The sequence below is a fragment of the Lissotriton vulgaris genome, chromosome 6 (assembly GCF_964263255.1).
Source record: "Lissotriton vulgaris chromosome 6, aLisVul1.2, whole genome shotgun sequence".
Taxonomy (NCBI): Eukaryota; Metazoa; Chordata; class Amphibia; order Caudata; family Salamandridae; genus Lissotriton; species Lissotriton vulgaris.
The window spans coordinates 1,858,352,822-1,858,497,000 of record NC_141694.1 but is presented as its reverse complement, the minus strand read 5'-3'; the positions used below and the strand labels follow the sequence as shown (position 1 = coordinate 1,858,497,000).

Genomic DNA, 144,179 nt, shown 5'->3' with positions numbered 1-144,179 from the left:
AACGGTGCACTAATTATTCAGCGCAAGTCCCAGAGCACAGAGTACAGACCGCACAACCTCACATATAGGCCCACACGTTTAACCACAACTATAACCACAACTACAAACTGCTAAAATCTCTGCGCAACGCGCAAAGTAAGGGAGGGGTTCCCTTTGGTCTTTCTCTGTGCTGGACCTCGGACATTGGTGCACCGCTCAAGGCCTAACACCCAGCACCACCAAGCCGACAAGCAGCAAGCGGAAATCAGTCAAGCAATAAGCGTATTAGCGGAGAATACAACACATAGACTGGACCAAGCCAACCCTGCCATAGGTACAAGAGTGACCATCGTGCCCAAAACAAACCGTCTACAGCTTTAGTTCTTTACCACCAACGTGACTCGCATCACCAGGTCTCAACACGACAAAGGATTGCATTCCTACTAGCATCCCAAATTGAGACTCCACCGTTCTCATCTTGGTCACGTCTTCGCCTTGGTCACGTAGCATCCTATCATGAGATCAGGGAAAATCAGAACAGAACCTATAGTGAAAATTATCAAGAACAAACAACCCCTACGTCAGAAAATGAGTGAAGAACTAACCCTATCATCTGACGAGGACCGAACAGCGGACAGGTTAGAGGTGAAAGAGGCGAAAGAGGTAAAAGATATTACGGCCGGCGTCTTTACTGATAAAACACCAATGAAGACCTCAGCCCTCAGGAACGCCAAGATCACAGACTTTCTAATCTCAACCACTCCGTTAGCTCAGTTAGCACAACAGCTACCAAACTTAACGACCGCATCCAACACCAAAAGAAGATCCCAATCGGCGACCTCAACAACAAAAGCCTTGCAGCCTCAAAATAACATTTTGAGAAATTATTCCCACAAAACAGCATATCATCTCTGGGACTATCCAGGAAAAAAACCGACCAAAAGGAAGAATCAATTTAAGGTGAAAGCCCAAATAAACACAAGGGAGGAAGATGACGACCTCTATCCTAATCGAGGGCTCAAAAGACACATTAACGGTGACCTCCGGCATAGAGACACGGCCTTCTCTCAGCCTAGGCTCATACTTCACCCCAAGGGACCAAGACGATCATGGGGTTGATTTGCGCTTCGCTTTGAGAAAGGAAAATAAGGGTCCATCAGACACACTGGACACCTCTGATACCACCACTAAGGACCAGCCCCCCCCCTGACATCATGAATTGGGACGAACAAACACTGCCAAAAGATGGTTCATCAGATACCCCTGACAAGGTCATCATCGATACCGTCATCATGGCCCAACCCGCACACGACAGGACGACCTCAAACGATCGCACACAGTCTAAAGACAGTTCGCCAGGTACTGAGGCTCAAGTAAATTATAACAACACAATTTCCCCTGGCGTTGGGGTAGAATCGCAGGAGATATACAACCTGGCCTACGCTCGTTCCGTAAAGGCCGGCCAGACGACCAACAGGACAACAACAAACCGTCTGTCAGGGCTATTCCCGCTCCACTATAACCTCTCTACAATAAGCACCATAACTCCCCTTAAGGACACGGGGAAGGGCGGAGACAAACAAGACCTATTAGACTTTCGTGAAATCCGATCCTTGGGTGCAGCAAGGACTAAATCAAGGGCCAAATCTCGGAGTAGCTCCAAAGATCACAACCACTTAGAAGATAATAGCCTACCAGCGTATGCACCATTGTGGCCGCCGTTCATCAACATGATGGAAACCATCTCGACAGCCCTACTACAACACTCTGAAAAGTTGGATGTGCAGATAGACATCTTGCAAATACTATCCAACCATGTTGCGGGCATAGACAAAAAGATCCTTGAGCTGAACTCCCTCATTGAACAGGCACAGAAAGACCTGCACACAATGTATCACGAATGTCAGTGCTACGAAACAATGAACCATCTAAAAGTTTTACCAGCAATTCTAACTGACATCCTGGTAAAGGTTCAAAATAAACCAAATAACGCTCATCACGCCTCCGAATCTTTTGGGACCGGAGCTTCCCCAGAAAGCACACTAATTTCAACTTCTAGCGCTCCATCAGATAACGAGGATACAAGGGTGGACAAAACAGAAGGCGGTCCATCGCCTCGCCCCATGGCCATCGAGGAAATAACCACCGAAGCATTAAGTGAGCATCAAAAAAGTACTACGAACCAACCGGGCATATGCACAGAATCTTCCGGGTCACCTAAACAAAAGGAATCCATCTTCACAGAAGCACGGCAGAGTTTGAAAATCTGAGGAGAGAAGAACCGGGAACAACATATAAAAGGGAAACAAACCAAATCAATACATTGACAAAGCGCGAACGTAAAAGACTGAGGAAATCAAGACATAATACACATCAAGGAAATAAAGATGCTAGAAGGTTCCCAACACCCAGCACTATCACAGGCAAGACATTGCAAAGTCCACACCCTACAGACTGGGCGGACCAGGAAGAGCAAGTAGTCCGGAGTTCGAAATGTTCGCAAGCGACTCAGCCCCCCGAAGCTTCATCAACAGTCGCTGATAAGAACCAAAGCTCCCAATCCGCTAACCATGAAGAGTCACCCAAGGCGGACCAGGAAGAACAAATGGACCGTGGGCTTTCACACATTTCAGTGACCGTGCCCCCGGACGTAATAACAAAAGTTGCCATCGAGAATCCAAGCATTCTAACAGTAAAACAACCTCAACCAAAAACGCAATCGGCGGTTGGCTCTCCCGCGCCTAAACTCCAAACAGAACAGAAAACTATCTCTCACTATTCCTCGAAAACGGTGTTGGGTCTCAAAGTGAACCAATCTGCAACCGAGCAATTCCAATCAAGACCTCATACCCCAGCCCTAACGGTCCCAATAGAACAGCAGGCAGTCTGCGTCATCGAGAGGGTAAAGCAGCCGCTTGGCTTAAATCAGAGCAGCCCAGAAAGACCACCCACACGAAATACCCAATTCCTCTCTTTATACCGGAATGGGAGGTCAGAATCTAGCCAATCGGTGGGCTCAATAAAACATGAACTTATACCGCATTACAGTTCAAGGGGGAACCATGACATCTTAAACCGGAGTGCAATTCTAAAACTTACCACCTCGTTCGAGACGCTAAAACATGTGGATACAACTCACATACACAGCATCGAATTTAAAGCAACTCCCAACGCAAACGGGAAAGAAATGACAGTGGTAACATGGCAGGACTCCAACATTGCCAATGAAGTGTGGCGATATAGAGAAGAGTTCGCCAACTGGGGAATTGAATTAAAATCAGTGCCGCCGGAACGATACCCTGGCCCACTAGCTGCTCTCGTGGAAAAAAGATATAAACCAGAAGGCGGAATTCTCCGGGGGGCCGTTGGCGGTATGGCCACCAAAAAGGAGGAATGGGCCAATCTACAAATCATCCACTACGGCCACACAGGGGGATTTAATGAATGTCGGAATATTTTACCTCCAACACAAAATTCATTGGTGGCAGGGAGGAAAGAGGCATGAAAACCGACCTTAAAAGCCTGCTCTTGGAACGTAAATGGCCTAGGGGGCAAAACAGACGAAGCTGAACTAATGTCATTTCTAAAAACTTTTGACATCTTATTATTACAAGAAACTTGGCTAATGGCTTCGCAGCAAATAGATGGCTTCAATGAAACCCAACTATTAGCAACCAAAAGTGGCCGATCGGGTAGGGCCGCGGGAGGTTTATCAATCTACCTGTCTACCAGCATCGCCTGGTCTTTTGTCAATATCGACACAGGCCAACAATGGATACAGTGCATCAAAATCGATCTGACGCAAGACCCCGACAAAGGCACACAGAGGGTTCAAGATCTCTCTCCAATGATAATCTTCAACATCTATATACATCCAGACTCCAAGAACAAAGTGGAAAAAATCCTGACCTTAAAAGCCCTCATCAAATCCATGCAATCAATCGCCCCGCAGGCTGGGATAGTCGTGTCAGGTGACTTGAATATGTTCTTGCTACAGAAAGACAATATTCTAACCAGGTCTCAAAACAAATGGAAAGGCGGATCAATTCCAAGCCTTGTCACTAATCATCGAAAAAAGGATAAAATCGGCAAACAGTGCGCCTTGATGTTCGCAGAGGTGGGAATGATCGCTTTGAACGGCCGCTTCCCACAAGACCAAACAGCAGCCTCAACCAGAATTGCAAAACAAGCTCACTCAGTCCTGGACTATACTATTGTGGAATTATCAGTCCTGCAATCCATCGTTAACTACAAAATCATCCACAGAATGGAGAGCGACCACAGTGTACAAGCATTTGAATTCACCCTCCAACATAAGAGGGCCGCAGCACACGAAGTCTTGACCGAACCCCCAAGCCTTTACAATCTTAAGAGACTCGTGTGGAATGGCAATAACACCAAAGAGATAATGATGCACATTCATAACACCCAAACTGATGCAACAGAGTTGACCCACCATCACCCGTGGACAACTGGGTACGCCTGATTACAACATTAATAGAAAGATTTGGTAACAAACCCCGCAATCATCAAATGATCTTGGGCAAAGCTCCTCAGGTGTCCCTGCGATGCATAGCATACACCAAAAGGTCTCTAAACCAAGAAATCAGAAAAATACAAGCGATAGCTAAGATAACGGGTGAAGACATAACCAATCAAATATACAAATTAAGGCAAAAATACAAAAAAGAAGTATGGCTAGAAAAATCAAAACACCAAACTGGCATCTGGCAATCACTATTAGCACACAGCAAATCCAACAATAATGCTAAATTTTGGGCAGAAATAAACAAAATCGTAAATGGAGCTGCTAAGGATTCGAACGCCAACATGCTTGAGGATGATTGGATACAGTATCTAGAACACACACAATGCAATAACACGCTAGCATGGAGTCCAACCCCCCAGACCCCAAACCAAAAAAACAACCAAGATGTGGATTCACATTTCAATGTAAACTTCATAACGCCGACACAGGTAGAAATAGTACTAAAAAACTTAAGATCAAAAGGCGCACCTGGACCAAACGGCTTACCGAACGCCTTGTTTAAACAAGATTGTCAGTTCTGGGCAGAACATCTCACCCCTCTATACAACACTGTTTTTCAGTCAGAAAGCATTCCTCAATCATGGAGAGGCAGCATCCTCCACCCAATCTTTAAGGCAGGCTCAAGATCTGATCCAGCTAATTATTGCCTCATAGCGCTCATAGATGTCGAGGCAAAATCTACGCCTCGAATCTGCTGACGGCCTTAGAAGACTGGGTACGTACGAAAAAAATCCTCCCGATGACGCAGACAGGTTTCAGGCCTGGAACCAACACTCTATGTAACCTGCTGGCGTTAAACCTCTTGGTCGACAAAGCAAGGGAGAAAACTACCAAGCTGTACACGTGTTTTGTCGACTTAAAAGCAGCGTTCGACACAGTCCCGAGGGAGGCCCTATGGCAAAAAATGGCCACCTGGGAAATACCACCAAAGCTGTTGCGGGCAATTGTCAACCTATATTCATCCACCTGGGTAAAAATAAAATTAGGGAACGGAGAAAGAATAACCAGAAAAATACCCACCCATGTTGGCCTCAAGCAAGGTTGTGTACTGGCACCAACGCTGTTTAACATCTTCACAGCGGACCTGGACACGAGCATCGCGGAGACAGAAAGCGACCCACCAAAGCTAGCCCAGCATTAAATCAGGAGCATACAGTACGCAGATGACATCGTACTGTGTAGTCAGACCCCGATGGGCCTCCAACGCTCCATCACAAAGCTACACAATTACATCTGCGCACAGGGCCTGCAAATCAATTTTAAGAAAACAAAGATCGTCTGTTTTGCCTCGCGATCAGGGAAGAAACGCTTCAAATGGCACATTGCGGGCAACACCATAGAGCAATCTGCCTCGTACAAATATCTGGGCATAGTGGTTGACTCCAGATGGACTCTGAATGACCACCAATTGTACAGAAAGGCTCAGGCAAACAAATTACGTTTTGCACTAAACCTACTGAAAACAAAATTGAATTGCCCCGCCAACTCGCACTTGTTGAAGGTAATAGCCGCCAAGTTTCTACCATCTCTAACTTACGGGTCGGAATTGTACAGGTGTAAGGATGCAAACTTCTTGAACACGCAACAGTCAGAGCTGTTCAAACATATTTTCCACATCCCGAGGAAAGTATCCCAATCTCAGATCCGCCTGGAATTCGGCCTAACAAATCAGCACCAAGTCAGACAAGCGGCTATTTTAAAAATATGTTGGAAACTAAGAGCAGCGCAAGAAGACACACTCATGGGTTTGTGTTGGACGGAGATGAAGCACCAGAGAAATTCAAAAAATTACTGGAACACAGTATGCGCAAACGCCCTGTCAGAACTCAATCTGGAAAAGGCATGGAATACAAACCAAACCTTCGCGGCTTTTAAAAAAGTGGCCAACGGAACCGGAAAGCAAAGATCATGGCTATTAGATAAAGCAGCAATAGCGAACAAAAATCACGGGTGGACGGTGTTGGCCACGTATGGGAAAATGGAGCCTCAACCTTATTTAGTCAACCATATATCCATGGCCGCCCAAAAGACTCTTCTAAATCTACGGCTGGGCACCTCCACCTTAAAAGAACATACACCAGCATGGAAGCAAACATGGTCGACCACTGACTGCAGACTATGTGGACAAAAGGAAGAATCATTGTTGCACATACTTTGCATCTGCCCCTCTCTGAAAAACCTGAGACGCTACTTTCTCCTTCACTCATTCCGTTTTTTTAAAATCAGATCATGCCGCTTGGCTGTCATGCTAGCACTGAACAGCCAACAATTGCAGACAGCTTGTAGAGCCGCAAGATTCTGTCAAAAGTCATTGCAGATAATACAAAATACTGAGAAACACAATACTAAAGTTCTGAAGCCGGATGCGTGAACGTATAATGAACTAATTCACTGAACCCCCTCTCTCCTCTCACAAACATTCCAATTCCATGGATTATTAGAAAGTTTCCTTTTAACCATTTGAGACTTTGTACTCTTTTTAATTCATCTGTTTTATGCTACAACATTGTAAAGGTTTTAATTAACTAAATACAATAGAATGTTTCTTCTTCTTCTTTTAGCTACACAGCAACATGTCCGTTTTGCTACCTAGGACCTTTCTTAGGGGTGACCTAATCATAATAAAAGGGGAGGTTAATTCTTGGCACCGATCTTAAATTCCAAGTCGAAGTGGCAGTAGACTGCACACAGGCTCCACTGTGGCAGGCCTGAGATAGGTATGAAAGGCTACTTGTGTGGATGGCACAATCAGTGCTGCAGTACCACTAGTAGCATTTAATGTACATGCCCTGGGTACATAGTGTTACACTTTACAAGGGATTTACAAGTAATTTAAATATACCAATTGTGGATAAACCAATGTTACCATGTCTAGGGAAGACACACGTGCACCTTAGCACAGGTCAGCAGTGGTAAAGGTCTCAGAGTCCCAAGTCAAATAAAATAAATCAGCAAAAAAAGGAGGTAAGCAGGCAAAAAGTCTGGAAGAAGACCACCCTAAGGCTGGTCTAACATACAGTATGCATGAGAGTGCCGCATCTGGTGGCATCTTAATGATGCACATCATGTATGAGAGTGCCGTTGCTGGTGGCATCACATTGATGCATAGCATGTATGAGAGTGTCACGTCTGGTGCGCTGCTGGGTGGCCATTCCACTTAAGCCGCTGTGGTATTTGCTTCCTCAGGATGACTGGAGGAGCATTTCACTGGCTGGTAGGTTCCCTGGGTGTGTATGGCAGAGCTGCGGAGGTTAAAAGGTGGTTAATTAGTAATGATAAATAGTGACTTACCACTAGCAATAAGATCGCATACACAATAAAAGGTTCTGTTAGGGTCTCAATAAAGGAATTCCTTTCTCAACCCTTGGTAGCTATCAATGAGCAGGCAGCCTTAACTTAAGAGACAAGTGTGTAAAGTGTTTAAAAACGCCAATACATTAAATAAGCGAGAACGCACAATGAAAATCCAACACCAATGTATATAAATAGAATTATTAGTATCTTAACAATGACACGAAAATGACAAAACTCCAATGTACAGAACCAGAGATATGAATTTTTAAAGAACACTGGTTGGATACTATAAGGGGGAGGCCTCAGCCATAATTTTACCTTAAAACTTGAAAACCTTTTTGGGGCTTTTTCTCTTGACGTCGAGCAAGTCACTTAATCAGGCCGCATTCACAGTGGGCTTGTCGGCTTGGTACAGCAGGACCCCTCGGTTAACTCCTGGAAGTCATGAGCTGCGGAGCTTTCAGAGGGCCAAACCTGAATTCCAGGCAGGGTTGAGGTTTGACATAGTAAGCTTCACTCTCGACATCAAGTTAGTCACCTTATGGTTTTCTCATCAAAAGTTGCTCTAAACGTCTTCAAACGTCTGGGACTTCTTCCTGAAGTTTCTCTTGATGGTGCAAAGTGTCCAAAACATCAATTGAAGGGTCTAGAAGCTCTGAGATGGGCATGAGATGCTCCTTGGAATGTTTGTTTGCAATTCCTACAGTGCACTTGGCCAAATCCTTAAATGTCCACTGGACATACCCCAAGATTGGTAGTTCTTGGTGGAGATGATGCAGGCGGGCTCTGTAAACTTGTAGCTTGTAGGGAGTCCACTCCTTAAGCCTTGTGAAACCTGGCAAAGGTTTTAGGGCAGTAGTACCAGATTGTGTAGCAGTCTTTCAGAGTGCAGTAATTTGGGTGCAGATCAGAATTCCAGCAGGGCAGCCTTCTCCTTGTTTCAGGCTGTAGATCTGGGTTGCCATGCAACTCTTCCATACTTATTCAGTGTTTTGGGGAATCAGTCAGGGAGTTAACCCTGACCAATGGGATGCAGAGTGCCGCCCAGGTGCATGCTCTCTTCCTCCAAAGTGTGGCATGTTCTTGTCCTAGAAAGCACAATGCTTCTGAAATCCAGGATAGAGAAAGTCTCTCCTGAAGGTTTAGATCTGGCTAATAGTTGCAAAAATCCCCTTCTAGCCTCTTCACTAACCTAATTACAGGGGCTACTGTGTGGCTGGGGGTGCAGGATATTAGGGTGAGCTTGTACTGTCTTAAAGTGTCATTCTCCCTTTCAAGACCAGTCTGACTACTCCACCCCCATACTGCCTTTTGCTTTTCCACTTGCAGTTCTCTACCTACAGTAAATCCTTTGTCTTTGTAGCAGGCCACTTCACACCTCAATAAGACTGCTTGGCTCAGCCTGGCAGAGGCTGGCCAATCAGGAGAGGGCAACTGGAAAGCTGGATGATGGCGTACAGAAAAGAAAGTTCTATAGCGTCTGTTCTGTAATAGTTACAACAAATCTAACAATGGCAATTACTATCTCTCTCCTGTCAATATTTATACTTCAATCACATGTTCCCATGTTAGCCTATAGAGCTAGTTTTCTACAATGGAGAAAATGGAATTGGCAGTTTTTCCCTCACCAGGGCATATAAAACACATTTTATAAAGTCCCTGCATACAGTTACAATGCACCCTACCCCTGGAGCACCCAAGGGAAACCATAGGGGTGTTGAGACTTTGGAAGTACCTTTAAATCCAAAGTCGAATTTGCATATACATTTAATTTATAGCCTGAAAAGCAGGGCTGCCTTTAAAATGACGGCAGGCACCACAGTAGTGCATCCTTAAGTGCATTAAGTTTACTGGGCCTCTAAAGGTACATGCCCTATTATACACTAGGGACTTACAGCTAGACTGTCAGTGCCAGTTGTAATTACAGCTAATTACCATATACCTTATATGGTCTGGTAAACAGCACCAAGGGCACAGTCAGAGTCAGTTACCACAAGTATCAAGAAAAAAATGAGGGTGACAACAGAGCACTATACGAAGGATGTCAAACCCCGGCTTGGTCTTTGGCTAAAGGGGGCATGGTGAAGCCTAATATAAGAGCCTTATCCAAGATGGTGGGATGTCCATGAAATGTTTAAGAAGATTTCCAAACCATGATAGCAGTGAGTTTTTCCTGGGAGGTCAGTTTTTGTTCATGTTATATATTAGGGACATTGTTTGCACTATTATTTGCCCCTTACTTTTAACTTTGTCCTAGCTTTTCTACATTTGAAGGCACTTGCTGCTTTTCACATTCCTAAATTGAAGAGGAGTTTTCTTCATTGCTGTTATTCTTCAATTCCATCTTAATCATCAATGAGGAGCTACAAGATTGCCAAGGAGTGATTTCCCCATGCTGGATTTTCCTCTTAACTGTGCCCCTATTAAATAGACATACACTGTTCTACACATAGTGGCACAGTGGCTACTGGGAGTAGCCACCTTACCATTTTCTCAGACAATGATGATAATCAAGCAGATCTTCACAGCATCCAGTCCTTGAGGATCTATCCTGTTGATATTATACTGTAAAGTAATTTTATGCTTTATTTATGTTTTAGATTTTGCAATTCTTTTCAGGATTCAAATGAAGGTACATTATTCCCTTCTTGATTAATAGATTTATTATCTTTCCATTTTTTTCAAAACAAACCCATTCATCTTTGGTTAATGGTAGTATGATACTTATTCCTCGTTGCCCATTTCAGTTTTAATAACAGATGTTACTTCTTGAATCACACTCGTCCTGATAAAGACTCAGTATTCCTTCCACTCGGTTCAAAATCTCAACAACAACCACGTTGTTTAATGAGTTAATAAACTGGAACTTGCAATAGAAAAGAGACAATGTAAAAAGGTGGAGAGGAAATGGAGGAGGAACTTTGGGGCGGAAGATAAAGTAAGATACAAATTATTACTCAAAGCCTCTAGAATATCTATCAAAATTATTGAAACTAATTTCTTTGCTGCTAGAGTTAATAATGCTAAAAATGGCCCCTATGATATTTTTCCAATAATTCCACTTCTTTTTACAACCAAAATCTTTTAATATGGATGCTAAGCCCTTAGTCAAACTAAATATTTTTTTAAGTTGAAGCTGAATTTAATACAAGCAACCAGGCCAACTCTGAATGAGTAGTCCCTTTAGATACATTTTATATACTAAATACAACACTGTCTAAATACAAAAAAAAGTTTCCAACAGACAGAGTAAGTGGGTGTTGACTAAATCAAATGGAGTTATGAATCCAGTGGTCAATGCCGTGTTTAAGAACTCGCTAGATTCAGCCACGGTCCCTACTCTCAGGAAGCAGGCATGACTCAAACCTCATCTTCAAAAGTAACCCACTAATGCTAACAATCTATCTACTTTTCATTCCATCTTTTTGCTGCTGGAATTTTTTAAGATGCTGGAAAAACTAGTTTACACACAGAGTATTTGGAGCAATCACAACTTCTGCACTCATCACAGTTGAGTTTCAAGCCCTATAAAGTAGAGATCAAAGTAGTGTTGTACGCCAACGACGCAAAGTTAAATGTAAACATTGATAAAACCACTCATGTTTCAGGAGCCTCCTTCAAGAGGTGTTAATCCAAGGCTAGTGATTGGATGCAGAAGAGCGATTGAAAGTGATACCAACAATGTTTGCCAACCCCTCCTCTCCTAGATTTGATATCATGAAAAATGGGAATAAAATATGTCAACAAATTCTCTATGGAGCAGTAAATCTTTACTCCCACGGGCATGTGTTTCTCTTTACTTTGCCCCCTAAAAACATTTTCGGATGTTTTCCTATTTATTAGACATGGCATCTTTGGCGTGGTTTCCCCCTATGTTTTTGCCTCTACCTCCTGTATTTTTTATGCTGTGCTGGATTTCGTTTTGCTGGTTTAGATGCTTTGGACACTCTGCCACTGCTGATCAGTGCCGGAGTGTAAGTGCTCCCTATGTAAATTGTTATCATTATTGGATATACATGATTGGCATATTTGTATCACCACGAAGTCCCTAGTAAAGTGCACTGGGTGTGCCAGGGCTCGTGATGACAAATGTTACTAGTGGGCCTGGGATGGTGCAGTGAGCTAAATAACGGTGATGGGTCAAGCCCTGATCTTTGGACTTGGTAAGAGTGGTCTGCTTACTTCAGACACTCTGTTCATCACCACCACCCTTTTCTGAATCGTTTTTGGCCACTATAGGTGTGGCAGGGTATACTCAGACATGAGTCCCTTGCTCACTGCACCATCAGGATTCAAGCAAGCCCCCAGGTTCTGAGCTGGGATGGTGCAGTGAGCAAAATAACGGTGATGGATCAAGCCCTGATCTTTGGACTGGGTAAGAGTGGTCTGCTTAATTCAGACACTCTGTTCATCACCACCCCCCTTTTCTGAATCACTAGTGGGCCTGCAGCACTGATGGTATAGAGTCAAAATATCAACTTTTTAATATCAACTAGACATAATATCGAGTAAAAAATATAGAATGGACATAATATCGACTAGACATGATATAGACTACCAAAATATCGACTAGAAAATGTTAATATCGAATAGAATGGACATAATATCGAATCAAAAATATAGAATGGACATAATATCGACTAGACATAATATAGACAACAAAAATATCGAATTTAAGGTAAGTTAATATTAATTTTAATTTTTTGTGTAATATAATTCTGTATCGGGTTGTGGGTTTATAAGGGAATAAGGTGGGAAGTAATTTATTTATAATTAATTAAATATGTTATTTTATTTATTGTTATTTATTTATAATTAATTGTTAATTAATTATTAATTGGTAGTTAATTAAAATATAATTGGTAATTAATTTTAATTGATTATTTGATAAATATGTTAATTTTAGTAATTTATTTTCTGTAGCGGGTTGTGGGTTTATAGGGGAATAGGGTGGGAAGTAATTTAATTATAATTATTAAATATGTTATTTTATTTATTGTTATTTATTTATAATTAATTTTTTGTTAATTATTAATTGGTAAATAATTAAAATATAATTGGTAAACAATTTTAATTGATTGATTGATAAATATTTTAATTTTAGTAATTATTTTCTGTAGCGGGTTGTGGGTTTATAGGGGAATATAAGTATTTGTCTTACTTCTTTTCACCCCTGAGGCGGAAGCCGGGGGCCCTTCAGCACTCTTGCTCTATTGGATTCTGCATTACGCTAACTGGTGGTTATTGAGTTCTAATAACCTGAATTTTAAAATCTGTAAATATTTTAACCGGATAGATTTTATGTATCCAGTTGGCCCTACCTTGGTGCAAGAACAACGTTGCCCAGGGCGGCCTCTTACCCCCTCCTCAGCTGTTAAGCGACGCTAGTTTCGGGCGCTGGGCGCTGTACTCACTTTGGGCGCCATCTTGGGTAGGGGTAGGATCGCGGTCTAGCTGATCGACGATCCCGCCCTCCCAGGGTACAAAAGGCGTCCTTCCTCGCTTCTCGAGGTATTTATCTTACTTCTTTTCACCCCTGAGGCGGAAGCCGGGGGCCCTTCAGCACTCTTGCTCTATTGGATTCTGCATTACGCTAACTGGTGGTTATTGAGTTCTAATAACCTGAATTTTAAAATCTGTAAATATTTTAACCGGATAGATTTTATGTATCCAGTTGGCCCTACCTTGGTGCAAGAACAACGTTGCCCAGGGCGGCCTCTTACCCCCTCCTCAGCTGTTAAGCGACGCTAGTTTCGGGCGCTGGGCGCTGTACTCACTTTGGGCGCCATCTTGGGTAGGGGTAGGATCGCGGTCTAGCTGATCGACGATCCCGCCCTCCCAGGGTACAAAAGGAGTCCTTCCTCGCTTCTCGAGGTATTTGTCTTACTTCTTTTCACCCCTGAGGCGGAAGCCGGGGGCCCTTCAGCACTCTTGCTCTATTGGATTCTGCATTACGCTAACTGGTGGTTATTGAGTTCTAATAACCTGAATTTTAAAATCTGTAAATATTTTAACCGGATAGATTTTATGTATCCAGTTGGCCCTACCTTGGTGCAAGAACAACGTTGCCCAGGGCGGCCTCTTACCCCCTCCTCAGCTGTTAAGCGACGCTAGTTTCGGGCGCTGGGCGCTGTACTCACTTTGGGCGCCATCTTGGGTAGGGGTAGGATCGCGGTCTAGCTGATCGACGATCCCGCCCTCCCAGGGTACAAAAGGAGTCCTTCCTCGCTTCTCGAGGTATTTGTCTTACTTCTTTTCACCCCTGAGGCGGAAGCCGGGGGCCCTTCAGCACTCTTGCTCTATTGGATTCTGCATTACGCTAACTGGTGGTTATTGAGTTCTAATAACCTGAATTTTAAAATCTGTAAATATTTTAACCGGATAGATTTTATGTATCCAGTTGGCCCTACCTTGGTGCAAGAACAACGTTGCCCAGGGCGGCCTCTTACCCCCTCCTCAGCTGTTAAGCGACGCTAGTTTCGGGCGCTGGGCGCTGTACTCACTTTGGGCGCCATCTTGGGTAGGGGTAGGATCGCGGTCTAGCTGATCGACGATCCCACCCTCCTCACGCCCCCTACAATGGATATAAACATCAGAATCCCCCGTCCACGCAGCGGGCGCGCCGGCGGCGCGCCGAAGGCGCGCCAAAGGCAAGCCCGTCTGCGCCCGTCTGCGCCCGTCCGCGACCGGATGGGACCAGGGGCCATACCCCCTGTGCGAAGCGGACCAGAACGTAGCAGATCGATATGGTATGACTCCACCACCTTAAAAAACGTAATGCCTTCAATTAATCATACATGTCGGCATTCCATCCATCCCGACTCTCCTTCTGGGATCTGCTCTCACTGTAAGTTCTCTCTGTCCAGCTATCAAGATAAGCCACACTCTGTCAAAACCCACAAAATGTTTCTTCTAAATTGTCGATCATTGACTAAACATGCTGTGCAAATGTCTCTCCTGCTAGAGGAGAATGAGCCAGATGTAATATTCCTGACAGAGACGTGGTTAAAAGACGCATCTGACCCTGATATTACTTCCATCTTGCAAATGGGATACACTCTGCAGAGATTAGATAGATTAGAAGGTAGAGGAGGTGGCTTAGGCATCCTTCTAAAAAATCACTACCTCTGTAGGACCTCATCGGCTGCTAAGAGTATGCTCTTCACACTTGAATTCTCACCTACAGACTCATTTTCTGGTGTTCTTATCTACCGCCCCCCTAATCAAGTAGGAGATTTTATTGATTCACTTCAATCTAAAATAGCTGATTTAGTGGTGAGTAGACCCCATTTCTCAGTCTTAGGAGATATAAATATCCACTTAGATGACCCCAACAACTCTACGGCCAGTGCTTTTTTGGATAGTATGGCAGCTCTCCAGATCATACAGAAAGGCTTTGAGCCTACACACGAAAAGGGTCATCTTCTTGATGGGGTACTCAGCAATGATAATAGACTGGAAGTAGGGACCCCACTGCCTCTTACCTGGACAGACCACTATTTAATACCCATACAGTGGACTCCAGCTATGGCACTACAGCCCCCCCCTCGCTCTACTTCATTTGGGAGAGACTGGTCTAAAGTTTCCCCAGTCCAATGGGCTAACTTGCTCTCCGCGGCCCCCCCCCAAAATGTGATAGACCCGGCACTGCAGTATGAGAACTACATCAATTGGTTGGGTACAGCCCTGGACTCTATTGCACCTATCAAAGCCCTCAAAGAAAAAACTAAATCCAAGGACTCACCCTGGTACACTCCCCAACTTAAAGAACTAAAAAAGGTGTGCAGAAGACTTGAAAGAAATTGGAGGATTTCTCGTAGTAAGATAGATAAAACCACTCATCTTGAAGCCATCAAAAAATATAAAACAGAAATTAGACGTACTAAAACTTTATACTTCGAGGAAAATTTTTTAACTGCCTCCAACTCTTCCAGAGAAATCTTTCGGATAGCAAAATTCCTGGTTGACACCCCCACGGCTCCTGCTGACCCGAGTAAAGCTCAGGCTCGCTGTGAGAGTCAAGCTGAGTACTTTCATAGCAAAATACAAAAAATTGCCTCTGCTTTTAAACCACCTAATCTATCCCAGGATACGGGATCCTCTACACCAGACCTCATGGCTCCAAAATTAGATGAATTCCCACTGTTGGATGAGAACTCACTTGGGGCTATCATGTTGAAAATTAAATCAGGATCTCCTACGGACCCTGCCCCTCCCTGCCAGCTAATAAAAATTGAGAATACTGTCAAACCTGTTATTCTCAATATTTTAAATACTTCCATTACTACAGGCTCAGTACCCACTGCGTGGAAATGTGCACAAGTTAAGGCTTTGCTGAAGAAATCCACTCTGGACCCGGAAAATATGGCCAACTATCGACCTATTTCCCTCCTTCCGTGGATCAGCAAACTCTTAGAAAAGCACATCAACACGTCTATTACTCAATTTTTAGAGAATCGTCATCTTCTCCACGATTCCCAAGCTGGTTTTCGTCCCAAATTGGGAACTGAGGCGGCCCTCTTGGCGGTAACTGAACTGGCCAGGAAACAAATGGATCAAGGCGGCACCACAGCAATCATGCTACTCGATCTTAGTGCCGCCTTCGACACTGTCAATACCAGCATTCTCCTTCACCGCCTCTATCAGATGGGAATCTCTGGGAAGGCCACGCACTGGCTCCAGTCCTTTCTGGAGAATCGCTCCTTTAGGGTTGTTGAGGGCACTACCCACTCGAAAGTCTGGCCCTTGGAACAAGGTGTACCCCAGGGCTCTTCTTTGAGCCCCACTCTTTTTAATATTTATATGCAGCCTTTAGCTGATATAGTACACTCATTCGGCCTTGATATAATAACCTATGCCGATGACACGCAATTAGTCGTGTCTATGAATCAGGCAGACTCTTCCTCTTCCAATCTAAGTAACTGTCTGGTAGCGGTGGCTCAGTGGATGGCTACCTCTTTTTCCCCTTCGCTTTTTATTTTTTGATGTACTTTAATAATGTTATCCTAGCTTATTATTCCTATCGCTATTGATGTATTGCATTTTACTTTTTGTAATGATAATTCTGTTTACCCTAATAAAAATTTTATTTGAACTTAAAATTGAATGGCGAGAAAACTGAGCTTATGGTGCTAGGTAACTCAGCCATTTTCAGTCCTCTGTCTAACTGGCCACCGTGTATGGGCCCCATGCCCCAACCAAAGTCCCATATAAAGAGCCTAGGCATTTGGTTGGACTCCAACCTCAGCTTCATGCAGCAAGCTACTACTCTCTCCGCCATATGCTTCGGGCTCATGCGTATGCTGAGAAAGGTGCTGCCCCTTCTCCCCTTTGAAGCTCGCAGAATAATGGTTCAAGCCATTATTCTGTCCCGTTTGGATTATGGGAACTCTCTGTACTTAGGAGCCCCCTCATTTACAATAAAAAAGCTACAGGTGACACAAAACGCTGCAGCCCGCCTCCTACTAGGCCTCAACAAACGAGAATCAGCTACCATGGCCCTAAGGAAACTGCACTGGCTTCCTGTTAAGGCCAGAGTGTTGTTTAAATCTCTATGTATTATGCACAAAGCCATGTGGAAGAATGCTCCCACTATGATCTGCTCCCTGGCAAAACCCTACCTTCCTCATAGATCCCTGAGATCTAGTACTGCTTTCCTGGCCACTGTCAACAAAATCAGACGTACTAGATGGGGCGGACGCTCCTTCTCTTGGAATGCCGCAAAGGAATGGAACTCTCTGCCCACTCTTCTTCGCAGTGAACCTAGCCTTTTAAAATTTCGGAAGGATCTGAAAACCTACCTGTTCATTTAACTGCTTCCCTGTTTATTAGTATGACGGTACTTAGCGCTACGAGGCCTCCGGGTTGTTTGCGCTCTACAAAACCCGATTAATAATAATAATAATAATAATAATAGGTTGAGAAGTAATTTAATTATAGTTAAATAAATATGTTATTTTATGTATTGTTATTTATTTAGAAATAATTATAATTAATTATTAATTGGTATTTAATTAAAATATAATTTGTAATTTATTGTAATTGATTAATTGATAAATATGTTACTTTTATTACATTATTTTCTGTAGTGGGTTGTATGTTTATAGGGGAATAGCTTGGGAAGTAATTTAATTGTAAGTAATTATATATTTTAAATATTTTTTTGTGTCTAATTTTTTTTTATTTTTATATTGTAAATTAATTTATTGGTAATTGGTAAATATTTAGTATTAGTAGGTAATTTTTATTATTAGTTGATTTTTATTTGTAATTTTAATTGATTAATAATTATATTTTATAAAATTGTAAAATATTTTAATTATTTTGTAATTGGTATTAATATTTATGTTATTTATATTTATATATGAAGTATTTACTTTCCCTACTATTGCACTCACTGGAGTGGGAATAGTAATTTTTACCCCTACGCTATCAAACGCTTTCCCTACTGTTGCACTCACTGGAGTGGGAATAGTAATGTTTACCCCTAGACTATCCAACGTTTTCCCTACTGTTGCACTCTCTGGAGTTGGAATAGTAATTTTTACCCCTACGCTATCCAACGCTTTCCCTACTGTTGCACTCTCTGGAGTAGGAATAGTAATTTTTACCCCTACGTATCCAACGCTTTCCCTACTGTTGCACTCACTGGAGTGGGAATAGTAATTTTTACCCCTACACTATCCAACGCTTTCCCTACTGTTGTACTCTCTGGAGTTGGAATAGTAATTTTTACCCCTACGCTATCCAACGCTTTCCCTACTGTTGCACTCACTGGAGTGGGAATAGTAATTTTTATCTCTACGCTATCCAACGCTTTCCCTACTGTTGCACTCTTTGGAGTAGGAATAGTAATTTTAATCACTACGCTACCCAATGCTTTCCCTACTGTTGCACTCACTGGAGTGGGAATAGTAATTTTTACTGCTACGCTATCCAACACTTTCCCTACTGTTGCACTCACTGGAGTGGGAATAGTAATTTTCCCCCTACGCTATCCAACGCTTTCCCTACTGATGCACTCTCTGGAGTGGGAATAGTAATTTTTACACCTACGCTATCCAATGCTTTCCCTACTGTTGCGCTCACTGGAGTGAGAGTAGTAGTTTTTAACCTTACGCTATCCAACGCTATTCCTACTGTTGCGCTCTCTGGAGTGGGAATAGTAATTTTTATCCCTACGCTATCCAACGCTTTCCCTACTGTTTCACTCTCTGGAGTGTAAATAGTAAATTTAACCCTCTCGCTATCCTACGGAAAAAATAGTGTATATGTTTTGTTAATAATATGTATATATATATATATATATATATATATATATATATATATATATATATATATATATATATATATAAATTACACGAGTTGCCCTCATAGGAATTGCCGCACACGGAGCGATCCGCACTCACACCAAAGGCTGCAGAGCTTCAGAACCAGCTGGCTGCCCTCACGTCTGCCATACGCGTTTCAAGCATTACGCTCGTGATCACTGGCTGGCTGAACACAGGAGGCAGAATTCGAAGAACAAATTTATTTAAATGTGAAGCCCCGCCCTAGTGGGCGCGGTAGCATGCTGGTAATTGTAGTCCAAATTATGCTGCATGGGCTTGAAAGTTCACTCCCCCAGTGGGTTCCGCTGCCTCCGTTCAGTAAAAATGTCATACCCATCAGGTGTGAGGCCCTGCCATGCTGTCATCCGCTCGCAAGTATCGCACTCTGGTGCAGGCGCCCTCCGTTCAACCGAGCGCTCCAGTCCTGAGCACCCGAGACCCGCCTTAGCAAGCGGTGGGGCTTTTCCGTGGCTGGACTAGCCACTAAACACAAATTACACGAGTTGCCCTCATAGGAATTGCCGCACACGGAGAGATCCGCACTCACACCAAAGGCTGCAGAGCTTCAGAACCAGGTGGCTGCCCTCACGTCGGCCATACGCGTTTCAAGTATTACGCTCTTGATCACTGGCTGGCTGAACACAGGAGGCGGAATTCGAAGAACAAATTTATTTAAATGTGATGCCCCGCCATAGTGGGCGCGGTAGCATGCTGGTAATTGTAGTCCAAATTATGCTGCATGGGCTTGAAAGTTCACTCCCCCAGTGGGTTCCGCTGCCTCCGTTCAGTAAAAATGTCATACCCATCAGGTGTGAGGCCCTGCCATGCTGTCATCCGCTTGCAAGTATCGCACTCTGGTGCAGGCGCCCTCCGTTCAACCGAGCGCTCCAGTCCTGAGCACTCGAGACCCGCCTTAGCAAGCGGTGGGGCTTTTCCGTGGCTGGTTTAGCCACTAAACACAAATTACACGAGTTGCCCTCATAGGAATTGCCGCACACGGAGAGATCCGCACTCACACCAAAGGCTGCAGAGCTTCAGAACCAGGTGGCTGCCCTCACGTCTGCCATACGCGTTTCAAGCATTACGCTCTTGATCACTGGCTGGCTGAACACAGGAGGCGGAATTCGAAGAACAAATTTATTTAAATGTGAAGCCCCGCCCTAGTGGGCGCGGTAGCATGCTGGTAATTGTAATCCAAATTATGCTGCATGGGCTTGAAAGTTCACTCCCCCAGTGGGTTCCGCTGCCTCCGTTCAGTAAAAATGTCATACCCATCAGGTGTGAGGCCCTGCCATGCTGTCATCCGCTTGCAAGTATCGCACTCTGGTGCAGGCGCCCTCCGTTCAACCGAGCGCTCCAGTCCTGAGCACTCGAGACCTGCCTTAGCAAGCGGTGGGGCTTTTCCGTGGCTGGACTAGCCACTAAACACAAATTACACGAGTTGCCCTCATAGGAATTGCCGCACACGGAGAGGTCCGCACTCACACCAAAGGCTGCAGAGCTTCAGAACCAGGTGGTTGCCCTCACGTCTGCCATACGCGTTTCAAGCATTACGCTCTTGATCACTGGCTGGCTGAACACAGGAGGCGGAATTCGAAGAACATATTTATTTAAATGTGAAGCCCCGCCCTAGTGGGCGCGGTAGCATGCTGGTAATTGTTGTCCAAATTATGCTGCATGGGCTTGAAAGTACACTCCCCCAGTGGGTTCCGCTGCCTCCGTTCAGTAAAAATGTCATACCCATCAGGTGTGAAGCCCTGCCATGCTGTCATCCGCTTGCAAGTATCGCACTCTGGTGCAGGCGCCCTCCGTTCAACCGAGCGCTCCAGTCCTGAGCACTCGAGACCCTCCTTAGCAAGCGGTGGGGCTTTTCCGTGGCTGGACTAGCCACTAAACACAAATTACATGAGTTGCCCTCATAGGAATTGCCGCACACGGAGAGATCCGCACTCACACCAAAGGCTGCAGAGCTTCAGAACCAGGTGGCTGCCCTCACGTCTGCCATACGCGTTTCAAGCATTACGCTCTTGATCACTGGCTGGCTGAACACAGGAGGCAGAATTCGAAGAACAAATTTATTTAAATGTGAAGCCCCGCCCTAGTGGGCGCGGTAGCATGCTGGTAATTGTAGTCCAAATTATGCTGCATGGGCTTGAAAGTTCACTCCCCCAGTGGGTTCCGCTGCCTCCGTTCAGTAAAAATGTCATACCCATCAGGTGTGAGGCCCTGCCATGCTGTCATCCGCTTGCAAGTATCGCACTCTGGTGCAGGCGCCCTCCGTTCAACCGAGCGCTCCAGTCCTGAGCACTCGAGACCCGCCTTAGCAAGCGGTGGGGCTTTTCCGTGGCTGGACTATCCACTAAAAACAAATTACACGAGTTGCCCTCATAGGAATTGCCGCACACGGAGAGATCCGCACTCACACCAAAGGTTGCGGAGCTCCAGAACAAGGTGGCTGCCCTCACGTCTGCCATACGCGTTTCAAGCATTATGCTCTTGATCACTGGCTGGCTGAACACAGGAGGCGGAATTCGAAGAACAAATTTATTTAAATGTGAAGCCCCGCCCTAGTGGGCGCGGTAGCATGCTGGTAATTGTAGTCCAAATTATGCTGCATGGGCTTGAAAGTTCACTCCCCCAGTGGGTTCCGCTGCCTCCGTTCAGTAAAAATGTCATACCCATCAGGTGTGAGGCCCTGCCATGCTGTCATCCGTTTGCAAGTATCGCACTCTGGTGCAGGCACCCTCCGTTCAACCGAGCGCTCCAGTCCTGAGCACTCGAGACCCGCCTTAGCAAGCGGTGGGGCTTTTCCGTGGCTGGACTAGCCACTAAACACAAATTACACGAGTTGCCCTCATAGGAATTGCCACACACGGAGAGATCCGCACTCACACCAAAGGCTGCAGAGCTTCAGAACCAGGTGGCTGCCCTCACGTCTGCCATACGTGTTTCAAGCATTACGCTGTTGATCACTGGCTGGCTGAACACAGGAGGCGGAAATCGAAGAACAAATTTATTTAAATGTGAAGCCCCGCCCTAGTGGGCGCGGTAGCATGCTGGTAATTGTAGTCCAAATTATGCTGCATGGGCTTGAAAGTTCACTCCCCCAGTGGGTTCCGCTGCCTCCGTTCAGTAAAAATGTCATACCCATCAGGTGTGAGGCCCTGCCATGCTGTCATCCGCTTGCAAGTATCGCACTCTGGTGCAGGCGCCCTCCGTTCAACCGAGCGCTCCAGTCCTGAGCACTCGAGACCCGCCTTAGCAAGCGGTGGGGCTTTTCCGTGGCTGGACTAGCCACTAAACAAAAAATTACACGAGTTGCCCTCATAGAAATTGCCGCACACGGAGCAATCCGCATTCACACCAAAGGCTGCAGAGCTTCAGAACCAGGTGGTTGCCCTCACGTCTGCCATACGCGTTTCAAGCATTATGCTCTTGATCACTGGCTGGCTGAACACAGGAGGCGGAATTCGAAGAACAAATTTATTTAAATTTGATGCCCCGCCCTAGTGGGCGCGGTAGCATGGTGGTAATTGTAGTCCAAATTATGCTGCATGGGCTTGAAAGTTCACTCCCCCAGTGGGTTCCGCTGCCTCCGTTCAGTAAAAATGTCATACCCATCAGGTGTGAGGCCCTGCCATGCTGTCATCCGCTTGCAAGTATCGCACTCTGGTGCAGGCGCCCTCCGTTCAACCGAGCGCTCCAGTCCTGAGCACTCGAGACCCGCCTTAGCAAGCGGTGGGGCTTTTCCGTGGCTGGACTAGCCACTAAACACAAATTACACGAGTTGCCCTCATAGGAATTGCCGCACACGGAGAGATCCGCACTCACACCAAAGGCTGCAGAGCTTCAGAACCAGGTGGTTGCCCTCACGTCTGCCATACGCGTTTCAAGCATTATGCTCTTGATCACTGGCTGGCTGAACACAGGAGGCGGAATTCGAAGAACAAATTTATTTAAATTTGATGCCCCGCCCTAGTGGGCGCGGTAGCATGGTGGTAATTGTAGTCCAAATTATGCTGCATGGGCTTGAAAGTTCACTCCCCCAGTGGGTTCCGCTGCCTCCGTTCAGTAAAAATGTCATACCCATCAGGTGTGAGGCCCTGCCATGCTGTCATCCGCTTGCAAGTATCGCACTCTGGTGCAGGCGCCCTCCGTTCAACCGAGCGCTCCAGTCCTGAGCACTCGAGACCCGCCTTAGCAAGCGGTGGGGCTTTTCCGTGGCTGGACTATCCACTAAAAACAAATTACACGAGTTGCCCTCATAGGAATTGCCGCACACGGAGAGATCCCCACTCACACCAAAGGCTGCAGAGCTTCAGAACCAGGTGGCTGCCCTCACGTCTGCCATACGCGTTTCAAGCATTACGCTCTTGATCACTGGCTGGCTGAACACAGGAGGCGGAATTCGAAGAACAAATTAATTTAAATGTGAAGCCCCGCCCTAGTGGGCGCGGTAGCATGCTGGTAATTGTAGTCCAAATTATGCTGCATGGGCTTGAAAGTTCACTCCCCCAGTGGGTTCCGCTGCCTCCGTTCAGTAAAAATGTCATACCCATCAGGTGTGAGGCCCTGCCATGCTGTCATCCGCTTGCAAGTATCGCACTCTGGTGCAGGCGCCCTCCGTTCAACCGAGCGCTCCAGTCCTGAGCACTCGAGACCCGCCTTAGCAAGCGGTGGGGCTTTTCCGTGGATGGACTAGCCACTAAACATAAATTACACGAGTTGCCCTCATAGGAATTGCCGCACACAGAGAGATCCGCACTCACACCAAAGGCTGCAGAGCTTCAGAACCAGGTGGTTGCCCTCACGTCTGCCATACGCGTTTCAAGCATTACGCTCTTGATCACTGGCTGGCTGAACACAGGAGGCGGAATTCGAAGAACAAATTTATTTAAATGTGAAGCCCCGCCCTAGTGGGCGCGGTAGCATGCTGGTAATTGTTGTCCAAATTATGCTGCATGGGTTTGAAAGTTCACTCCCCCAGTGGGTTCCGCTGCCTCCGTTCAGTAAAAATGTCATACCCATCAGGTGTGAGGCCCTGCCATGCTGTCATCCGTTTGCAAGTATCGCACTCTGGTGCAGGCACCCTCCGTTCAACCGAGCGCTCCAGTCCTGAGCACTCAAGACCCGCCTTAGCAAGCGGTGGGGCTTTTCCGTGGCTGGACCAGCCACTAAACACAAATTACACGAGTTGCCCTCATAGGAATTGCCGCACACAGAGAGATCCGCACTCACACCAAAGGCTGCAGAGCTTCAGAACCAGGTGGCTGCCCTCACGTCTGCCATACGCGTTTCAAGCATTACGCTCTTGATCACTGGCTGGCTGAACACAGGAGGCAGAATTCGAAGAACAAATTTATTTAAATGTGAAGCCCCGCCCTAGTGGGCGCGGTAGCATGCTGGTAATTGTAGTCCAAATTATGCTGCATGGGCTTGAAAGTTCACTCCCCCAGTGGGTTCCGCTGCCTCCGTTCAGTAAAAATGTCATACCCATCAGGTGTGAGGCCCTGCCATGCTGTCATCCGCTTGCAAGTATCGCACTCTGGTGCAGGCGCCCTCCGTTCAACCGAGCGCTCCAGTCCTGAGCACTCGAGACCCGCCTTAGCAAGCGGTGGGGCTTTTCCGTGGCTGGACTAGCCACTAAACACAAATTACACGAGTTGCCCTCATAGGAATTGCCGCACACGGAGAGATCCGCACTCACACCAAAGGCTGCAGAGCTTCAGAACCAAGTGGCTGCCCTCACGTCTGCCATACGCGTTTCAAGCATTACGCTCTTGATCACTGGCTGGCTGAACACAGGAGGCAGAATTCGAAGAACAAATTTATTTAAATGTGAAGCCCCGCCCTAGTGGGCGCGGTAGCATGCTGGTAATTGTAGTCCAAATTATGCTGCATGGGCTTGAAAGTTCACTCCCCAGTGGGTTCCGCTGCCTCCGTTCAGTAAAAATGTCATACCAATCAGGTGTGAGGCCCTGCCATGCTGTCATCCGCTTGCAAGTATCGCACTCTGGTGCAGGCGCCCTCCGTTCAACCGAGCGCTCCAGTCCTGAGCACTCGAGACCCGCCTTAGCAAGCGGTGGGGCTTTTCCGTGGCTGGACTAGCCACTAAACACAAATTACACGAGTTGCCCTCATAGGAATTGCCGCACACGGAGAGATCCGCACTCACACCAAAGGCTGCAGAGCTTCAGAACCAGGTGGTTGCTCTCACGTATGCCATACGCGTTTCAAGCATTACGCTCTTGATCACTGGCTGGCTGAACACAGGAGGCGGAATTCAAAGAACAAATTAATTTAAATGTGAAGCCCCGCCCTAGTGGGCGCGGTAGCATGCTGGTAATTGTAGTCCAAATTATGCTGCATGGGCTTGAAAGTTCACTCCCCCAGTGGGTTCCGCTGCCTCCGTTCAGTAAAAATGTCATACCCATCAGGTGTGAGGCCCTGCCATGCTGTCATCCGCTTGCAAGTATCGCACTCTGGTGCAGGCGCCCTCCGTTCAACCGAGCGCTCCAGTCCTGAGCACTCAAGACCCGCCTTAGCAAGCGGTGGGGCTTTTCCGTGGCTGGACCAGCCACTAAACACAAATTACACGAGTTGCCCTCATAGGAATTGCCGCACACAGAGAGATCCGCACTCACACCAAAGGCTGCAGAGCTTCAGAACCAGGTGGCTGCCCTCACGTCTGCCATACGCGTTTCAAGCATTACGCTCTTGATCACTGGCTGGCTGAACACAGGAGGCGGAATTCGAAGAACAAATTTATTTAAATGTGAAGCCCCGCCCTAGTGGGCGCGGTAGCATGCTGGTAAGTGTAGTCCAAATTATGCTGCATGGGCTTGAAAGTTCACTCCCCCAGTGGGTTCCGCTGCCTCCGTTCAGTAAAAATGTCATACCCATCAGGTGTGAGGCCCTGCCATGCTGTCATCCGCTTGCAAGTATCGCACTCTGGTGCTGGCGCCCTCCGTTCAACCGAGCGCTCCAGTCCTGAGCACTCGAGACCCGCCTTAGCAAGCGGTGGGGCTTTTCCGTGGCTGGACTAGCCACTAAACAAAAAATTACACGAGTTGCCCTCATAGGAATTGCCGCACACGGAGAGATCCGCACTCACACCAAAGGCTGCAGAGCTTCAGAACCAGGTAGTTGCCCTCACGTCTGCCATACGCGTTTCAAGCATTATGCTCTTGATCACTGGCTGGCTGAACACAGGAGGCGGAATTCGAAGAACAAATTTATTTAAATGTGAAGCCCCGCCCTAGTGGGCGCGGTAGCATGCTGGTAATTGTAGTCCAAATTATGCTGCATGGGCTTGAAAGTTCACTCCCCCAGTGGGTTCCGCTGCCTCCGTTCAGTAAAAATGTCATACCCATCAGGTGTGAGGCCCTGCCATGCTGTCATCCGCTTGCAAGTATCGCACTCTGGTGCAGGCGCCCTCCGTTCAACCGAGCGCTCCAGTCCTGAGCACTCGAGACCCGCCTTAGCAAGCGGTGGGGCTTTTCCGTGGCTGGACTAGCCACTAAACACAAATTACACGAGTTGCCCTCATAGGAATTGCCGCACACGGAGAGATCCGCACTCACACCAAAGGCTGCAGAGCTTCAGAACCAGGTGGCTGCCCTCACGTCTGCCATACGCGTTTCAAGCATTACGCTCTTGATCACTGGCTGGCTGAACACAGGAGGCGGAATTCGAAGAACAAATTTATTTAAATGTGAAGCCCCGCCCTAGTGGGTGCGGTAGCATGCTGGTAATTGTAGTCCAAATTATGCTGCATGGGCTTGAAAGTTCACTCCCCCAGTGGGTTCCGCTGCCTCCGTTCAGTAAAAATGTCATACCCATCAGGTGTGAGGCCCTGCCATGCTGTCATCCGCTTGCAAGTATCGCATTCTGGTGCAGGCGCCCTCCGTTCAACCGAGCGCTCCAGTCCTGAGCACTCGAATTCCGCCTCCTGTGTTCAGCCAGCCAGTGATCAATAGCGTAATGCTTGAAACGCGTATGGCAGACGTGAGGGCAGCCACCTGGTTCTGAAGCTCTGCAGCCTTTGGTGTGAGTGCGGATCTCTCCGTGTGCGGCAATTCCTATGAGGGCAACTCGTGTAATTTTTATATATATATATATATATATATATATATATATATATATGTTTTAAAATGATCTTCTTTTTTAGTTACATTAATTATTTATAAATTTTAAGTTTAAGTACTTACCTGTTTGTAGATAGGAATTTGATATTCTGGCATTCTATATTTTTACCTCAATATTTTGGCAAGTCGATATTTTGGCTGTCGATATTCTGTCAGTGATCCAGCACTGATTGTGCCACCCACATGAGAAGCCCTAAAATGGCGTCTCGAGCCTGCCACTGCAGTGCCTGTGTGCAGTCTAGGAACTGCCGTGTCCTCCTGGTCAGTGTCCACACTGACCAGGCCTAACCCTTCCCTTTTTGTGCACATTAGTCACCCCTATGGAAGGCCCAAGGTACCCCCCTGGGCAGGGTGCAGTGTATGTATAAGGTAGAGCATGTACTAGTGCAGGTGACATGCTCTGATAGTGAATGCCAGAATTTAATAACACATCTTTTAGGAAAGGTTGTTTTTAAATCCTGTGTTTGAGAACATCACTTTTAGATAGTTGCTGTTCTCTTGTCTGACCCTTCTGTGTGCCTTGGCCTGTTTGTGTATTGACTGTCTGGTTTGAGAGTGACAGGGTCTGGGAATTCTCCAGGAGGCTGGCTGAGTCAGCCCTAGGCTGAATGACTGCATTTGCAACCTGAGTGGTGGGATGAGTTAGCACCTGGGCCTGAATAGGGCTGTGCCTGCCTGCCACAATGCTGGCTCCACCTCCTGCTGGGCGGCTGATGACCCTGCCCCTCACTCTGAAAGGAAAAGAGAAGCATTAGCATATAGCCAGGTTCTGAGCTGGGATGGTGCAGTGAGATAAATAACGGTGATGGATCAAGCCCTGATCTTTGGACTGGGTAAGAGTGGTCTGCTTAATTCAGACACTCTGTTCATCACCACCCCCTTTTCTGAATCGATTTTGGCCACTATAGGTGTGGCAGGGTATACTCAGACATGAGTCCCTTTCTCACTGCACCATCAGGATTCAAGCAAGCCGGGCCGAAGACGGCTGAAATGCCAGAAACCGGTCCCCGGTAGCTTGTCTCCTTTCTGGTGAAGAATTGGCTTGGTAGTTTAGTCTGCCCTGTTCCCATGATGCACTGGGCCAGGGACAGACTGATTTGCATATAGCCAGGTTCTGAGCTGGGATGGTGCAGTGAGATAAATAACGGTGATGGATCAAGCCCTGATCTTTGGACTGGGTAAGAGTGGTCTGCTTAATTCAGACACTCTGTTCATCACCACCCCCTTTTCTGAATCGATTTTGGCCACTATAGGTGTGGCAGGGTATACGCAGACATGAGTCCCTTTCTCACTGCACCATCAGGATTCAAGCAAGCCGGGCCGAAGACGGCTTAAATGCCAGAAACCGGTCCCCGGTAGCTTGTCTCCTTTCTGGTGAAGAATTGGCTTGGTAGTTTAGTCTGCCCTGTTCCCATGATGCACTGGGCCAGGGACAGACTGATTTGCATATAGCCAGGTTCTGAGCTGGGATGGTGCAGTGAGATAAATAACGGTGATGGATCAAGCCCTGATCTTTGGACTGGGTAAGAGTGGTCTGCTTAATTCAGACACTCTGTTCATCACCACCCCCTTTTCTGAATCGATCTCTCCGTGTGCGGCAATTCCTATGAGGGCAACCCGTGTAATTTATATATATATATATATATATATATATATATATATATATATATATGTTTTAAAATGATCTTCTTTTTTAGTTACATTAATTATTTATATATTTTAAGTTCATTTAAGTATTTTAAGTATGTTTAAATTAATTATATTTATTATTATATTACTTCAAAATTACTTTTAAGATATTGAAAAAATTCGAGATTTTCACTGTCTTTATTATTTTCTATTGATATTTTGGAGTCGATATTATTGTACTTACCTGTTTGTAGATAGGAATTTGATATTCTGGCATTCTATATTTTTCCCTCGATATTTTGGCAAGTCGATATTTTGACTGTCGATATTCTGTCAGTGATCCAGCACTGATTGTGCCACCCACATGAGTAGCCCTAAAATGGCGTCTCGGGCCTGCCACTGCAGTGCCTGTGTGCAGTCTAGGAACTGCCGTGTCCTCCTGGTCAGTGTCCACACTGACCAGGCCTAACCCTTCCCTTTTTGTGCACATTAGTCACCCCTATGGAAGGCCCAAGGTACCCCCCTGGGCAGGGTGCAGTGTATGTATAAGGTAGAGCATGTACTAGTGCAGGTGACATGCTCTGATAGTGAATGGCAGCCATTTTCGTTTTTCACTATTGTAAGGCTATCTTGCTCCATAGATTAACATGGGGCATGCTGGCTACGGTGGCTTCCAGCATTTCTTCCCATAGGAACAAGATAGGACATAAGTATCTAGTATCCCTGAACTCAGAATTTAATAACACATCTTTTAGGAAAGGTTGTTTTTAAATCCTGTGTTTGAGAACATCACTTTTAGATAGTTGCTGTTCTCTTGTCTGACCCTTCTGTGTGCCTTGGCCTGTTTGTGTATTGACTGTCTGGTTTGAGAGTGACAGGGTCTGGGAATTCTCCAGGAGGCTGGCTGAGTCAGCCCTAGGCTGAATGACTGCATTTGCAACCTGAGTGGTGGGAGGAGTTAGCACCTGGGCCTGAATAGGGCTGTGTCTGCCTGCCACAATGCTGGCTCCATCTCCTGCTGGGCGGCTGATGACCCTGCCCCTCACTCTGAAAGGAAAAGAGAAGCCAGGAAAACAAAGTACTCAAGAAACACCCAGAACTGGTTCAGACCGGGCTCAGCGCCCACATGCACAAAGAGAACAAAGACTTTTAGGGGTATAAGTACGGGACCCCTGACAACAGAAGGTTAGATCATCCTGGAATCAAGAAGGAACCTCTGCCAAGGAGAAAGCTGAATCTGAAGAAGGAAGACTGTCCTGCTGTTGCTCTGCTGGACTGACCTGTTGCTTTGCTGCCAAGGAGAGGGGTAGGACTTTGCTGTTGTGCTGTGTCCCTGTCTTGAAGGAATCTCCAAGGGCCTGAGAAGAGCTGGCTCCCTGTTCTGAAGTCCCAGGAACAAAAGGACTTCACCCCAACTTCCCTGAACTCTGCTGAGAGAGTTCTGTCCTTCCTAGAGTGCTTGATCCAGTTGTGGGGCCTCTGGAAGTTGTACCTGTGCTAGGAAGCTTGAAACTAAGCTTGAGAGACTTTTGCAATTGAAAAGTGTTGCATCGCTTGCTTGCGGAGCGCATCCCCGACAGTGTGAGAAGTTTCCAGCCGCTACGAAGGTCGAGATCGTCGCAGCGCCTGTTGCCGTTGTCAGAGCCGTTGCATCCTTAGTTTGCGGGACGCACCCGATCGGTGCGGGAAGCCGAACACCGCTGCGAGTGTCGTCGCTGGGTGAGATCGCCGCACTGCTTGCTTGCGGACCGCATCACGTCACTGCGAGTGTCATCGCAGAAACAATCGCGTCGAGGTGCTGTGAGAGAGAAGATCGCCGCTGGTCCGCGCATCGTCGCCCCGGAGATCGTCGCACCTCCAAAGATCGTCGCATCGTGCCTTTGCGAGAACAAACTTCCTACAGAACCTACGCACCGGAATCCATACAAGTGGCCTTCCTCCCCATACAGACCGGATTCATCGCAACACGCCCGCTGCTGCAGTGGGGCTGTCGCATTGCCTCCCCAGGGTCTCAGGAGCAACACATCGCCCTGTTTTCCACCGCACCAGCTTCTGCTTTTGGAACTTTGTCGCAACTAAAAGGTACTGTGAGTAAACGTGACGCAACTGTGAACTTTTCACGCATCTGTGGATTATTTTATCGCAACTTAAAGAACTTACATTACAACCTTAAGAACTCTTTTGAAACCATATTCTTGAACTGTGCATGTTGGATTTTTGTCGTTTTGGTCTTGTGTAGTTTAGAATAAATACCTTTATTTTTCTAAACTGTTGTAGAGTCAGTTTGTGGTGTTTTCACTGTGTTACTGTGAGTGTTGGTACAAATACTTTACACATTGCCTCCTGAATAGCCTTGACTGCTCGTGCCAAGCTACCTAGAGGGTGAGCAGGGGTTATATCAGAGGGTTTCCTCCTTACCCTGACTAGAATCAAGGGTCACTATTTGGACAGTGGTACCTACCTCTGCCAACTAGAGACCCCCAGTTCTAACACTATTGGAGGCTGATGAATCAGTGATATATACATTAATTTGTTCCAGAATTGACTACACAAACAGCCTTTACATAGGTTTTCCCAAATTCCTGATTAATAGGTTGGAAGTCGTACAAAATGCTGCTACAGGATTGACTTTGAGATTCCCTCGTCAGTCCTCTACTTCTCAACATCTCAGGAATTTGCTTTGGTTGCCAGTGCGTAAGTATTTTCAATGTAAGACCCTTGTCTAGGTACACAGAGTATATTATGACACCAGACCTAAATGTTTAAGAGAAAGGTTTGAACAGTATAAATTAGGGAGCTAAGATATAGTATGGCCATTCTTTAAATTGAAAAAAGGGAGGTAGACCTTTTTTTGTTTTTTTATATAGCAGCAAAGGCCGAGGCCATAGCCGCAGAAGCAATTTGGGGCTTGGCCAGTCTATATTAATTGTTCCCCCACCCCCCAAATGACCCAGGCAGCTGAAGCAGCATTTATAGAAAGCTTGGTTAATCTAAACATTTGAATACGTACAATATAGTTGAAAAAAGCTACACACTGGAACTAGAGGTGTGAGCAAATAAAGCATCCTAAAGTTAAGAAGGTGAAGGGGCAATACAATGTCTTTAGATTTTGTTTTTTTTTGTCACGTTTGTGTGTTCAAAACCAGAGGTGAAATGACAGGCTATGTCTTCTGATAAATTGCTACTTATTCTTTTAACATGTGACAGTTTCACTGGGGTACAGAAAATGCAAAAAGAAAGACTGTGGTATGCCATTTTTTCTAATGCACAACCCAATTTAAATACCTGTAAATGATCTGTACAAATATTTCAAACTATATCATTGTAAGAAGTACATGTGTATTGTGACTCTGAAGTGTAATGGAAACAAAGATTTGAATAGGACCAAAACAAAGATTGGTGATGCACAGATGATAAATACTGTATTGTATTAAATTGCAGCATTTGTATAGCTCTTACTAACCCTTTTAGAGGATCTGACGTGCTTACCTTCATGGGCCTGCAAGCTACGCCATATAGAGCGTGATTGGGAGGATGCTGTATTTGTTTTGTGATCCTATGTTAGAAGTATTTCATGTCATGTGTGATGACCTCTGAGATGCAGTTATCGTGTTATGAGATTGTGCGTGTAGCAGTTTGGTGGATGATAAGGTGTGGTAGACACAGCCATGCAGTATATGGTTTCAATTCTTTTATGATTATAACAGGCCTAGCTGGTTACTGTGCTGCATTGTCCTGTCAGACATTTTTCATATAGTTGTGGGCATGAGCTGGCATGGTTGGTGGCAGAGAGAAGTGGAGAGATCTGCTGGATTTGGCATTGTTACTATCATCCCATATCTAATTTTCTAAAGTCCTTCGATTAACCAGCAGTGTGTGACAGATCTCTTCAGGTATTCCATGCTTGTTCATTTGGTGATGGCTGGTTCCTTGGCGTCACAGTGCTGGTGATGGACAACCCTTGTAGGTATATGTTGAACAACATAGGGGATATGATGGACCCCTAAGGGATGCCACAGTGTTGTGTGTAAGGAGATGATGTGATAGATGGTGCCAACACTAGTTCACAGTCACATCTGAGCGGCCAAGAGTTCAATGTACATTAGCTGAGCTCCCTTCTCACTTTTTACATATGGTATGCCAAACAAGCATTTGATGTGTGAAAATATTGCACAATTGTGCAGGACCTTGAGTCATGTTGTTCTTAAACCAGCACTTTCATGACCTTTCCTATTCCTGATACATAAGTAGTTGCCACTACATAAACCTACCAACCATTCAGATGCAATGTCTAATCAGGAAATCTCCAGGTTCCAGAATGGCATAGTGCGTTGATTAGTCTATTGGGCTTGTAATGACCTTAAGCTATATTTGGGTTATACCTAGGGCTCCCGGTTTTATGGTATGTATTTTTGGGACATTTCCGTCTGTATTTATCCATGTTTATTTTTTGTCAACTTTATCTGTATTTATCCATATTTATTATGGGATTTGTGAAAAAATAAAGCTGAAGCTGGTATATTTCCACATTTATTTAGCCAGTAAATATGCAGTCATGCTTGAATGCCTGCCAGGTTTCAGTGAAATGAACACCCGCAGAAGATCAATCAATGTACTTTTCTTGCTCGCACTTTAAAAATATGTTCTTGCGCGAGCTAGCGTCCCTGAGTTTGCCGATGAGTTTTCCTATGTAGGATTGGTAGCCGGTCGCGCTATCCTGCGTGAGGTTGCGATCGCGAACACGTCATTCGAGACCCCGAACAGGAAATAAGCATCGCGAGCGGGTGGGACAAGTGAAAACAAGATGGCGACCGCTGGGCAAGTTGGCGAGACATTTTTCAACGCGATCACGCAGAAAATATCGCGAACAGGCGGGGGAAAAAAACTTCTGTGTCTTCGCGATATTTCCGCGTGTTTACAGAGATTTTTGACATTTTCGCGATAATTTGCGGAAGTGAATTTCGCAAATTCCGCCCACCCCTAATTGAAGGTATGTGCCGCCGGCTCCTTCGTCGGGTGAGAACTGAGGACTTATCTGCCCCGGTTACCCCCAACAACAGCTGACTGCCGACCCTGTCTGGTGAGGTGAGCTGACATTTGGAGACGTCTGTTTTGGCTGGTGCGGCCGGGTAAGGGCAGTGTCAAGAAGGCAGCCCGCTGGCCTGCCTTTCCCCTTGCCCAGTAATGAGGGCTTACATTGAAGTGCCATGCAGCCTTTCTGGTGGCCTGCAAGCCACCAGATCTGCATGGTTGCATGTGCTCCGCTAGGAATGGATAATTAGTGATGACTCCGACGGGTGTAGACAGGAGAATTGTGCCCGCCACCTGGGGAGGATATATGAAAAGCAGAATGAGCACTGCCTGTTTGCTCCGCACACTATGCTCCACTGAGGTACGTTGTGGCTTGTGGGCTCACCCCCTTACAAATGAGTGTGAAGGAACAAAGTTCACTGAACAAATGATGGAAACCATATCAGTGAATGCAAATCAATTTCAACCTGCATTGAAACAACAAAAATTATCCATTAATATGCACCTTCAAGACCTTCCTATCTCACCTGCATCTCACTCAATGTTGCAACAAGCCTACACATAACAAAGGTTCCACCCTAGATCTTATCATAGCCAAATGTAACATTTTACAACTTGATGAGATAGTACCTTGCTACTAGCCAGATCACCTCCTAATCTCATTTTGCATCATGGAAAAAGTACTGATCAGAGAAGGACAACCTTGTAAGGACAAACAATGGTCTAGAGATCTGAGAAACATCAACGTAAATGTTCTTACCAATATGAGAAATCATCTTCTTTCGCAGCCCCCCAACATGTGCCAAACCTGGACGAACTCACTAATCACTACATTCATTCCATGATGGATGTTTTAAATGCACTTGTTCCTCTGTATCTCAAAAGAATCCCTAGGAAACATTTAAAACCTCGGTTCAAAGGCTCCCTTAATGAGGAACGATGTACACTTAGGCTCGCTGAAAGATCTTGGAGAACTTCTCCTTCCCTAGCTAACCTCAAACTGCTAAGGAAGACAAGAAATGCTTGTAATAAACATATACACAGCTCTAAATCTGATCAATTTATGTTGCAGCTTGACAAGGCCAAAAACAGACCTAAAAAACTTTTCAAAATCATCAATCAACAATCAAACCAACCCTCTTATCAACTCTTGACACTTAAAGACTCAATCTCAACCAGTGAGGAGTTCTCAGCCCATTCCAATGAAAAACCTAAGAAAGATCGAATTAGATTTGCAACTCTTCTTACCAGACTGACAGAATCGAGCTCACTACACCCCTGCCTCAGGGTCACCTTGGATGAGCTCTCCTCTGGTTACTTCGGTTGCCTATACTCCAAAAAATTATGCCTCTTGAAATACCTTCATAGTATAGGATGATGCTGAGTTGCTTAACATCTTAACTACATTAAAACCATCAAATCATGTCAACGATCCTATGCCCACCAAATTCTTTAAAGAGCTTACCTCATCCATTGTCTCTTTCAAGTCAAAGATTTACATAAATCTCTCACGCAAGGCCTCATTGCAGTTTGCCTCAAGATTGGACAAGTCATTTCCATACCAAAGAAACTTAAGGCAGACTTATCTGATCCTAAAATCCTCCAAAAAAATTCTAATATTATGCCCCTATCCAAAAAACTTAACAAATGCTTACATACACAACTCTGTAATCACATTGAACATTTTCAACTCCTTGACCAATACCAGTCTGGCTTCAGATCTTGACATAGTACAGAAACCACTTTAACACACATTGTGGACAATGTCCTCAGAATACTAGACCAGAACTAACCTTGCCTACTTATAATGTTGTGGTACAAAAGGGGATGGTGATGGACGGAGCATATGAACCAATCAAACACTCACACCCAGTCAAAGGAACTGGGTTTGATCCATCACCGTTCTTTAGCCCACTCTGCCACCCAAGTTCAGACATGGCTATATGCAAATCAGTCTGACCCTGTGCCTCATGGGAACAGTCCAGCCCGAACTGCCAAGCCATGCCTTCCCTGGACCGGAAACAAGCTTCCGAGGACCGGTTTCTGGCATTCAAGCCGTCCTCAGCCCGGCTTGCTTGAATCCAGTGGCAAAGTGAGCAAGGGACTCACGTCTGAGCATACCATGCCACACTTATGGCGGCCGAATGAGGTACAAAAGGGGGTGGTCATGGACGGAGCATCTGAACCAATCAAACACTCACACCCAGTCAAAAGATCTGGGTTTGATCCATCACCGTTCTTTAGCGCACTCTGCCACCCCAGTTCAGACATGGCTATATGCAAATCAGTCTGACCCTGTGCCTCATGGGAACCGTACAGCCCGAACTGCCAAGCCATGCCTTCCCTGGACCGGAAACAAACTTCTGAGGACCGGTTTCTGGCATTCCAGCCGTCTTCAGCCCGGCTTGCTTGAATCCAGTGGCAAAGTGAGCAAGGTACTCACGTCTGAGCATACCGTGCCACACTTATGGTGGCCAAAAGCGGTACAAAATGGGGTGGTGATGGACGGAGCATCTGAACCAATCAAACACTCACACCCAGTCAAAAGATTTGGGTTTGATCCATCACCGTTCTTTAGCCCACTCTGCCACCCCAGTTCAGACATGGCTGTATGCAAATCAGTCTGACCCTGTGCCTCATGGGAACAGTCCAGCCCGAACAGCCAAGCCATACCTTCCCTGGACCAGAAACAAGCTTCCGAGGACCGGTTTCTGTCATTCCAGCCGTCTTCAGCCCGGCTTGCTTGAATCCAGTGGCAAAGTGAGCAAGGGACTCACATCTGAGCATACCCTGCCACACTTATGGCGGCCAAAAGCGGTACAAAAGGGGGTGGTGCTGGATGGAGCATCTGAACCAATCAAACACTCACATCCAGTCAAAAGATCTGGGTTTGATCCATCACCGTTCTTTAACCCACTCTGCCACTAATAATGTTGGATCTCTCCTCAGCATTTGACACGATCAAACAAAACAAAATAATTGACCCGCTTGAAACAAGGATGGGGTTATCAGGTCCAGTGTTAAATTGGTTTATCTCGTTCCTTCAAAGTAGAACTCAAAGATTCAAAGTTGACCACAACCTTCCCAACAGTAAACCAGTCTCAATTGAAGTTCCACAAGGATCCGCACTCTCACCAACTCTTTTCAACCTGTATTTATTTATTTATTTATTTTCGAGATTTTTATTGCGCAAACAAATACCCGAAGGTGTCTCGGTGCATGTGGCGGATAGAGAGACTGAGCAGCAGGCTTACTGGTTGAACAACCATGTCTTTAAGAGCCTACGAAAGCTCATCAGATTGGGGGCAGTTTTTATGGTGAGTGGCAGAAGGTTCCAAAGTTTAGGTGTGGCAACCAAGAAGCGCCTGTCTCCCCAGGTTGCCGTTCTCGTGCGAGGTACCGGAAGCAGGCAGGTGTTGGCGGATCTCAGCTGTCTCTTGGGGCTGTACAACTGGAACGCTTCAATCAGAAACTTTGGACCGACGCCATGCACTGCCTTGTAGGCGATGCAGAGGGCCTTGAATTTAATACGGCCCTCTACTCTTAGCCAATGCAGGTGACGAATGGCTGGAGTGGTTGGCTGGCGGCGGGGAATGTCAAGAAGAATTCTTGCAGCCGCATTCTGTATGGACTGCAACTTAGATAGAATGAGTTTCTCAGTATTAAGGAAGAGGGCATTCCCGTAGTCGATTTTGGAAAACACTAGGGTGGAGACCAGGGTCTTCCCAGCTGAGGAACCCATCACCGAAATTCTGAAATGAAATAACATTCAATATCACATGTACGAGGATGATACTCAACTGTATATGACGATTTCTTATCCTACAACATCACTACTCTCAACTATGCTCTTTTAAAAGTCCAACAATAGTTATTTCACAACCACCTTTTTCTAAATTCACTCAAAACTGAATTTCTCTTGCTTGCCCCCACAATCATACTGCGCCCATTAAGGACTGGCTCAAACAACTAACACCCCTCAACTACACCCCACATGTTGTTAACTTCACTAGATCACTAGGCCTAAACTTGGACAAGTGCCTGAATATGCAGGATCACATCAGTGCTACAACAAGAGAAGCCAGTCACCAAATCTGCACATTAAGGAAAATCAAACAGTTCCTACTGCCCACTGACCTGCGACAAGCTGGCCAATCCCTTGTTATTTCCCATTTCGACTACAGAATGGCAACCCTGGCTGGCCTGCCCAAGGATAAACTGGCCCCCCATAAGGGACACTTTAAACTCTGCTGCCAGACTCATCACCGGCTCAAGAAAGCGTGACCACATCACACCTGATCTAATCCAACGAAACTGGCTTTCCCTCGATGCAAGGAGCAGGTACAAGGTAGCCTGTGTGACACACAAAGCACTGCATCAGAATACACCCATTTACCTGGCAAATAAACTTGAACTATCGGATGGGAATTGCGCACTAAGAAGTTCAAACACTCCACTGTGAAACCACCAAAGTTTTAAAAAAAGAGAACTTACAACCGCCCCCTTCTCCGGTCTTCCTCCGAGAATATGGAACGCTCTCCCGACAGAAATCAAAACAATCCCTTCGACCTCTAATTTTAAAAAAACAAGTCAAAGGCCTTCTCATGAATTACATGTGACTATAGTATTGTAACCTCACAAATTATCTTTAAGCAGCTTTGGAAAAAAAAAATGTCATCCACCTCAGCTACCTTATGGAAACTTTTGTGCTGATCGGTCAAGTGGGAGTGCAAGAAAACAGGGCTTTCAAAACACATTTTCGCCATTTGTTTTTCCATAGGAAAATTAGACGCAGCTACAGCCAAAATGGATGAATGAACTTCACCAAATTTGGCAGAAAGGAAGATCTTGGCCCAGAAAGCGTGCCTTTTGTGCACTTCCATTCAGTCCTTTTTGAGAGATTAAAGTTAAAAAAAACATAATTTTTTCAAGCTGCAGAGGATCCGTGGAACTGACACACCTAGAGATAAGATCTGATTTGCTCCCACCACATCAAAAAAGATGTGTAGGTAGCCATCTTAGGACTCGGGGACTGAGTCCTCTGCCATGAAAATAAGTTTCAAAAAGATATAGATATTTCACACAGCTAAGGATCCGCAGAGCTGACTGAGCTAGAGATAAGATATGATAGGCTACCACCACATCAACAAAGGTGTGTAGGTAGCCATTTTAGAAATCAGGGAAAGAGTTCCTATCCTGGAAATAAGTTTACAAAAATATGTAAAGGGTCAGAGTAGAGATACCCTGTTCACCTAGGCCTGATAGGGGGGTCCCACAGGGGTGCCCCTGAGCCAAAAATGTGCGATTCTTTCATGGGACCATTCTGAAATTAATCTGTGCATTTCAGCTTTGGAGTTGCTTTGGAATGGTGAAGGGTGAGATAGGAATAAGAATCCTGGGATGTTTGCTGCTGGAGGATAGTGCTTGTGTATGGGCACAGCCAGTGTTCGGTAGATGTAGGGAAGGTTGATGTAGAATGTTGAGGATGTGACATTTGGTGTTTTTGGGGGCATGTGGCATGGAGTTATAGGATGATAGGTGGTTGGGCTGTGTTGTTAGGGTGTAGAAAAGAGGAAATTATGTTTATTTTGCCTACACTATGATTTCTGATAGGCCCGAATCCAAACATTGGAAGGCTATTTCCCACCAGGTTTATACTATCTCCTGGTTCTAGTCTCTGTGCCTTATTACAGGTCTGGCAGCCCACAGATTGCCAGACTCATGGAGCGCAGAGGTGGCAGTCTTCCGACTGCTCTATTAAGACCAAGGCGGTTGGGCCACCTTGGGACCACAGCCACCGCCAGGCATCAGAGAACCCTGATGGTGCTTTGGCAGTCTTGAGGCCGCAATATGCTTGGCAGGACCACCACAGTCCCATCTAGCATATTACGAGTTTCCTCACTGTAACACTTATCATTGCGTTGGACTGCCATGAAAAGTGTGGTGGTGAGATAATGTGTCTCTGTTCCATGTGGTGCATGCAGGGGGCACAACATGTGCCTCCCTGTGTGCAGGTACTGAGTTTGTAATTCCCATTGCTGTGCCTAATTCATAGGCAGTGCTGTGGGAAGGCCCAAAAAGCGCCTGCCAGACAGGAAAAAACTCCTAATCTGGAGGGTGTTTCACCCACCGATTTGGTGGTGCTCCTTTCCACCCCGCCAAACTTTGTAATAAGGCCCTCTGTCTTTTGTGATTTTGAGTGTTTACCTTTATTACTCATGTTTACAAAATACTTTACATTTAAAATTACGCTACACTTACATTTATATTAAGGTAACCAGAAACGATGCACCTGGTCATTAGAAAATGCAGAGGTTCTTACTGAATCCACTCCCAGTATCCTGCCTCTGTACTATTGAGGTGCTTCATTTTATTCCATAGATTTGTCTATTATCATCATGTTACCTGAACACCCTTGTACCAGGGCTGTATGTACCTTCCAGCAAGGACAGTAAGATGCAGATGCAGTAACAGAAACAAAAACACATAAAATACAAAAAAGAAATGTAGTTTGTGTGCCTGACCTGGGAGTCTCTTGTGTTCCACACAATGGCGCTAGCATTGACGACAACTTTTTGACCTTCTGGAGCTCCTTCATCAAATCTGCCCACGTTTATGAAGCCAAAGGTTTTGTTCTGCACCTGCACATTGATAATGCTGTATACCGCCGGGACGTCGCCGTTCTCATCAAACAATACCGTGTCACCAGTTTTAGTTGTAAAGTGGACGCTTTTCACATAATGAAGAACCTGTATTTGTGAAGAGCACAGAGACAGAAGTGCAACGTGACACAATTACCATAATGGACGTCAATTCACCAAAATGCCTGGGGTAGCGGAAGTGACATCACCCGCACTTTGACCTTCACTTTCACTCACACACGCACACATGCTTACATATACACACAAGTTTACACTTACACAAACCCTCTCTCATATAAGCACACTCACCCGTACACACACACGCAACATACATTTATGAGCATTTTGTTTTTATTCACTGCAGATGCTCTCTATGAAGGTTCACCCCAAACTTTTCTGTCTACTCACTTTCTATTTTTGCTGATTATTTTTGTTGACCAACGCTTCTTGACTCAGTTCATCGGTTTTGGAACTGACACATCACCACCACTGCGAAAAAAATCAATTCATCACCTCGATTGTGGTATCGACATTGGCATATCGCTCGTCTGCACCCCTCATCTCGCTATTGCAACCAGGTTCAAGGTAATGTGTTCAGCGGTCCTGCATGGCTCCTGTATCTGCGGTACAAAAGGGGGTGGTGATGGACGGAGCATCTGAATCAATCAAACACTCACACCCAGTCAAAAGATCTGGGTTTAATCCATCACCGTTCTTTAGGCCACTCTGCCATCCCAGTTCTGACATGGCTGTATGCAAATCAGTCTGACCCTGTGCCTCATGGGAACAGTCCAGCCCGAACTGCCAAGCCATGTCTTCCATGGTAAATAACAAATTCCAGTGTACATGCACATCTGTGCATGTACACCTGTGCCATGTGGCACACAGACATGCCCTAAGGACATGTATGTGTGTCACATGGCACACAAGCCAGAAACAGGGGTGAAACAGGGTGTCAAAGGGACACCCTGTCCCCTTTGTAAAATCAGTAAATTTACCGATTCGGTAATTACCGAATCGGTATTTGCTATGGAATCCTATGGGCTTCAAGGCCCATAGGAATCAATGGCAAATACAGATTCGGTAATTACCTACCGATTCGGTATTTTTACCAAATATTTTACATACATAGCAATTACCGAATAGTAAATACCGAATCGGTAAAATTTGGTATTTACCATTCGGTAATTTGCTATTACCTACATCTGGGCCTTGGTGTCCAGTTATGTGGTGAGGGGTGAAATAGATACATGATTGTCATGCTATAAAGTGGCACTAAGAGTGCACAAGGTCCTGGAGGAGTCCTGCGAGATGACTTATGGAGGTCCATGCCTACGGAGGGCAGGGATACACTCTTAACATTGGAGGTGGGGGCCAGACACACTACACTATAATGAAAGCCATTCTAGATAGCAAGTTTGGTCTGACCCATGAGAAATACAGATTCAGGGTCAGCCACAAGATTTCATCACAGACATGGGTGTATTTCTTAGATGATGCTACCAAGGCACTAAATTAGGTTGTACAACCCTGTATGCTCTTCTCCCGTGCTGCCCCTCACCCAGTCCAGGAGAAGAATATACAGGAATGTACAACATCATTTTCAAGGAGCACATGCTTGATATCTGTTTTACAAGCTGCATCAACACCTATGTGATAGCAAGCTGACTGATCCCAGGAAGCTTGCTGAGGAGACAGACATCTGGTTCAGCACAAGAGTGTCCACAAAGGTACCTGGGGGTGACGCCAAGAAGGGTGGTTCAGGTTTCTCCAAACAGTGCGTTGGAGGTCAAGGGAGAAACAGATAAGTCTCAACTTAATGGGGAAGGAAAGGTTTTGAATGTCCTTACTGAGAAGAAGATGTAAGGTTCTGATGGACGGTGGCCCCAGGAGCCCCATTTGTAACCAGCTTCTTTGATTGTCCTTAACTAGGATACACATAAGGGTAGTCGGAGTTCACTGAATTTCACTCCTCAGAATTCTGCAGAGTCACCGAAAAACTTTGCAGAGTTCCATCTGCGGGAGGAGCAATAATATGATTTATAAATAGCAATGCAACTGCCAGTATCAGTGACTCCTCTGCACCTCACTGGCAAAAGACAGTCCCCATACACCCGCCTACACCCGCTCCCTGGCACATTAATGCCACTTCTTACTATCCTAGTAAAGACCTCATCTGGGCTGACGGAGCAGCTAAGTGGTTTGGGGCTTCGACTCGGTCCAGTGAAAAAGAGAACCACGTAGCCACTGAGCACTTCAGCTGCCCCAGGCCTCCGTCCACCAAGACACCAATGTGACATTGCGGCCCGCTACAGGCACTGACCACTAGGCAGTGAGCCACTGCCTAGGTCACCACCCAACCGGCCCTCCACTTTTCGGAAAAGAAGGCTGGCTGCCCTAACTGAAATATCAAGAAGATTTTCAAGCACTGAGGGCAGCAGAGTATGTGCTCCAGAGTGTCTCCTTCTTCAACTCTCAAAAGGCTGATGCCAGAATCCAGTGCAGGTAGATACCATCTTCTCTTGAAGGGGGGGGGGGGGTGGATATGGGCTAACAAACGATGCAGCATACGGGGTGGGCTCTGGTCACATGTCTGTTTTGATTTATTTCATGTCAGATTATAGCATCTCTGATGTCAAGAAGAATTCACATGAGGTGGGATTACAGTGCTGCAATACATAAGTGCAAGGCCAAAGGGTGTGAACCACCTCAGAGAAAAGACTTGCTATGCACCATTATTCTACAGGGTGAGTGGCAACCAGGAAGTGTTTTCATGCGCAGGAAGCCATTCCAGGAGAAACAGGAAAAAGCAGGCAGTATCGCGTCCTTGCATTATTTAACCAGGTTACTGAGGACGTGGCATCAAATTGATGGCAGCTTTGTTAACTTAATGGCAGCTGCTTCCCCATGTAGCAAGGCAGAAACAGAGATGTTTAGCTCTTGATGGGATGAAATACACACTGTGCATCAGAAGGTGTGAGTAGCGAGCATGCCTAACTCCTCTTCGCCATCTCTAGGTGGAGTTATTTCACCGAACGTTGCACTCTGCCAGAGCACAGGTTTGTGGAAAGTATGCTGGCAGAGCGCAGTTTGCCACCAACCCCTAGACACAAGCAGGGGGACTCTTGCAGAAGAGATGGGAACCCTACAGGACAGGCTAATGTGGCCTCTGGGAAAAGAAGTCCCGAGGGGCATGTCATAGACCATGCCCTGATCGCCCTCTGTTGGAGATGGACTCAGTCATCACTTCAACCAGATGAAAGTGAATGGAATCCCATTTACTGCTCTGATGGATACCGGGGCTAGCCAGACTATGGTTGTGGAAAGTCTAGTCTCCCCAGAGCAGTACACTGGTCATGTCAATAGGGTGACTGCAGCCCAGGGGCAAGTATTTATCCACTCTATGGCCCTGGTGTCCCTAGAGTGGGTGGGAAGGTGACTCAGTGGTGGGTCATAGTTAGTCCCCAGATGCTCATTGACTGCATCCTGGGGAATGAGTTACCCCTGGTGTTGGGAGAACTAGGAGGGTCTTCCACCACTGGCTGTCTGGGGGTACCACTCCCAGACGGAGGATACAGAAGCCCAGATGGAAAGGTAGGGGGAGGAAAGACTCACCCCTGACTCCCGTTCAGCCTCAGGGTACAGACCCTGGGTTGAGCAACCAGTTTCAGACTTTCAACCCCGAACTAGTGGGAGGTGGAGTAGAGGAAATGTGCAAAACCCCTCGGGCTACTGACCCCCACTCTGAGAAGCCACAGAGAAGAGAAGGCTCAGGATGGGCTTGGGCCTGGCTGTTGACACTAACATCTGTCTGTGGCCTCTGTTGGTTGCTGTCCTTTGGGTCACAGTTTGGGTTGGGGCCAGAAGTCATACCCAAGGGGTGGAATGGGCCACATCACTTTGTTGTACTGTCTACCTACTGGGATGCATTGGTGAGCAAGTTAAGGTTAGGTGCTGCACAGATGGGTACTTAGATAAGGAGGATTCGCCATGGGTTAGCTCAGTGTCCTCAGAGAGTATAGACAGAGGGATCCAACTGGGTTCAGAGTCATAGATCTGGCAAGTGCCCCTGCAGTAGCTGTCCATTGTCCATGTACTATCTCCCTAAGCAGGGAATTCCATCAAGGTATTGATTAATCTACCCTGGTCTTAGGATGGAAGGGGGGGGTCGTGTTGGAAAATGCTTTACCACTGCTGACCAGTGCTAAAGTGCATGTGCTTCTCCTCTAAACATGATTACATTGATTTAGCCACAATTTGAACACTTAATTTATCCGTAAGTCACTACTATAATGTACTACCTGTGCCCAGGGCCTGTACATTAAATGTTATTAGTGGGCCTGCAGCACTGATTAGGCTTGGCATGTAAACTCCATTGCTAAGCCTTAAACTCCAATTCTATTACACACCCTGCCTTATCGGCCTAGGTGGCCGATAAGGCAGGGTGCTGTGTAAGTAAAAGGTAGGACATGCACTTTTGAGTTTTGCAAGTCCTATTAGTGAAAAACACCCACATTCATTTTTCAACAATGTGTGGCCTACTCCTCTCACAGGTTATCATTGGGAATGCCATTTTACACTTTTAAACTGTAATTCCTGAGTGGAAAAGAGTAGCTCGATCATGCTATATATCTTTGAAATGGCAATGATAAATCCTCTTTGCCGGTAAAGTTGGATTTAGCATTACTATTTTAGAAATGCCGCTTTCAGAAATTGGACATTTAAAGCTCGGTGTGATTGCAACCTGCATCCAATACACATCTGGAGGGGGTGACAGCTTGACTTTGCGCATTCGCTATAGACAGCCACACAAAAGGGAAGGTGATGTGTGTCTGAGTGCTCATCTGCATCCTGATGGCTCATCCTGGGTAGGATGGGAGAGATCAGCTGACACCTGTACCTGAATAGGCAGTCTGAAGCCAGGCCTCAAAAGAAAGCACCTCTGTGCCTATCGTGTAGTTCCTAGGAGTCCCAATGGACCTGCGCGTTTTGGGTGACCTAAACTGTAGGCTTGGTGTCCAAACTGACGCTGTACACCCCCACAGCATATGTAAGCCGTTATGTAAGCCGTTAGACAAGCAAGCTCTACAGTGTCAGCCCCCCCCCCCTGTATTTTAGAGTGGCAAAGGTCGTTTCTGGCAACCACTGAACATGACAACCCTGATTCCTCTGGGATCATGGAAAACAGTTCAGTACGTTTCGCTTGTGCTTGAGAATACACAGGGTGGCAATGTGGACATTTCAATAAGTATTTATTGGTCCAGCGACAGCCTTGTGAAAAACATATGTGCTGCGACAATCAGGAGACAGAAGCATACGACAGAGATTGCTAGTACCAATATCGTGAATAGTCGATACATTTCTACCATTGTGCTCATAGGATGAACTGAAGAAGTTCAGATTAAAACAGTAGCGCTTGCATATTCCTAAAATGCGCGCACTAAGTAATCTGCCTAAATGTACCTAGTCTAACCTGGATGTGTAGGTATATATGCATATAGCTATGTGTATCTGTAGTCACAAAACCCCTAGGGAAGAACCAGACCCCTCACCTGATGGTTTAGAATGAAGGAGCCCATCTCTGCGTTGAGGATGACTACCCACAAGAGATGTCAGACCGGTGCATGGCAGATATTCGGCATGCAAGACCCCCGTTTCAGCCTGGAAGGAATTCTCTAATTTGTAGGGGGGACTGAGGTCCTTTTATACTAAAGTGGCAACTCGATATGTATGTTGGATGTTTTGAAAACAATCATAATTGTTTTGAAAACAATCACCAATGTTTTTCTAAACAAATTTGATCATGCACAGCTGGCTGTTGGCAAAGGATGAAAAAGTAGTGACCCTTATACAGAATAAATCTGCCTTGCCTGGGGACATGTTTATGTACGAGAGGTACGGGGATTATGATAGAATACTTAGAGCCTGGTGTTGTGGAGACAGGAGCAAGCTACTAGGTGAATGGTCACCTGTTTATAATTGTTATTGTTGTGTGGCTGGGACAATGTATATAAAAATGGGGTATACTTCAATGAGACTATCCCAAAAGACATGACAGACCCTTCCTTGAAGTCACCCCCACTTCAAAGGCATAACTGGGTATAAGTACTGGATCTCTGACATCACCAAATCAGAAACTTCTGGACCTGTAAAGAACATCTATTAGAAGAATTGCTGTGCTGCTATAGGGACTGTAATGCTGCTGTACTTCTGCTCTGGAAGTAGTGCTTTTCTGTTGTCCTGCCCTGCAGCCTGCTGCTCTCTGACTCTGCTGAGGGAGAGCTGCACTCTGCCTTAAACCAATAGTGACCCCAAATGTTTTTTTATCTTACCTCCTGTTGTTAGAGTTTCAGGGATAGCAAAGTATCTCTACCTGCTCCTGTGCCTGGTCAATTTGAAGTGGATCCAGATACTTGCTCCAGACAATTTGACTTATCTTCAGTCTGCGTGCATCAGTACCGGCGCACAACCATGTTGTGGGAGCAGAATCAACACATCGCAGTCGGAATCAGCACATCGCCTAGAAAACTGACAGAATGGAACCAATACATTGCTGCTGCTACAGTTTGGGAGAATCAATGCATTCCCTCGACTGCATGGAGAACCCGACAGATCGTCTTCGGAACCAATGCTTCTCGGCTCGGCACATCGTCTTCAGAACCGATGCATCAATACCACTGCATGAAGCAAATCAAATCATCACCTCGACTGAAATATCCACATTGATGCATCGCTTTTCTGCACCATGCATCTCGCATTTGCGCCCAGGTACAAGGTCCTGTGTTCATCAGGCCTGTGTGGCTCTTGTAACTGGCCTGTGCTCCATCACAGCCGGCCTGAACTCTCGACTTTGCCCCGGTCCAGTACTCCCAGACAACCCTCCTTAGACGCTTTTTTCTTGTACGTGCTACAGACATTTTTATTCTTTGCAAATTCATATCTCAATTTCTGGTTATTAGATTTTTGTCTTTGTTTGGTCTTGATTTATTTATAAAATGGTTATCTATTTTTTTTTACCTGGGGTGAAGTCTTTTTCTGGTATTTTGATTGTGTTACTGTGTTTTGTGTTGCACAAATACTTTACACATTGCCTCCTAAGTTAGGCCTGTATGCTCAGTGCCAAGCTACCATGGGGTGAGCAAAGGATAATTTATGGTGTGTGACTGACTTATCCGGACTGGGATTATGGTCCCGATTTAGACAGGGTTCATACCTCCGCCAACTAGAGATCCAATTTCTAACAAGGTCATATTTCAGATAATTAAACTTCATTTGTATTTCAGTAGTAGTGAAAAATATACTATATATATATACATATATATATATATATATATATATATGTATACATACATCTTGTAGTATTTGTGTAGTAAAACAAATGCACAGAATACAAAGAGAATTGAGTCCCAAACAATGTCTATAACTTCCTTGTGTTCCTTGCACTGCTTTTGCCACCTCTGAGGACAAGAGCCGCATACGAATTGCCAGGGGTCGCAAGGGGCATTCACATTCAAAGTTTACACCTGTGATCCATGGTGACCCCTAAACGATGTCCATGATTACCATTAGCTTAATTCCTCAAGTCCATACTCTGCACCAATGCTAAAAGACACATCGAATCAGCAGCATAAAGGTTATCAGATTACTTCAGTGCATTTGTACACCTTTTTTCCACCCCACTTCTCCTCTCTCTTTGTGTCCCTCTCAACTCATGTACATTTCTTTTTTTCTGTTGGTCATTCAAACGGTATCTTGGATGTAACTGGCTCACAAAGTCACTCTGGGTTCCACTCCTACATTGCCTAAATTATCTGAGGGAGGCATTTAATATCTTGAAAGACACCACATTATTCAACTTGTTATTCATCAGTTTCCTGATCTATGTTATTTTCATCACGTTTACATATTCACAAATGATTGCAACTTGTAACTAACACGTGTTTCATGATTTCTAGGTTGTTTCTTCAGGGCTCTAATCTTAACCAATGCATAACTACCAGGTTATTTTTGACATTTTAGAAAATATTTATTCTGTAATGTTTACATTTAAAAATAAGAAATCCTTCTACAATAGATGTGCACAGTTTTAATGAAGGAAGTGACATCTTTAGTTGGTGCTGCTCAGGAGATGTATTACCTCTTTCATTTGGTTTTCTTGTAAAGTGAATCATGCCATGGTGTAGTAGGCTCAAATGATGTTGTTTGGATAAACTATTGATTTAAAAATATCGGGGAAAAGAAATGTCAGAGTAAATATTGTGACAGACAAATATTATGATGCAGAAGTATCATTGACAAGAATTTCATTTTTGAGGTAAGTGATATTGTTGTAAATAATATCAATATGTTTAATATTGCTTTCACTAACATAGTAGTTAAAAGTATAGTTTTTTCTTATTTAAATGCGCTTTAATTGATATATTAAATGAATGTATTGCTATTGTTTATATAAATGTTATTAGTTGTTTTTGAAATATATCTTGTATTTAGTTTTAAGTGATTTAGAATATTTTTATTAAATGCTAATAGTAATTTATGGTGTCATAGCAGGGTGTTGGTTTTGTAGGGGGATAGGTTAGGAAGTTAATTAAGTAATACATAATTAAGAATATTTGAAACATTTTATTTAATGATAGGATTGATATTTATAATGTATGTTATGTAATTCTGGTTTATTTTCATTATATGTTATTTGTGGGCTGTTAGGTTTTTAATTGAGTAATAATTAATTAACAATTAATTGTAAATTGTTAATTGATTGAATTTTAATTAAGTAATTAGGGGAATACTTATTTATTTTACTCATATTTTAGTTGTGGGATGCTAGGCATGTAGGGGTGTAGGTTAGTACGTTAATTAAGTAATAATTAATTAATAATGTATTACTAATTGCTAATTAAAAAATGTAATTGATTTTTAATTAGTAAACTATGGAATACTGATTTATTTTACTTATATTTTAGGTACAGGACCCTAGGTAATATGTAGGGTGTTAGGGAAGGTGTTATCATCAGTGATGTCATAAGCAGTGCATTGTGGATGTGTAAGTTATAGTTAGCTCAGGTAACTATAGCTGCTGAATTTCCATGACTTTATAAAGTGAAATCTGAACTATAACATCCCTGTAACCTTTGTGTTTTTTCAGTGAATAAGTTTTTTTAATTCTATTACCTAAGTCTAACGTCCTTTAACCTTTAGTTTTTTTCAGCAAATATCTAATGTTTTTTATGTGGTTTCCTAACTATAATGTCCTTGTAGCCTTGGTTCTTTTTATTGAATGTCTAGTTTTTTTTTAATGTAAAGTAATATTTAATTACCATACTTTAACCGCTGCCATGTGTGGGGCACTTTATCTAACTGCATTCAAGGTTTCAAGCGGGAGAGTCTGAATTGTCTGAAGATTGACTCTTTCTTTTATTGATTTTATTTAGCAATGTCTGTAGAGTGTACAGTTTGAAATTACACAAACTAATTTTTACTGCTCGCCTGAGAGTTTGAATACCCCAGAAACACTTACGAAAACAGCTACAAGGGCTGAAAAAGAACAGGTGGGGAGATTGCAAGGGAGGAGGTGTACAGTGGCTTGTGTGTTTCTATGGGGGTGTGCTTTCCCAACAAGAGTATCTCATTGTCCATGAACTATCTGCCCCCACTGATTTCTGGAGATCCAGCTTCGGGCCTGTAGTGAACTGCACCCAGCTGCCTGCAGAGGGCCAATGGGGCACAGGGTTACCAACAGAGGGTAGGACTCTTGTGAGTCATCTTAGGGCTGTGAGTAGTATTCAGACACTGAACAAGAGATTACCCCAGCTTGCAATGTTTAGCGCTGGTATGAGGGTAAAGCTGGTGGAGGGGGCACCTGCCCGGGCATCCATGCTGGTCTGAAATAGCAGTAATGAGGACTACTGTAGTGCTGAATATATGATAATAGTATGTAAAAATCTGACTATAGTGTGTCGAGACCACAATGGCAGAATACGTGCAATATTACTACATCTAATATCACATACAGTGCAAATTAATTGGCAAGCACAGATACACCGTCAGCCTACAAACTTGTGTTACATTTAGAACGGACCAGGTACAGACTTAAATCCACTGGTACAGCCATTGCACGTTTTGCACATCTATATAGGGGGCTACTATGGTTCCGACGTTAACAATGTTAATAATGAAAATGTCTCCAATCATTTTATATGAAGACAATTGTATTTAATAAACAAATCTTGGAGGTTTGTGACACTGTTTTTATTCAAATTTTAAGGAAAACTTAAACCTACTTTCTTTGACCTCTCATGCAATGATTACCCTAGAATTTGGGCTCACTCAGCTTACTATTTTAAATTATATAAACATAGTTAATTATCTATTTGATTCTCAAAATGCATCACTGCACCTTTTAAAGGGTCTAATCCGGGAAGACCAACTCCTCCAGGAAAAGGGCCACAGTGCAAACCGCAATAGAAAAAATTACTTTGTGCACATCCATGCCCTGATCATCCAAGTGCAAATTAAGGTTGCCCAAAATCGAGAAATTAGCGGGAATAATGAGGAGGAGGTGCCAGAAAACAGTATCTCTCAGGGCATATATCAGCTTAGAAGCCTAGTAGCGAGAGGCTCCTCTGGAAAAACTCAAGTTAAGATACCAAAAGGCATAGCTGGGGTAGACCCATTTAAAGAAATTATAGCCCCAAAACTGGGCTGTATGACTACCGAAGACTGGGCTAGCCCCAGAAGGAGGAAATATAGGAGGAGAAAAACGGATATACAAATACAAAATCTGAAGATTACGCCCTCATTAAGGACCTTCTTTAAAGTGGTGCCAAAAACCCTAATATTAAAAAAGCAAGACATTGCTCCCCCAATAAATGAGTCGTATCTGCCAGAAGAAAAAGTTATTATAAGTCTGAATAGTGATACTGGAAAGTCCCACTATTTCTCTAGAAGCAGCTGCTTCAAGCATTTTGATGCTGGAGAAGGAAAGGAACTCATGGTTTACTAGAGACATGGATCCCCAGCACCACAGGCAGGGAGCCCCAGATGAGACAAATAGCATATGGGGGTTAACGCGGGGGATACTAGTTTAGTAATTGCATCCCAATCCCAATCACAGCCCCAATCACTGTCAGACTTAATCCAGATATTAACATCTGAACTTAAGAGCAGATTTAGACATTTCTGAAATGAATCAATTGAGCGTGTGATAAGCTGGAATGGAAGTTAGGCGATCTCGCAGCCAGGACTTCCCTTTTGGAAACTTCAGTTAGAGATTTAATGCTTCAATCGGAAGCTATTAAGAAAGAGATTCTGCTTTTACGGGGGAATGAAGTGATGTTCAAAGAGAAATTTGAGTCTTTGGAGAACAATCAAAGAATGAACAACCTCAGTTTGTTGAAAGTTCCCGAGGGGGCAGAGGGGGCCGATGTGAAGGCGTTTGTGGCAAGACTGATTAAATTGGGAACCCAGATCGATTGTACAGTGCAAGATCTTGTTAACGATATACATAGGGTGCATAGAGACCCATTTAGGTTAGACCCAAACCAAATGAAGACAAGGAAGCTTCTGGTCTACTTCCACACCTACAAAATCAAAGAAGAAATTCTCACAAAGTGCCTAAAAAAGAAGACACTAGCAGTAGACGGCATCAACTTTGAGATAAGATCTGACGTATCTCAGATCACAGCTAACAAACAATGGGAGCTGGGTAAACTAATCGAACCCCTACAAAAACTGGGCGCCACAGTGCAGCTGAGATTCCCTGCCAGTCTGCGCGTAATGCATAAAAATAAGATGCAGAATTTTCGTCGGTTGGAGGAAGCTGAGGAATTTCTCAAATCCTTATCTGAAACAGGGATAAGTTAGCGAGAGTTGAGGGCGATGGTATTAACTACTCCCCTCCCTGTCATCCCCTCCCCTTCCCCTCTTTTTTCTTTTTCCCTTTTCTCTTCAAGTTGTTTATTCCACTTTTGTCTGTGAGTTGACTTAGTGAATTGGATAGCCTTAACAAGATAAAATCTATTTATTTCTTGTGTCTCTGGGGGGGCTTCCTTAGGCCTAGGGCATGAAAGAGGAAAAAGAGGGTTCTTTAGAGTGGGGGTGGAGGGTCTACGGGTATGGTTAGGTGCACTGGGTAGGCAGCAATGGGTACAAAATGAAAACAATGATCTCTTTGACTAAACTGGAGCTCCAGTTCCCTTATGACAAGTTACTTTAGGGATAAGTGCCAGTCAGAACATATAGCGTGAGTTTTTATCATGAAATGTAAAGAGGCTTAGAGTTAGGCATAGGAGAGAGAAGAACTTGCAATATTTGAGAGATGCCCCTGCCCAGATCATAATTCTCTAAGACACCTATTTGACTAGAGAGGAAATGAGAGACTTTTAAATCTAAAAGGTGGTTACAAAAAAGTATTTTCTGACCAACAACTGACTATAAGAGGGGTGGGAATATTAGTAACAAATAACCCTCATATTACAATAGAGGATAGTAGAGTGGACAAGGCCGGCAGTTGGGTTATTGTTATTGAGATGTTACCATCAGTTTCTATCAGGATACTAGGGCCCTAACTTAGATGACCCTGTCCCATTTAGTAACTTGTTATCAGAGGTCTTAAACTTCCCCAATCCAATTATTCTAGCTAAGGATTTCAGTGTTGTGCTTGACGGGAACCTGGACCGCTCTTCTAAAAGAAGAACTGTAATAAACAGCAAGATGTAGTTCTTGATAGAAACTTCTAATAAGCAACTAGGATGGTGCTACAGATGGAGAGAGAAAAAGGGTGCCCTGAAGAGCTTCACATTCAACAATAAAAAGTATGGGCATCAATCAAGAATCGATCTCTTCTTGATTCACAAAAACCTAAAAGATCAGGTCCACAAAGTCAGTCACGTAGGATCACACCTGTCTGACCATCCGGCTATTACTTTAGTGTTGACTCTCTTAAAGACCATGGTACAGAGGAGATGAACACTGGATCATACTATATTATTAGACGATGCTGTAGTTGAGAAACTTAGTTTTGAATCCCAGGTGTTTTTTGCAGCCAATACAGGTAGTGCACCATCAGGGGTTGTCTGGGACGCTTATAAGGCTTTTCTATCTATCCTATCCTTAAAAGCAAAAAATGCAGAGCTGAGGTGGTATAATTTGAGAGTAAGATACAGCAGCTGGAATAACAGTTACTAGGGAGTGGAGCAGAGCAGGGGTCGCTGCAAACCTCTCTTCAGGCTCTCAAACTGGATCTCTCAGGGGTAGTCAAAGAGAGATTACAAAAAATATGGCGAGCAAGTAAACTTGCCACTTTAATTATGGAGAAGGGTGTGGCAATCTATGTGCCTGGAAAGTGAGGAACAATCAGGCAAGATGCTTCATAAAGGAGGTTGAATGCGAGGTTTCAGGAAACACTATTCTAACAAGGGAGGGCATAGAAGAAGCCTTTTTAAGCCATTTCGAGAAGGTATACCAGGACGGCTTAGCAACAACGGAGAAAGAGGTTATGTTATGTTACCACAACTTGTGAAACGTGACAGCTTCCCCAGCAACAAGGCGTCTCGGCGCTGACAGCAGAGCAACTGACACGCACAGCTGGAGCAGGGGCACAGGCTACGATGCATGTAACAGGTGTGTTTTAATGGCCTTCCTGAATTCTAAGTAGTCGTTGAAGCCCCAGATGTGAGTAGGGATCAAGTTCCAGAGGCGAGCCGCCCTATTGCGGAAGGAACGGCCTCCAGCCCGGACTCACCGTGTCCTGGGAACCATCACTAGGTGTTGCCCTAGTGAGCGGAGATGACGTGCGGTGACATAAGGTGAAAGCAGGTTGGCCAGTATGCCTGGGGTAGAGAATTTCAGGGCTTTGAAAGTGATGCAGAGCGCCTTTAATTCAATTCGCCCAGCCACCGGCAGCCAGTGCAGCCTATGAATGGCGTCTGACACCTGTGCAGGCCAAGGAGGGTTCTTGCTGCTGCGTTCTAGGCCCTTTGCACCCTCAAGATTTTGGTCTTGTTAGAACTCAGATACAGAGAGCAAGCATAGTCCAATCTTGATAATATTGTTGCCTGAATGATGATCTGACGTATGGATGGATCAAAGAAACCCATTAGGGGTCTGAACCCCCACAATAACCTGAAGCATGTCCCTATCACCTTTTTGGTTTGAACTTGGTAGCTGAGGGACGAGTCCAGACACACACCCAGATTTTTTACGACCTGCTTGGGAGGGGGGGGGGGGGGTTGCTACCAAGGCTTTCAGGCCACTAAAGATCACTCCACTGACCATGGTCCTTCCCTACCTGCAGTACCTCCGACTTGCTGGCATTCAGCTGGAGGCAGTTGGTGGTCATCCACTCGGCGACTAATGCCAGATCGCCCTGAAATTTAAGGGTGTCCCGCTGGGTGTTATTAGAGGTAAAAAAAAAAGGTAAATAACTTTATTGTATAGTTAGTAAAAACCATTACAAAAAGTAGAAAAAGAAGCATTGGTTAAAATAAATTATCAATGTGCATCCATGATTTAGACTTAGTAACATTAAAAAAAACAAGATTACATACAGTGAACGTCAAGTGTCAAGGCGAATCAATTATATGTTATCCGTTTACTTGTTGTGGAACGGTGAGTGAAATTCATCTTCCATTGACTGGCAAAGAAGAAACAGCAGGTGCAAATCTTACGTGACATTAAAAAAGAGAGAACTAAATCTTGTTTACTTTAAAATTAACGGCATATCTAAAATAATTTCAACCTTGTGAGGTAATACCTCTTTTGTTCTCAAAGTTCATGACAAATTTGACTAATCTGCAGATTAATTGTGGTGTTATTAGAGAGTGCCACCACCAGCTGAGTATCGTCGGCGTAGGAGACCATGGTCAGTCCTCAGTTCTTAACCACCGCAGCCATGGGTTGGACGTACAGATTAAATAACAGGGGACTAAGGGAGGACCCCTGTGGTACCCCTTGTTTAATGGGGTGTATGAAGAAGGCATAAGGAGGGACTGTTACCACAAACGACCTCTCGCTGAGAAACGAGGTGAGCCACTCCAACGCCGAGCCAGTAATTCCTGCCTCCTCCAGGCATTGTAGCAGAATGGCGTGGGAGACTGTGTCAAACGTGGCACTAATATCTAGAAGAATCAGTGCCGACATTCGCCCAGCGTCTAGTGCTAACCAGAGGTGTTATGTCACCACCAGGAGAGCGGACTCCATGCTGTGGCCTGGTCGAAAGCCATTCTGGGAGGGGTCCAGCGTGTTGTTCATGGTAATGAAGTCTGACAGGAGGGAATTAACATATGCCTCCATGATCTTTGCCGCCCAGGGGAGTTGGGAAATAGGGCGGTCATTTTCTGGTTTGGCAGGGTCCAGAGAAGGTTTTTTAAGCATGGTTATCACCTTGGCCTGTTTCCAAGCCCTGGGCATGGTTGCTGTGGCAAGGGGCATGTTGATTACCTGCCCCAGAGAAGCTCTAATCACAGGGAGCACTTTCCTAAATTGGACTGGCTTTAAGAGGGTCAGCAGGGGAACCTGACTTAATTTTCCCACACAGAGCTAGCAGCTGGTCTGCAGGGATTGGGGGAAAGGTATCCAAGGTATTAGTCCTTTGACAATACTGTGCTACTTGCGGGTTGGTGGCTGCAGTCAGAAAGGATCTATAGATATTTGCCACCTTCCCAACAAAGAAGGGGGCCAGGTCCTCACACTGCTCGTTAGACTTAATAGTTGGCCCTACAGTGACCTGCTGTGATTTAAGGCTAGAGAATATCGAGAATAAGCACTTCACCGGATTGTCGCTCCCGCAAATTTGATTGGCATAGAATGTTGTTCGTGCCAATTGAATGGCCTTATGTTAACTTTTAATCGCCGCCCAATAGATATCTCTCGAGGCATGGTTATAGTCCCTTCTCCATGTACGCTCCAGCCTTTTGCAGACCTTGCACATATTGGCTAGCTTGCCCTTATACCATGGTCTAGTTTTAGATTTGCGGTTCATAGACCATTTCTCAGGGATAAGACTATCTAGGGGCTGGCTGATCCAGTCCAAGAAAATCTTGTATGCCTCCTTAGGGTCCTCAGGCAAACTTGGGCAAGTGGTGGAGAGATGCGAATGGAAAAGATCCCAGTTTAATTTGTGCCAAGGGCATTTAAGGGAGGATGTCTGATCCTCAGTCTGCAGTAGAGTTATACCCAAAGTGACAAGGGGATCAAGTAGTGGTCGGACCATCCCGTAGGGATGGGGACATGTACTGTCAGGGAGGGTATGTTCGTAAGGACTGGGTTTAGCAGGTGACCGGCCATGTGTGTCTGACCTGAAATCAGTTGCACTAGCTTGCAGGCCACAAGGACAGCTACGAAATTAGCCACATCAGAGTCTTCGTGGTTGTCCAGGTATAGGTTCAGATCCCCAGTGACAGTAAAGTTAGCGGCATTGACTGCAAGTACGCTAACCGACTCCGCAAGTGCTGCCTTAAAGTCAGTGGCTGGCCCAGGGGGTCGGTATACTAGGAGCCATGACATAGTATAATTAGGGCTAAATATAACATTAAAGTGGGCGCATTCGCATCTGGTTACCGCCTGCCTAATGAAGGTGCAGGAGTAGCAGGATTTAAAAATGACCGCAATGCCCCGCCTCTTGTCGCCCTAGTAATAGTGAGGATGCTGTAGCCTTCAGGGAGCGACAGGCCTTGCTCGGCAATCATGACATCCGAGAGCCACATCTCAGTAAGAAAGAGGACGCCAGGAGAGGCGTCTTCTAATAGGTCATGGACATCAGCATGATGTTTTGCTAGTGAGCGACAATTAAGATTAAAATTGCTGATGGACTTCTTGGTCTGGGGGAGGTGGCCTTGAGGTGTCGGTGTCGGGGCAGCATTAAAGCCACACTGCAAACAGCGGAAAGGGCCCTCAATAGTGTCCCCACATGTCTGTCTGCAGTTGCTCACTAAATTCCTAATGGCTAATAGATCGTTCCGGGTGTAGGACAGCCCATCTCTAGCTTGTCTGGCGACGAATTGGCGCGGACGGGCGCAGACGGGCTTGCCTTTGACGTGCCTTTGGCATGCCTTAGGCCCCTTTTCACTGGGGCTAGCGCCAAATTTCCTGCCCCCAAAATGGCAGAGTGGCACGGCACACAGGAAGTGAGTATCTGCAGTCGCGCCTCCCTCCACTCGATCAGCCAACTAAAGGCTGCGGTGGACCTGGTAGGAACTGTCGAATTCTGGCCCCCGAAAATGGGAATCAGTAGGTGAGCAGCGAGGAGTGGTGCAAATGCGCAATTTTAAAAAAATATAAGAGCAGAGCAAAATTACAGGGTCACGATCTTTTCAGGCACATTAAAACAGATTAAGAAACATACAAAAGCACACACACAGCAAAAACACCCACAGCTTCCCACAACCGAGCTAACCTCTAGCGCGTCAGTTGTGAGCTGTGAGCAAGGATCATTGGAGGGATGGTTGGGTCAGGATGTTCCCAGCTTAGTTAGCAAAGCTCAGGAGAATGTTATTAATAGTGCTATGTCAGAAGGTGAGATTAGGAACTTAATTATGGCAGGAAAATCAGGTAAAGCTGCAGGTCCGGATCACCCCGCCGAGATATAAAAAAATCTGTGAGAATATATTATTCCAGTAATGGTGAAGCTGTTCTCAGGTATATTTGAGAATGGAAGGGAGATCCTCACCTCCAAGAATGAGGCCACAGCAACCCTGATGCCAAAACCAGATTAATCACCCAATGTTTATGACTCCTACAGGCCCATTTCGCTATTGAATTGCGATTGTAAAATCTTCGCAAAGATACTTGCAGAAAGGCTGAATGGGGTTGCGGGGGTCCCTCATAAAGACCAGAAGGTTTTCCTGTGGGGAATGGAGATTAAAGATCCTACATACAGCCTAATTGGGGGTATACACATATAATCTGTTCACAAAGTGCCCCTAGCAGTTATTACTTTGGATGCAACTAAGGCTTCGACAGGGTGAACTGGTCCTATCTGCAGAACATTCTAAGACTAACTAATCTAGGTGAAAACTTCTGCAGGTCCATAGATCTTATTTATGGAAAGCCTACAGCCAAAGTCTTACTAAGTGGGAATCTCTCAAGGTCTTTCAATATCTCTAGGGGAACCAGGCAGGGGTGTCCACTATCTCCCCTTCTATTCAATCTATATAGTGAACCCCTAGCGGTGAAGATTAGAAACCATGAAGAAATGATCCCATTCAAGTTTAGAGGATGGGAGAAAAAGGTGGGACTATATGCGGACAACTTAGTGGTATACACTTCCGATCTACATACTTTCTTGCCCTTAATATATGAGTTATAATCTCGGTTTGGCCATATGTCAGGCTATGAGGTCAATGAGAACAAACCGGTTGTAATAGCCTGAAACATCAACTCACAGCAGGGATACATTAAAAAGGAAATTAGATACTTAGGTATTAAAATCACTCAGAATGTAGAAAAAATTCCGGAAGTTCATTTCCAGAACATTAGCAAGGAAGTGGAGAGGTTACTGTTGAGTTGGTCCCACCTCCCCTTGAAAATTTATGGTAGGGTAAACCTTGTACAGATGAAGATTCTCCCCAACCTTACTTTCCTATTTCAGAACTTCCCTATGGTCTTTAAGGAAGACTGGATCAAAAAGGTACAGTCCAAAATTAGTAGTTTTGTTTGGGCCTTGAAGGGTGTCCGAATTGCATGGAAGAAGCTTAGGCGGAAGTATGATAAGTGGGGCTTGCGATTGCCTGATCTATCCTTCTATGCTTGGGTCTTTCTTTTTAATGGAGGGTAGATGTTATTTAATATACCAGATTAATCCGACACCAGCATTATGTTTAAGGCAATGCTATCTGATGCGAAAGGAGGCGAACTAGGCTTCATATATACATTCGGAGACCCCAGTTTCTTTAAAAAAATTGTGTCTCAAGACTCTGCAGTGCTTTGGTGCCATGTGGCATAAAATTAGTAAAGAATTAAAACTCAGTTACTACAGTGGACTTGCACCAAACTGGGATTCCCCTGGATCTCCTGAATGGTCTAAGGACAGCCTGGCCCTCCTACTAAGGGAAGCAGGAATATTAACCTGGGGCCAACTGATAGACAGTGGAAGCCTGATCCCTTGGAATCTGGGGCAAGAGATCACCAACAACAGCTGTCAAGATTTGAATATCTTAAAATGAATAGTTGGAGTCTTTCTGTTGGGACAGATATGGGTTCTTCAAATGAACTAGAGTCCTGAATGATCAGTAGCATTATTAGAAAAAAGGAAGTGGCGGGCTGGTTCTGGCTACTGATGGACCTATCAGATGGAGATTTTGGTTTACCGAAGGAACTGTGGGGGAAGAGCATGCCGGGGATGCAGCTAGAAGATTTATGGCAAGTATCTTGCACTATTCCATACTCCTCGGTGCGTTCTGCAAATTTAAGGAGGAACCACCTTTTCTGTCTTCACAGGGTGTATTGGACTCCGCTTAGACTATCCAAACTGGGGAAAGGCCCCATGATGAGATGTCCAAAATGTGGCCAGGAAAAGGGGGAAAACATCCACATGTTATGTTATGTTATGTTACGAGGGGTTTTATAAAGCGCTCAGCTACTCAAACAGAGTGTCCCGGCGCTATCAGACCTAGCGGGCAAGGAGCAAGAAGACCTGATGAGATTATTGTCCAAACAGCCATGTTTTAAGTTCTTTCCTGAAGGCAAGGAGGCTATCTATCTTCCGCAGAGACAAAGGCAGTTTGTTCCAGAGTTGGGGTGCCAAACGTTTGAACGAACGGCCCCCGATACGGGCTTGCCTAATTGCCGGAACCGTGGCCAGAGCTAACGATGCAGAACATAGCGATCCAGAAGGGAGATAAAAGCCTATTCTTTTCCTAAGATAACGGGCGCCTGTACCATGGAGGGCCTTAAATGCCATGGTTAGGGTCTTAAAGGAAATGCGTTTGCGAACAGGCAGCCAATGGAGAGATTTAAGAAAAGCTGCAATGTTGGACATCCGGCTGAGGCCGAAGATCGCTTGCGTGGCAGAGTTTTGAACCGTTTGAAGGCGTGAAAGAAGATATTCTGGAAGGCCCAGATATAACACGTTGGCATAATCCAACCGTGAACCTATCAGGGCCTGGACCGTAGTAGCAAGGGACAGAAGTGGGAGAAATTTCCTCAGCATTTTTAGAAGGCCAAAACTCTGCCCCACTAAACCCAAGATCTGCGATTTAAAAGTAAGTCCATTGTCCACTTTTACTCCTAGATTCTTTGCCGCAGAAGTGGCGGCGGAGGGAGGAAACATAGCCGCCGGCCACCAAGACTTCCAACAGGGGTCCGGGGGGCAGCCAAAAAAGAGATTTACATTTAAGATGATTCAGTTGGAACACAGAGAAGACGGATCCTAAACAGCTCTTAATGCTCTCTCCATTAAGGTCACCTTTCTCATCACATGTGAAAAGAAGCTGTGTATCGTCGGCGTACGATACAATCCTGGCACCATAGGACTCCGCCAGTGCCGCCAAAGGGGACATGTAAACATTAAAAAGAGTGGGGCTCAGGATCGACCCCTGAGGAACTCCCACCTCCAGTGGCAGCACTAAGGCTAGTACGGAGGGGCCCAGATTGTTTGTTGGCGGTCCAATAGAAAAGACTCGAACCAACTAAAAGCCGTCCCCCTCAAACCAATCTCATAGAGTCTTAAAAGGAGACGGTTGTGGGGGACGGTATCAAAAGCCGCCGAAAGATCAAGCATCACCAGCATCGTCTTTCCTCCAGCATCCAAGACCTCCTTAATGGATTCCGAGACCTCAAACAGCTCTGTTTCCGAGCTCATATTTGCACGGAACCCGGACTGGGTATGGTGGAGGATGTCATGTGTCTCTAAAAAATTAGAGAGGGAGGAATGAACATGTTTTTCCACAACCTTAGCAAAGGCTGGCAGAAGAGAAATAGGTCTGTAGTTAGCATGAATGCTGGGGTCCAGGTTGGGTTTTTTCAAAAGAGAAAGGATAAGAGCCTGCTTCCAGGCATGAGGAACAACTCCAGTATTGAGGGATTGATTTAAAACCGGGTTAATTATAGGATTAATAACATATGCTATTTTGGCCAGAAACTTGGCAGGGCAGGGATCCATCGGTGAGGCCGATTTTAGTTTAGATAGAAGATCCAGCGAGGCCAGTGGGGAAAGGGGCGGGAAATTCGAAAGTGAGGGCCGCTCAGGGGGGGAAGAAGGTGAAAGGAGAATAGGATTAGGGACCAGTACAGGATCTGACGGCAGGAAGGACACCTGAATGTTTTTGATTTTATTGGCAAAAAAGTCTGCCAGTTGAGTAACCCAAGGTTCAGAATGGAAACACTTGGATGTTATGGATGAGGGCGATGTAAATTCCTTCACTATGACAAAGATTTCCTTGCTAGTATTGGCAGCCGCTTCGATTCTCTTGGCAAAATAAGATTTTTTCTCCAGAATAATATCTTTGTGGTAGATCTTAGTGCACTCCCTATAGGCTTACTTTAATAATCCATCATAGTTACGACGCCATGCCCTCTCGGCCTTCTTGCAGAGCCTATGACTTTCGTTAAGCGCAGGCGTAAACCAGGGTGCCGAGGCACGTGCAGTGTTTTTGCGGGCAGGCGAGGGAGGTGCCAGCTCGTCGAGGGCGCTGCGCGAGCCAAGTCTGAAACAGATCTAAATCAGCCTCTAAATCGCCTGTGAGCAGGCAAGGATGTAACGACAGAGACTGTACTAGCATGTCAGGTGACACGCGATGAAAAGCACACGAGGCCGGGGACTGACGACTAGAGCCACTATTTATCGATCTAGTTACATGTAAAATTTCTAAATTTACCAAATAGTGGTCGGATCACAACACCGGTACATGTGTGGCTACGACGATGGGAGTGGTGGGGAAAATTTGGTCCAAGATGTGGCCCTTATCATGAGTGGGGGTGGCAAGATAGGGAATCAGGCCCAATGGATAGGTGATATCCAGAAGCTTAACAGTATCAGCAGCATCTGCCACATCCATGTGGATGTTAAAATCACCCAAAAGCAGGCAGTGATTAAACTTCATGCTTAGAGATGAGATGGCAGTGTGAAGCTCCTCGTGAAATGAACCAATCAGACCGGGGGGTCTATAAACCAGCAGTCCAGCACAAGAGTGATGAGGCGAAAATGACAAGCAGAAGCCCAGGGACTCCGCCCCATGGATGTCTTCCATAGGGACCATAGAACAGGTGAAACGTTTGTCCACCACCAATGCAACACCACCTCCCTTGCCCAATTCACAATCCTTCCTTAGCATGAAGTTGTTCTGGGGGAGGGCATTGGCTACATCGGGACCAGAAAACTCACCGAGCCAGGTCTCTGTCAGAAAAAGACATGCAGGCTTGGACTCGGATAGTAAATGAAAAAGATCAAAAGCATGTTTACTCAATGACCGTGTGTTAAGGAGTATACAACTAATATTATTTTGCAGAATCCCCGCAACCCGATCCTGATTGAGCTGGTTCTCCGACTCAGGAAGGGGCTTCCTGATAGAACCACTAGCCAGTGTCCAGCCGCAACTGGGGCAGCAATAGTTGCCCTTAGGGCTATTGGGAAAAACTGGACAGCAGCCTCTGATATTGCCCCTTAGTGCTGTTAACTGTGCAGATGCATATTTGAGCACCTTACCCGGGGAATGAATGGCTAAATCGCCAGCCCGTCCGCCCACAGCCGCCTCCGGGACGCTGACGGGCGCAGACAGGCTTTCCTTAGGCGCTCCTTTGGCGCATGGGAGGCGGGTACGCTGCTCGCGTCCGCTGCGCGGAGCTATGAACGTCTTGATTTATAGCGTCAGAGCACGCGCTAGCAAGCCTAGTCCGCCAACCAGCGAGCCTGCCTCCCCCAGGATGGCCGCTGAACTTGCAGGCAGCCTCCTTGTCCCAAAGTACAATTCAGCTCCTATTCGGCTGAGTGGGGGCAGAGGCGGCAAAATGTGGCGCAAGTTAAAAAGGTAGCAAAGTGGGTATAAAAATTACAGTTTTAAAATCTCAACAAGTGCAAACTAGCAGCTCCCGGCTTCCGCCTCAGGAGTAGTGCAGAAAGTGCAAGGTCTGATGCGAGCAAATACAAGACGCTTGATTTATAGCGTCACAGCGCGTGCCAGCAAGCCAAGTCCGCCAACCAGCAAGCCTGCCTCCCCCAAGATGGCCGCTGAACTTGCAGGCAGCCTCCTTGTCCCAAAGTACAACTCAGCTCCTATTCGGCTAAGTGGGGGCAGAGGCAGCGAAATGCGGCGGAAGTTAAAAAGGTAGCAAAGTGGGTATAAAAATTACAGTTTTAAAATCTCAACAAGTGCAAACTAGCAGCTCCCGGCTTCCGCCTCAGGAGTAGGGCAGAAAGTGCAAGGTCTGATGCGAGCAAATACAAGACGCTTGATTTATAGCGTCACAGTGCGCACCAGCAAGCCACGTCCACCAACCAGCGAGCCTGCCTCACCCAAGATGGCCGCTGAACTTGCAGGCAGCCTCCTTGCCCCAAAGTACAACTCAGCTCCTATTCGGCTGAGTGGGGGCAGAGGCGGCGAAATGCGGCGCAAGTTAAAAAGGTAGCAAAGTGGGTATAAAAATTACAGTTTTAAAATCTCAACAAGTGCAAACTAGCAGCCCCCGGCTTCCGCCTCAGGAGTAGTGCAGAGAGTGCAAGGTCTGCAAGGTCTTGGAGTATCCCTAGATTCAAGGGTTCTGGCTAGACGTGAGTAATTCTGTGTCTATGATACTCGATAAGATGCTCAAGGTAAGCAAAACTCATGTCCTTTTTGGGGTCCTGGAATATTATGAATCCCTTTGTCAATTAAAACAAGAAAGTGGATTTTCTATTTGATATTACTCGCCCTTTTCCTGGGCCGCAGCACAAGCCACATTAGAAAAGGCACTCTCCAACTGCTGTGATGGCGGTCTCATACTAATCGGACTCATGGGACCGCCGACTCATTGTCAGACGGTCTCCTGCTAGATGCGATGCAGGTTGGTGGTCTGGCCAACCGCCATCGTAATTAGGCCATTAGTCTCTCTGTCATTAACAAATGTCCCATCTTCCTTATCCCAGTCCTTACTGGTGGAGTTGTTCTCCCTGTTTGCAAAGTCTGCCAAGCTAATAATCAAACTACAAAAATGGCCACCAACAACTACTTGTGACTGGATTAGACTAAAGCGAGTCGAGGCTAAATTACTTCTGTTTTATTCCTTCTTGCGGACTCGACAAGATGCAAAGGTACGCTTTTAATGTAGGAGGTTTCAGATAAATCCTAGTCCCAGTTAACCCAGCCTGCATTTCCTCTAGCTCCCCTAAAAGCCTGAGTGCCAAGGAAGTCTACAGACCAGTTGGGGGTCGGAGCAGCTGAGAGCAACACATTTCAGGCAAATGGTCCTTGGAGACTGTCTCTTCAGGATACTATGTGAGATTTGCCCAAGATCCTCAGGAGATGTTTATTTGTGCCTCACTGCCTCATGACTTGGTAAGGTGATAAGCATTATTAGAAGGACTCCGAGACCTCTTGAGCAAGGCAGCAATAATAACGATACCAAGCCAAGTTTTTCTACCCACACTCATTTATTACTCACTACAGATGCAGGTGGGAGGCGATTCCTGTTAAGACTTTGGGGTAAAGGTACCGATTTAGTTAACTCAGTGTAACTTCACCAGATATTAAAACAATAAATTCACTGGAACTAATTTGTGTGTCTTGGCTGTTTTACTTCTGCTTGGTTATGCACTACCCCAGTGAGGACTGGGATGAGGAAGATTCGGGAGAAGGTAATGACCAGGTTAGTTACCAGTAATCTTCATTACTCTGAATCCAGGTCTTCCCCTTCACAGTCCTAGTTCCACCCAGCCCACCCCCCATGCATTCTCCCAGGAGGGCTAGGGTTTAAAAAAACATATAATATCATCAGTGTGTTGGTTTCATGGAACTGGTTTTGTTGAATACCATTATGTTTCAGGAAGTAGTTTCACACTTACATGCCATGGCTGAATGTCACTGGAGTTGGCACATGTTCCATTCACAAAAGGCCCATTGCCTGGATTGCATAAAATAAGTTCATTCAGTGCATGCGCATAGACATGGACTGCAAGGTATGCATGCTGAGTATAACTCAGATCATTTAGGTCAAATAGATCTCTCTGCACCTTTTCTAATGCTTCTTCACCGGAGCAAGGTCTTGCATCAGGACTGAAATCACCTGGTGCTGTGTAATTTTCTTGAGACTGCGCCCATTTGCAATTAAACGCCTTTTCCCAAAAGAGCTTTATAAATGTTTCCCCTGTAGATGTGGATGGGTGAAGGTGGTTAAGGAAGTCCCAGAAACCTGGCATTTGGCCTGTGTTGTGCACCAAGCCTATTGTCCCATTAAGCACTTCCCATGCCTGTCTGGTGAACAGTCCTGGAGTGATTCCAAATGAAGCAGAAGCAACAAACGCCTTCCCTGTGACGTGCTGTTCGTAAAGAGCCTCCATTAAAGCGGTGACATGCATCTCCGGACTGTGGAGGACAATTACGTTGACTGAATGCTGCTTGATTACTTCCACCACCTGTAGGATCTTATTCTTGGTGTAACTCAAGTGGATCTTAGCCACAAACCTCACACACCCTCCATTCTTTTCGATTCCTTGCCTTATCGCATGACCACCCTGCTCGCCAACATCATTGTCCACCACCACCATCCCTACCCAGAACCATTGGAAACGCCTGATCAGCTGGGGCAGAGCAATGGCTTGGAATTTGTTGCTTGGCACTGTGCGTAAAAATGAGGGAAATTGAAGCTTGTCGCTCAGAGCTGAAAACGTGGCTCCATAGCTAATCTATTGAAGAGAAGACAAAATAGGATACTTCTTGAGAAAACATTTGTTTTACCAAGGAAACCCACAGTTTGCAGTTGCGTGTTTGCACACGTTTTCAAGTCAACACTTGAACGTTTGGATAAAACAACCTCCAGCAGAGAAAAATACCTTTTGAATACTTTCTTCGTTTTTTTTATTCATCTCAATCTCTCATTCTAGTACCATTTACCCATTTTAGCATTCAACCTTCAGCTTTCAATTTTCTTATGTTTGTTCAATGTTTAATATTTTTATGTGACAGATACTGAGGATTTGTGGCTATACTGTATATATAGAAAATGTTATTCATTCTTAATATGTTACTGGATGCTTTCATCAATGTTACCAAAGGCTGATGCATGTACAGAAAGTATCTATGTACGCTTTCTTAATAAATTCATACAATGTACAAGCTTGTGTATAGCTATAAAAAATATATTTTTGCATGTGCATACTTTCACTGGTACGTGTCTATTCAGATACCTTGGATGCAATATATCAATATTTTGGAAATGCAGGAAAGATTTTATGAACCATACTTAAAATTAAAAAATCCATTCCACACAGCGCAAATATATAATAAACTTGAACATTTACAAACAACTTAAAGGAAAATGCAATAATTAAATGCAGCAAATGGAAATTGCAAATAACAATAACAGATGTCAGTACTGTTCTAATGCATAGATTGCCTGCTAGGGCAGAAGCATACAGGTTGGCATTTGTCATGCCAAATAATAGTTAAAAAAAAGAGATAACTGAGAGAAACTTAGGGGCATATTACCAAGCCCCTATCGCCACCACAACATCACTTTTTGTGACGTTGTGGTGGCGATAGGGTGAGCACCCTATCACCAAGGCAGTGTTAGACCAAATAGCGTGGCTAAAAGCCATGTATAGTGGCTTAACGCTGCCTTGGTAATAGGGCCCCTTCCACGCTAAAATTAGCATGAAAGGGGCATGCAGTGGGTGTTGCAGTGTTGTGTTTTATCTAGGACCCCGATCAATATTGTGACCTTATGCCCCTATACGGCTATAATCGATACATATCCCTATAATGGCATAATATCCAAAACCATATTTCAGCTAGTCGCCTCTGCAGTCCATGTCAGTCCATGACACAGCAGGAGTCACTTCCTTAGATTCCTAGATAGCACACCGAGTTCTTTCGACACTTCAAACCTCCAGCAACCTGGGAAAGCCCCGCTAGCTTTGTTTTGATTTGTAATAGAACTCCTAACGAGCACTGCAAGAACGACCAGTTCTTAGTGACATCTTTATTGACGTCTTATGTCCAACACTTACGTCAAACTCGGCACCTTTCAGGTATAAATAATACCAACGTTGCCTTAAGCAAACACAGCGGTGGTGGTGAATACAGGAGCAGAAACAGCTGTCCCCCTGCAGAAAGCCCAGCAGATGCAGAAAGCCCACGGACGCTGCCCCTCCTCCTTGACGCGCTGAGAAAGACGCAGTCTTTTCTCCTGCCGAGAAAATCCAGCTCCGGCGTTTCCAGCCTACCCTTGCAGGTGACTGGAATATTGAGTCCTGAGAGGAGATACCAGACCTCCAACATTCTATTCCCAAGGTACGGTGCTGACTAAACCCTTAGAGAGAATTCTTGAAGCAAACCTTGGCAAAACCAACTTAACTTAACTTGCTACTTACTTACTCCCTTCCACGTGTTAGGCTTAGGTCAGGTACACTGGGGTAGGCGTAGTTAGAAGCACCAGTTGAGATTGTTAGCCAAATGTATATATAAATGTATCTATTTTATTAATTTTAATCATCTTATGGCTAAGAAACCATATCAATGCTTTTACAGTATTACTTTGTGATACTCATACTACTGTACGCACTTTTTATAATAACAAGTCTTGCAATTGTGGAAATTCATTTCTCTTGCATGAGAACGAAGACTGTTCAATAAATAATACCGTTTATTGAAAACGCCCGTCTCTCTACTTCTCTGCATACTGGTGAAAGTAATCTTGCACAACTGACTGAGCGAAATAGCTGTCTATTGTTTCACACGACTCTAGAGATTGACTCTTATCTGAGGAGCAAAGTTGTCATGTTAATGCGGTTGTTGGAAAACTGAATCCCTTCTTGTCTGAGCCAAAGGAGCTGATCACTTCCTATTCAGTCAAGAAAGTTTCCAGTGACCTCTGAGCTAGCAGGTACAAGCCCAATTAAGTCTAACATAGTCAGTAGAGACCTAGAAGACCGCACTCCTACGTCTACACTGCTGTTTATGTTATTCCAATGCGCAGGGCCTATAGGGAAAATAGGAACTACACTACATGGCGCCCAACATTTGGTAAGGCGATAAAACTAACGCAAGACGTTAGAGTAACTCAGTCGTGCTTTTTCACACAGACCCTCTCTCCCGTAAATACTGCAATAGACGTCTGGAGTGGGTGAAAGGTTAAAATCCGCCTGAACTTAGTAGGACGAGATTCCTATGTAGAGTTTCTGGTTTATTCAACGTTGAAGGATACAGTGTTCCAAAATATTGTGCACCTAATCTTTGTCTCCTTGGAGACCTGCTCTGCAAAACTTTCATTTATACAATGTCAGTAGAGGACAACGGGACCGCTGGAGCCGCAGTAGATGCGAATCAACGGGACACCGGTGTCAATGAACCGGGTGCAATTATCATCCCGGCAAACTTAAGAAAATCTATAACATTAAAACTTATAGAAAACGGACTGACACCACAAGGTGGTACAGTCATTTTCGTGATAGAGGCACATGAATATCGGCAGACCGAGGTATTCTATTCATGGATAAACTTTCCAGCGGCAAACGCTATAACACAGGAGTTTCACTATTACAAAATAGAGAAACCACCGGAAGAGTACGCTCCTTTCGAGGAGATTGAAATTCCATTAAAATACCAAGAGCACCTGCTCTGGTTTAAAGGCGCCCTAAAACATACTGATCACATTACCAGGCTCCGTCCACTAGGTAGACCAGGAGCAACGTGGCCGGTTCTAACCAGCTACACACCACATCCGGACATTGAAAAAATGTAAAAAGAAGAACTTTTAGCACAGCTAAAATTACTGATTAAAATACATAGACAATTAGTCCAATATGTAATGCGGACTGCAACAGTCCAAACAGCTGTTAATGTTCCACAGCTGACCCCTCATCAGGGGAACACTAATAAAATTACACCACAGAACATACAATCATGTCTTGGTAAAACACCCATAAAACGGGAACAAATTCCTTTCTGGTTAGCACAGAAAATAACTCAAATAGAGGCAGTATTTCCGAATAATACCCTATTGAGAAACACAGGATCCTGACCATCTGCCTTCCAATGGGGGTCGCACCACATGTGGAGGACTGTGACACTTGGGGTACAGTCTTTGCTTCCATCTACACAAAAACACATAGTGTTCCGTCCATGGCGGTAATACCAGATGTACTAAAACAGATTCAGAATGAATACGGTCCAGAACCTGCTTTAACTCTTGGTATGAAATTACTGAAAGACTTCAAGCAGGTCTCGGCTATATTATTAGCCAACATAAAAGGAGAAGCAGCATCTGTGGCGATCCGCCAGAAATTGAAAGAAACAGATATAACAGATCAACCAATTGAGCTCGCCAGAATCCTAGAAAAATGATATGAGGAACTAGGTAGAGATAGCTTGGGTGGGAAACCAGTAAAACCCCAACTACTCGAAAATCCTGAAAAAGTATTTATTAAAAATAATCTAAACACTCCAAAAAAGAGTTGGGATGGAAATAAACAATCCACTCCCAAGGAAAGGAAAGAACTCCAACTCGAGAACACCAGTCTCCCCAGAGGGAGCCCTCTAAAAAAAGATACAACCTTAGAAATAGGGATAACTTGAAAAAACCTGATAGATATCAAAGTATTGATACACGTCCCTCTCGATCTTTTTCGCAGAAATCGGAAAGAAGAGGACGGTCAGACCCAGAAGAGCACACCAAGTCCAAAGACAAGGAACCTGCTCAAAGTAAAAAGTCACAATTTCCAAAAAAGAAGGTAGCCAGTATTAGAGTAATTGAACATGCCGAGAATACTGAGGACACAGCTGAAAAACGGAGAGTGGGCACAAACAATGCTAGACAGTGCAGCAGAAATCAGCATAGCTCGCAAGATCCTGATGAATCATCTGGAGACAGTGGACGCGAATGAATACATTCAAGTTGAAACTGCAGACACCAGAGTTAGCAAACCTCATAAGATATACGAAATAACACTGCGTATAGAGGGAGATAAGACTAGGAAAATAAGGGGTCTATTTTGGGATAACCTCTCAAAAGGCTATGACATCCTGTTAGCTGAGAAAGATTGGCCCCCGGAGTTTGTCAGGGAGTGCCCTCATGGCGAAGAAATGATTATGCCTGCCTTCTCAAATCACATTCCAATTCACAAGAAATATACTTATGCAAGGAAATGGGCAGTAGCTCAAGCACCTGCATTATATAAGAATCATGTAGGATGGGATGAGGACTCTCCTCCTCACAAAATCCAGTTAAAAAGTCAACCTACTGCACAGAGGCAGTACCCAATTAAGCAAGAAGCTAAAAAACAGGTCAGGGAGATTTTAGATCAACTTGAATACCAGCGGGTGATTGAAACATGCACCTCTCAAATGAACAATCCTTTGTTTCCTGTCTCCAAACCAGACAATTCATATCGTCTAGTCTTGGACTACAGACACCTTAACTCGTGTTGCAAAACATTTGCGGTTCAAAACTCGCACAGTGCGGCACTGATGAATAACATCGTTCGCAAAAAATACAAAACAACCTTAGACATATCTAATGGATTCTTTTGTCAAAATATTGCACCAGAAAGCAGGTACTTGACCGCTTTCTCAATAATGGGGTCACAGAAAAATTTCTGTAGGCTACCACAGGAGTTCAAGAATAGCCCAGGATTATTTTCAGCCAGAGTAACAGAGTTACTACAAATATATGATGATGAGGCATTATCTTATGTCGATGACATCTATCTTACAGACGACTACTTGGATATCCACTTGAAAAGAGTGAACACCATAATACTTGGGTTCGCGGCAGAGGGTTACAAATTCAACTTTAAAAAGTCTCGAATTGCCCATCTAACAGTACTATTTTTAGGTTACGAATTATCAAGTGAAGGCAAAAGCCTAGCGGACAACTTCTTAGAGAAGTGCGCTATACTCCAAGCACCAAAAACGCTGAAAAACTTACAATCTATTCTAGGCTTCCTGAATTTTGGAAGAACTTACATATTAAACTATGCAGAGAGGGTTAAACCTCTCTACGAATTAATAAAACCTGATTTCAAACCAATCAACTGGACTCAAAAACACACAGAAATGTTGAGATCACTGCAAACAGACATGTTAGCTAAAACAAAATTAGAAACACGTGACAATACACGCAACCTTGTAATCCGAGTCATCCCAGGAAGATGCGGATTCACGTACCTAACCTCTAATGAGGGAGAAACTGTACCAATAGCTTACAAATCTCATTTGTACACAAATGCTGAAATAAAATTCAGTTCAAAGGAAAAAATTCTAACTGCGGTTCAGACTGCTGTAGCAAAAGAAAGGGCACTAGCACAAGGTAAACGAATAATAATCGTTACACCAATACCTGCTTTAGAAGCAGTAACTAAAGCGAGCATCCCGAATGCTAAAACTCTGCATCCAAGATGGATCCAATGGGTTAATTCTCTTGCTGCAACAGACGTAGTGTATGAATTTGATCCCAATTTAAAGACACAGGAATTTTTACAGTATGAATATGAATGTCCTCTGCCAATTGAAATCCTGCCTCTAGAGAAATACGGATGTATCATATATACAGACGGATCGGCACAACCCGCGGTTGGGGGTAAACAAGCTTACAGTGCTGCGTGCGCGATTGTTAAAGGTCGTTGGCACAAAGGAAAATTTAGACCAATGGTCACTAAGACGCAATCTCTAGGAGATTGTACAGCTCAGCGAGCTGAACTACTAGCATTTAAGATGGCGCTCGAAAATACCGATCGCGAATTCCCCACACTTATAGTGTGCGATTCATATTATTGCGTTCTATCTTATAATGAATATTTGAAGAATTGGGTTGAAAACGGGTTCAAAGATTCAAAAGGTGGCACAATCAAGCATAAAATGCTTTGGGAACAAGTAGTTCTTTTACAGAAGGAACTACAAAAGACTCACATGATACACACTCTGAGTCATCAACGTGATGGCGTTCACGTTGTGGGGAATTCATTGGCTGATGAAGCCGCGAAGGCAGCTGCGCAAACGGCTTCCGTAGCTGCTATCACCCGGTCAAAAACAAAAATAGACAGCGATATACTACAAGCTGTCAGTGCGTCAGTAAAAGATAATAAGGAAACACTCCCAAGAGGCTTTCCAGAAAAGTACTCATATTTAACGGATACGAATAATGTTCCTTTTGCTCGAATCCCTGGAGTGGGGGATAGGGTAATTCCAAACATGGAACACAGGTTAGGACTAATAATAGCGGCACACGAAGGGCTTGCTTCTGCACATGCTGGAGTTTCCGCAACAATATCATTACTAAAACAGAGATATTGGTGGCCTCGTATGGGAATACAAACTAAGAAATATGTACTAGAATGCGAAATATGCCAAAAAATGAAAGTATCAACAGTGAAACGACCAGCGCAGACACCTCTTCTCATCTCAGATAAACCATTAGCATGTGTTTACCTGGACCACTGTGGTCCCCTACAAAGGGACGGCAACTATAAATATATCATGGTCACAGTGGATTCCTGTACAAGATTCATATGGATGTGGCGCTCGGCTGACGCAAAAACTGTTATAAAAGATCTGCGAGTCTTTATCGGCACATACGCAATAGCCAGTCTCCATTCTGACCAGGGTCCTGCTTTTAGCTCTAGGGCTTATAAGGAGGCCATGACCAGCATGGGAATTGGGTTGCGGTTCTCTTGTCCATTTCACCCGGAAGGAAACAGTGTAGTGGAAAGAAAAAACCGGGACATAAAGCAATCTATAACAGCAAAGGTATTAGGTTCGGGTGATGGGTGGGTCAAACATTTAACAAGTGTCCAACGTAGTCTTAATAATTTGCCAAGAAATTCTCTAAAAAGTTTCAGCCCGTACGAACTATTGTTCGGAACTAGAATGTACGTTCAGGACCTTGATAGTCAGGCTTCAGTGGTAAATGATGATAAGAAAGACTTTGAAATCAAAGATCATTTGGCTGTTTTACAGGACTTAAATGAAACAAGAAAAGCCATGAGCAACATAAAGTTAAAACAACAGCCAACAACCACTGAAGACACACCACCTGTCCCAGAAAGACCTGTCTGGATTCCAAAGATTGGGGATCTGGTCAGAGAAAAAATAGCGGTGAAGAAGGAATTTGGGCCTTCTTACAGAAAAGCAGTACCTGTCTTAAGTATCAACGGAACAAGATCAGTAGTACTACCGCCCCTTGCTGGTAAAAAGGAGAACCGAGTTGTATCCATCGACCTGGTAAAACCACAAGCATGTGGCCTATAATAAATAGCAGGCCAAGTGGACTCCCAAGAAGTAACAGAATACCCAAATTTGCAACAATCCAAGAGGTTCAAACTGAAAGACTAATCACATTTGATAAACCTGCAGTGCACAAAGAAGGACTATGTAATAATACCATGGAACTCTTGCCTCTTGAAACACAAATAGAATCAGTTCATCGAGAAACACCAATCTACAATGACGTGGCATCAGAATGTGCTAATGAAAATCAAAGGGGAATTGCTATTCCTACAATCGATAGAACTGCCTCTGGCTACTTCATCAATTTCAATAACTTTTCTGAAGATCCAAGCGACCCATAAGTAACGCCAGAAACAAAGACTTTTAAAGAAAAAGCAACAGAACTCTTTCATCAACTCAAAGAAACTTATCTTGTTTCACCATGGTTAGAGTTTTGGTTTGGGCTAGGTGTATTTTTCCTGCTACTTTGGCTCATCATGGTACTTTGTTTGGGAAAATTCATTGAGGGAAAATACAGTTCAATGGACACAGCAAGTCAGAACATCAAATTAGTTCTAAAACGACACAAGTCATCTCACATCGAGAAAAGAGAACTATCATCAGTGAATGTCACAGCCATTCCAATACCCGGCGGGGTAGTTTGGGAAAAGACTGACTATGAAATATATGGCCCGGTCGAGATCCTGAAATATCCTCACCAGTTCAAGGTTTCATTAAGTGACTTTGTAAAACCTAGTACATTCTCTGATGATTGGGATTTTGAAAGTATAAATAATATGATGTCTGATTTAGTGTTGTCAGCAAAATTTACAGAACATAATTATTTACAAGGTTCATCTAATTATGAACAAATGTACTGTTTTTCACATTTCGGGGACCATTACTTGCATAAAACTGCTCAACCTAGAAATATTTATAAATATAACCAATGGGAGCATTGTGCAACACCGCCCAAAAGCAGTTCAAAAACATTCTATGAGAAATTCCAGTACTTCTCAGGGTTTGACACAAGTAATGCTGAAACATTTTATTATAAACTGTTGGATAAAACAGGGACGAAAACCATGCTGACAAATACTAAATTGATATATTCAGAAGCATTTTATGAAAAAATTATTACATTTGGTTTTGATTTCTGGAGAAATAACATTGAAACAAAAACAATCTGGGGTACAAAAGATTGGCAGGTACAAGGCCTAGAAGCATTATTTCGAGCCTGCATGATCCCAGAACAAATAATGTTCTTAAATGACACAATTCAACAGACAACCTGTCTTGGCCTAGCTAAGATTAAGGACCTTAACAAACCGTCTATTCCGAAGCCAATACCTGATAATGCAACAACAGATATTGAATTAGACGTATCCAAAATTTTACATCTAAACAGAATACATCCTGATTGGAAAAAGTGGTTAATCTGGCCAACAGACACTAATAACTGTCAAGATAGATTCCTGAACAAAACACAGGGGTTACAAATGACCAGACCAGACCCTAGATACTCCCAGAGACAACATCCAGGGATAGTAACAACATACAGTGTAGGGAAACTCTGCCTCGAATGGCTAGAAACATCAACACTGGCAGAAATTAAGCAACACTTATCTTTACTTAAAGAGGGTGCTGACTTGGGTGATTTCATTATGGGACCACGCAAACAGCGTCAAAAACGTTTCATAGCGGCAAGTGTATATGCGGCTTACAACGAGGCATGGAAAGTAATGCAAATTGAAACAGCAGAGAAAATACGAGAAATTGATCGTATTAATTTGGAAAAATCACTTTCTGTTGTGGACAATGGGTTAATGACTCTGTCCTCCAGAATATATTCACTGGACAGTATTGTATCATCTGCCATCGATATAATAGATCAGGACCTGCTAATGTTACAACATGGCCAGTCCCAGTTACGTTCTATTGTACAACTAGGCTGGACGTTGCAAAATCTGCGTTCTGGCTATGTGCCATGGCGTCTAATCAACATAACGTCATTGTTTTCTGTTTTTAACCTTACTGATAAACAAATCAGTTTAGCCCAAAAAGGAGCAGACTATACAATTCTGAGCATTGAAAAACTTGAGAGATTACCATTGACAATGTCAGAAAGTCCTGTCATTGAATGGATAATACACAGGATTATCACAATTCCGATAACAACTTTCCGGTTTAAAAATTGCCTTGAGTATATCCGACTGGCCAGTATAAAAGGTTGGGTAAAGGGTACATTAAGTTATCATGGAAATTACCATATACACACGCATGCTATAGTGACAACGACAAAAATGTATTTCTTAGTGGTGAAAATTGCAAACATTCACTAAGCGGTATACTTTTGTGCCAGGGTATTAGTTTGCATGGGGCCTGTGAAGGGACTTCAAACAACCTTTCATGCCACCAGCACATCACACCTGCAAAACAGATAGAGCCTTTCTTTAGACAACTTGCTAATGGGAGTTACATTCTAATAACGGACCACAGCTGTTGTGTCTTAGTGCCAGGGAAAGCATATCTCATAAACGTGTCTTCCATGGTCACTTGCTGTATGCAAGCATTGTTTCCAAACGGCCCTGGAGATTCAGAGACGCCTATTTGGCCTCCGTTGAAAATCTCTTCTATACGAATTGATACTTTAAGCAGAATGAAGTCTGTGCTTTTGCAGACAACTGTGCCCATCACGTCATCAAAAGAGACGTATGATCTCCAAGTTGCAAGGACAACCTCGGAGATACATGAACTTTTATCAACAAATTGCCCCGTACATTTCGTAGAAATGTTGAGCCAAATCCTAAATATGTCGGATGCCATAGGTATCTCGAATGTATTTAAGACAATTTTTTCGGGACTGCTAACACCATTCGAGGCAATCCTGGGCATAATTCCAAATTTTGTCCATTCGGTCTTTGGCGGCCTACCTCTACTTTTGGGCATTCTATTTTTGACCCTTCTGCTCCGATATGTCAAGCCAAAACACAGACATGACTCCGGCAAGGATGGAAGAAACGATCCTAGCAATGCGCTACCGGGACCGCATAACTAAGGTCCTTGGACTGGCTCGGCTGAGAGATTTGAACATGACCTGGTTTCTTTCATTCAGACCTATATGGCAGACCTGCATCTTACCTGTGCTTCGATGTATGCTATGCGGAGAGGAATGCGTGTTAGACACCTGTCTTGCACTACCATCGGCTGTACCAAAGGATATCGATACTTTGCTAGGTCCTGTAACGGCTCATGCATCGTGTTGTCCCCAGCGGTTACCAATCCTGATGACGGCATTCGTTGAAACTCCTGCGCTACGACTAGGTGGCGGCAGTGAAAGCAGCATCACCCAGGTACGACCTTCTGTGAGCATTGCTGATCCAAACATCGATGATAGCAATCATTCTCACGACTGCCAGGTTACAGCACTATCAAACCTGGTCGAACTGTCACCTGAATATGTAGAGCTATTCTTTGAGAGCCTGTCTGATATGATGTTCTCCCCTGAACAGAAACAATGAATTTTGGAAAAGACTCCGGCGCACAGCGTTCCCATGAACTCTGAAATTCAGCCTTCAGCTTTGATAAACAAAAGCTAGTGAAAAGCGTTTTGAACTATATTTCCCCGCTCTCCTTGATAGAAAATATTTTTTGAATCAAACATTTTTTCTAAATATTTACCTTTTTCTGGCACAAATACTTTTGCTTAAAGTAAAACTATTCATAGAGAACAGAGCTTCTATTTTTAGTGCATCTAGAGACAATATATTACCTCGGCCTCTAGTACAATTTTTTTACAGCACTTGTATTTACATGTGATGAAATCGTCTTGACCTTTTTTTCTGTATTTAGAGACATTTCATGTGTAATCTCGCATAATCGTTCAACTGAATATATATGCATAGTGTTTGAATGATTAATCTGCTTATTAACGTACAGTACCTATATTTTCATGTATTTTATGTACGCCATTTCAAGTACAAAATGTATTTTGGGGTGGGTATGTATACACGCGCATCCTATTGCTTTAGTTTTTAGTAATTTGATGGACATGAATTCGTGGAGTGAGTGTTGTGTTTCATCTAGGACCCCGATCAATATCGTGACCTTATGCCCCTATACGGCTATAATCGATACATATCCCTATAATGGCATAATATCCAAAACCATATTTCAGCAAGTCGCCTCTGCAGTCCATGTCAGTCCATGACACAGCAGGAGTCACTTCCTTAGATTCCTAGATAGCACACTGAGTTCTTTCGACACTTCAAACCTCCAGCAACCTGGGAAAGCCCCGCTAGCTTTGTTTTGATTTGTAATAGAACTCCTAACGAGCACTGTAAGAACGACCAGTTCTTAGTGACATCTTTATTGACGTCTTATGTCCAACACTTACGTCAAACTCGGCACCTTTCAGGTATAAATAATACCAACGTTGCCTTAAGCAAACACAGCGGTGGTGGTGAATACAGGAGCAGAAACAGCTGCCCCCCTGCAGAAAGCCCAGCAGATGCAGAAAGCCCAAGGATGCTGCCCCTCCTCCTTGACGCGCTGAGAAAGACGCTGTCTTTTCTCCTGCCGAGAAAATCCAGCTCCGGCGTTTCCAGCCTACCCTTGCAGGTGACTGGAATATCGAGTCCTGAGAGGAGATACCAGACCTCCAAGAAACAACAAAATGGTGAGTGGAGGGTCCCAGGGAATCTTTAATGACCACACAGTTATAGCCCCCTGAACACAAGCACAACTAAACAATAAAATAACTATGGGTCAAAAGGGGGTATGTCTTTTATAAAGTGTGTCTGGGTGAATGAATGTGTGTTGAGCAATTTGTTAGAACAGCACACAACCAAGTATCGCACTAGATGGGAAGATATCCATCAGTTTATCGTCCTTTGCCGCCCTATCATCATTTGAAACCCTTCCCAAAGCGTGGAAGCAAAGTTGTTGCCACTTCAACAAGGAGAAGGTGGTGCGCGGTGAATGGGATGTTACTTGATAACTGAGGATCAGTGCAAGAAAAGAATTCGTGAAAATCAAAAAGGAAGGAGAAAAAGTGCTCTATGTTAAAATTGGATAATGAACGCTAAGGGACTTTATTCTGGTGCCGTTCATTTCCAAGGTTAAAAGATTCAGTGCAAAACAACCAGTGAGTAACCCTAATATTCACTGCTTGTATTGTTGTGGTCGACATGTTTCTGCGGTTTATAGATCAATAAGTATCACCCGCTTCATCAGGACCTATAGTATATGCTACTGCTCAACGTGCGATAAAAAGTATCTGATACAGATATCACCTGATCAAACCTGGTGATCCTCCTAAGTATGTGGGGGAAGTCCAGGAAAGACGTCATCAAGACACAGACAACACAAATAAAAAGACATATACAAGACATATACAAAGATAAAAACGAAAACCAGGGTACAGCTTCGGAAACGGGCATCTATTAGCTGTGAGATCGCGTCCCTAGTACTATTCACTATTTGTTGTGAGTGAGACAGTTGCACCATATATATAGACTAAATATAATAAGGGATTAGTTCCGAATACGGTCATATGTATGTTGTGGGATCATGCTCCCAGTACTATTTATTGAGAATGCGAATAATACAGTTGTACCAATTAAATCACTACACTCGCATAAGAATGGGTGTACGTCTATGGGCATATAACACTACAAGTGTTGTTGCATATGTGGTCCCTCTTGATGACATTTGGAGGTATACTACATATTAACAACACAAGATCAAAACTCAAGAAAACAAACCCTAGAGAACTACAGATTGGTTTGTTTTTTCTTAACAAAAAATAGGACGGATATATCTTAAGTATACTCTGTGTGGCGCCCGCATGTCAGGCTCTCGCAGTGGTTTTTTGGCTTTACAAGTCTCATTTCCTCTATATTTTAGAGCGGTGCACTATCTTCCTGAGCTGTAGCCAGGCGAGGAGTGGCACGTTCCTCTTACCCAAAAGGTGAGTGAGAGGATTATAAATGATTGGTAATTAGTCTAACAGGAATGCCATATCATGAAACGAAAATGTAAAATAACTTACACTAACCATGTAAATGCCGTTTTTATCTTTGTATATGTCTTTTTATTTGTGTTGTCTGTGTCTTGATGACGTCTTTCCTGGACTTCCCCCCACATACTTAGGAGGATCACCAGGTTTGATCAGGTGATATCTGTATCAAATACTTTTTATCGCACGTTGAGCAGTAGCATATACTATAGGTCCTGATGAAGCGGGTGATACTTATTGATCTATAAACCGCAGAAACATGTCGACCACAACGATACAAGCCAGTGATTATTAGGGTTACTCACTGGTTGTTTTGCACTGAATCTTTTAACCTTGGAAATGAACGGCACCAGAATAAAGTCCCTTAGCGTTCATTATCCAATTTTAACATAGAGCACTTTTTCTCCTTCCTTTTTGATTTTCACGAATTCTTTTCTTGCACTGCTCCTCAGTTATCAAGTAACATCCCATTTACCGCGCACCACCTTCTCCTTGTTGAAGTGGCAACAACTTTGCTTCCACGCTTTGGGAAGGGTTTCAAATGATGATAGGGCGGCAAAGGACGATAAACTGATGGATATCTTCCCATCTAGTGCGATACTTGGTTGTGTGCTGTTCTAACAAATTGCTCAACACACATTCATTCACCCAGACACACTTTATAAAAGACATACCCCCTTTTGACCCATAGTTATTTTATTGTTTAGTGATACCAGACCTCCAACATTCTATTCCCAAGGTACGGTGCTGACTAAACCCTTAGAGAGAATTCTTGAAACAAACCTTGGCACAACCAACTTAACTTGCTACTTACTTACTCCCTTCCACGTGTTAGGCTTAGGTCAGGTACACTGGGGTAGGCGTAGTTAGAAGCACCAGTTGAGATTGTTAGCCAAATGTATATATAAATGTATCTATTTTATTCATTTTAATCATCTTATGGCTAAGAAACCATATCAATGCTTTTACAGTATTACTTTGTGATACTCATACTACTGTACGCACTGTTTATAATAACAAGTCTTGCAATTGTGGCAATTCATTTCTCTTGCATGAGAACGAAGACTGTTCAATAAATAATACCTTTTATTGAAAACGCCCGTCTCTCTACTTCTCTGCATACTGGTGAAAGTAATCTTGCACAACTGACTGAGCGAAATAGTTGTCTATTGTTTCACACGACTCTAGAGATTGACTCTTATCTGAGGAGCAAAGTTGTCATGTTAATGCGGTTGTTGGAAAACTGAATCCCTTCTTGTCTGAGCCAAAGGAGCTGATCACTTCCTATTCAGTCAAGAAAGTTTCCAGTGACCTCTGAGCTAGCTGGTACAAACCCAATTAAGTCTAACATAGTCAGTAGAGACCTAGAAGACCGCACTCCTACGTCTACACTGCTGTTTATGTTATTCCAATGCGCAGGGCCTATAGGGAAAATAGGAACTACACTACAGCAGTGGGCGTTCCACTGCAAAACCCATTCACTTCAACGCTGCCACCTATTATCAGGAGAGGTGATAATAGGTGGACCAGGAAAATTCTGCCTTGTGCAGCACACATGGAAAAAAGCAAAATGCCAAGGTTTGTTCATGTACAGGAAGGTATGCCATTTTGTAACTTACATGTAAGTTAGAAAATGGCATTTTAAGTTTGTTTTGTACATAAAGAAACCTCCCTTCTCACAGATACCCTTGCACTCTGGTGCAAGGCTGCCTGCGTTGGCGTTAAGTCATGAGACATAATGCCATCGCAGGTGGAAATGCCAGGCTGCACCATATCCTTAGTAATATGGTGCAGCCTGGCTTTTCCGAAATGGCATGAAAGGCGTTAAGCCAAAGAGGCTAACGCCTCTCACCGCCACTTCCTAGATAATATGCCCCATAAATACTTAAGAAAGTTAAAGAAGACTTAAATTCAGGGAATAATTCTTAGCTTCTCTATCCCCAGTAATCATTATTATTTTTCTTTTAACTTTGATATTTTAACATAGAATTAATACATATATCTGTAAGTCGATCAATATTTTGCAACAGATGATTGACTCATTTGTTTATATTATGACGTACATATGTCTGTGTCTTATACAATTGATAGCTATCATGTTATTGTTGACAATGTGGGATGCAAAGGTTTGGGATCAGTCTACATTTGGTGAAGCTTCATCTTTGCTGCATTTAAGCTTTTCATGGATGCTTGGTATAATCCCATCCAAATTTGGAGTAATACTCTACAGACCCAAAAACTATCAAAGCTAATTTCGGTCTTCTGGCTCACAGGCTTTCTACACATACTGTGCATGATTAATGTCTCTATTGAATCTGTGCACTCCTATTGACATTTTAAAAGATGTCAGCCATCTTTATTCCTAATTCAGTTCCACCTTCTGATTTGTGAAGAAAAAACAAAATGCACATTAGCCTTCCCCTGAGTGGCCAAAATCTCTGAGATGTTTTGGAGAGTGTGCCTATCAGTCCAGATTTTTCTGGCTGAGAACTCCAGTTTACACACATGCAGAGCATCTCTCCCGTCTTTATGCCTACAAGCTCTGAAGGTAGTCAATCCAAGGACTGTATATGTCAGTAACTCCCTCTCATACGAACCTGTCCTATTCCTAATTTAAGGGTTTCTTCAACGATTATGCACATTACAACTAGTGTTCCACTTGCACCACCTGTTTTGGGAGGTATTTCCACATAGAAAATCCAGAATTGTGGTAATGGAAGATATGTTTGTAAGATATCAAGATAGCTCCTATGTTTTTGAAAGTGAAGCATTACAGAACTAGGGCCAAGCATAAGGTGATCAAGAAGAGTGTTAATTCAGAAATTGACATTTCATATAATACTGTAAACAAACCGTGTGCCTTTACCTGAGGTACATGAAAAATTCCCAGCATCCGGGCCATGGGAAGGGATAAAGCTGATACCAGATCTCCCACAATCCCAGCCAGTAACTGATGAGGCCAGCAGTTGTAAGCAGGCACTGTACTCTCCACCCCAGAGAGCAAACCCAATGCTCCCATGATGGCTCTAGCCTCTGATGTGCAGGAATCAAAAACTCTGAAGCCCAGAGTCAAGTTGGGTAGCATGTTTGGAGTCCGATTAATTTCTTCTATTGCAAACATCATGCCTAATATATCCCTGTAGAACTTGATTTGGAACCTGTATAAACAGAGAAATTAGTAAAACATATCACACTGCCATGCATAACAATGCACTGTAACAATATAAACCTTCTCAATATATCTGTCTTCTCTAGCTGGCTGGACTATGGCAACAATCTCTCTCTGGGGATCGCACCTCACCTGCTTCGATGACTACAGACCATACAGAAGGCTGCAGCCAGACTCATCCTGGATCTCCCTTGACAAACCCACATCACCCCCTACCTCAGAGACCTCCCATGCATCCCTTTTCAGAGAAGATGCTAGTTCAAGCTCCTGACCCATGCATACCAGGCCCTATGCACCTAAGGACCCGCCTACCTGAGCTATCGCCTGAACTTCCATCAGCCCATCAGACATCTCCACTCCCCGTCCCATTCTCGCACCCATGGCATAGCAGATGCTGAGGTCACTCCTTCTCCTACCTAGCAGCGAAGAGATGGAACAAGCTACCCTTTCCTCTACGGACCTCCCCATCTCTTCCAGAGTTTGAGAAAATCCCTGAAGACCTGGCTATTCTGCTAATCAACTATACCTGCCTGTGCCTGGATACCCTCATGGGTGGAAATCGGCATTCTACAAATCTACTGATTTATTGATTGACTGATTAGGCACATAAAAGCTACTTTCAATGTGAACAACATAGACCATAATTTACATGCCTTGGGGGCACAATAGGCCAGTGTGCCCGCTTTCTGAGCCCCAGGCAAACTATGGCATTACAGAAGGTGCTGAAGATGCTGTGCAGCCTCTCCTTTAATACCGAGCACACAAAAAGGTGCCACACTATCAGCAATGTCCCTGAGGGCAGTCCTCTGAGGGGAACAAAAGGGATCCCATGGACCCGCCAGAACCCCCCCTCTGCAGTCACTCACTGCACCTACCTGCAGAGGGAGCCCTGATCCCTCTATGAAGTGCAGGCAGGTTGACACCAGCACTGTGAAACACTGAGAGGATTTGATTTGAAGTAGCCGGCCTGCATTTCCGAAGAGTGTGTATCGGCCCTGAGGGCCGTGCATTAATTATATAAGGCACACACTGTCCCTGTTTGTGCCCAACGCCCTGGTTTAAAGGTGGGCTGTGGCGCAAACAGTGACAGTGCACCCTATATGTAACAAGGGCCCATTTCCTATGAGAAGATTCAATAACTTTATGTGATACCTTGGAGATTATTTTCTTTGAAAGTATTGATTTAAAGGCAAGTAATGTGGGAAGAGGAAGGTTGATTTGTATTTGAATGGAAGAGTCAGGACAGCCTAATGACTTTATGTAGTTTGCAAGTGCACATGAACACACCAGTTCTGGGCGGTTTAAATTCACATTTTTTGATGGAGCAACTAAGGGGCTGCTCTCCTGAGGCCAGTCAGATCCAAGTGGTACTCTGGAGTGCCCACTGGGTTTGGAAAAAGAACTTGGAAAACCGAAGCACATGGTTCCAGTACTACTGCAACTCCCACCATACAACACCTCAATCCTATAAAGGAGGAAGCCCGACAAATTAAGCAATGTGAGTAATGCCCTTCGAAAATTGGGACACATGACAACCCTCCTTCAGCTTGAATCACAAGAGAAAATGCAAGAGTAGGGAAACTGTTCCTCTGGACCAGCCCTCTGATTCTAACTGGGATGATCACTTGGAAGGGTTTGAAGGCAGGAAATTGATACTGCTCACTGCCAGATAGGGAAAGGAGTATTAAACCCTTTTCCACCAACGAGGGCTGCTCTGTTCGAATAAAGACAGAAAGCCCTTACCGGCCACCTCACGACTCAGCAAAAAAAAAAAACTGCTTTCGCGACTTGTTTTGTTGCAGCATCAGAGCATAATGTATAAGGCAACACATTGCAGGTAAGATCACTGGGTGTGTCACTAAGGGTAGAGTGCAGCAATTAAAAGTAAAAGCCTTGGACATATTTCAAAGCGCTCCAACTCAGCCACTGGGAGAATCGAGTGGGGATTTAGATTTAATAAACTACGATACTCGAACCGGTCTAGCCTTGTCAATGAACACTGCTAAAGCCCATGGAACAATGTGTATGCCCTCACTCCCAAGCACTGCTGTGTTCTTCCTCACAAAAATAACTAGGTGATAGGTGGAATGCTTGAATTAATCTCAACGACTGGCAATCGCTTGGGCATACACAAAGTTCTGTGGGCTTTAGCAGTGTTCATTGACATCTATCACCTTGTTGTTTTTGTATTTTATGCTCTAAGTGAGCCAGGTATGTCCAGAGGTGGCTCCCGGGCTCAAGTACTTGGTGAACTCCTCATCGGAAGTCCATTGTAAAATGTTAACTGTCACTTGAGATCAATGACATAGATTATAGATTTAATAAATTGTGTCCTACATTTCTTAGGAAAGCAGTTTTGTCTCTTCCTAAGACATTTTTATAGTGCTGAGGACCTGAATCCCATATGCTTAACATTAGACGCTAATGGTTTTCTATGGTATACAACGTTTACCACAAAACATTTTCCCCGCAGGGAATCACAACACAGTTGTTACAATGATTGAGTTGTGATTCCGCATACCATTACTCTGCAAGTTGGAACACAGACTTGCAGAGGGTAAGGGGTGTTGGATTTAAAATCCAACACCTTCCCTAGTGTCTGCACAGACTGGAGTTGGAATAGTAAATTATAGTATTCCAACATCCAGCGCCCCCCCTCCGCAAGTATTTGTTCCGACTTGCGGAGTAATGGTATGCGGAATCACAACGCGGTCGTTGTAACAACCATATTGTGATTCACTGTGGGGAAAAAGACTGCGGGATAAGAACATACATTTGTTTTCTATCTCTGAATACACTTTACAGCATGTGAAACTGTTTCTCACCCCTCACAGGACATCCTTTCAGGGACATCTTGGAAGGAAGGTTGAAGAAAGCGAAAGCTGGAGTGAACGACAAATGAACCTCCGATAACAATGTCTCCGTCCCTGGAGAGCCCTTCCAAGGTCTCGCTGTGCAGGGCACACCCAGGGTGAAGCAATGCCTCTCCGACCACTGAGATAAGGAGAAGGATCACAGAGCTGGCCAGGCTCATCCTTAGACATGGAAAGTCAATCACTTCTGCTGGCCACCTGTGGGTGAAGGAAAAGGACATGTTAAGTACATCACAGATGCAGAGATTGGCTACTTGTCTCTAACTAAGGAAGCCAGATTTTCACTTCACTGAGACCATCCTCTCACACTGCAGAGATCCATAGGATTATGGTATGCATGTTAGCTCATTAGAATAGAATAGAATAGAATAGAAAGACAATTTATATAGCGCAATTGTTACCCTGAGGCGTCCTAGCGCTGACAGACCATGTGGGCAGGCAGAGTGGGCCAGGCCTAGATGGAGGTTGAGAAGAGCAGTGTCTTTAGTGCTTTTCGAAAGGCCAGCAGGTTAGGTTCTGCACGTAGGTGGAGGGGGAGGGAGTTCCACAGCCTGGATGCATTGTACGAGAACGCATGGCCTCCGCATCTGGCTTTCCTGATCCTAGGGACCATCAGTAAAGATGAGGTTGATGATCTGAGCTGCCTGGCAGGAGAATATGGGGATGCCAGGGACCGATTAAGGGGAGGGCCAGTTTACTAGATTGCCCGGTGCATGGTGCACAAAGATTTGAATTCAATTCTTCGTCTGACTGGCAGCCAATGTAGGCTCCTCTGTCCATCTCTAACTGATGTTCGACGAGGGATTTGGAGCAGAGTCCGGGCTGCGCAGTTCTGTACGATCTGCAATGTGTTCAGGGTCGACTGGGGGGCACCCAAATGCAAAGCGTTTCCAAAGTCCAGCCTGGACAGGATAAGTCCCTGGATCATGATCTTCCTGGCCTCAAATGGTAGCACGGGGAAAATCTTCCGTAGGGCCCGTAGCAAGCCAAAGCAGGTTGCTGACAATTTTGAGGCTTGGGCTTGCTTTGAATTTATATTCATTTATATTCTTTTTTTAGTATCTGTAGTGTCCTCCTCAGCTTCGGAGCACATAAATGACCAAGGCACTCTGTATGACAAGTCTATATTCTTCGGCGTTCATCCAATATCTGAACACATTGGGTCATAAACTTTATTGATCACACACCAACTAATTAGGTAACACTGTAAGGAGTCCCCTGAGGACCACACTGGTCCCACTGCACATGATCACAAGAAAGTACTACTCCCCCCTTGTTAAACAAAAAGTAAGAATAATATATATACATTGAAGTTCCTCAATGAGTCATCGAGGTACTCGAACCAGTCTTCCAGATCAAGTCGTACGAGGTGCAGGATTTGCGCCATCATAAGGCACCATGGCTGTAGACTCGAATGCTTGACTAGGGCACTCAGGAGGACTTGTCTCACTCCTGATGTCTAGAGCCAACCAACATTGAGGCATATGCTTGTTGTACAATGAGTCTCTCGTAATGGACTTTCCATGACATGGGCGGTCACAATATGACCTTTACTTGTCACAACTCTCAATGGATCAGCATTAAACGGTGTGTCAGTCTTGAACTTTCACTTCTGATTGACTAGGACTTAGTCTCCATTTTTCATTTCATTTCATCTTTATTTCGGCACAACTTGGCCAAAAAAGATTTGCAAAACAACAATACATTTTTAAAATACATGTCATAAACCATTTTTGATACAAAATGAACAGTTATGGTTAAAAAATACAATACCAATAATGGATGGACATTTTGATTAAAATTACACATCATTACAAACCATTGAGTAGACGATTGTACGGGGAGCTGAAAAATAAAATCATATATGTACAATAAGGTAGACCTGTCTATCAGTTTTTCGTTATCCATACAGAATAAAAACATTTAAAAGTAAATTAGAACAAGTCGGGTTACAATTTGGATTGTATCGATTAGAACATTTCTCATATCAAAAAGGAGGGAAGAGGATTAGAAGTCCATTCAGTTCCCCTGGATAAGTATTCGATAATCAAAAATAGAATGGACACTTGTTTCTACAAAACCATTGGTTTTTGTTCGAAAACCCTCATAGACAGCCTGGTTTTATCATTGCGGTATATCTTTTATCCGCCCCATCAGGAGTCATGGCGTATTCATAGGGTAGTCGATTAACGTGCTGGATGCCTGCCTCACCCGAGGCTACCTCCGGTATAGGTAGAAGTGTCCAGAGATAGTAGAAATGTGATGAAAAAGTATAATCAAAAGATGAGATAAAAATAGTGTCTAACCTAAAAAGTTATTTATTATTAGTGGGTAGGCACTATCATTAAAAAAGGGAATTGCGATATAACGGTAATCGTGTTACTGGATTACCATATGTCTTAAAAGATGTGTCAACATGTTTCAGCTCTCTAAGCCCAGCCGGGCTATAGAGCTTTCGTCAGGACAGAAACACACAAAAAAAAATAATAATAGTAAGATACTCACACAACTTGTGTGGTATTCAATGATGAGTATGGTTAATACATACTACAATTTCCTGTGCTGTATTAAGCTCAGTAAGTGCTTTTAGGATCGGGACAACATTTTTTGTAAATATTAGCTTTCTCTTCTCTATTTGGGGCTTCCACGTGAATTTTGAATCAATGTAAACCCCCAGATAAGAGAAGCTTTGGACCGATTCTAATTTCTGGCCATTTAATATTAGGCAACCTTTTTGCAATTTGTTGGGATTGAGAGCCATACATTTGGTTTTCTTTGTGTTTATTTCCAATCCCTTGTGGTTGCAGTAGCCATAGAATGAATAGAGGAGTGCCTGTAAGCCTCTATTAGTTTGGGAGATTAGGATGGTGTCATCCGCGAATAGTAGCGCAGATACCCTCTCCCCGTTCAATTTGGGGGAATCATTATTGCAGCCAGCCGAATGGGTAGGAATATCGTTCACGAACAGTGAAAATAAGGTAGGGGCCAGCCCGCAGCCCTGACGGACCCCGCGCTCTATTGGTATCTTCTGGGATAGTTCCCCGTCTGGGCCCCATCTCACTTTCGCAATTTTTTTTGCATGTAACTCACTTATCTGATGCAACAAACAACTAGGTAACCCCATCTTATGAAGGGACTTCCAAAGAAGATCTCGTGGCACAAGTCCGAACGCCGCTCTGAGATCTACAAAGGCGACATAAAGATGACCTTTTTTAATGTGGACATACTTCCAGTAAAGGCAGCAAAGTCTAAAGACTTGATCTACAGTGCTCACTTTGTTCCTAAAGCCTGCTTGGAACTTAGTGAGGACAGAGTTATCTTCCATCCACAGATTTACCCGAGCTAAAATATGCCTAGAATAGATTTTTTGGAGAATATCCATTAGGCTGATTGGGCGATAGTTTGAGGGGTCTAACCTATCGCCCTTTTTGAATATTAAAACAATTTCTGCTCCCCGCCAACGTTCTGGGAAGTCAGCACCAGATGCCAGTACATTACACAAATAGTTGATATATGGTGCCCAAACATTTAAGTTGTGTTTATAGAGGTCACCAGGGACTTTATCTAATCCGGGTGCTTTGCCATTTTTTACAGCATTAATGGCCATTTCTGTTTCCTCTATAGTAAATTCCAATTTAGCTCTGGAAGGAATATACCACGACATATCTTCACAACTAGAGTTTAGGGCCTCATATTTTTTATATAGGGTGGTAAAATGGGTGACACACGTGTGTTCATCTAGGTAAACATTTTTGACCACTCTTCCTATGTGACTCCCATTTGCCACTAATCTCCAGAACCCTATATTATCTTTTGCTTTTGTGGCTATCAACAGGACAGCCCAACTATCTTCCTCCCAAGCTTTTCTCGCCACCACCTGGGTATGCTTGTATTCCTTCCGTGCTAATCGGACATCATTTGGTGACTTCGTTTTTAATGCCAACAGAAGACGCTCTTTAGACTGCCGGCAGGTTTTGCCATACCATGGCTTGCTATGGGACAGATTATTAAATTTTTTATAGTTTTTTTAGGTATTTTGGTGACCAAAGGTTGTAGAGACTTAAAGAACTCATTGTGTAATTTAATAAAGTTCTCAGGGTTGTCGGCCTCAACAGGAGATTTTACAAAAGCGGAGAAAATCTTGTCAAATAATAGATACATTTCTGCAAGATTTTCGCCACGCTCAAGTAAGTGGGACCATTTTAAGGCACGCCTGTTATTGCTAACCAAGATTTCATCACAAGAACCACTTTGGTAGTCTATTAAGTTGACACTGCCAACCCCATTGATTATACATCAATCAAATAATAAATCCAATGGGCGATGGTCACTCTCTAGTCTATCTTTGAGCTCTAGATCGATCATGTGCTGCCAAATATCCAAAGACACCATTATGAAATCTAAATTACTCTTTGAGTTATTTCTTACAAAGGTAGGTCTTTTGGATACATCCGACGGAAGACGTCCGTTACAAGCCCTCAGGCCGTGTTCCGCAGACAACCACATTATTTGGACAGCCAAAACTGAACAATGGACAGGGACAATATTATCCAAGACAGGGATATTGTTTGCTCGATCTTCCTCGTCAAAGACGTCACCCAAACCTAGGATTGGTTCATAGCTGCAGTTCAAATCCCCTGCTAATATTACACTTTCTTTGTCAACCATTCTATTTAAAAAAGACTCCAATTTAACCAAAGTCAGTGATTCTTTAGATAGCAGGGCAGGTCTGTTGTAAACATTAATTAAGTATAACACCTTCCCTTCACACGTAGTAATTTTTAGCGCCAATATATCCATTGAGCTAGTATCCAGAACTTCTACCTGTATCTTAAGGGTTACATTTACCCATGTAAAGGGCCTACCTCTTGCTGAAGGGATTGCGCTAATCCCAAAGGACTTATAGCCTACTCTATGCGGCGTACTAAGCGCCCATGTCTCCTGAAGAAGGCAAAATGCACTCGAGTCAATGTAGTTTGCCCAATCAGGGTCACTCAGGCTCTTTGGTAGTCCTGCAATATTCCAAGATATTAGTTTAAGATTTTGTTCATGACTATTGCCAAAAGACATTTACTCCTGGATTGGTATAGCATCGTTACACTTGTGCTTCCTGTGCATGGAGTGCCTAAAGGATCCTTATCTTTGGGGGTATTGATACTCATATCCATTCTAGTGTCACAATTGACAGATGCACAATAGTGCACTAGGTCCTTTGGTGTTGTGTCCCCCCAAATACATTCTTCCCCCAGTTTCCCTTCACCACTAGAGTTACTCGAAGCTCCCTTTTTCCCATCTGGGACAAGGACAATGGGATTAATGGCATGCTCATCCACCTCAGCCATTTCCCCCCCAGAATCATATATGAGCTTGGGGCTTGATATGCATTTCTCACCTTTACTGCTATCTTTCTTGCTCGTGGTTGGCCTCAGTCAGTCTACTGCTTCTAAGCAACTGAAGGCCAGATGTATCAAGGCTTTTGCGACTCGCAAACGGCCGTTTTGCATTTTTTCAGATGTATGAAAAAATCGCAATTTAAGGAATCGCAATTATTTGCGATTCCTTATTTTGCCATAGCATTTAAGGAATCGCAAATTTTGAGATTCCTTAAATGATATGTATGACACATTTTGAAATTGCGATTTTAAGTTAAGGAATCGCAAATTACCACCAACTTGTACTTGGTGATAATTTGCGATTTCTTTTAAAAATGCCCTACTTGGCATTTGTGAGGGTGGCATGTGACACTCATACATGCCCATAGGGCATGTATGTGTGCCACATACACACACATGTAGATTTCAGGGGTGCAGCAGGGTGTCTTTGAGACACCCCTGCACCCTTGAAATAATTCTCAAATTGCGATTAGCAAATTGCGAATTCGCAATTTGAGAATTATTGCACTATCATTCCTATGGGCCTCCTGGCCCATAGGAATGCATTTGAAATCATTCTTTATTTGCGAATTCGCAAAATGCGAATTCGCAAATAAAGAATAATAAGGAATCGCAAAAAAATTGCGATTTTGTACATACATACCGTTTTGCGAATTCTAAATAGCGATTCACAAAAAATCGCTATTTAGGATTCGCAAAACGGATTCTTGATACATCTGGCCCTGAATCTATTGGATGTTGGTATCCCTCCCCATCCGCTAAGGTAACCTGAGCCCCTATCATTAATCCCACTCCAGGCATGATGTTTGGCCCTAGACCAGCTACCACCATTGTCATAACCCTTGGTTGGTGGGTAAAAGAACGCGAGTGGTCTAGTTTCGATGGCTGTTATATCATCTTGGGGGCTCCATGAGCAGATGAAATGCGACGTTCGAGGGTCTTCAAAATTTTTAACTGCACAGTCCCCTGAGGATGTTTTTCTAGTATGTCCTATCCACGGAACTCTCCGAACCATCAAGATTTTACTTTTTATGTTATGTTATGTAATGTTATTTTTATTTGTATCGCGCACAGCTGCCCCAGCAAAGGGGCGTCCTGGCGCTTTGACAAGGTCAACACAACACCGCAAAATACCAGAGGGACCATAGAACACAGCGGGGGGGTAAACAAATAAAATAGTTTTGATGGCCCGTCTGAACTGAAGAAGATTGTCCATAGCTCGAATATGCACCGGGAGAGAATTCCACCAATTTGCCGCTAAGACTCGAAAGGAGCGGCCACCAGCTCTACTAAGTCTAAAACGCGGAACCACAGCCAAATTTTGACCTAAGGATTTGAGGGCTCGCGAGGGGACATACAGTGTCAGCAAATTCTCCAGGATTTGGGGAGAGGCATAAAACCTTGAATTTAATCCTTTGGTGTACAGGAAGCCAGTGAAGAGAGTGTAAAGATTTAGCGACCGAACTACGCCTTGGTAGACCCATCACTACTCTGGCTGCAGCATTCTGAACTCGCTGCAGTCGAGAGAGTTCGGATTGGTTGATCCCAGCCAGAAGTGAGTTGGCATAGTCCAGCCGAGACAGCACTGATGCTTGAACCACCAGCTGCCTGGTGGGAGCATTAAAGAATTGAAGGATTGGCCTGAGTCCTCTAATAATGCCATAGCAAGAAGCTGCCACCTTCTTGGTATGGCAGATGAAACCGAGGGACGGGTCAAGCCATACGCCCAGATTCTTTATCTCCGATACTGGAGACAGAGTCACACCCAATTCAGAAGGCCACCACTTGTCATCCCACAATGCCGCCTGCTTGCCGACTACCATGATCTCAGTCTTCTTGGTATTCCACTGGAGACAGTTGGTATTCATCCAGTTGGCCACCGCCCGTAAGCCGTCACAGAACCTGAGGGCCTCCGTGTCTGAGTCCCCACTCAGCGTGACCGCCAGCTGCGTGTCGTCAGCATATGAGACCATCGTCAGGCCCCACAGCTTGACGACCGCAGCCAGCGGCCTCACATAAAGGTTAAATAGAGTGGGACTCAGCAATGACCCCTGTGGGACCCCCAGGTCTAGCGGATGGAATTTCGACTTACCGGGCGGGATCGCGACCTGGAATGACCTGTCAGCAAGGAAAGATCGAAACCAGCACAGGGCGGAGCCTGTAACCCCCACCTCCTCAAGTCTTTGAAGCAGAATCCCGTGCGAGACCGTGTCGAACGTGGCACTAAGATCTAATAGCAACAGTGCCGCCGTTTGACCCGCATCAAGCACAGAACGCAGGTGTTCGACCATGGAGAGTAGGGCCGTCTCCGTACTGTGGCCCGCACGGAACCCATTCTGGGTAGGGTCAAGAATGTTAGCCCTAGCTAGATGGTCTACCAGAATGGTGTTCACATGGGCCTTCGCGACTTTCGTGGCCCATGGAAGCAGCGAGATAGGACGGTAGTTCTCAGGCTTGAGAGGGTCAAGAGTTGGCTTTTTCAGAATAGGCGTGACTACAGCCTGCTTCCATCTGGCGGGGACTCTCCCAGAGGAGAGCGATTGTAGTGTAGTTCCTAGTTTCCCACTAGGCCCTGCGCATTGGAATAACATAAACAGTAGTATCGACGTGGAACTGCTTATATTCCAGGCCTCCACTGACTATGCTAAACTTAATTGGGTTGTGTTACCAACTAGCTCAGAGGTCACTGGAAACTTTCTTCTCTGCATAGGAAGTGATCAGCTTCCTTGGCACAGACAAGAAGGGATTCAGCTTTCCAACAACCGTGCAACATGACAACTTTGCTCCTCAGATCAAGAGTCGATCTCTAGGGTCGTGTGAAACAATAGACATAGATTTCACTCAGTCAGTCTAGTGCAGTTTACTTTCACAGTATGTAGAGAATAGAGAGACGGGCGTTTATCAATAAAGGTTAACATTTATTGAACAGTCTTTCTTCTCATACAAGAGAAATGTATTGCCACAATTGCAATAACTGTTATTATGAAAAGTACGTACAGTAAGATAAGAATAGCGAAATAGAACTGTAAAAGCATTGATATGGTTTCTTAGCCATACAATGGTTTAAAAGTAATAAAACATATATACAGTCATATATACATTAGGCTAACATACTCAACTGGTGCTTCTAACTAAGCCTACCCCAGTGTGCCTGACCTAGGCCTAACACGTGAGAAGGGGGAGTAAGTAAGTAGCTTAAGTTAAGTTGGTTTTGCCAAGGTTTGTTTCAAGAATTCTCGTCTAAGGGTTTAGTCAACACCATACCTCTGAATAGAATGATGGAGGATTGGTATCTCCTTCAGGGGTCTCTCTCGATATCCCAGTCACCTGCGAGGGTAAACTGGAAGCGCCGGGACTGGATTTCTCTGCACGAGAAAGGCAGCGGCTTCTCTCAGCGCGTCTGGAGGAAGGAGGGGTGACAGCGTCCGCGGGCAGCTGGGCTGGATGTCTTCGCAGAGGACGGCTGCACGGCTCCTCAAGCGTACTGCACCATAGGTCGCGCTGTAGCGGCGATAATGGTAATCAGTAGCTTCACCACCACAGGATAGCAGGCTGCAGCGACAGAGTGCTAGTTTTTACCAACACGGGGTCATGCAGGCAGCTGGCATCAGCAACATGTTCGCTCATTGCTTAAGGCAACGTTGGTAATATTTATACCTGACAGGTGCCGGGTTTGACGCAAGTTTGCTGGACATAAGACGTCAATTAAAGATGTCACTAGGAAGTGATAGTTATCAGTTGCTCATTAGAGTTCCATTACTAATCAAAACATAGCAAGCGGGGATTTCCAGGTTTGCTAAGTTTTTATCTTGTTGAAGAACTCGGAGTGTTATCTAGGAATATCAGATAGTGACTGCTGCTCTGTCATTGCACTAATTGGTCGCAAAGGAAGTAGCAGAGAGTCATGCTGGAATGTGGCTCTGTGGCTCTGCTCGTGTGAGGCCAGAGATGACTTTACAGAAAATCGCACTTGAACGGTTATGCCAATATAGGGAATAAATGGATTTATAGCCGAATAGGGGCATAAGGTCACAGTATCGATCAGGGACCTAGATAAGCACATGACACCCACTCCACGAATTCATGTCCATCAAAATTACTAAAACTAAGCAATTAGATGCATGTGTAACATTGTGTAACATAGCCCACCCCAAAATACATAAATGCATTTGAAATAGGCGTACTTGCAATACATGGAATTTAGGTACTGTACGTTTTTTAAAAAGCATAGTAGTCATTCAAAAATTATTGCATATGGAATCAATGAACGATTATGCATAAAGAATTACACATGAAGTATCTCTGACAGAAGAAATGCGAGATAAATCATCACATAAAAATGCATTGTAATAATATGTGTGCTAGAGGCTGGTGTTATGTTGTTATGTCTCTAGATGTGTTTTTAGAAATAGAAGTGTGAAGCTTCTGTTCTCTAAGAATAGTTTTTACGTTAAGCAAAGAATTGTTCGTGCCAAAAGGAAAGGGTCAATATTTTTTAAAAAATTGTCCAATTCAAAGAAAAAATCAGTTTACCAAAGCTCCTGGCAGTTTTATGTTGATCAAAACTGAAGGCCGAATTCAGAGTTCATGGGAACGCTGTGTGTCGGAAAGCTTCTCAAAAGTTATTGTTTCTCTGTGGGTGAGAACATCGTATCAGACAGGCTCGCAAAGAATTGGTCTACAAAATCAGGTGATAGTTCAACCAAATTAGATAGCGCTGAAACTTGGCAGGTGTGAGAATGATTGCTGTCATCGAATGCAGGATCAGCAATGCTCACAGAACGTTGTACCTGGATGATGTTGCTTTTGTCACTCGCTCCACTGTTACCACTTGGCTGTAGTACAGGAGTCTCCACGAATGCCGTCATCAGGATTGGTAGCCGCTGGGGACAACACAATGCGTGAGCCGTTATTGGACTTAGCAAAGTATCGACGTCCATTGGTACTGCTGATGGAAGTGAAAGACAGATGTCCAACACGCATTCCTCGCCGCAAAGCATACACCGTAGCACAGGTAAAATGCAATTTTGCCATATCGGTCTGAATGAAAGGAACCAGGTCATGTTTAGATCTCTTAGCCTGGCCAATCCGAGGACGTTAGTTATCCTGTCCCTGTAGCGCATTGCTAGGATTGTCTCTTCCATTCCCATGGGAGCTATGTCTGAGCCGAGGCTTGCCATAACGTAGCAGAAGGGTCAAAAATAGAATCCCTGCGATGAGTCCAAAAAATAGTGGAATACCACCAAAGATGGAGTGCACAAAATTAGGAAAGATTCCCAAAATTGCCTGGAAGGGTGTTAGCAGTCCCGTAAAGACTGTCTTAAATATGCCTGGGATGCTTGTAGCACTAGACATGTTAAAGAGTTGGTCGAGTATTTGTACGAAATGCACGGGGCAATTTGTTGATAAAAGGTCATGGACCTCAGTAGCCGTCCTTGCGACTAGAAGATCATACGTCTCTTTAGATGACGTTATAGGCACTGTTGTCTGTAAAAGCACAGATTTCATTTTGCTTAATGTATCAATTCGTATAGAATAGAGATTCAGACGAGGCCAGAGGGGAGTCACTGTGTCTGGAGGCCCGCTCGGGAACAATGCTTGCATACAACATTTGACCATGGACGTTACTTCTACTAGATAACTTTTTCCGGGCGCGAGGCCACAGCACCTGTGATCCGTTCTTAGAATGTAACTCCCGTTTGCGAGTTGCATAAAGAAGGGCTCTATCTGAGTTGCAGGTGTGACTAGCTGGTGGCATGAAAGGTTGTTTGAATTGCCATCACATGCTCCGTGTAAATTAATACCCTGACACAAAAGTATACCGCTTAGTGAGTGTTTACAGTTGTCACCACTAAGAAATACATTTTTGTCGCTGTCACTATAGCAAGAATGAGTGTATGGTAATTTCCATTCGGATTTAACATATCCCTTACCCAATTGTTCATACTGGCCAGCAGGTATGTATTCAAGGCATTTTTTAAAGCGGAAAGTTGTTATCGGAATTGTGATAATTCCGTGTATTATCCATTCAATGACAGGACTCTCTGACATTGTCAATGGTAATCTCTCGAGTTTCTCGATGCTCAAGATTGTATAGTCTGCTCCTTTCTGTGCCAAACTGATCTGTTTATCAGTAAGGTTAAAAATGGAAAATAATGACGTTGTGTTTATCAGACGCCAAGGCACATAGCCTGAACGAAGATTTTGCAGCGTCCAGCCTAGTTCTATAATAGAGCGTAATTGAGACTGGCCATGTTGTAACATTAGCAAATCTCTGTCTATCACATCAAAGGCAGAGGATACAATATTGTCCAAAGAATATATTCTGGAAGACAGAGTCATTAACCCATTGTCTACCACAGAAAGTGATTTTTCCAAATTAATACGATCAATTTCTCGTATCTTTTCAGCAGTTTCAATTTGCTTTACTTTCCAAGCCTCGTTGTAAGCAGCATAGATGCTGGTCGCTATGAAACGCTTTTGACGCTGTTTGCGTGGTCCAAGAATGAAATCGCGCAAATCAGCACCATCTTTTAATAAAGACAAGTGTTGCTTAATTTCAGCCAGTGTGGATGTAGTTAGCCATTCTAGGCAGAGTTTACCTACACTGTATGTGGTTATAATTCCTGGATGTTGTCTCTGGGAATATCTAGGGTCTAATCTGGTCATTTTTAAACCTTGTGTTTTATTCAGGAATCTATCTTGACAGCTATTTGTGTCTGTAGGCCAGATTAACCATTTTTTCCAATCAGGATGTGTTCTGTTGAAATGTAAAATGTGTGACACGTCTAACTCAATATCAGCTGTTGCATTTTCAGGTATTGGCTTTGGTATAGACGGTGTTTTCATTTCTTTGTTCTTAGCTAGGCCAAGACAAGATGTTTGGTGTACAGTGTCATTTAAAAATAACATTTGTTCTGGTATCATGCAGGTTCTAAACAGTGCTTCTATGCCTTGCACCTGCCAATCTTTTGTACCCCAAATTGATTTCGTTTCAATATTATTTTTCCAATAATCAAAACCAAATGTCATCATTTTGTCATAAAATGCTTCTGAATATATCAATTTAGAATTTGTCAGCATTGTTTTCATGCCTGTTTTATCTAACAGTTTATAATAAAACGTTTCTGCATCACTGGTGTTAAACCCTGAAAAATATTTGAATTTCTCAAAAAATGCGTTAGAACTGCTTTTAGGTGGTGTAGAACAATGTTCCCATTGGTTATACATAAAAACATTTCTAGGCTGTGCAGATTTATGCAAGTAATGATCCCCATAGTGGGTATAACAGAATAACTGCTCATAACTAGATGAACCTTGTAAATAATCATGATCTGTGAATCTAGCTGACATTACTAAATCAGACATCATGTCATTAATACTGTTAAAGTCCCAATCATCAGAGAATGTACTTGGTGTCACAAAGTCACTTAAGGAAACCTTTAGTTGATGAGGATACTTCAGGATTTCAACCGGACCATAGATCTCATAGTCTGTTTTCTCCCATACTACCCCACCAGGTATTGGAATTGCTGTGACATTTACTGTTGACAGTTCTCTTTTCTTCATGTGGGATGATCTGTGTGGTTTCAGGACTAGGTTGATGTTCTGACTTGCTGTGTCCATTGTAATATATTTTCCTTCAATGAATTTTCCCAAACACAGTACCATGATGAGCCAAAGCAGGAGGAAAAATACACCTAGACCGAACCAGAACTCTAGCCAAGGGGAAATGAGGTAGATTTCCTTCAGTTGATGAAAGAGTTCCGTTGCTTTTTCTTTAAAAGACTTTTTTGTTTCTGGCATCACTTCGGGGTCATTTAAATCTTCAGAGAAGTTGTCGAAGTTGATGAAATAACCAGAGGCAGTTCTGTCAATTGATGGGATTGTTTTTTCAATCTGTCTCTCGGTAGCACTTTCTGATGCCACATCATTGTAGACTGGTGTTGTTTCTTGACGAACTGTTTCAATCTGTGTTTCAAGAGGCACGAGTTCCATGGTATTATTGCATAGTCCTTCATTGTGCACTGCAGGCTGATCGAATGTGATTAGTCTTTCAGTTTGAACCTCTTGGATTGTTGCAAGTTTGGGTATTCTGTTGTTTCTTGGGAGTCCACTGGGCCTACTGTTGATTATAGGCCACATGCTTGTGGTTTTACCAGATCGATAGACACGACTCTGTTCTCCTTTTTACCAGCAAGGGGCGGTAGCACAACTGATCTTGTTCCGGTGACTGCCAAGACAGGTACTGCTTTTCTGTAAGAAGGCCCAAATTCCTTCTTAACCGCGATCTTTTCTCTGACTAGATCCCCAATCTTTGGAATCCAGACAGGCCTTGCTGGGGCTGTTGCGGGTGGTGCCTCGTCAGTGGTATTTGGCTGTTGCTTTAACTTTATGTTGCTTAATGATTTTCTTGTTTCATTCAGTTCCTGTAAAACAGCCAAACGGTCTTTTACTTCAAACTGCTTTGTTTCTGCTTGTACCACTGACATCTGACTATCGAGGTCCTGAACGTTCATTCTTATTCCGAACAATAGTTCGTATGGGCTGAAACCTTTTAGAGAATTTCTTGGCATGTTGTTAAGACTAGTCTGGACACTTATTAAATGTTTGACCCACCCAGCGCCTGAACCTAATACCTTCGCTGTTATAGATTGCTTTATATCCCGGCTTTTTCTTTCTACCACACTTGTGCGATGGACAAGAATACCGCAACCCAATTCCCATGCTGGCCATGGCCTCCCTATAAGCTCAAGAGCCAATAGCAGGACCCTGGTCAGAACGGAACGTGGTAATTGCGTATGTGCCGATATGGACTCGCTAATCTTTTATAACCGTTCTAGCGTCAGCCGAGCGCTGGAGGCCTCATTTTTTAAGTGTATTTTGTCTTAACTATTAATAGGACGCAGGATGGGGTGTAGGCAGCGTTACGCTCTTTCTGATTGGTAGCCGGTAGCAAGGTTCCTTACTGCGATCCCTATTACAGTTTTCACAGTTGTTTGCATATATTTGGTGTTCTACACTCATTCCCGGCCACCAGAATACTGATTGTAATTCAGTCAGTGATTCCTTGATCTCTCTGTGCCGTAGACCCAAACCCATGTGTGCGTCTGCTATTAAAAATATTCTCCTGTTCGTGTTTGGAATTACTCTGTCCCCCACTCCAGGGATTCGAGCAAAAGGAACGGAGTTTGCATCGATTATGTATGCATAATTGAGTGGATAGTTTACGGGTAGTGCTGCACAGTCGCCTTTTACGGTCGTTTTTACTGCTAGCATGGTTTCCCCGTCTATATACTTATCTGTACGCTTTTCTGTGGCTACGGAAGCCGGTTTAGTTGCTTCCGCGGTGGCTGTTTTAGCCAATGAATTCCCTGCAACGTGAACGCCATCACGTTGAAGACTCTGTGCGTGAATCACGTGAGTCTTTTGTAGTTCTTTACTTAAAAGAGCTACCTCGTTCCAGAGCAATTTATGCTTTATTGTGGCACCTGTGTCATCTTTGTAGTCGTTTTCGATCCAACTCTGCAGTTTATTGTTGTAAGAATTGACGCAAAAATGAGAATCGCACACGATAAGTGTGGGGAATTCGCGTTCTGCATTTTCGAGCGCCATCTTTAAAGATCTGATTTCAGTTCTTTGAACCGAACAGTTTCTTACAGATTCAGTTTTTGTTACTTTCGGTCTGAATTTACCGCACAGCCAACGACCTTTAATGATCGCACATGCTGCATTGTAGGATTTACTCTCTACATTAAAATGCTGTACAAAGCTATCTGTATAGATTATACAGGCGTATTGTGGGAGAGGCAAAATTTCGATTGGCAGAGGATATTCTTCTTCATATTCTAAATCATTCAGTTCTTCGTATTGCGGGGCGAAATAGTATTTCACGTCTTCCGCTCCTAGAGAATCTATGCACTGTATCCATTTTGGATCCAGTGACACTGTAGGCAGGTTTACTGGGCTGAATAGCGCCTCGAAGGCGGATTCCGCTGTAAGGATATTAATCCGTTTGCCGTGTGCTAGTTCTCTTTCATTTGCTAATGCGATTTGCACTGCGTTCACAGTTCTTTCTGTGTGACTGAATGTTTTTTCTGCTTGTGTGTACAAGTGAGATTTAATTGAAATTGGTACCTTTTCTCCCTCATTAGAGGTCAGGTACGTGAATCCGCATCTTCCTGGGATGACTCGGATTACAAGATCGATCGTGTTGTCACGTGTATCTAATTTTGTTTTTGCTAACATGTCTGTTTGCAGTGATCTCAAAATTTCTGTGTGTTTTTGAGTCCAATTGATTTGTTTTAAATCAGGTTTTATTAGTTCGTAGAGAGGTTTAACCCTCTCTGCGTAATTTAGTATGTAAGTTCTTCCGAAATTCAGAAAACCTAGTATTGATTGTAAATTCTTCAGCGTTTTTGGAGCTTGGAGTACAGCGCACTTCTCTAAGAAGTTGTCCGCTAGGCTTTTCCCTTCACTTGATAATTCGTACCCTAAAAACAGTACTGTCAGATGGGCAATTCGGGACTTTTTAAAGTTGAATTTGTAACCCTCTGCTGCGAACCCAAGTATAATGGTGTTCACTCTTTTCAAGTGAGTATCCAAGTCGTCGTCTGTGAGATAAATATCATCTACGTAAGATAATGCTTCATCATCATAGATTTGTAGTAATTCTGTTACCCTAGCTGAGAATAGTCCTGGGCTGTTCTTGAACCCCTGTGGGAGACGACAGAATTTTTTCTGTGACCCAAATGCGGAGAAAGCGGTCAGATATCTGCTTTCTGGTGCAATGTTTTGACAAAAGAAACCATTAGAAATGTCTAATGTCGTTTTGTATTTTTTCCTAACTATGTTATTCATTAGGGCTGCACTATGCGAGTTTTGTACTGCAAAAGTTTTGCAACATGTATTAAGGTGTCTGTAGTCCAAAACTAGACGATATGAATTGTCTGGCTTGGAGACAGGAAACAAAGGATTGTTCATTTGAGAGGTGCATGTTTCAATCACCCCCTGGTACTCAAGTTGATCTAAGATCTCCCTGACCTGTTTTTTAGCTTCTTGCTTTATGGGATACTGCCGTTGGGCAGTTGGTTCACTTTTTAGTCGGATTTTGTGAGGCGTAGAATCCTCATCCCATCCTACATGATTTTTATACAATGCAGGTGCCTGGGCTACTGCCCATTTCCTTGCATATGTGTATTTTTTGTGAATCGGAATGTGATTCGAGAAGGCAGGCATAATCACTTCTTCGCCACGAGGGCACTCCCTGACAAACTCCGGGGGCCAATCTTTTTCAGCTAACAGAATATCATAGCCTTTTGAGAGCTTATCCCAAAATAGACCCTTAATTTTCCTAGTCTTATCACCCTCTATACGCAATGTTATTTCGTATATTTTATGGGGCTCGCTAAGTCTGGCGTCGGCAGTTTCAACCTGAATGTATTCATTCGTGTCCACTGTCTCCAGATGACTCATCAAGATCTTGCGCGCTATACTGATCTCTGCTGCACTGTCCAACATTGTCAATGCCCACTCCCCGTTTTTCAACTGTGTCCTCAGTATTCTCGGCATGGTTGATTACTCTAATACTGGCTACCTTCTTTTTCTGAAATTGAGATTTCTTATTTTGAGCAGGTTCCTTGTCTTTGGACTTGGTGTGCTCTCCTGGGTCTGACCGTCCTCTTCTTTCCGAATTCTGTGGAAAAGATCGAGAGGGACGTGTATCAATACTTTGATATCTATCAGGTTTTTTTATATTATCCCTATTTCTAAGGTTATATCTTTTCTCAGAGGGCTCCCGTTGGGGAGACTGGCGTTCTCGAGTCGGAGTTCTCTCCCTCCGTCGAGGAGACCTTCCTCTGGACTGGAAAACTTTTTCCTTGGGAGTGGATTGTTTATTTCCATCCCAGCTCTTTTTAAGAGTGTTTAAATTATTTTTAATAAATAATTTTTCAGGATTTTCGAGCAGTTGGGGCTTAACTGGTTTTCCACCCAAGCTGTCTCTACCTAATTCTTCATAGCATTTTTCTATGATTTTTGCAAGCTCAACAGGATCTTTTATATCTGTTTCCCTCAACTTCTGGCGAATCGCCACAGATGCTGCTTCTCCCTTTACATTGGCTAATAATATAGCCGTGACCTGCTTGAAGTCTTTCAGTAATTTCATACCTAGATTTAAAGCTGGTTCTGGACCGAATTCATTTTGAATCTGTTTTAGCACGTCTGGTATTACCGCCATAGACGGAACACCGTGTGTTTTTGTGTAAATGGAAGCAAAGACTGTACCCCAAGTGTCGCAGTCTTCCACGTGTGGTGCGATTCCCATAGGAAGGCAGATGGTCAAGATTCTGTGTTTCTCTATAGGGGTAGTATCAGGAAATACTGCCTCTATTTGAGTGATTTTCTGGGCTAACCAGAAAGGAATTTGTTCCCGTTTTACGGGTGTTTTACCAAGACATGACTGTATGTTCTGTGGTGTAATTTTATTTGTGTTCCCCTGATGAGGGGTCAGCTGTGGTGTATTAACAGCTGGCTGGACTGTTGCAGTCCGCATTACATATTGGACTAATTGCCTATGTATTTTTATTAATGTGTTTAGCTGTGCTAACAGCTCTTCTCTAGACATTCTTGCAATGTCAGGATGTGGTGTGTAGCTGGCTAGAACCGGCCACGTGGCTCCTGGTCTACCTAGTGGACCGAGCCTGGTAATGTGATCATTGTGTTTTAGGGCGCCATTAAACCAGAGCAGGTGCTCTTGAAATTTAAGTGGAATTTCAACCTCCTCGAAAGGGGCGTACTCATCCGGAGGTTCCTCTATTTTGTAATAGTGAAACTCTTGTGTTATAGCGTTTACCGCTGGAAAGTTTATCCATGAATAGAATACCTCTGTCTGCCGATACTCGTGAGCCTCTATCACGAAAATTACTGTACCACCTTGAGGTGGCAGTCCGTTTTCTATAAGTTTTAACGTTATAGATCTTCTTAACTGGACCGGGATGATAATAGCACCCGGGTCTGTGTATTCGGGACCTTGCTGAGTCGCATCTACTGCGGCCCCAGGGGTTCCGTTTTCTGGCATTGTAAAAATGCGAGGTTTGCAGAGTAGGTCTCCAAGGAGACAAAGATTAGATGCACAATATTTTGGAACACTGTATCCTTCAACGTTGAATAAACCAGAGCTTTACATAGGAATCTCTTCCTACTAAGGTCGGGCGGATTTTAACCTTTCACCCACTCCAGACGTCTATTGGAGTATTTACGGGAGAAAGGGTGTGAAATATGCACGACTGAGTTACTCTACAAGTCTTACGTTAGTTTATCGCCTTACCAAACGTTAGGGCGCCATGTAGTGTAGTTCCTAGTTTCCCACTAGGCCCTGCGCATTGGAATAACATAAACAGTAGTATCGACGTGGAACTGCTTATATTCCAGGCCTCCACTGACTATGCTAAACTTAATTGGGTTGTGTTACCAACTAGCTCAGAGGTCACTGGAAACTTTCTTCTCTGCATAGGAAGTGATCAGCTTCCTTGGCACAGACAAGAAGGGATTCAGCTTTCCAACAACCGTGCAACATGACAACTTTGCTCCTCAGATCAAGAGTCGATCTCTAGGGTCGTGTGAAACAATAGACATAGATTTCACTCAGTCAGTCTAGTGCAGTTTACTTTCACAGTATGTAGAGAATAGAGAGACGGGCGTTTATCAATAAAGGTTAACATTTATTGAACAGTCTTTCTTCTCATACAAGAGAAATGTATTGCCACAATTGCAATAACTGTTATTATGAAAAGTACGTACAGTAAGATAAGAATAGCGAAATAGAACTGTAAAAGCATTGATATGGTTTCTTAGCCATACAATGGTTTAAAAGTAATAAAACATATATACAGTCATATATACATTAGGCTAACATACTCAACTGGTGCTTCTAACTAAGCCTACCCCAGTGTGCCTGACCTAGGCCTAACACGTGAGAAGGGGGAGTAAGTAAGTAGCTTAAGTTAAGTTGGTTTTGCCAAGGTTTGTTTCAAGAATTCTCGTCTAAGGGTTTAGTCAACACCATACCTCTGAATAGAATGATGGAGGATTGGTATCTCCTTCAGGGGTCTCTCTCGATATCCCAGTCACCTGCGAGGGTAAACTGGAAGCGCCGGGACTGGATTTCTCTGCACGAGAAAGGCAGCGGCTTCTCTCAGCGCGTCTGGAGGAAGGAGGGGTGACAGCGTCCGCGGGCAGCTGGGCTGGATGTCTTCGCAGAGGACGGCTGCACGGCTCCTCAAGCGTACTGCACCATAGGTCGCGCTGTAGCGGCGATAATGGTAATCAGTAGCTTCACCACCACAGGATAGCAGGCTGCAGCGACAGAGTGCTAGTTTTTACCAACACGGGGTCATGCAGGCAGCTGGCATCAGCAACATGTTCGCTCATTGCTTAAGGCAACGTTGGTAATATTTATACCTGACAGGTGCCGGGTTTGACGCAAGTTTGCTGGACATAAGACGTCAATTAAAGATGTCACTAGGAAGTGATAGTTATCAGTTGCTCATTAGAGTTCCATTACTAATCAAAACATAGCAAGCGGGGATTTCCAGGTTTGCTAAGTTTTTATCTTGTTGAAGAACTCGGAGTGTTATCTAGGAATATCAGATAGTGACTGCTGCTCTGTCATTGCACTAATTGGTCGCAAAGGAAGTAGCAGAGAGTCATGCTGGAATGTGGCTCTGTGGCTCTGCTCGTGTGAGGCCAGAGATGACTTTACAGAAAATCGCACTTGAACGGTTATGCCAATATAGGGAATAAATGGATTTATAGCCGAATAGGGGCATAAGGTCACAGTATCGATCAGGGACCTAGATAAGCACATGACACGATAGATTGATCAAAGAGAGCACCGGAGTGCGGCATGGCGGCGATAGCTTCATCAGCTGGGCCGGTTTCAATGGATCTGCCGGAGATCCTGATTTGATTTTAAGGCTAAGCGAATCAAAGGCCTACATAGACAGGGGAGGCAGAGTCGTGAGACACTCACTGTCTCTCAAAGTACAGCTAACTCGCTCTAGTGTTGAAGATCCCGTCGGGAAAGAGCAGTAGATGGCCTGTACTTTCTCCCGAAAAAAAGAGGCTAGGCCCTCGCAGTGGGAATCCGAGCAGATTTCCGCCCCCGCTGTCCGCCCCCGATGTGTGGGGGCAAGGGCCTGTTAACATTGAGCCAATGGCATACTTTGTTTTTAATTGCCCAAAAGGTTTCCTCACTTTGTGTCCCTAACTCTGGTACCACCGCCAGAACAACTATATAAGGACTGGCTTCTGGTGGTAAGTTAATAAGGCCACCCTTCAGTTTACTCCCCATTCGATGCTCATTAAGTTTATGCTGGATGGGCTTAGTGCCAGTAGTGTCTGTTTTGGGGGGATCTTTAGCTACCAAATGGTTACCTTCAGTATTCATCCTAGCTGCATTTGTAGGATTCAAACTCGAACTTCTGGGTAAGTTTGGGTATTGGGATTTATCTATGACTGGAGCTGGGATTGGAACTGTTGCTGCACTAATCATAGTTGTTTTAGATGGTATTCTGTCTATACTAAGACTTGACAATGTTATTATGCTCTTTTCTACCTCAAGGAGCTGGCTTTCTATGTGTGACAATCTAGTTTCCAAGGGAGTTAAAAGTTTTTTGAGCATTATTCCTAAATTTGTCAACAAAAGTGCAGCCCCCCCCGTCTGGTGTACCTGTGTTAACAATTACTACCTCATCTCCAACTTGGGAATCTTGGGTCCCATTTGATAGATCTATATGTGAGTTCGTTTGTAGGGCATCCTGTCCAGGCTGGCCTACCTGCAATGTCGGCCCCTGTTTATCCCCGTTATTACTTGTGGGGTCACTATTAATCTTTGTTTTAGCTACCTTAGCTTTATTCCCAACAGAAGCAGGGGGGGTGGGTCATTTCCGCTTAGATATGGTGCCCTCCCGCCTTCCACGTAATTGCCTAGTACTAGTTTTTTCATGGGCCACAACTTCTATATTTTCAGTTGTGGTGTCTACTAGTGAATCGGCTCCCGTTGAGACCGAAATACGAGTTTGTGGTTGTATGGGAGCCTGTGGCGGTGTACTTGGCATGCTATGTACAACTGTTGTGTTTCTATAACGTTGGGTCTGCCAGTATGTTCTGGTGTTCGGGCAGATGCCAAAATGGCCCATAGATGATCTTTTAGCCATCGCAAGGTCTTAGGACACTCTACGTTCCATCAGACTTATGCCCTGGTCTATGACGGAGTTGGCCCTGATTATAAAATTATCAAGGGGACCTGTCAGCTGGTCTCCATTTTCAAAAACTGTGTCTTGAGCGCACATGCATCTTTCTCCTGATGCCCGGAAACTGGCCACTGTGGCACTAGTCTCTTCAAGACTGGACTACTGTAATGCCCTTTATGTGGGCATAAACAAGAGCCTTATCCATTGTCTCGAGATGGTCCAGAATGCAGTGGCAAAGATGGTTTTAAACCTCCCTAGACTTGCCTCGGCCTCGGCAGCCCGGAGAAGTCCGCATTGGCTTCCCATTCTGTCCAGGATTTCCTTTAAGATTCTTTGCCTTGCCCATGGGGCCCTCCACGGTACGGGTGTTGAGGGTCTCATGTCACTTATTCACCTCTACTCCCCTAGTCGACCCCGTCATTCCTCCAACAAAAATCTCCTTGAGGTTCCCAGGTTTGTAAGAGCCAAATGGGGAGGCAGAGCATTTTCCTCGGTTGTACCCAGGTTATGGAACTCTCTTCCCCCCGAACTCCTAGGGCAACCTTCGATTGCTCTCTTCCACAAAGCACTGAAAACCTGGCTTTTCTCTGAAGTGTATTTGTAAAGTACTTCATCGGTGACTACATATTACTTGACCTGCTTAGGCACCTTGATGCCCTTGGGCTAAGTTGCGCGATAGAAGAGTCCTTTCATTTGTTCATTCATTCATTCATTCATTCATTCATCAGCATAAGTTTTCATCTTGCTTTTGTGAACAGAGTTAATAACACAAACTTCATCAGTATCTATTACTCGACTTGTGGTCCATTGCAGTAACTTTGTCCCAATGGCTCTCACAAACAGCAAGGTGGCAGGGCTTTCACCTGTTGTCAAAAGAGGAGTAGAGTAGACCTACATGCAAGATGGTCTGGACATAAGGCTGTTTTAAGATTGATTCCTCCCAGCCCAGTGCACTGAACCACTTTCTTCAGGGTGCCTATAAATCGTTCAATGACGCCATTTGCCTGTGGCCAGAGAGGTGTGCTTTTCTGGGGCTTAATGTTCAAGTGGCTGAGAAAGTCCTTAAACTCACTGCTGTTGAAGGGTGGACCTTTGTCAGATTTTTTAATTTTTTTAATTTTATTTGCATTTTATTATGTAACAACATTACAATCACGTCGACCGTTATCAGATTTAAGGTAGGGAGGAACACCCCAAGCTGAGAAAGTATAATCCAGCCTCTCGATAACTTTGTCATGAGTGATCAACAACAGATCTTCCACTAAGGTAAAATGTGAATACTCATCAAAGACTACAATGAGATGATGCCATTGTTAAGGGTCCAAAAAAAGTAAACTGCAACTCACTCCCATGCTTGTTTGGGCAGGTCAGACATATTTAGCAGATGCTGTATTGTCTTGGGAGAGAAGCTATTACACATGCAACATGCTTTCAGTTCCTTTGCTACTCGCTGATCAAGGTGAGGGAACCACACTCCATCTCTGAGAGCTCTCTTGGTGACTACAATGCCACAGTATCCTTCGTGTGCCAATTCAATAAATTGTTGTCTCAAATGCTCTGGTATGACAATTCACAAACCTCTTAGTATAACACCTTATTGAATCGTGGAAAGCTCTTCCCACACATTTAATTTTTTTAAATATTTTACATCATCTGTGGGAGGTTGAGAATGTTTTCTCCATGACTGTGTTGCAATGAAATCCTTGAGGTTGAGCATTTCTCTGTCCATGTTTGCAGCAGCAATGATCTACTTGAGGGATATAGCTGCAGGAGTACTAGACTTTACTATAAAGTTAATGTATTCTTCAGCCACTTTAGACGTTGCACTGTGGTGCTATAATGGCACTCGTGAACAGCAATCATCGGGGTTTTGATCCTTCCCTGGCTGATGCACAATGGTGTAGTCATACTCCTGCAAATGCAAGCCCCACTTCTCGATGCTAGGGGGCATCTTGGCTTTCGGATTCATGAAAATGGTGAGTAACGCCTAGTGGTCAGTGGCAAGGTTTCAGTCTGAGACAGTGCTGGATTAGGTCAAAATGTGTCTTTGTGCACTTGGGTGTCTATTGTGTTGAGCAAGGACTGCACCCAAACCCACCAGGCTTGCATCTACTATGTAAATTTGGTTTAAAATAAGTCATGTCAGTTGCATACTGTATTTTCTTGAAATTCTAATCACATTCAGAAGACCAATGGAACAGATAATTTTCTTTGTCAGCTCTATCAATGGGGCACTCACTGTAGCACATTCACAAATGTATCTGGAGCAATAGCTGGCCATGCCTAAGACGGATCACAGCATGGTCACATCTTGAGTGAATGATAACGCTAGTGACTTTTCAGGGTCAAAAATGTTTCCCTTCAGAGAAGATATTCCCAAAGAATTTAAGTTTGGTTTTGTGAAACCCACACTTCCAGGCAATTAAAGTGAGATCTACATCAGCGAGTAAATTGCATACTTGAGTTAGAGCTTTGTCATGCTGCTTTCTGTGGCCCAAACACCAACATGTCATCACTATAGTTAAAAGCACGGGTGACAGGTAGAATTATTTGGTAATTTACAGCCTGAAAGATTTCTGCAGCTGATGACACACTAGAGCTAAGTCTTTTGTATCTTAACAGACCAAAATGAGTTGAAAAAGTAGTAACGTACATACATTATTCTTCCAGCCTAAGTTGATGATATCCTTTGTTCAAATCAAGAAAGGAGAAGAGCTTGGCTCTAATTCAGCTGTGCACTCATATCTGCAACTTGTGGACCTGGATGTCTTTCTCTCGAAATTGCTTTATTGGCCTGATGCATATTAATACAAATGCGCATTGCACCACCAAAGTCCTTTTTGGGCACTATCACTATGGGTGAAACACAAGGCGCAAGACCAGTAGAGCACTCAATGATGTCATGCTTTACCAGCGTCTCTAGTTCTTTTGCAACTGCCTTCTTTAAATAAAAAGCAATCCGACCATGTCGCAGAGAAACAGAACTAATTTCCTCATTAATGTGAAGTTGTCATTGCCCTGAGTTTCCAGAGTCCATGAAACAAAGACAGGAATTGACCTATGATTTCAGTGTGTATTGAGATTGTAGTTGATGTATATCAGACCCATTTCAGCAGCAATGCTTAAACTGAGGAGACAAGCACTCAAGGAAGTACCTGGTAGAATATGAATTGGTACGTACACTGTCATTTTCTTATGAATTATGGTCACCATGAATGACCCTTAACTTTTCAATGGCATGGAAGCATCCCAAGTGTAGACCTAGGTTTATGAAAAGTGCTATACATGGTACTGGAGACAGTTCAGTATACGGTTCAACCGGCATGATGTTGATCGATACACCACTGTCTATAATAAATGTTGTCGGGAAGCCATTCACCATTAACATGATATATGGACAACGCCCAAATAAGTTAAGTTCATGTGGCGATTTTTCATTGGCCTTTGTTCTTCTTTGTAAGCAGCCAAATCTATATGTGCATGATGTTTTGCAGTCGATATAGCTATAGCACACCCATCTTCTTCACTGACGGTCGATACTGATGTGGAAGACCCTTGGGAGAATCACTTTGATGATGATCAACTTCATTTAGTCTCAACTGATGTTGCCGTTTTGCCTTGACGGCGTGGCTAGAGTGATTCTGGCACTTTCTGATATGCATTTCTCTTCACTGTGTGACACACCTACTTTCTCTTTTGCTTTGCAGATTGTTATAAAATGGTTTTCCTTCCCACAGCCTTTACATATCTGTCCAATGGCAGGACATTTACCTTCATGTGGAAATGAGAATCTACTTCAGAAACACAATTTCGTTTTCTTCTGAGACATTGCCTTTTGGACCTTGGCCTTGTTTTTCTGCTTACTTTTCATGATTAAGGCTGATTCGTTCTTGGCTGTTCCAGCCTTCATTTCAGCGGCCTGCCGATCCGCACATTCTCAGCTCTTGCATCCATAAATAGCTTTTCTAGACTGAGTGTCTCCCTCAGCATACATCGCCCGAACGAATTGGAGAGCCAACCTTCAATGACTCGAAGACGCATGGTTTCTTCATCCTTGCATTCACTGAACTTGAAGTGCTTGATGAATGCATCACGTCTTTTGACAAATTCCTCCATAGTTTCACCAGCTTACTGTCTTTCCTGGTTGTAAATGTACGTTTCGTAGTCGACATTCGGCATTTGATTTAATCTGGATTCTAAAGTTTCTTTGATTTGACAGGAACATACTTCATCAGCTTGTGGTATTTTCTTACTCACTTCTTTCAACCCTTCACCTGCAAGGTTCTTCAAGTATTTGATGCTCTTTTGTCATCTACTTCTTCTAGAGCATCTATAAAGTCGTCGAATGTCTCGATGTATGCAGTCCATCTGGGATTACTGACATAATATCGACCACAAAAATATCCCCATACACAAATATCGACACACAAATATCGGCATCCACAATATCGACATCCACAATATCGACATCCTATCTTCAAAATGTAAAATACAAAAATATGAAAAAATATATAGATGTAAAAAATATCGTTTTTTATATATATAAAAAATAATGTTTAATAAATTACATAATAAAATTAACTTTGTAAAATAATATTTAGATGTAATATACATTTAAACAAATATAATAAATAAATTTATTTAAAGAAATGAAATGTACTTATATAAAATGTTATATATAAATGTATATTTACTTTAAAACAATTAAAAAACTAATAACTTTAATTTATTTCAAAATGTCATAAATAAATAGAAATTAACAAATAAATATATATAAATATACATATACCTATAACACAAAATCTAATTAAAAAACATTATATTAAACATTGAAATATTAATATAATTAAAAAATTATAGACTTACATTTTGCATCCATTGGGTGCAACAGTAAAATAAGAGTTGGATAGCTTAGGGGTAAAAATTACTATTCCCATTCCAGTGAGTGCAACAGTAGGAAAAGTGTTGGATAGCGAAGTTGAAAACATTATTATTCTCACTCCATTGAATGCAACAGTAGGGAAAGTGTTGGATAGCGCATCAGTAAAAATTACTATTCCCACTCCAGTGAGTGCAACAGTAAGGAAAGTGTTGCATCGCGGAGGGATAAAAATTACTATTCCCACTTCAGTGAGTGCAACAGTAGGGAAAGTGTTGGATAGCTTGGGTGTACAAAATTACTAGTCCCACTCCAGTCAGTGCAACAGTAGGGAAAGTGTTTGATAGCGGAGGTGAAAAATGTACTATTCCCACTCCAGTGAGCGCAACAGTAGGGAAAGTGTTGGATAGTGTAGGGGTAAAAATTACTATTCCCACTCCAGTGAGTGCAACAGTAGGGAAAGTGTTGGATAACGGAGGTGAAACAATAACTATTTGCACTCCAGTGAATGCAACAATAGGGAAAGTGTTGGATAGAGCATCAGTAAAAATTGCAATTCCCAATCCAGTGAGTGCAACGGTAGGGAAAGTGTTGCATAGCGGAGGGGTAGAAATTACTATTTCCAATCCAGTGAGTGCAACAGTAGGGAAATTATTGGATAGCGGAGAAGAAAAAATTACTATTCCCACTCCACTGAGTGCAACAGTAGGGAAAGTTTTGGATAGCGAAGAAGTAAAAATTACCACTCCCACTCCAGGGAGTGCAACAGTAGGGAAAGTGTTGGATAGCCGAGGTGAAAAACTTGCTATTCTCACTCCAGTGAGTGCAACAGTAGGGAAAGTGTTGGATAGTGTACGGGTAAAAAGTACTATTCCCACTCCAGTGAGTGCAAAAGTAGGGAAAGTGTTGGATAGCGGAGGTGAAAAAATGACTATTGGCACTCTAGTGAATGCAACAGTAGGGAAAGTGTTAGCTAGAGCATCAGTAAAAATTAAGATTCCCAATCCAGTGAGTGCAACAGTAGGGAAAGTTAGAGAACATTATTTTATTAAAATTTTAAAAAGTTACAAATAGCTATATTTACTATAAATGAATTAATATCAAAATCATTAATTGTTACAAAAAATAAACAGTCTTACTTTCCTACACTATAACACCACACATTTCACAACACACATCTAAATTTCTAAAAAGAATTTGTACCCTCATATTTAACATAATTAGTTATCAAATAAACAAATATTATTAATTAAAAATCAAAAGAAAACATATAAAAATGTAATTACTGAGCAAACATTACCCCTTATAAAACCAGAATCCACACACAAAATAAAAATAAACAATAACCATAAAAATATATCAACCAAAGAATGAATAATAATGAGCAAATATTGATGAATTAGTAAAACATACAAAACTTTCCACCCTCTACCCCAATAAACACCACAAAACACTCATAAAAGTCATTACACAATTTCCATCTATAATTTTACATTTTTTTTTTTTAAATAAAGAACTTATTAATTATTTGAAAATAATATACTGCACACCCTTTACCACAATAAACCCCACAACTCACATCTCAAATTAATTAAACAATTGCCATAGTTAATTTTTAATAAATTAATTACCATTAATTATACATTAATTTTAAATAAATTACTTCACACTCTATTTCCCTATAAACCCCACCACCCATTCCTAGAAAATTACACAATGAACATAATTAATTAGAAATTATTTAATTAATTAACAATAATTAACAAACAATTGATAAATAATTATTAATAAATTAATTACCACAATTAACACTATAAATAAAAAATAAATACATATTAATATATAAAAATTATTACTACATTTATTAAAATGAAATAACTTTCCAACCTATTCTCCTGTAAACCCACATCCCGCTCCTATAAAAAACCACAATTAACATAATTATCAATTAATTTATTAATATAAATTAACATCCAATTAATAATTAATTAATAAAAAATGAATCCCCACAATTAACACTATACAATATCAATTAAATAAATACTAATAAATAAAAAATATGAATTACTTTATTATAACTCAATTACTTCCCACCCTATTCCCCTATAAACACACAACCCGCTACAGAACTAAAAAACGCAAAATGTAATTACCATAAAATGAATCAGTACTAAAAATGTAACATATATTAAAGAACAAATCAATACTTATACTAAAAAATTACATCACATACTATTAAAATATATACTAAAATACATAACACTAATATAAACATTGATATTTTAAACAAGGATATTTTAACAAATGATATAACTAACTTCTATATTTTGAAAATTATATTTCTTACCTTAATGTCGATATTCTGTACCACAACATTCTTGCTCTCAATGTATGACATCATTTCAAACTCGATATTTTTGTATATCGATATTGGAAATTAGATTTTCTGTCTGTGCACCATCTATCTGGCACCAATATTTTGCTTTTTGGCGGTAGAGAATTGTGGCGTTAGCTTCAAGAATGGGGCAACACCATAACCAGTGTTGGAACTTACTGACGTTGAGTGCCCATGCCACTCCAACGACGCTCATGCTCACTCATACCGGCATCTTTTATTTTTCTTATATTAGTCAACAATTATACAGATAGTACATAGGTAGAGATATAGCGGTAAACTCTTCACAGGTATATGTTATATATGGTGTTTATGACATTAATAGATATTGTATAGGTCTTCTTGGACTAGTCAGATATGATAGCATTTCAGCATAACTGATACAGGTTTTCTAGCCTAAATTTACATTGTCATGAATAAGATAACAATAATTAATGTAGAACTGTAGAGCATGGTATTGGTACGGCATGCACACATAGTCACCGGAGGGTCTGAGCGCTGTCTCCAGTCATCAGGCAGAGTTGACTCTTTGGGGCCGATTAGGATGGCGGGCTGACTTTATTCGTAGGCTTACCTTACGATATTGATATTGATATTGATATTGATATTGAAATGTATTTGTAGAGCGCTCGTTCGCCCGGAGGCTTCATGGCGCTATAGACAGGGACACAACGCATCAAACAGAGGAAGCATAGAGGAGCTCAACAGAACGCTTGGGAAAAGAGCCATGTTTTGAGGGAGTGTCTGAAGCTGAGAATGTTTCCACACGTTTTAAGGTGAAGAGGGAGGGAGTTCCAGAAGGCGGCCGCAAGATGGTCACAGCAGCAACCTCCAAGACGCTTCCTTTTGTAAGTAGGGACAGTCAGAAGATGTTTATGCATAGAGCGAAGATTCCTGGAAGGGTCATATTTTTTGAACAAGTCGTATCCGGAGTTTTTTTTCTACAAATGAGCAAATACGATGCATATTACAGGAAAATTTCTGACCGAATTGTTCGCTCCGATTCATGCTCTATTTCATGATCGGACAGGCTCAGGAAACATGGAAATTAAGTCATACGGAGGCTTTTCCCAACCAGTTTCCAGACACGCAAGTACGATGCGTCTTTACTATGCGTCGTACAGGGCTCCGCTTCCAGCACGTCACAGCATTCGGACGAGGCATATTGAAGCTCCGATTCGCGCCAGAACATGATCAACGGGGACGAGACGGAGCTGCCATGTATCCAATCGCGCATATGTTACCTAAACTTTATGCCTACCGTTACCGACGCGCACAACGCAGAAGGTAAGTTAGACACCTACCACACACCAAAATGACACGAAAGGAAACCCCACCATAGGGGGCGGATGCCTATCACTCCCAGCAGAGTCCACCCCATAGGGGGGTGGATGCCTATCCCAGCATTGTCCACCCCATGGGTAGGTGGATGCCTATCACTCCCAGCAGAGTCCACCCCATAGGGGGATGGATGACTATCGATCCCAGCATGATGCCTATCACTACTAGCATATCCTAACCATAGGGGGGTGGATGCCTATCATTACTAGCATAGCCTAACTATAAGGGGCTGTATGCCCATCACCACCAGAACCCCCTACTCATCGGTGTCACAATGCTCATCACTACCAGTACCCCCACCCATAGGAGGCTGGATGCCCATCACTATTACCATCCCCACTCATAGGGGGCGGGATGCCTAGCACGACCAGGATTCACACACATAGGATGAGTAAGCAAATCCCCCTACCATCTTTGCAAGGTTTGATGACTGTGTGTGTAAAATTACCACAACACAGATCCTGACAGTGAACATACATACAATCTCTGTACCAATGTGGTCATGGGGTCTACACCCCCCATCACTACAGTGAACAAAAGATGTTAGTGGGGTTCAAAAATCCAGCATCTCAGGACCAATGTGGTAATGGGGTCTAAACCCCCCATCACTACAGTGACGAAAAGGTGTTAGTGGGGTTCAAAAATCCAGCATCTCTGAACCAATGTGGTAATGGGGTCTAAACCCCCATCACTATAGTGACCAAAAAGTGTTAGAGGGGTTCAAAAATCCAGCATCTCAGGACCAATGTCCCCATCACTACTGTGCACAAAAGGTGATAGTGGGGTTCCAAAATACAGCATCTAAGGACCAATGTGGTAATGTGTCCTAAACCCCCCATCACTACAGTGAATATAAGGTGAGTGTGGACATGAAAATAGCAGCATCTCCAAACCAGCATGCATGATTCCTGGTCCCAACACCCCAAGCAATGTTGTGGCAATGTAGTGGTTGTGTCACATACAAACATAGATTTGGGGAGGCAAAGATTGCTGTGTATCACAAGAACACCCTCTGCCATATGCAGACAAGCAATGGCCATGATCCCTGATAATTATTCCAGTGTACAATTAGACAATGCGACAAGGGAGCACCATGATGCATACACACAAATCTATACAAACAGACACACAAACTAAGGAATCCTGTGGAGACTGTAGATGTCAGGTGGCCAAGTCCAATGTCATGGCAGCAATGGAACACACCAAACATGATGAATGTGCAGACTGATGAGCCAGTAGATGCAGGGACACTAGGGAAAAACCTCCAAACAACATACAACATGTGTGTGTCTCGGTGTCCCCAGGCTACTACACAACACATGACAGTGGGCAGAAGCCCAATGACACAGATGTGTACACAGTGCCATACAAAAGTAACTCATGAACTGGGCATCCCTTGGTGGGCAAGCAGGCATCGTCAGGTGAGTGGGATCCCAACTCATTCATGTTTCACAAGCTGGGTGGCACAGCAAACAACACAGCAAGAGACAGCTGAGGTTCCGTGAGAATCGGAACGACGTTTTGGACTTGTTCGAATATGGACGAGTTTGGTATCTACGAACCGCAAATGACGAGTTTAGTGGGTGTACGTGTTTTCGCTACACTACCTTGCACCGTTCGTCTTATTCGTGGGTTTCTTCATTTGAACCCACGGGTTCCATTTTAGATACGGCATCCATTTTGTTTCTTGCCCTCACGTAGTCAGCGAACGGACAGTGTTCGCTTTGTGACCCTGGGATTCCCAAGCTCTTGGGGAAGACACATGTTCCTTTGAGGGTGACTTTATGACTAGGGGAATGACACTGCAAAGGCAGATGGCTTCGCTCGAGGCTCATCTAGCCGTGCCGGTCTATTGTTTCAGCCTTGCATGCGCTAGGCTTGAGTCCTTTGATCCTACGATCATGCTTCCGACATTGCCCCCATATTCCTTTTTGATCTGTTGTCTGTCTTCCTTGCACCTGTTTCTGTCTTTTCTCTTAGTTCGTTTACAACTAGAGTGGAATGTGCCTAATGATGAGATAATGTGCTTTCACAGTTGGGAACCCGCAATGCTACTGTAATTATGTTCCGGGCTTCTGAAAACATGAATGCGACCCTTTTGAAGTTTACTGTGAGAACTGAGTTGTAACCTCTTGTTCGTATGTTGTGCAATGGTAAAAATGTGTATATAAGGAGTGATCCACTTAGTGGAATTCGAAGCAGTCTCTCAGAAACTACACTACGTGTACTTCTTGCGATTTCTGTATCCCTGCAGTAAATAAATGCTGATCTTTGACGCCGAAGGAAGTGTCCCGTGTCTCTGTCATTTGTGCGCCAGAACAGGTAAACCCACGAAGGTTTCAGGTGTTGTTCCCCGGCACCGCTGGGTCTTAAAATTGCCCAGTCCTTCAGTTGGCGCCCGACACGTGGGGCGACATCAGCGGTACCGGTCCGAAGCCTCACGATCGTGAGGAACTTCGTGTGAAATCTCCGAGGGAAGGTGCACCCCGCTTCATCGATCCTGTTGTCGAAATAAGTGGCCCGAAGACTTTTCCCGCGAAGATTCCCGCCTCCTGACGGCTGCGACGGACTGATGCCCTGACTGTTGACCTGGTTCGGTGCCTGGCGTAGACCTTTGTACAGCGAGACGATAGACGGGCCTTCCTGGTGACGCCATTGTTCTTGCAGTTAAGTATTTGTGGGTCGCTCTCAGTCCTTAGTTGTTGGTTCCTTCTTGGGACATTTGCTTTGTTGTTGAAATTGGCTGTTTGCATGGTTCCATTGCATTTGTGGTTCTTAGTTGTTGGTTCTTAGTTGTTGGGTTTTATTTGACGATTGCAATTGCCAAAAACCGAGGGTCTTGCATTTTTGCGAGGACATCGTAATTCGATAAACCCTTGAAGTTTGTAAGACGGTTAGTGTGCACGATGCCTGGCCGTAGTCCTTTGTTTGGTTTCTTTACATGCCGCGGTTCGGATTCCCGACTGGAGGACTCGTGTTCGATACCTCCAGTTGGAACTCCACTTTATGAACTTTATAGTCGACACGGAGTGGGTCCTATCGTATACAATAGTTGTTGGATCCGCTACACGAAGAAAGATGGTGTCCTTAGCTGGCCACCTAATGGTAGTTTCGAAACTGATATTTTAGATAATCTTGAAGCAAAATTGTTTAAAAAGAAAGCTAGGCCGGCTATGTTTGATTCCTTTCGGTTGTGGCGTAAAGAGGCCAAGCAGAAAGAAATTAAGCAGATAAAGAAAAATAAGAGGTATGGTATCATTACGATGATGCAAGGTGCAGAACAATATCAGCGAGATAAAGACGAGAAGGAAAAGGAAGTTTTCACTAGATTGCATCGTATGGCGGTGGATAAATGTTATCCGGTTCTACCGTCAAGTTCTGATAAAAAGGGAGAAGAAGCGGTAGAGGACCCTTTGTTGTCCTATCTACTGAAATCACCACCTCCATATGCACAGGATACTATAGTTCCTGTGGTTCCTCCTGTTCCTCAACCTGTTGTTCCGGCAGCTGCTGGTCAGCCTGCCGTTGGTCCTGTTCTTCCGAATCCCCTTGTTCCCCAAGCCGTTCCAGCTCCCTTATCTGCCCTTCTTCCTACTGCTCCATTACCTATACCTGCTCAGCCTATTGCTCCCGCTACTCCTGTTATCTTGGCTACTCCTACTGCTCCTATGTTTAGTTCTCATGTTGTTGCTCCTGTACTTTCCTCCTTTTCTCCTTCTGTTTGTAGTCGTATACCTAATGTTGTTGCTAATCTCTATTCTCCACTTTCCGGACCAATACTTGGGTCCGATGCCTCTGATGTCTCTCAGAGACGTAGTCAAATTCCTAGTGGTAGGGAGAGTGAGACGTTAGTAACTATGGCACGCAAATGGATTAGACATCCTGCTAAGTACGCTCCGCGTGTAGTTTACGAGACGTTCTCTCAGTTTAATGAGCCCACACAGAGATTTGTGTTCGAGGAAATGTGCAAATCTTTGCAGGAGGAGTGGGACGATGATGAATTAGATAATGTACCGTCAGAAATGACTGAACTTCGGAATCAGTTTTCGAGCGGTATGATTATAGGTGGTAATGTACGACGCGCATTGGAGCGTCTATTGGCTTTTCGATCTATAGTACAACCTCGAGCATTGTTTAAAGATGACACTGAGGAGTGGATGGCACACCCTGGTCAGTATCCTATGCGAGAAGTTCCCCCAGTATGGATGCCAGGTGATGCTAACGTAGCCCCTCCCATTTTGCCACACTTCCAGAGAGTTCGGATACATCTCCCATGGAAACGATCAGAGGTTTTGCAGGTGAAGCAATGTTTACCTGATCCACGAAAGAATCCCGCAGGTTATTATAAGGAGTTATCCCAACTTGTGGATGCTACTATTATGAACCTTGCCGATATTGATATGTTGTTTGGTAACGTGGTGCCACAACCAATTTGGGCCAAAATTCGACAAGAAAATCACGCAGCCGAGCTAGGCGGTGATTGGGCTGCTCTTGTGGCGGCCGACGGACGACAAGTTGGTGGGGCTAAGCCTGAACAGTTGATTACGGCTCTGCCCCAAAGAATCATTACCCTTATGAAAACGCTTATGCCAGCAATGAGAGTTAACTGGGATAAATTGTCTGCGTGCAAGCAAAAGAAAGACGAGAGTGTCTCTGATTTCTTTACTAGATTTGAGGAAGCGTTTATCGATCACAGTGGTCAGGATATGAGTTCTGAGGGAGGTCAGCGACTGTTTGTTGATAAATTTGTGTCGAATCTGTTGCTTGAACTAAGTAACAAATTGAAAAATTCTGAAAGTTCGTGGGCTGTTTCTACCACTGCTCAAATATTGGCCACAGCTCAATATTATGAAAATAGAGAAAAAGAGGAAAGTGATTGTGCTGATAAGAAGACGAAAGAGCTAAAAACTAAGGTATTATTGCAGCAAGCGTATCCTCCACGCTCGAATCAAACTGATTCTCAACCGCAATCTCGACCACAAGCGCAGTCCGCTAGGATGCAGTCGCGTTCTGATTCCTCTGCATCTAGACCTATGCTTGGGTATAATCAGTGTGCATATTGTAGGGTAGAGGGCCATTTGAAGTTTAATTGTCCCGTTTTACGTGATCGAAATAATGGTGCTCCGGTTCGAGGAGGTCGTGGAGGTTCTCAGCAGACATCTCAAGGTAGAGGTCGTGGTACCTTTCGAAATCAGAATGAGCGTTCCGCTCCTTCATCGGACACGAACAATTGTTTTGATCAGCGAAATACGAGGTCTGATAGATCTGCACAGTATCACATGGATGACTATTATGTTGAGCATGAGATTGGTGCAGACGACAGTTACTAGGACAGCCATAGACAAAGAGAGGGAGTAGTATCAGTTCCGGTTGATCAGAGAGGGCCTTACGTCGCAGTTGCCACATCGGGCGTAGTTGAGCCTTTTCTGTTGGACTCTGGTGCAGCAAAAAGTTCCATCATGCATTCAAAACTCCCTGGCGCACCTTTGTCTGGCTTAACAAATGTTTCCGTTGGATTCTCTGGCGCCCCGGTTAGCAACCCAGTCTCTAGTCCTTTGTCCCTTACGATCGGACCTTGTGAGTTAGAGGCTCCTTTGATTTTGACTACAGGTTGTGGTGAGAATCTCTTGGGCCTGGATTTGCTGAAGCGGTTATATGCGACTTTGTACTGCTCTCCTGCGGGAGTGGAGCTTACATTAGGTAAGAGAGTGATCTCTCCTATGTACTTGTCAACTGATAAGTTCCCGCCGGAATTGAGTTCCCTTCCTGAGTCTTTATGGGCAACAGGTCCCAATGATGTGGGCCTATTGGACATACCACCTTATGTAGTGCAATTGAAATCACATGTGCGATTACCACGTATTCCCCAATACCGTATTTCTCTGGATGGCGAGCGAGCACTTTTAGCGATCATCTATGATCTGATCGAGAAAAATGTTATCGAAGAAACTAGGGGAAATGTGTGTAATAGTCCTGTGTTACCCATTTTAAAACGAACTGATCCATCCAAACCCCCTGTGTATCGTTTTGTCATTGATTTGAGAGAGGTAAATAAAATTGTAATTCCACAATTTCCTGTGGTGCCTGACATTACGGCTTTACTGACTCTGATTCCAGCCTCTGCTTGTTGGTTCTCGGTAATCGATTTGAAGAATGCCTTCTTTAGCATTTCGATTGCTGAGGAAAGCAGGGACCTATTCGGCTTCTCATTAGGTGGTCGCAGCTTCAGGTTTAAACGCGCTCCTCAGGGCTACTTTGAGAGCCCATCAATATACAGTCAAGCCCTTAAGAGTCAACTTGATTCGTTTGTGTTACCGACGGGTGCGGCCTTGATTCAATATGTTGATGATCTGTTAGTGGCTGCTGACACTGAGCAGATTTGCAAAACTGCTACAGTATCGCTGTTACAGCATTTATGTGACTTACATCACAAGGTGTCCCCTTCTAAGCTACAATATTGTTGTCAAGAAGTAACCTATTTAGGTCACTTATTGTCAAAGGAGGGAAGAAGGTTGACCCCAGAAAGAATTGCAGCGATTGCTCGAATGACTGTGCCAACAACTCAGAGAGATGTACGTGCCTTTTTAGGTATTACGTCATACTGCAGGCAATGGATTCCAAACTTTTCATTGTTAGCGAAGCCATTGTTAGCTCTTACGTGCAAGGATGTTCCGACTCCTTTGCCATGAACTGAAGATTGTCAGAAAAGTTTTTCTGAATTGCGTGATGCGTTGTGTTCGGCTCCTGTGTTAGGTACTCCTGATTACAGTAAGCCGTTTACACTATACGTTCACGAGAGAGAAGGTTGCGCGTTAAGTGTTTTGACGCAACAATTTGGCGACAAACAGCGTCCATGTGCATATTTTTCTTCGACCTTGGACCCAGTAGCTACAGCATTGCCGAGTTGTTTAAGAGCGACAGCGGCAGCTGCGGTGTCCATTCGACAGTCCGCAGGTCTGGTCATGGATAATATGCTTAAGGTAATGGTTCCACATGCAGTTGACACTCTCTTGAATCGTACAAAGACTCAACATCTGACGAGCGCAAGGTTGTCCGGTTATGAGTTGACACTTTTGGCAAGTCATATACAGATCAAGCGCTGTAATGTGCTAAACCCCGCGACATTGTTGCCGACTAATATGGAATCAGATGATGTACCACCACATGATTGTTATTTAAGAACTGAAGAAGAAACGAAAGGTCGTGTTGACCTGAAAAACACTCCATTGGTAGATCCCGATGGTACTTTGTATGTTGATGGTTCATGCTTTAAGTTGCCGAATGGTGATGTGACGACTGTGTATGCTGTAGTAAAATTGAGTACGGTTGTGGAAACTGCGAGATTGAGTCAGAGTTCTGCTCAAGCAGCGGAGTTGATTGCGTTGACGAGAGCGTGTGTTTTGTCTAAGGGAAAGCGAGTGAATGTGTTTACTGATAGCCAGTATGCTTTTGGTGTAGCGCATAGTTTTGGTCGACTGTGGAGAGAAAGAGGATTTATGACATCGCATGGTACGAAGATCCAACACGGACAGCTCGTGAACGATCTTTTAGATGCACTTACATTGCCTAAGCAGGTGGCAATCATTAAATGCAGCGCGCATCGAAAGATTACAGATGATGTTGGTCGTGGTAACGCGTTTGCGGATGAGATTGCTAAAGATACTGCCAAGAATCTGGCAAGTCGAATGTATGTCACGAGTTCAGTAAGGTGGCCGACGGAGACGGGTATGTGTGAGGACACTGTTGAGAGCGTGAAAGCGATCCAGAATGAGGCCACCGAAGCTGAAAAGACTAAGTGGGAAGAAAGCACGGGAAAGTTAGATGCACATGGATGTTGGGTTGATTTGTCGGAATGTCAGAGGTGGATGTTACCGGATGCATATGTACTAGCCGTTGTGACTATGGCTCACGGCTTGTCGCATATTAGCGCAAAAGGTATATGTAAGTTGTTGTCTCCTGTATGGAAGAATGATGGTATTGCTAAGTGTGCTGAGAGAGTGGTTAAGAATTGTATGGTATGTTTGATGTATAATCCTGGCAAGGGCACCCCCACCCCACCTGGTCATTTTGCTCCTCCTACATGTCCCTTTGAAGTGATCCAATTGGACTTCATCCATATGGAGAGATGCAATAACCTGAAATATGTTTTAGTTGTGGTTTGCGCGTTCTCCAGATGGATTGAGGCCTACCCTCTTAAGGATAATACTGCCCTGTCCACAGCGAAAGTCCTGCTGAAGGAATACTTTCCTCGGTATGGAATGCCACGGATCGTATGGTCAGATAACGGAAGTGAGTTTGTGGGAAGTGTGATGAAGAGTGTGTGTAAGGGCCTTGGAATTCATCAAAAATTCCATAGCGCCAATCATCCTCAGTCAGCAGGCTTAGTGGAAGGGTACAATGGTACTCTGAAACTGAAACTTGCTAAAATTCAGGCCACGACTGGTTTGTCTTGGCCTGATGCGCTGCCTCTAGCTCTCTTATCGACCAGGGCGACTGTACACTCTCGAGTAGGGCTTAGCCCATATGAGATTGTGTTCGGCCGTCCAGCGAACATTTGGGGAGTCCCGAGGCCTAAGGCGTTTGAAAGCCTTGAATATCCAATGTTAATTGATTATCTTCATGATCTGACTGCTAAACTGAGGTTAATTCATCAACAGGTCTTTGAAGCTCTACCAGCACAAACAGAGGGTCCTGGACATCGGCTCCAACCGGGTGACTGGGTCGTCACCCGCAACTTCGGAAGAAAGCGTAACTTGGAGCCGAGATTTGTGGGTCCCTTCCAAGTTCTGCTGGCCACAAGGACTGCAGTTCGGTTGGAAGGCAGAAAGAATTGGGTGCATGCCACCCACACCAAGAAAGTTCCAATCCCTTTGCCGGCAGATTCTTGGGTGAGGACTGGGATTGCCGCAACGGAAACTGAGACCCCAACACGATTTGTGCCGTTTAGTGATGCTCAACCGGTAGGAGACACTTCATTGCAGCCAGATACATTTGTTGAACCATCAGAATTGGAGAATTCAAGGCCTGAACTGTTATCAGAACGATCGAACACTGTTTTACCATCTGAACAATTATTTGAAGAACAGACTCGACCTGGGAGAAGTCGATATTTTCTTCGTTCTCATAACAAAGACTAATAAAAACCTTTTTTGTTTTTTTTGAATTTGCATTACCCCTTATAGTTGCTACGAACATTATGAACAATTGCATCCTCTACTAGTTCTTGAGTTCTTCTCCACGTGTATTTCTCTTTTTCCACAGGTAGGAGATTTGCATTAAAAATTGAATGTTAGATTAAAGAAAACCTTTCATCCAGGTTGACCGTAGGGCCGTGCGGGTACTTCCTTCTGTTTAGCAGGTTTCTGACACTAGGTCGATTACTTTTGTCGATTCCTGGGAACTCCTGGGAATTGATAATCGCTACTCAGAACGAAGTGCGTCAAGAACGTCACGGACAGTTTTTAGAGGATGGAGTTCTCTAAGCTGTCGGAAGTATAGAGGATGTCGGCGTTAAGAACTAAGCTTCATAAGGTTATTCAAACCAAATGTTTCCTGTTTCAGTTATTCTTGCTATTTCTGACTGTTTCTTTGTTGCTAGTGGGTGGAGTCTATTTTGGAATACAGTCGTTATTGCCTTCCGCTTCACCTATTTCTCCTTCTCCTGTACTGAATTCTATTCCCACTATTTCTCCACATTCCTTTCATCTTCTGCCCCAACATGAACAGGTTAGACGTGCGGAATTTATGAACAACTCCTTTGTTCAGCTCCTACATCAGCATCAGTTGGTGATGAATACTACTAATTGTTGGGTGTGTGGGTTAATGCCACATACCATGGTTAAGGGTATTCCGTATTTGGTTCTTCCTTACAGTTCCCAGGGGTCAGCTCGAGCATTCCAAACTATGTTTCGTAGTGCACTAGATTCTTACCCCCATCGAGAGCCACGCTCTGCAGACATTGGTCCTGGCCCGTACCACAAGCCTTTGGCAATAGCGATCGCTGATCTAGACAGAGATATTTTTGATGCATCGCTTATTCCGGAGGTAGAGGTGCGAGCATACAAGGATCTGAGTGAGGCTGAGTATAGTATGTCTGTGGGTGATAGACAGCTTAAGAGCTTGTCTCCGATCTGCATTGTACCCCACCTTGGTAATTTCTGCTTGCAAGGACTTGGTCATAATCCGCGAGCTCAGCTTGGGAAGAGTGCTTGCACTGAAACGTATGTTTTACCAATGCTCTCTTCCCCTGTTTTCCTGACTGCCAAGGGTACATACTTTGTATGTTATGATCGCGCTTATACGTGGTTGCCTCGTGATTTCTCGGGCACCTGTTATATTGCGAATCTTTTGCCACCAACTTTCTCAGTTGCCTCAGACTATCACAAGACTAGAGTTGTGAGAGGCGTTATTAGCAAAGAGGAAACTGCCGGTCAAGAAGCAGGAGACTTCTTTAAGGGTTTCCTGCCGTTTTGGGGACCTATGATTAATAGTAGGAACCTGAGACAGTTGACTCGTGTGGTAGAATTGACTGCTAATATAACTGCAAGTGCTCTTGGTAATCTGACAGCAGAGCTTCAGGCAGATAGACTTATGACGTTGCAGAACCGTATGGTTTTAGACGTTGTACTCGCAGATAGAGGTGGTGTGTGCAAGGTGATCCATTCGAGCTGCTGTATTTTCATTCCTGATAACGCTCCAACTGTATATCAAGCCATCTCGAAGTTGCATAAGATCTCCGAGTCCATACACGTGGACGTAGGTGATTGGACGCTACTAGGATGGTTTTGGGGCCTAATGTCGACGTGGGGTTGGAAGATTCTGATGATCATCGGGGTTGTTGTGACATTCCTGTTCACGTGTTGTCTTTGTGTACAGTGTGGTCCTGCCTTATGTGGCCTTTGTGCTACAACGTGTATAAGACAGCCATCTGTTACCAAAGAAGCATTGATGGATAGAATAATGTTCCAGCAACATCTGAACGATCTGATGAATATCGATATTGATTTCGACTAGTGCTTGCCTACATGAGGGCAAAAGGAGCATCTGAGGTTCCGTGAGAATCGGAACGACGTTTTGGACTTGTTCGAATATGGACGAGTTTGGTATCTACGAACCGCAAATGACGAGTTTAGTGGGTGTACGTGTTTTCGCTACACTACCTTGCACCGTTCGTCTTATTCGTGGGTTTCTTCATTTGAACCCACGGGTTCCATTTTAGATACGGCATCCATTTTGTTTCTTGCCCTCACGTAGTCAGCGAACGGACAGTGTTCGCTTTGTGACCCTGGGATTCCCAAGCTCTTGGGGAAGACACATGTTCCTTTGAGGGTGACTTTATGACTAGGGGAATGACACTGCAAAGGCAGATGGCTTCGCTCGAGGCTCATCTAGCCGTGCCGGTCTATTGTTTCAGCCTTGCATGCGCTAGGCTTGAGTCCTTTGATCCTACGATCATGCTTCCGACATTGCCCCCATATTCCTTTTTGATCTGTTGTCTGTCTTCCTTGCACCTGTTTCTGTCTTTTCCCTTAGTTCGTTTACAACTAGAGTGGAATGTGCCTAATGATGAGATAATGTGCTTTCACAGTTGGGAACCGGCAATGCTACTGTAATTATGTTCCGGGCTTCTGAAAACATGAATGCGACCCTTTTGAAGTTTACTGTGAGAACTGAGTTGTAACCTCTTGTTCGTATGTTGTGCAATGGTAAAAATGTGTATATAAGGAGTGATCCACTTAGTGGAATTCGAAGCAGTCTCTCAGAACCTACACTACGTGTACTTCTTGCGATTTCTGTATCCCTGCAGTAAATAAATGCTGATCTTTGACGCCGAAGGAAGTGTCCCGTGTCTCTGTCATTTGTGCGCCAGAACAGGTAAACCCACAAAGGTTTCAGGTGTTGTTCCCCGGCACCGCTGGGTCTTAAAATTGCCCAGTCCTTCACAGCCCAACACAGCACTACCGTCAGGGACCCTACGTTGGGGTGACAGTAGCTTGAACAATCTCACTGTGATGACAAAGGTAGATGTTGCCCATAGCGAGGAGTACAGTCACCTGTGCGCACTGGGGCAACATGTCCTGACCAACAACTGCAATCTACACTAACAAATCACTGGCCAGGGCCTGTCATCAATGAACAAAAAGTAGGTAGGGGCCTAGCCATGAAACAACTCACATTTGGCCACCCTCAACACAGCACACCTTGATCTGCAACAATGAGCATCAGCTAAGCACACATGGACTGGCGACATTGCTCATGCACCCATGACAATCCCAGGGGTGGTGGGGGGATCTACGGTTCCCAAAAATATTCACACATGGCCAGTCAACAACCCTTGTGAATGTCCGCCACACTGCACAGTATGCAGTACCTGGGCATGAGATGAAATCAACCAGAATAATTGTGATCACTGACACAATCCCACAATTATAATAATAATAATTATTATTATTACATTAGTTTTGTAACACGGGCAGCTACCCAAAAAGGGTTTCCCGGCGCCTAGCACAAAAATTGCTAGAAAAAGAGCAGTCAAGAACCATTTGCTACTAAAAGAGCCAAGGTTTAATATTTCTTCGAAAACTGAGATAGGACGGGTCATTCTTCAAGGACACCGGAACAGAATTCCAGATTTTGGGGCCAAGACAAGAAAAGGAACGGCCTCCCATTCTTGCAAGTTTAAATCTTGGAATCACGAAGTGTCCGTGGGCTGTAGAGCGCAGGGGACGAGAAGGAATATAAGGATGGATGAGCTCTTGCAGATACGCTGGTGCCACACCTTGTTTGATTTTCAAGATGTAACACAGGGTTTTAAATTTAATTCTTTGATCAATTCGAAGCCAGTGAAGGTCACGTAAATACGGCGAGATGGAAGCCTGTCTAGGAACTTGACAAAGAAGGCGTACTGCAGAGTTCTGAACTACCTGTAGCTTTCTCAATACCGTTTGGCAGCTACCGAGATAGAGAACATTGCCGTAATCGAGGCGAGAGGTGATGAGTGCCTGGACTACCATGCATTGGGTTGAGGCAGGAAGCATCCAAATGATCTTACGAAGCCACCTCAAGATCGTGAAACAGATGTCAGCAACACTCATCACCTGTTGTCTCATAGAGAGACTATCATCAATAATGATGCCCAGATTACGGACATGGTTGACAGGTAGGGGAAAGGAACCCATTTCCTGAGGCCAGTGGTGAGGGCCGAATAAAAAAAAAGGGAGGTCTCCTTATTAATCCAGTACGGGACAAGGAGAATAGGAGTAAAGAACTTAACAAGTCCCAATATTCAACTCTTGAAAAACCTCTTGTATATTGCCCTCATAACTCAAAGTGCCAACTGCATAGAAAAGTATACAATATTAAACATACAGTGAAAACAAGAGATTATAAAAAATTAATAAAGCATTGTTTGTTTGTTAAAAAGTTGAACATTTTATTACAGATCAATAAAATAGATGTTGGGTAACATCGGTAAAGTGCCATACAATAAAATTTAAATGTTTTAAAAAAAGTGCCAATACACATATATAACAATAAAAATAAAAAAACACAAAATTCAGAGTTGTCAAAGTTATAAAAACCACAAAATTCAGAGTTGTCAAAGTTGTCGACGCAGCGTTTCGGTGTATTGCGATATCACCTTCATCAGGACAAACAATTCTGTGAAAGTTAATTATCCCTCTCGTTTTAATTGGAGGTTGTCTGTTCGTTGTAGATCAAGGGGAAGACGCTCTGGTCTAACAAATCAAATGTAAAATTCCTTTCTGTAAATTTCAGGAACTCAGTAGTGAGGATAAGGCCGGAGGGGGGCCACCGTTTTTTTTTTTTTTAAATATGTCACCTTTCATCAGGGTTATGAGGCCCACCTAGCAGCGTGACTGGATTCTTTTAACTTCTGCCAGTGCTGGGTTTTTGCGTTTGCAGTGTCTCTTTCAATTTGACCTGGTTATCTTGAATCGGCCTCCCTACACCCCTCTCGGCTCCTCGCAGTCTTGATCCAATCGCTCAGTGGTGAGGGCCCCATAGATCCTTGTGCTTGCCCAGGATAAGGACCTCAGTCTTATCCTCATTTAACTTCAAAAAGTTAAGGCGCATCCACTCTGTGGAGAAGTGTGGCTCACTGGTTAGAGGAGGCAGACCTGGAAGCAGAGGTCAGCCCGGGACCAGGGTTCAATTCCCGGCTTGACAGGATCTTGAGTCCTAAAATGTCCATGGACTCGACAATTCTCGCTCCGGTGCCTACTCGATTCACGGGTTCACACTCTGCGACTCTGGGCAATAGCTTGCTTAATCTCCACAACGGCCCCTCGCGGCAGGATGCCTGGCTTTCACCTTGCGGATACCCTGCCGGGGTTATCTCACAGGGGAATACCAGGACGGGTTCCCTAAGCAAGCGCTTAGAAAACGCTTGGTGATTTGCGCTATATAAATTCCTGTACATTTACATTTACATTACTCTGTCACTTGCCGTAGGCCGCACTGAATGGCAGAGGTCATAGCGTCTTTAGTGGTGGAAAGTGAAAAGACAATCTGCGTATCATCCGCATACGAATATAGGGAAAGACCAGCCTCTTCCACAATCTCTGCCAGAGGTCTGACATAGATGTTGAAGAGCAGGAGGCTTAAAATAGATCCCTGTGGGACTCCATATGCTGATACACAGATCTTAGATGATGCCTTAGCAGAAAAGACTTGAAAAGTTCGACCATCAAGGAATGAAGCAAACCAGGATAGGGCAGTGCCGTCCAGCCCAAGAGACCTAAGGGCAAGATGTTATGCGACACAGTGTTGAATGATGAACAATGATGAACCAAAGGAGAGCCACAAGTAACACATGTCGACACCTTCCAACATTGCAGCTATGACCTTGATGAGTGGGAGTAGTCACACACACACACAAGTGACCCACTCACTGACAAATACCACATAGGGAAACCTACATCATGTTGGCAACACAGAAGTGGAAAGGGGCATCCTGAATGTGTCCCATGTGTGTTTGACAACATCCCCGGGCTTTACAAATAAAACACTTAGGGATGACATCCTAATGACTAGTAGTGGAATATGGAATATTGCGGGCCTGTCGAGTAAGTTAAATGACCCCACTTTCCTGAACTTTGTCAGGGATTTTTCCATAATCTGCCTCCAGGAGACGTGGGTGTTGGAGCCCGTACACATAAATGGGTACCGTACCTTTCATACCCCTGCAGAAATAGTAGTCAGGGGCAGAAATAAAGGGGGGCTGTGTTGTTTGATCTCAAACACCTCAAAAATAAATGTAGAGAAATTTACTTCCGCATCAAAGTATTATCAGATGCTGGAACTCACCACCGAGGGTCACGAGACCATTAGTATTGTGAATTTTTATAATAACATCCCACAGGGTGAGTTTTGTTCTGTTGTTGAGGGTCTTACTCAAACTCTGCTTAACTCAAATAGAGAAGGCACTTCAGGAAATAGGGTAATATGGGTGGGGGATTTTAATTGCACGCTGTGCCCGGCTGCTGTCTCTAACATCTGTGGACTAGCAAATAATAAAGGCGAACCATGCACCCATTTTTCACACTCTCCCATGGGCAACCTCTTAAACAACTCGATGGCTGAAATGGACTTGTCATTTGGGAACGAACTTTGTGATCCTCAGGTTAATTTTAAACCCACCTTTAATGGCAGGGGTAGTAATACGCTGATTGACTATGTCCTGGCTTCGAGTAGTTTCACTCAATCCTTGGTGGACTTTAAAACTGAAGAAGTTGCTATCAGCGACCACTATCCACTAAGCTTCTCACTGGAAGTTATGAAGTCGAAAAACGCAAGCAGTGGAGTAGTAAATAGCCTCTATTCTTATAGGCTAAATTTAGCCAAGAAAAATGGGTACGTCCTAAAGTGGAGCAAAATTGACCCTGTCCCTTTTCTCCAGATTATAATTAGTAAGAGAGCAGCGGACTTTCAGACTTGCCTTACAGCACCCAGCAAGCTTGAAGTCGTGATGCTGGCGTTTTCAAACATCTCCGAGGAGATAAAATATTCCCTGGAAAGGATAGAGACCAGGAGACAGAACAATAAAAATAAGGGATGGTTCAATTCGGAATGCTCCAAAGCACGTGCAGCTCTAAAACTAGCACTTAAGAAAGAACCTAAAAATTCGAATGATATCCGTACTGCAAGAAGTGCTTACTACTCCGCGGTAAAGAAAAGGAAAAAAGCTTTAAAACAGGAGGCCTGGGAGGCTCTGCATAAAGCTAGCACCCAGAAAGACAATATTTACTTCTGGAAGGCAGTTAACGCCCCATTCTTCCAGGAGAAGAAGGATAATGGTATCGATTTAGTAATAGAAGAAGCAACCTGGCTCAATCACTTTACTAGTCTATATGATATGGACCCTCTACCAGGGGGAGTTACAGCGGGTAGTGGAGGAGAGGTAGAAAGTATTACATCGGCTGCATTCCCTCTGGATTTACATTTTGAACTCTCGGAGATCGAAGTGGCAATAGCCAAGAGCTCGGGCGGTAAAGCCCAGGGGCCGGACGGGGTTCCAGTTGACATTTATAAATCAAATGATAAATTATGGGCCCCTCTCCTGACCAATGTGTTAAACTGCTCCAACAATATAGGCTTCATAACAACTTGGCAGGAAGCCATAGTGATACCAATTTTTAAAAAGGGAGACCGCCAAGATCCAAAATGTTACAGGCCCATTTCTTTATTAGATTCTTTAATGAAGGTGGCAGGAAGGGTGGTTTTAAATAGGTTACAGTCATGGGCTGCAGACATGGGTGTCCTCTTCACTTACCAGTACGGCTTCAAAGAAGGTTTGGGCACAGCGGAGCAGGGCTTAAATCTAGCAATCTTGATGGGTAAATATGTTGTGGCAAAGGGGGACAAGCTTTTCATGACTTTCGTCGACTTAAGCTCTGCTTTTGACTGCATCAGTCATGAAATTTTATGGGAAACCCTCTCAAATCTGGAAATTGATCCTACTATTATAAATTTTATAAAGCAATTATACCGGGACGCAGGAGCAAAAGTCCGCTTCAGTATAAAGGGGGAATGTACTTCTAAATTCCCAATTAAAAAAGGCGTTAGACAGGGGTGCATTTTGGCTCCGTGTTTATTTAATTTATATATTAACAACATAGAATCCCATTTGATAGAAAATAAGCAGGATTGCCCACGGGTCAAAGGGAAGCCAGTCCCAATCCTGCTTTACACAGATGATGCGGTCTTAATGGTTCGCACGCAATTGGGTCTTCAGAAGTCACTCAACATTGTTTCTGATTTTATGGGCGCTCGAGGCCTAAAAATTAACAGCAGTCAGACATTTAGCATGTCCTGCCCAAGGAAAAATAAGGTCCGGTGCAATATCTTTTTGGAGGGCGTAAAGATTGAACCAACCAAAACCTTCTCCTATTTAGGCATAAACTTCGACAATAATGGGTCCTGGGCCACTGCAGCAATGACAAGGAAACTAGCATTTTCCCGAGCCATTGGTGCAGTAAGAAACGTTGCTACAAAACTAGAAGGCAGACCAGTAAAAATCCTTATTGACATTCATAAGTAAAGTGTGTGTCCACAGCAACTTATGGGGCAGGCGTATGGGGCATTACGGATTCCAGAAAAATTCAGGCGTGCGAAAACGCATTTTTAAGGTACTTACTGGCGGTACCAAAGTCAATGTCCACATATGTCTGTCACAAGGAATTGGGTATTGTTTATGTTTCGGACCTTATAAAGGTGAGCCCGGTCTTGTTGTGGCATAGGGTCTGGGTCTCAAAAGAAACAGGATTAAACAGGGACATTGTTAATGATTGTATGTCTCACGAAGGGGGCATGAAAATAGAGTGGTTAAGGTATGTGAGACGCTTTTTAATTGCTATAGGCCACCAGGATTATTTTGATAACCCATCTAGCATCGTAGGCGTCTCCAGGCAGAAACTAAAAGAAGCCTGTATTACCCTCCTGGAAGATTGCAGGTGGCAACTGGAGGGTAAGAAATCAACTGTCATCCACAATCATATGTTGCTAGATGGCCCTGTCCTACAGAAATATCTATCACTTACTTTACGCAGTTTTACCCGGATGCTACTCACTCGTTTTCGAGGGGGTACCTTTTACAGACTTGTGACTTTTCCGGAGGTAAACACCTGGTCAGAAACACTGCCCCTCTGTCCCTGTGCTGATGCATCACAACAGACGACCCTACATTGCATTTTCTTCTGAAAATGTTATACCTTAATTAGAAAAAGGTACATTGTCAATCTACTTAAAAATTGGGGCCTAGGACAATGCAGACGGCCTTGTTAAGACTGCAAATGTTGGACGATGAGCTTACCCTTTTTAGTGTTTCCCTGTTTTTAAAAAGTGTTTTAAGATTTAGACTATCAATGAACTCGAGTTCTTGATTTTAGTCATGTAATTAGTGGCTGTCCGGTTTTCATATTACTCCTTTTATAGCACATAATGCTTAATCCATCTTAACTGAAGTAATCATGTATTTAATGAATTAGCTGAAATTTGTATTTGTATTTTTTTTAACATGTGCTTTTTTTTTTTTTTTAAGTTTGAAGTTTATTGAAATAAAAACAGACAAAGGTAGAGAATGAAGAAACAATCAGAAGTTATGGAAAACTAAAAATCTCTCTTACAAAATAATGGCAACTTATGAAAGCTATGTCATACAGGAAAATAAAAAATCGTATTAAATGTCAGGAAACACAAAGAACATGTGCTTTTATGGTTTCTAAATTGTTACCGAATAAAGCTACTCTTTGACTTTGACTAGTAGTGTGTCATGCACCTACATCCCAGGAAACCCAGGACAAAGAAGTTGGATGAACACAGGACAACTCAGCAAGTGCCACAACAGGATCATGTGTAGGGAACACAGGCTGTGTAGAAAAAGCGAATGGAACACACACAGACATACTCACACTACACACACCATGGGCTCAGGCAATGTCACTGTATGACACACTGCCATGAGAGGATTCAACTCCTGGGGAAGGTTAGCTGTGCCAAACTTTTGTCTGTGCAAGGCTCTGTCATGTCAGCATAACACTTGCTCAGTGAGCCCACAATTACAACACAATGAAAGCTCTGGTCACATCTAAGGGTGGGCGCAAGAATACGCTCCGCCCACGGAGTGTACGTAGTGTTGCCCACTTTGCATTTTGCAAAGTAGGCGTAGTAGGCAACACTACGCACGCTCCATGGACGGAGCGAAGTTGCCCGCCACCCGCCTCCCTCCCGCCCTCCTTTACATACATACATTTGAGTAATAAGTGCAGTAAAAGTAAATAAAAGCACTTACGTGGTCCGCGGCTTCCCGAGGCTCCCTCTTTCATTTTGCGCCGACTTCTCCCATCAAAATGCGCATGCCTGGCCGCCCGCGCATGCGCATTTCTCTCGAGAAATGCGCATGCACAGGCGGCCGCACATGCTCATTGCAAGCTATGCATGTGTGCATGGGTGTGTGGTAAACACCACTGCATTTTGGGAGGACACTCCGCCCCAAATTCCAAGGCACAGTGTCATACTGGCTTACGTAAATTATTCCTTTTAACTCCGTTTTTTATCCTAACTTTTCTTTACTCTTGTTATGTTATTCCACTTTTCCTCTTCTCGTCAATTCCACACGCAAGGAAATATGCAAAGGGAAGGGAATTTGGAAGCTAGTTCAAGTTGAGCAAAGTAACGTCGTGTTTGAGATGAGGACAGCTGATAAAACAGAGGGATAGCAGAGAGGGAGGCGCATTGGAAGCAGGCAGGGTTAAGGTTTTAGTAAGCACACCTGGGATGGTACTGAAAATTTTCTTAGTAAATGGGGTGTTGAATAAGAAGGTGAAACTCGCTTTGTAAAAGCAACTCGGTGTGCAATTGTTTAGTCGTGAGTTGTGCTAATGTCAAAGTTTATACTATGTCAGATAAGTAAATGATGCCTATTTTATTGTTGTTTGTAGTTACCTCCAAAGAAGGGTGGTAAACGCCCGGAGTGTATTGGGTCAATAAAACACTGCCTTTTGATGAACTCCGTGCATCTGTACTTATTCTTGGCAAAAAGTCCGGATGGACAAACTTGAACATGTGAAATAATTGAAAATGTGCATATTTCCTTGCATGTGGAATTGAAGAGAAGAGGAAAAGTGGAATAACATAACAAGAGTAAAGAAAAGTTAGGATCAAAAACTGAGTTAAAAGGAATGTATTTTGTAAGCCAGTATGACGCTGTGCCTTGGAATTTGGGGTGGAGTGTCATCCCAAAATGCAGTGATGTAGTACTCATGGTGCCGATAGGGCAGGGCACTATTCCAACGAGCACGCGACCACGAAAGAAAGTTGTGAATTAAAGTTAAGGATGAACATTGCTAAAAGAGGGTGTGCATTCCCTACCTTGCAAAACGTGTGGTAAATACCCCAGACACATATGGCGAGGCAGAGCAGCAATTAGGACATGTATTAATTGCCCACACAGAGTACATGTCAAATATCTGGCAATGTGCAGACACGTTTCAATCAATAGCCTCACTCATGTAGGCCTAAATATTGTCACGGTAGCAGATGCTGTTTCCCACCTCAATCTTGGACAACAGGAGGGACACACACCCCAAGTGAGACAGGTCACAGACTGGAAGAGCCACACCTCTGTCTCAAATCAGGAAAGGCCATAACCTAATACATGCACATGATTCTGGTACAAGCAGACAGAAAAACTGTGGTAGCGTAACCAGGCTGAAGGAGTGCAAAGGTCATGTTAGACACAGTTCACAGGCAAGGCATGTATTTACCCCCTCCTTGCTGCTGTCTGGCTTTTAACTGCCCATCCAGGTCAGGGAAGACCACTGTCAGGATCCGGAGCATGTGGGGGGTCAGGGTCTGTCGTCCGCCCCTTTTGAGAGGAGGCAACCGCTTCAGCTGGACTCTTGCGATGCGACAGGTCCAGACAAGTAGGTCCTGCCACCTCTTCAGGCAGTTGTGGATGCGACGCCTGTGGACCCCCACGGATCGAACTGCCCAGGCAATGGTCAGCCAGATCTCCTGTTTCTGATGGGCATCAACCTGTGAGGATGACAAAGTTAAAGGACCATTAACACTAATGCAACATGTTTGTGCATCACACAGTTGGATAAACATGTTCTTTTCACATGAGCATCATATGTACACAGGTAGTGCAACTATGTTGATGGATCACCAACATGGATACAGTGCCTGGGTAGTATAAGCATCTAAAAATGCACTTTCCCAGCACAGTATCTGTTCACTGCAGGTACCTACACACTTTGGGTGTAATAACTACTGAGTGAACAATCTAGCCACTGCTTTACACAATGCCATTAGTGCTAGACAGATAACATAAGCAATGAGAGAGGGTGTGGACTGCACACTCACCTGCTCCCCTGGTGTCCAATACAGCTTGCTGTACTGTGGTAGGAGGCTGTCCAGCAGGGCCTTGTTCTCCTCTGTGAAGGCTAGGGTCCTCTCCACAATACGTGCCATTCTTGGAGCCAGAGGATACAGAGACAGCAGCAGTGGTAGCAGAGATGTTTTTCTCGGAGCATGTAGTGCAGGCAAGTGAGCTCTCAGGGGAACAGACAGCCTTATATCTGTGCTGCAGAGGAAGATTCTGTCCTATGCATCCACAGTGATAGGTCCTAGTCGTTCGCATCCTATTAATTAGTCCAATCCATGAGATAGCACGCATGGGACACGCCTACCGCACCGTTCATAATATCTGCATCATGACAGTTTTGATTTTGAAAAATTTGTGTAAAAACAAAACTGAATCGTACCGCACGCGAATCGTGCACGATGCAAAATGCGCATCTGTCACCATGACGATCAACAGCCACTCTGTGCATCCGGATCAGCCAGGTTGTGGCAGACATGTATTTTGAAAACTCACCCGCATCGAACAGCATTGAATCAAGCATGTAATCTGTGCATCTGGATCGGTCAGGATGTGGCAGACGGGTATTTTGAAAACTCACCCACATCGAACACCATTGAATCAAGCAGGCAATCTGTGCGTCCGGATCGGTCAGAATGCGGTAGACGCTTATTTTGAAAACTCACCCACATCGAACACCATTGTATTTAGCATGCAATCTGTCCGGCTCGGGCAGGAGTTGGCTCACGCTTCCTTGCAATACTCACCCGTGTTGAACCCCATTGTATTTAGCATGCAATCTGTCAGTCCGGCTCGGGCAGGAGTTGGCTCACGCGTCCATGCAATACTCACCCGCATCGAACACCATTGTATTAAGCATGCAATCTGTCAGTCTGGCACAGGCAGGAGTTGGCTCACGTGGCCATGCAATACTGACCCATGTGGAACACCATTGTAATAAGCATGCAATCTGTCAGTCCATCTCGGGCAGGAGTTGGCTCACACGTCCATGCAATGCTCACTCATCATGTCAGATAGTATATGTAAGATTCATGTCATGCTATATGCCCTGTGTGGATGGAGTGAAGCACATGTCAAAGGGGACACAGACAAAAACAAGATTACTCCCATGATGAGCCTAGCTTACAGTGCAACTATAGCATTGTTTGTGAGGAACATGACAAGTGTGAGTGACCACTTCACAGATCATCCTCCTATGCTTAGACACAGGCACAGGGGATCATTGTGTTTACACCGGTTACATCCACACATAATCACTGCATCATCTGATTATGTATTAAAGTCTCATGTGTGAATTCCTATTGACTGTGTCCACAGTATGTGAGACTTGTACAACGCCAAAACGTACTGCTTAAACTTTTCACAGTATTCTAACATACCTCATCTTGTACATGTCATGTGATTTGCTGTGGTGTCTATGTGTCACTGACTTACATGTATGCATGTCAAATACATATGTGCTACATTTTACAACAATGATCGCAGCACACCACTTATCACAACAATAATACTTTTTTTTCAAAAAAACATAGGACAATCCATTGGGCTCTTGAAGATTTCTTCCTTCTTTTTAATTGTTTTTTTAAACTCCCATCCATTATGTCATGCCAACGCGTTTCGCCGAGGTTCAAGATAACCAATCGGCTTCATCAGGGCTTAAACTTTATGTTAATTCCTTGATACCTCCTTGACAGAATAAATTTTCCTTTCCAGTAAATACTTTTCTTTGAAGGTTTCCTCAACCGATAAAAAGCACCCGTGTTCGTTCTTAGTACTTCATACAAGGCGTGCGGTATACACCTTAGGGCTGCTTCCGTAGATTCCCATTTAGAGACTACCAGTTTCTCCTAATCTTTCAAAAGTCTGCTGATTATGCTCAAATCATCGTTATCCCGTTGCCGCCTACTTCTCAAAAGGGTCTCCCCCTTCAATAATATTGTTCAGTTCCACCCGAGTACAGGCGACATATGTGCTACACATCATCAATTATTTTTTTGTATGTGATAGGACATGTAGGTCTGACATCACATCATGACAATGTCCACGCCATGACAGTGATATGCATGGTGAATAAGCTGTCTGTGTCTAGTGTTGTTGCTAGGTTGCAATACATGATCCATGTCTGTGTACCTCTAGAACGTCTGCTAGTTGACCTTGACATCTATGTTTGATACTTAGGGCCTCATTAGGATGGCAGGCAGACTTTGCCCGCCCGCCATCCCCTTGGTAATATGGACTGCCCGTCTTAAGGGCGGAGGTCCCGTCGCCACTGTGGCGGGCGCATCCTGCATTCATACCATTGTGGCGGGCGGTGCACTCAGCACCGCCCGCCACAATGGCAGGAAAGCATGCTGTGCACTTCCATGCACAGCATGGCAGGCACCGCGCAGTGCCTGCCATGCTGTGCTTGGAACTGTAAGGGGGTACCATAGGTACCCCCCATGTGCATCCCCCACCCCCCTGGAGTCCCTGGGGGCCCGCAAAAGGCCCCTGCAGGAATTCTCCTCATGCCTTTCCGTGGCGGCCATGCCCCCACGGAAAGGCATTCAGAGAAGCCCATCCTGATATGGCTGGCGGTGTCTGATAGACACCGCCACCATATTATTCCTTTTCCGCCCCGGCCGCAAGGCGACCGGGGTGGAAAAGCGGCGGACGGTCTTTCCGTCTGCCGAGGTCCCCCCGCCATCCTAATATGGCGGGGGTTTTTAGTGCAACGATGTCGGGCGGATTGCCCCCTCCAGGCTGGCGGTGGCTACCGCCAGCCTGGCGGGGGCATTCCGCCCGACATCGTAATGGGCCCCTTAATTAGGTGTGTGTCGTGTATGTTACGATTGATAACATGGGGAGTGACAGACAACAGTGAATAGTCACAGGACAACACTGTATCACTTGAAAATCCATGACAAAATTGAGTGTATGTTCAGGATCGCATAGCTGTCATTTGTGGATTAGCTCAACCTCACAGATCGGACTTCACTGTGTCTTTATTGAAAGTGTAATGTGATATGTTGAATCTGAATGACGTGATTTTTATTTGTAATAGTAATATGTGTACATACTTTTTCATATGTTCCCCAGGGGACCAAATATTCACAGACCCTTCCCTGATCTTGCGACCATGGTGGAACGTGAGTGCATGAGGAAATACAGGTTCATGAGGCAATTAATTTCAGAATTGACAGACCGGTTGTCACCACACTTGCAACCTGGACACACATATCTGTGATAATTGGAAGTTTTTGGAACCAGGTGTATAAAACAGGTTAGATTTATTAAAGCTAAGTTACACATTAAGTTCATTAGAAGACGATAGGTAGATGGAATAAAACCCCACCAGGAGCAGCCTACCTGCCGCTAAGCCTGCCTGCCATCAACTGACACTCTACACTCAAGCCAGGTACTTAAACATTCCATGAGGTCATTGGGCATGCTAACACTCATACTAGTTGAGCAACAGGGAAGACACAGACAGAGCAAGGAAAGACACAAGTTAAATATACCATATCCCTCTTCCTTAGGGAAACAACAATACAGAAGTGAAGGAAGGAAACATAAACATCAATATATACAATGCATTCTGAAAGGAAAACATTTACATTGCATTCTCAAATATAACGACATTGAGAGTAGCCCCATCCTCCTCCCTTGGGGAAAATTAAATTAAACATTGATGCCACTCATTGGCCTGTCACTCAGAACTTGAAAAATTTGGTAAACATCCAGAAATGGGGCCCTAAGCTCCCACAACCTCCATGTAATAGGAAACACATGTCCCTATGATCCAGCACTGGGACACTTAGGTCCAAAACCTCTTAAAATTGAATTGGGGCACAGTGCTCCCACACCCTCCACATCATAGGGCAACATCACCCTATAATCCAGTACTAGGGCACTTAACTCCCACAATGTCCACTTATAAGGAATAAGGAAACATACCTCCCTATGAACCATGACTGGGGCACCTAGCTCCTAAAACCTCTCAAAGTTGAACGGGGGCACACAGCTCCCACAACTTCCATGTAATAGGTGTAGGAAAACGCACCTCCCTAAGACCTATAACTGGGGCGTTTAGCTCCCAAAACTTCTCAAAATTAACCTGGGCACTCAGCTACACCACCCCATAACCTCTTAACCAGGGAACACACCTATCTATGAAGCCAAAACTGGGGCACTTAGCTCCCACAACTTTACACATAATGGGGACATAACACCTCCCTTGTAACAAAACTCACCACCCAAACAGACCATACAGTGCCACTAACCACCCAAAACATTCTAAATACTTTAACACAACAGGGTACCACACCCATTATACATCCTGTCAAACACAAAAATGTTATGGTAAGAAAATGGCAAGCATTAATAATGAAGTGAAAGTCTCATGCTCTGGTGAGCGGTCTCTCACCCGAAGTTTTCAGTCAAAGTGAACCCAGAGTCCAATGCCAAGTGTCTCCCATGTGTTTCAGAGAAGAAAACTGACCACCCCAAACCTCAGTGGGTTGCCAGAAACTCATACGTCTCCGTGAAAATTGTGCTTTCGTCCAGCGTCATTAGAACACGCAGGGCACATTGTGGTTGGCAACACGAGTGAACTACCTGCTTGGTAAACGTAGACTCGCCATTCTGAACCTCCGTGATTACAGACTTCACAGCGTCCCTATGGTAATACTCTGCCTCCTTCAACTGCCGGCCATTCGTGCACACCTTTTGAGCCATACCTCATCAAAACTCCAACACTTCTTCAGAGTCGAGAGGAAACAGCACAGCACCAAAGAACAAGGATGAGTGCCAACAACCTTTCCCTGGTAAACTTAGTGCTGAAATAAATAAATGGTGGCACGTTGATCTTACGCCTGCCGGGTGGCTCCAGGCACGCTTATGCTGCAAGACGTACAAATGCAGCATTGAGATCTGCCTAGCAACGACAGGAAAACGTCACATCGGACTCTCCAGCTGATCCGCAAAAAGAGGTGAGGAGCGCATGCTGGTGCTCGTGGCGCACATTCAAATATTCAAACGTTGCACACTAACAATTGAAATTCCCCAAATCCAAATAGGTTGGTAACGGTGAGCCATATGGCTTTAAAACTAACAGGCAAACCCAGACGAAAACAACATTGATCCTGTGTGGCTCCTGTGTGGTGCTCCACTTTAAATTCAAACTGTGACTCCGTTACCAAACACAACACGAAAAGGGCAATAAAAACAGGAATAACCTCACCCTAGATGGCCTCTTCGTGCAGTTGACACAGTGTCAAGCAAGTTCCTTTGAGTGAGAATGACACAAATTCCTCTCCTGAAACTCACGCAGTTGCTGCATTAAGCTGAAACTAGATGCCGCTTCTGGCTCAGTGATACCGGTTTTCCTCGCACAGTGCGCTGGTGCCAATTCCCAAGCACCAGTTGCTATAGATAGCAGGGCAGTTGTAATACATCCATGGATTGCAGCAATCTCCACAGCAGCTGCACGAATACCAACAGTTAAAACGCCTTGGGGTGCAGGCTGTCCAGATGAGAGGGGATACTGGTGGAGTTGACCAACGCGTTTTGTTTGCTTAAGCTTTCAGTAGTACCAATTTTCATTTATAGATAGGTTCCTTAGTTGCAGTAGTTCCTTACAGGTACATGCATCAAAGGATTTAGGAATAGGAAACGGTGCAAATCGCAAAATTCGGCCGTTTGCGATTCCTAAATCACTATTTGGGATGCATCACCAAAAAATTACAAGAAATCGCAATTTTTTGCGATTTCGGAAAATGCGATTGCAATTAAGGAATCGCAATTTGCGATTCCTTAAATGCAATGCATGACACTTAAAAAAATTGCGATCTCGCAATTAGGAGGAAAAAATTACCATGAGGTTGGACCTCATGGTAATTTGCGAAAAATCTGAAAAATGCAATTTTGTGCATTTTTCAAACTGTCATGTTGTGCACACACATGCCCTTAGGGCATGTGTGTGCATAACATATGTGCATGGATTGATTTCAGGGGTGCAACAGGGTGTCCTTTGGACACCCCTGCACCCTTGAAATCGCAATCTCAATTTGCGATTAGCTAATTGCGAATCGCAAATTGAGATTGTCTTCCCATTCATTCCTATGGGCCTTTTGGCCCATAGGAATCAATGGGAAGGGATTCCTTAATTGTGATTCGCAAATTGTGAATCGCAATTAAGGAAAAATAAGGAATCGCTAAGAAAATTGCGATTTTTTTGATGCATTGCCGTTTGCGATTCCTTAATTGCGATTCCTTAATTTTCGCAATTAAGGAATCGCAAACGGCAACAATGATGCATGTACCTGTATGTTCCTTCAAACACAGTCTCTATTCTTCACGATGTAGGTTCTTTAAATCATCACTAAATGTGGTAATTGGAAGTCCTTGGAGTCAGGTGTATAAAATAGGTTGGATGTATTAAAGCTTAGTTACACATTAAGTACATTAGAAGAAGATAGGTAGATGGAATAAAACCCCACCAGGAGCAGCCTCCCTGCCGCCCAGCCTGCCTGCCATCAACTGACACTC

At 44.0% G+C, this 144,179-nt stretch overlaps 1 protein-coding gene across 1 annotated transcript; it reads right to left on the bottom strand.

The window, feature by feature from the left end:
• Positions 1-65,540: 65,540 nt before the first annotated feature.
• On the bottom strand, positions 65,541-130,744 carry LOC147709667 (extracellular calcium-sensing receptor-like). Its single transcript, XM_086926067.1, has 4 exons — positions 130,704-130,744; positions 85,940-86,185; positions 82,812-83,103; positions 65,541-66,410 (listed from the first exon to the last, which is right to left on the bottom strand). The coding sequence occupies exons 1-4, from the start codon at positions 130,742-130,744 to the stop codon at positions 65,541-65,543; spliced, it is 1,449 nt and encodes a 482-aa protein (XP_086782193.1).
• Positions 130,745-144,179: the final 13,435 nt, after the last annotated feature.

Bases quoted from the DNA above. Each gene is read 5' to 3' on its own strand.
- LOC147709667 (XM_086926067.1), bottom strand. From the start codon at position 130,744: ATGACCTCTGCCATTCAGTGCGGCCTACGGCAAGTGACAGA. The intron at 83,104-85,939 runs GTGAGAAACAGT...CTGTTTATACAG, and splicing joins GAAAGGATGTCCTGTGAGGG to GTTCCAAATCAAGTTCTACA. The intron at 66,411-82,811 runs GTAAAGGCACAC...TCTCTTCAATAG, and splicing joins GAATTTTTCATGTACCTCAG to ATTAGCTATGGAGCCACGTT.